Source organism: Nothobranchius furzeri, chromosome 10 (assembly GCF_043380555.1).
Source record: "Nothobranchius furzeri strain GRZ-AD chromosome 10, NfurGRZ-RIMD1, whole genome shotgun sequence".
NCBI lineage: Eukaryota > Metazoa > Chordata > Actinopteri > Cyprinodontiformes > Nothobranchiidae > Nothobranchius > Nothobranchius furzeri.
The window spans coordinates 43,024,431-43,168,609 of record NC_091750.1 but is presented as its reverse complement, the minus strand read 5'-3'; the positions used below and the strand labels follow the sequence as shown (position 1 = coordinate 43,168,609).

The 144,179-nt window shown below is 41.5% G+C and overlaps 5 protein-coding genes across 7 annotated transcripts in view; 2 read left to right on the top strand and 3 right to left on the bottom strand.

The window, feature by feature from the left end:
* Positions 1-14,940: 14,940 nt before the first annotated feature.
* LOC129152411 (uncharacterized) lies at positions 14,941-37,288 on the bottom strand. 2 transcript variants are annotated; one of them, XR_008559017.2, is made up of 10 exons: positions 37,197-37,288; positions 34,817-34,890; positions 34,517-34,623; positions 33,393-33,809; positions 33,105-33,315; positions 32,642-32,853; positions 32,423-32,570; positions 25,318-25,427; positions 22,722-22,817; positions 22,202-22,328 (listed from the first exon to the last, which is right to left on the bottom strand). XR_008559017.2 is itself a non-coding variant. In XM_054730464.2 (9 exons), exons 4-9 carry the CDS (start codon positions 33,453-33,455, stop codon positions 22,182-22,184), a joined length of 891 nt encoding a protein of 296 aa, XP_054586439.1. In that variant the 5' UTR covers positions 33,456-33,809; positions 34,517-34,623; positions 34,817-34,890; positions 37,197-37,288; the 3' UTR covers positions 14,941-22,181. The 2 variants fall into 2 exon arrangements, 1 of the variants encoding a protein (XP_054586439.1); XM_054730464.2 differs by lacking the exon at positions 22,722-22,817 and having other exon boundaries at positions 14,941-22,328.
* A 12,651-nt stretch (positions 37,289-49,939) lies between these two features.
* sptbn4a (spectrin, beta, non-erythrocytic 4a) lies at positions 49,940-120,205 on the top strand. 2 transcript variants are annotated; one of them, XM_054730458.2, is made up of 20 exons: positions 49,940-50,777; positions 50,985-51,139; positions 70,318-70,581; positions 73,082-73,315; positions 83,615-83,704; positions 83,771-84,049; positions 84,134-84,264; positions 84,378-84,582; positions 84,836-85,081; positions 85,211-85,345; positions 93,326-93,567; positions 95,403-95,541; positions 95,643-95,727; positions 95,818-96,029; positions 102,247-103,694; positions 103,843-103,903; positions 103,987-104,255; positions 107,227-107,397; positions 107,592-107,634; positions 117,404-120,205. In XM_054730458.2, the coding sequence occupies exons 2-20, from the start codon at positions 51,017-51,019 to the stop codon at positions 117,701-117,703; spliced, it is 4,677 nt and encodes a 1,558-aa protein (XP_054586433.1). In that variant the 5' UTR covers positions 49,940-50,777; positions 50,985-51,016; the 3' UTR covers positions 117,704-120,205. The 2 variants fall into 2 exon arrangements, with proteins under 2 accessions (XP_054586433.1, XP_054586432.1); XM_054730457.2 differs by having other exon boundaries at positions 49,940-50,849.
* Positions 78,020-80,136, bottom strand: LOC129152408 (uncharacterized). Its single transcript, XM_070555413.1, has 8 exons — positions 79,845-80,136; positions 79,624-79,760; positions 79,442-79,535; positions 79,240-79,351; positions 78,934-79,154; positions 78,663-78,834; positions 78,454-78,581; positions 78,020-78,337 (listed from the first exon to the last, which is right to left on the bottom strand). Exons 1-8 carry the CDS (start codon positions 79,926-79,928, stop codon positions 78,020-78,022), a joined length of 1,266 nt encoding a protein of 421 aa, XP_070411514.1. The 5' UTR covers positions 79,929-80,136.
* A 6,749-nt stretch (positions 120,206-126,954) lies between the features above and the next one.
* On the top strand, positions 126,955-139,878 carry micu2 (mitochondrial calcium uptake 2). Its single transcript, XM_015960126.3, has 12 exons — positions 126,955-127,322; positions 128,249-128,378; positions 132,575-132,606; positions 132,687-132,762; positions 132,840-132,887; positions 132,982-133,064; positions 133,675-133,728; positions 133,806-133,903; positions 137,428-137,599; positions 137,674-137,782; positions 137,873-138,030; positions 139,369-139,878. The coding sequence occupies exons 1-12, from the start codon at positions 127,047-127,049 to the stop codon at positions 139,468-139,470; spliced, it is 1,338 nt and encodes a 445-aa protein (XP_015815612.1). The 5' UTR covers positions 126,955-127,046; the 3' UTR covers positions 139,471-139,878.
* A 719-nt stretch (positions 139,879-140,597) lies between these two features.
* The window catches only part of LOC107385981 (interferon regulatory factor 2-binding protein 1), a 6,312-nt gene continuing 2,730 nt past the window's right edge, over positions 140,598-144,179 (bottom strand). The window contains exon 2 of the mRNA XM_015960125.3: positions 140,598-140,745. The gene's annotated coding sequence lies outside the window, so the exon portion shown is untranslated. The remainder of the gene's footprint in view (positions 140,746-144,179) is intronic.

Here is a 144,179-nt window from a genome sequence, read left to right as displayed (position 1 = left end):
TGAAAAGCAGCTACGGGAGGAATTCACAGAAGGTGATGAAGAGCCATGGCCAGACTTTGGGTCATGCTTAGGATCTGAAAGGACTAAATCAGGGTCAAAATCCCATCGGTCTAAACATGGTTCAGACCACTCAGGCTCACAACCTATCAAAAGAATGGAAGCTGAAGCAGAGGCAGCTGCATCTTAGGAGATATTAGTAGTAATGGAAGAACAGGAGACGGAAGCAGCCAAGCTACAGAAGTTGGAACATGAGCACTTTGAAAGGCTGCAAGAAATAGAAGAGCAGCGTAGAAAGATTAAACGCTTGGATGAAGTTAAAAGGTTAAATGCTGCAAAGGCTAGAGTAAAGGTTTATGATGAAGCTGAGAGTGTTTCTGGAAGTCAGAGCTCATCACAGAGCATTAAAGCAGAGAGTGTAACCCAAGCTATACGCATCCCATTAAACGTTCCCTCTCAAGTTCAAACTGCAGCTCATCTCCAAGATGCTACAAGCCCTGCATTTGTTCCAAACGTTCCTACAGTCATAAACCAATCTCAACGAAATCCTGGTGTACCATTTCAGGTGACCATTAGCCAACCACTCAAAGCATCAAGTCTACCATTTATCCCTCAAGCCATACAAGTTCCTGCTGCTGCAAATCAGCCACAATCGAATCTGGATCTAGTTGGCGTTCTAGCTCAAGCAATAAGCGCTAACCGTCTGCCAACTCCAGAACCTACACTGTTTACTGGTGATCCTCTAAAAATTCAAAGACTGGCAGTTGTCATTTGAAACCTTGATTGACAGGAAAAACATTCCAAAGAATGAAAGACTCTACTATCTCAGGAAGTACCTTGGTGGACCCACAAAGAGAGCAGTTGAAGGATTTCTCCTAGTGGGCACAGATGCAGCATACGATGCAGCTTGGGAAGTGTTGGAAAAGCGCTTTGGAGACCTGTTCATCATGGGAAAATGTTTTAGAGACAAGCTTCACAGTTGGCCTAAAATAAGCTCAAAGGATGGAAATGAGCTTAGAGATTTTGCAGATTTCCTTAGAAGTTGTGAAGCTGCAATGTCACAGATACAGTCCTTACATGTTCTCAATGACTGTATGGAAATTCAGAAACTCTTGCTGAAACTTCCAGACTGGTTGACGACAAGATGGAATCGTGCAGCCATGGAAATGAGAAAAATTAGTAGTGGACAGTATCCACAATTTTACTCATTTGTGGATTTTGTATCCACTGAAGCTGACTTGGCATGTGATCCCATAGTTTCAATGCAAGCCCTGAAGGATTTGGAAACAAGTAAACCAAAACAGTTACGTAACCAAGTCATTCAAGCAAAAACAACAGTAAATTCGAACCACTCAACCCCCTCAGGTCACGTGAATGCTGTAATTTGCTTTTTCTGTAAGAAAAGGGGTCACACACTTGATAAATGTTTCAAGTTCAGAGAAAAACCTGTCCAAGAGCGCGTCAAGTTTGCACAAGCTGAAAGGCTGTGTTTTGGATGTTTGAAAGGTGGACATCTTTCGAAAAGGTGTGATAAAAGAAGCACATGTGAAAAATGTCAACGGAGGCATCCAACGTGTCTTCACGACGACAAGTTTGTCCAACGTAAAAGAATAATGCCTAAAACTGATGATAACCCTCAAGACGAAGAAAACGCCAAAGAAGGAGATGAACCAGCCACGGCAATCTCTAACAGAGCAACTCAAGCCACCTCAAATAAGTTAACATCCTCTATACTACCTGTCTGGGTTTCATCCAGAAACGACCCTGACAGGGAAGATTTGGTGTATGCACTGCTCGATTCTCAGAGTGATACATCCTTTATTTTAGATGAAATAGCTCAAGATCTTGACACAGATAAAAGTAAAACCAATCTGCAACTATCCACCATGTCTGCAAAATCAACAGTTATACCATGTGAGAAGCTGGTAAACCTTCAAGTGAGGGGATATACACATGAAAAGAGAATCACCTTACCACCAGTTTATACAAGGGAGTTTATTCCTGTGAACAGATCACATATCCCAACATCTGAAACCGCCTTAAAGTGGGCTCATCTAGAAAGCCTAGTAGATAAACTACCTCCTTTGCTTGAATGTAAAGTTGGTCTACTTACTGGATACAATTGTCAACAAGCCCTCCTACCACGAAAGGTTATTGCGGGCAAGGACAACCAACCATATGCAAAGTTAACTGATCTCGGCTGGAGCATAGTTGGCTGCTCGTCTCAGATTGAAAATGACAGTGATGTCATCGGCACAAGTTACAGGATCATTGTTTGTGAAGTAACTCCTGCGCCACAACCCACAGTGAACCTCTAGCAACAAGTGTGTTTTGTATGCAAAACTCAAGGAAGTTAGTCCAGCTAATGTAATAAGGGCTTTGGAATCTGATTTCTCCGAGCATGCAACGGACGACAATCCAGTCTCTCAGGAAGACATTTTGTTCATGTCAAAGGTGACCAAAGGTATAAAACAAAAGAAAGATGGGCATTACGAACTCCCATTGCCCTTTAAAGCCGACAATCTGAGCCTCCCAAACAACAAAGAATGTGCAGAGCACAGATTGTCTTTATTGGAACGTCGACTTAAAAGAGACGAGAAGTATTATAGAGATTATGTCCAGTTCATGGAGGACATCATAACCCGTGGAGATGCTGAAAGGGTTGCAGACCAAGAGCTGGATAAAGGGCTAGCGTGGTATATTCCCCACCACAGGGTTTACCACCCCCACAAACCTGGGAAAATACGTGTAGTTTTTGACTGCTCAGCTCGCTTCCAGGGAACATCTCTTAATGATCACCTTCTGACTGGACCAGATCTTACTAATGCACTGATCGGAGTCTTATGCCGATTCAGAAAGGACCCCATTGCCATTATGTGCGATGTGGAGAGAATGTTTCACCAATTTCACTCCATCAAGGAACACCAAGATTATCTAAGATTTCTTTGGATGGACAAAGGCAATTTGAACTCTCCGCCTTCAGTTTACAGGATGAGAGTGCATCTTTTCGGTGCAGCTTCATCTCCTGGATGCTGTAATTTTGGACTCAAACATATTGCAACACAAGGCAGAAACAAGTTCAGCAAAGAGAGTATTGAGTTCATTCAAAGAAGGTTTTATGTTGATGACGGACTAGGGCTGGGCGATATGACGATTTTAGACCGTTTTACGATCTACACATCTGACGGTCTGTCATTTTTGAGAGACCTTTTTATCACGATTCACAGCTCTGCTGTTGAATTTCTGCCTCTAAATGAAAATGGAACTTACCTCAGGCGAATGACACGCCTTTGTTTGACCCTTAACCAATCAGAGTGAGTCATAGTAATATATTAGTGCCCCGCTTGTTTTCACCTGTGTGTGAACAAACATGGCTTCGGCCGCGGCTGAGCGACAACGAGGTTTTCGTTCCAAAGAGGAACGCAGGGTTTCCTTAGCGCGCGGCGCTAACAACTTAGCGACGTGACATGTCTCGGAGAAAGCGTAAAAACACATTGGATGCTTCTTCTGAAGCAGGAAAATAACACTTCTTCTTAAGCAGGAAAATAACACTTCTTCTTAAGCAGAGCACGACGTCACCTCGGCTCGTTCACCCTCCAGACTGAGGTCGGTCACTGGGTTGTTGAAGCTGCCCCGTGACTGCCTGATGGAAAACCAGCGGGTTTCATCAGACTTGTAGTTTCTTGTTTTTGCTGGGGACCCCCTGTATTTTACCGCTCCCTCCTGCAGTCTTCCCCTATTACAATTTAAAATGATTCTGTAAATTCTGTGTATCAATAGAAACAATGGCTGTGTCTCAATTCAGGGTCTGCATCCTTCGAAGGACCCAGCCCACCCGGCCGACGTGGGCTGCGTCCTCCGTCGGCCGGGTAGACCGGATGTTAACGGCTGTGAATTTGGACAGGCCTAGCCTTCATGAACTCCCTCGGCGAACGTTCCGTCGCCTAGCAACCGTGGAACCGCTGGGCAGAAGGGAGAAGGAACTTTAAACGATGGAGCTTGACGTTTTATTTAGCTTTTTAACCCCCAGAAACCCAAATTTAGAAAACAACTGCAAAATCTTTTTTTAACCTTTCACATGTTGTTCTAGGAGGCCAGATAAATGGGCCTATTTACACATTTTAACAGCCAATAGTGTTGCAGAACTGAACAATAGGACCTATTAGCAATGTAAATGTGGTTTTAAAAAGAAAAAAATGGGGAAGGTTTATTTTTCTAGACTTAAATCTGATGTTGTAATATTACAACCTTGGGTCTCTGGGGGTTAATCATTTCCTTGACTGTTGGAGAGCTAATTCAGAGAAAATACTTTAGACAAGCTGAGCCTGTGCAAAGATGTGATAATAGTTTTTAATACTTTCTAAGGGGTCTTAAATTGACCAAAACCGATTTATCACCTTTTAAGACTTTTCAAGACCCAGCGGATACCCTCTAGTAAACAATTCTCATTTGCAAACAAAAATAAAATCCAAGAGTTTAATGCAGAACTGATTTTATTTAGATATTTCTTTTATATGTACATGTTTAATCTTCCTTAACCGTTTCTTTCTAGCAAAGTAAAAAGCTGTCAAAGTTCTTCCTTCTCTCCTGTGCCCTCTGCTGCTCTGCCTCCCTCTGCAGCCTCATGTCCTCCCAGATCAGCTCCAGGAGCTGGTCATCGCTGGCACCTTCCCCTGGATGCCCATTTTGTCCAGAATAGTCTTAACAAACATGTACGAAAAAAAACAGATAGAGAAAAGAGGACAACGGGTTATTCCTTTCATGTTTTCGCAGAAAAAAATAAACTCAAACGAGTTTTTTAAAATATGAGATGTTATTGTACCTCCATGCCACAGCCGCCGAAAACTTTGCTCCGGTGATCATGTGGTCCATCTCCGCCCTAAGCTTAATAAATTCCCTGGTTTTCTCTTTTGTTCCTAAAATACAAACTTCTATTAAAATCAGGGGGAAACGTAGCGGGAGAAGTACGACACCGAACGCGGCCGAACATACGAGCCGAGACCGCAATACAAGCACTTTTACTGTAACATTTCTAACTAAAATAACGTTCGTGTATCACAAAAAGTCCTTAACCTAACAGTTTTCAAGTTTATACTGACATTTATATGCGCAATCCTCTCCGACAGCTCCCGCTTCACTGTCCGCCATTGTTTTTAAGTTTTTCTGCCGGCCGGCCCGCAAGGCATCTTGGGAAATGCTACCTATTGAAGGATACACCGGACCCATCCTTCATTCAGGTGAAAAGAAGGCCGCATTCGTCGACCGCATTTGAAGGAGTCTTCGAATTGGGACAGGCCTAGTCGCGGCGCTGTGACGTAACCGGCCGACGAATCCGGCCGACATAGGATGCAGACCCTGAATTGAGACACAGCCAATCTCTGCCAGCTGCAGTAAATGTAGTTTCCAAATAATAAGAGGTGCATTCATCTGTGTATCTCCTTTGATCCGCATTAGTGATATTTTCAGCACCAGAACAGTGAGGCAAATAAAGATTCCTGAGTTTGTTAGTAATTTTATTTATTAGGTGAATCTAACCTGTTCTATTTTTCTCTGAAATGAGATCAAATCAGTGCTTCTATGGGTTGTCTCTACTCTGCACTAGAAAATTGTACTTTATTTAGAGACTTGTTGCAGAAAATATTCAGAATGCGCAGTTATTTGCTACCACAAGCGATCTCTGGTCCAGCAGCACATCAGAGCCATATTTGAGCTTAACTATCCACTACATGAGCAACTGGGACCTACATAGTATTTTGAACAAGTTAGTGTTTGCACAATACGTTTGCAATTGACATTTTTGCACTTTAAATATGTTTACGATTTTGATTTATGTTAAGTTACTTGAAAAAAGAGAAAAACTGATTTTTGTAATTGTTTCTCTCAGGGCTTTTATCATCTCTGGTGTGAGTTTAAAATATAAGTGTGTTAGCACTGTGCTGATTATCCCTAATATGAATAAATGTTTATTTATTCAATGTTTCTCTTCTTTAATATGCAATTGAAGTTATGCTATTCATGGATAAAAAATCGTGATAAAATCGAAATCATGGTAAAATATTGGAAAAATCGTGAGATTCTATTTTTGCCATATCGCCCAGCCCTTGCTAGTGTAAGGTCTATAGCTGACGCCATACAGTTGGTTGATGAGTCAAAGGAGCTTTGCAAAACAGGCAACCTACAACTACACATGTTTGTATCAAACAATAAAGATGTGCTTGCTGCGATTCCCAGAGAAGAACAAGCTCAAGCCAATGATCAGAACATGGCTGTTGGAGAACTCCAAATTGAACGTGCACTTGGGAGTACAGTGGTGTGTGGAGACAGACGAATTCCAGTTCCGAGTCCAAGTTAAAGTTAACCCATTGACCAGGAGAGGGGTGCTCTCGACTGTCGCACCAGTCTAAGACCCCCTTGGGTTTGTCGCCCCGTTCATATTGACTGGAAAGCAGATACTCCAAACTTTGTGTAAAGACAAGGTTAAATGGGACGATGATCTCCCAGAACACATTTTACCGCTATGGGAAGCATGGCTGAGAGACCTACCCAAGCTAGCAGCTCTGAAGATCCCAAGGATGTACTCACAACTCACCAACATTGTGCAGTATGAGCTACATAACTTCTCAGACACCAGTCTTGAAGGTTATGGTGCATGTTCATACGTTAGAGCAATAAGCAAAGATGGACAGATCAGTTGCTCATTTGTTATGGGTAAGGCAAGAGTCACACCCATTAAACAAATGACCATGCCCAGGCTTGAACTGGCATCGGCTGTGACTTCAGTTCGCAACGCGGATGTAATCAAGCGAGAACTGGAAATTGAAAATCTACAGGAATATTACTGGACAGATTCGCAAGTCGTATTGGCATATATAAGCAATGACGCGAAAAGATTTCATACATTCGTTGCTAATCGAATCCAGCGAATAAGACAAAGTACAAGTTCTGAAAAATGGCGTCATGTAAGCTCAGAAGAAAATTCTGCTGATCAAGCCTCACGAGGTTTGAGTGCTGTTCATCTGAAACAATCAAGCTGGTGAAAGGGCCCCGATTTCCTTTGGAGACAAGATCTTCCAGTCAAAGAGGAAATGGTGGGAGAAGTTGAGGAAACAGATCCAGAACTCCGTAGAGGTCATACACATTCAGTGTGTTCAAAGGAAGCAAACCCACTGCTAGAGCGTCTAAAGAAGTTCTCCAGTTGGATGAAAGCTGTAAGAGCTATAGCCAGACTAAAACGATTCATCAAAGAGTACAGAGGTATTCAACAAAAGACAAACAAAGAGACGGATCTCGAAGAGAGAAAAGACACTGAGCTATTCATGATCAAGCTAGTGCAAAACGATGTTTTTTCTGAGGAAATAAAGAAAATCAAATCCCAACTTGGAAATTCTTTGCACAAGCAAAATAAACTAAAGCAGTTGAACGCTTTTCTTGATAAATCAGAAGTTCTCAGGGTGGGGGGTAGATTATCCCAATCGTCCTTCCATCCTGATGTAAAACACCCTGCAATTCTTCCAAAGGAGTCTCATTTGTCAGCTCTACTCGTCAAACACTACCATGAATGTGCACATCATCAAGGAAGAGGCATGACTATCAATGAACTGCGTGCAAATGGGATCTGGATCTTAGGATCTGGAAGTTTAGTCTCTTCACACATTTACCATTGTGTTAAGTGTAGAAGATACCGAAAGGGAACAAATGTTCAGCAGATGGCAGATTTGCCAGAAGTAAAAACACAAACAGCTCCTCCTTTTACGTACTGCGGTGTTTTTTCGTCCGTTCATAGTAAAGGAAGGAAGGAAGTCAAAAGATATGGATTATTGTTCACATGCTTATGTTCACGAGCTGTGCACATCGAAACACTCGAGGACCTATCAACTGATGCTTTTATGAATGCTCTTCGGGTTCTAATATCCATAAGAGGTCCTGTCCGACAAACAAGATGTGACCAAGGCACAAATTTTGTTGGCGCCAAAAATGAGTTTCTGGAACTCATGAAACATATGGACCAAGAACCCCAAAGAGCCACTGGATGCAAATTTGTGATGAATGTCCCATCAGCCAGCCACATGGGAGGCATCTGGGAGCGTCAAATTCGCACAGTACGGAGCATACTAACAGCAATGTTAGACAAGTCCTCCAGCAGGCTTGATACAACTAGTCTAAGAAAACTCTTTTATGAAACAATGGCCATCATTAACAGCCGACCCTTAAGTGTGGAACATCTCAATTATCCCTCAGGTCCGGAGCCGTTAACTCCCAATCACATATTAACAATGAAGTCTTCAGTTATTCTCCCCCCTCCAGGAACATTTTGCAGAGAGGATTTGTACTTGAAGAAAAGATGGAGAAGAGTACAATATCTGGGAAATGAATTTTGGCAGAGATGGAGGAAAGAATATCTATTAAATCTTCAACAGCAGCAGAAGTGGCAGAAAGTTACACGAAACCTACAAATGAATGAAATTGGGATACTACAGGATGACAATGCTCCAAGATGTAAATGGAAGCTTGCCCTAGTAGTAGAAGCTCTGAAGAGCCCAGATGACAAGGTTCGAAAGGTGAAACTAAAGACTAGTGAAACTACTTTTGACAAAGGAAAACCACTGAGAAGGATAATCTATCTAGAAAGACCTATTCACAAAGTCGTGACCTTACTTGAGACTGAGGAGTATACTAAAACAGACTCTAACAATGACACTACTTAGAAAATCACCTTAAGAAAGTAAGGAGTGATTTGGTGGGAGTGTCAGTGTCATAAAAATACTCATATTTAGTTCCAGAAGTTAAAATATATAAATATTTGTTTGTATTGTAAATCTGTGTTTTATTTTGGAACAAGTGGTATCTTCCTCACAGAGTTACCGCGAGATTTGATGTGAGATGTGAGATGAGACTTGTATGTGCATGAAGAAGCACAAGAACCGCTTTGTCTGAGCCATCCGCAGCACCTGCGCTGCCAATTACTCGAGAAACAAGGAAACCGCTTTATCTGAGCCATCTGCAGCACCTGTGCTGCCAATTACTTGAGAAACAGGAAGACTAATTGTACTGAATTCGGAGTAACATTAAGATTTGTTAAGAAAGGGTTTTTTTTGGTGTGTGAGCATGCGCTGACGGCCGATCACCGGATACACGGCAGCGTTTGAAGCTGATGGCAGCTCGTTAACAAACATTCACAAACAATTAAGACACATTTTCGCCTAATTTATTTACTGACAACGCAAAAAATAATCTGGTAAGTATAACTCACTCAATCTGGAGGTAAGTGAAGAAAATTCAGAAAGTTTACTAAATTATATTGATGAAGTTTTTGAGTTATTCGTCATGGGTCCGAAGAAATCAGCAGCTGAGGCTGAAACACCTGCTGGGACCAAGAGGAGCCGTCCTCAGGACTCGCCTGAGGCCTCATCTCCCCGTAAGGACATATTAGAATTATTAGAATCTATTGATAAACGGCTTCTGGGATTTGAGGGGCGACTTCATCTGCTCGAGGTTCTTCACCAGGAGTTTCAGAACCTCCGAACATCTCTGGAGTTCAGCCAGGAACAGGTTGAGCGGCTCGCTGCTGAGAACGCGTCTCTGCGGAAGTCCGTCTCTTCCCTGGAAGAGGGAATGACGCGGATCACCCAGGACAACAAGACTCTGAAGGAGACGGTTTTGGACCTTCAGGCCCGCAGCATGAGGGATAATCTGGTGTTCGCAGGTCTGCCGGAGCAGACGGGAGGGGCGGAGAACTGCGAACAGACAATCAAGAACTTTCTCCAGACAGAAATGAAGATTCCAGAAGAAACGATAAAAAGCATCACATTTCACCAGGTACATCGCCTTGGAGTTAAAAGAGGGGACAGCAGAAGACCTCGTACCATCGTGGCTAAATTTGAACATTTTAAGCAGAAGGATCTTGTAAAAAGTCACGGAAGAGAGCTCAAAGGAAAAGATTTCAGCGTGAATGATCAGTTCCCAAAGGAGATTCTGGATCGACGCCGGGTTCTCTTTCCGCTGCGTAAAAAGTTTATCCAGGATGGGAAGAGAGCTGTAATTGCGGTGGATAAGCTTTATGTGGACAATAAACTTTACAAGGAGCGAGGAGTGACTGACTGGCTGTATTAGCCCAACATCAGGTCAGACATTTATCATTCTTATCAGGATTCACTGGGTTTGATCACGTCAGGATTAAACAGCTGCTAAATCCGTTTTCTAGATGATAAGATCACCTGTTCTTCACCACTTCACACCCCATCACCCCTTCTTTTTAGTTCTTTCTTCTTTTCTAACCTGTACCTGTACTTTCCCTTCCTCTTTACTTGGTTCTGTTCCTTTACACCTGTATGGCACAACCACACAACTTTCCAACACTGCGTCAGACTCGACACACACACACACACGCACACACACGCACGCGCGCACACACACAGCACACACAGCCACAGCCACACACACACACACACACACACACACAAACACACACACACACACACACACACACACACACACACAGATATATTAAATTCATAGCACAATATCATAATTTATGCGTCAAATAATACAACCACAAACACTGTTGGATCTTTATTATTATTATTATTATTATTATTATTATTTACTTTTTTTGTTATTTATTAACATATTATTTATACATTTATATACTTATTCCATCCTATTCACATGAAGGCATCATATTTTAGCTACTCACACACACATCTATGGGTGCACTAAGGTTTGTCTCATGGAACGTACATGGGACTGGCTCTAGAGAGAAGAGATTAAAAATTTTTGATCAATTAAAGAGTGTGCAAGCAGACGTAATATTGTTACAAGAGACTCATAGATCTGCCACATCCGCAGATGAACTTAAGACACCTGAGTTTCCCAGCATGTTCTCTGCCTGCTATAACTCTAGGCAAAGAGGTGTAGCTATTTTAATACACAAAAACATCAATTTCACAGTATTGGACACAGTTTCTGATCCAGAGGGTAAATTTATCATGTTAAAATTATATGTACAGAACCAACGCTTATGTATCGTCAGCATATACTGTCCAAATATTGATGACCCTCCATTCTTTCATAATTTTTTCTCTGTACTCTCCGAACACTCGGACTGTCCACTTATACTTGGAGGTGATTTTAATTTTTGGATGAATTCCTTAACAGACTGGCTCAGTACAGCTGGGACTCAGCGCAATTGGCAATCCACTAATATAGTTAAACAGTACATGAGTGATTATGGGCTTTGTGATGCATGGCGATCTCTTCATCCTAACCGTAGAGAGTATACTTTTTTTTCGCACGTCCATCACTCTCACTCACGTTTGGATTATTTTCTAGTCAGCAGCTCATTGTTGGCTGACATTTCAGACACTGAGATAGACCCCATAGTTGTCAGCGACCATGCTCCGGTTTCTTTAACTCTGGTAAATAAGAAGACAATCCCACCAAGCAAAAACTGGAGGTTTAATACATCACTGCTTAAAGACGAAGGTTTTATAGATTTTTTTAAAAAGGAGTGGGCTTTATATTTAGAACATAATGACCTGCCTGGAACATCAGCACCTATTCTTTGGGAGGCAGGAAAGGCAGTGATGAGAGGTAAAATAATCTCTTTCTCATCACATAGGAAAAAAACAGAAAACAAACGTATTCAGGAGTTAGAGGAAATCATCAAGTCTTTAGAGGCATCCACAGAAGAAGAGTCAATGAGCAAATTATGTAAAGCTAAATTATAACTTCATGGAATTATTGACAAAAAGACACAATTTTTAGCCAAAGACTACGAATAGAAAACTTCGAACATAGTAATAAATCAGGTAAATTCTTAGCTAGCCAATTAAAAATAAATAAAGAGAAAACTACCATATCTGCTATTAAAGACTCAACCGGGAATATAGTTAATGACCCTGAAAGAATAAACAACACCTTCAGAGACTTTTACCAAACTTTGTACTCACCACAGATAAACCCATCAGATAATGAGATCAATGAGTTCCTTGACAGGATAACACTTCCTAAATTATCAGACAGCCAAGTTACAGTCCTGGACTCGCCACTAACATCAGCGGAGCTCCAGGAAGCCCTTAAATCCATGACCAATAGGAAAGCTCCAGGTCCAGACGGGTTCCCAGTAGAATTCTACAAAGAATTCTGGATCATTCTGGCTCCAACATTTTTCAGAATGGTGAGGGAAATCGAAGAGAGCGGCAGATTACAGCCAAACATGAATTCAGCCAATATTAGTCTCGTTAAAACCAGGCAAAGACCCAGCATTTCCAACCAGCTATCGCCCAATTTCTCTTATTAATGTTGATCTCAAAATAATTTGTAAAGCCCTGGCCAAAAGATTAGAGAAGGTAACCCCCTTCATAATACACCCTGACCAAACTGGTTTCATTAAAGGTAGACAGTCATCCACAAACTCACGTGGATTACTTAATTTGATAGATTTCTCTTACAGTAGAAACATAGAAACTAGTATATTATCTCTAGATGCAGAAAAAGCTTTTGATAGAGTTAACTGGAAGTTCTTATTTGCAACTTTACATAAATTTGGCTTTGGGAACTTCTTCATAAACTGGCTAGAAACATTATACAGTTCATTAACAGCACGTGTCAGGACGAACGACCAAATATCAGCTAGCTTCTGTCTTCAGAGGGGGACCAGGCAGGGATGCCCACTCTCCCCCTCACTTTTTGCTATCTTTATCGAACCACTAGCAGCAGCAATTAGGCAAACAACAGATATTAAAGGGATAAAGTGTAAGAAAATAGAACATAAGATCAGTCTTTATGCAGATGATGTTTTACTCTTTCTCCAGAATTCTCAATCCTCTCTCTCCCAAGCAATAGAACTGATAAACTCTTTTTCAAGAGTTTCAGATTACTCTATAAACTGGTTAAAATCCACAGTTCTACCAATTAATTTCTCATTTGTCAATTTGCTTAATACACAATTGGAGTCAGGGAATATCACAGACCTGGGAATTAATATCTCTCCCAAGGTAGCAGATCTAACCAAACTAAACTACATCCCACTTTTAAGGAAAGTGGAAGATGATCTTGCAAGATGGAAATCCTTACCAATATCACTCATGGGGAGAGTGGCTACAATTAAAATGATGGTCTTACCCAGAATAAATTACTTATTCTCGATGATCCCAAACAAACCACCAGCTGACTGGTTTAAATCTCTGGACTGACTCCTCAATTACTAAGTTCCTTTGGCAGGATAAACCTCCACGAATTAGCTTAAAAACGCTTCAGAAGACCAAAGACAGAGGAGGACTGGATTTACCCAACTTTTATTATTATTTCTTAGCCAACAGGCTTCAATATATACCACGATGGTTGCAAGATAACCCATTAGACGAGTCCTGGTTAGATATAGAACAGACACTTTGCAATACTATAGAGCTTTCAGACTTACCATTTATTAGCTCAAGCATAAGAAAACATGAAAGCTTCAAAAGTATTAGTATCAGCACCTCTCTGACAGCATGGTGGGAGTATCTTAAAATGACAGAGTCTTCACTAGTACCATGCAGACGCACACCTATCTGGAACAATCCTGACATTTTGCAAAACAACAAAATGATGAACCTTCCGGACTGGAAAAATAAAGGAATCCTATACCTGGAACACAAATATGAAGGATTGGACTTCATACCATTTAATCAAATAGTCTCCCAATTTAGAATGGATAAGAATAGCTTTTTAGAATATCACCAAATTAAATCTGTAGTCAAACAAAAATTTAAGCTCAATAAAATAGAATTACAAACACCACCAAGGGTATTAGACTTTTATAATCTCAGACCCCCCAAACTACTGTCTAAAGTATATAAGACACTGTCCAAAATAGACAATAAAATTGCAATCCCTATTGAAAAATGGGAGGTGGATCTATCAGTTAGCTTTGACCAGGACTTCTGGTCCCAAACTTGTTTAAAAACTTTTAAAATGATCAGACACCCCAATTTACAATTAATTCAGTACAAAATTCTACACAGAGTACACTATACAGGTCATCGGATGTTCAAGATGGGGTTTGTGTCGTCTGACACCTGTACACACTGCACAAACAACATTCCTGACAATTACATTCATGCACTGTGGTCCTGCCCACCTGTCCAGGAATTTTGGGGTAGAGTATGTGAGGATCTGACAAAATGTCTGAAATGTCATATCCCAACTTCCCCCTCTCTTTGTTTACTGGGGAAGCTGTACGATGTCCCGATTGAAACATCTTTGGTTCACGTGGTTCTGACTGCCATATGCATCTCTAAGAAAACTATCCTCTTGAATTGGAAAAATAGAGAAAGTCTCTGCATTAACCAGTATAGAAATCTTTTGTTAGATCATATTGCACTTGATATAGCCTCTGCTTCCACTTCAGATGAATCTCTCTGGGCTCCTTTGATCGGTTCCATCACATAGCGAGGGTGGGGGGCCGTTGATGTTGTCCTGCAGGATGGTGTGGGTGGGGGTGTGTGGGGTCTGAGTTTGGAGTATCCGGATGTTCCCTGGAGGTTGGTTCACGGGGGTGTCTGGGACTGGGGGGCCGTTGCCCCCCTCTGGAGGTGCTTGGGTTGCCTTGGGGGGTGGACTGCTGGCGGTTGTGAGTAGGGCCTCTTGGGGATCTTGGCGGCTGCCATGGGTCACTGCCTGGCGGCTGCAATGCCCCTGGGCGGGTCTGGGTGGGGGCTTGGGGGCTCGGGGTTTGGGGGTGGCCGGCCCCGTGTGGGGATCTGGGCGGGGCCTTGGGGGTCGGGTCCTGACATGTATGCTGCCGGGAAGAAGGCAGGGACACCCAGCAGTGCCTGGCCCGGGTTCGGGGGCCTCAGGTAGGCCTTGGCTCCTCTGCCGTTCCATCACAGGGGAGGGGGAGGTCCAGGAGGGGAAGGACCCAACCTTACCTGGATGTCCCATGTCTTATATATTCTAGAAGTTGTGCAAATGCAGGGGTGGGCATAGATATTCTGCTGGGGTGGGGCTGGGTTGGTGCCCTCAGACTCCGTGAGGCTCTGTAATGCTGCTGCTTTGGGCCCTGGCAGGATGGGCTGGGGTCTCCATGCCCTGGGTGGCAGTTTGACAACAGAGGTGCCTATTGGGGCCAGTAGGGGAGCTGGCTCCCTGGAGGGCTAAGCCCAACCAGCCATTCCTCCCCATCCTCGCATATTTCTCTCCTCCTGCTCCCTCACATCATCACACAAACATACACATAGGACCTTGGGGGGTGGGCAAGTCAGGGAGTGCAGGTATGGACCCCATTTCCGCATTCCTGTGGAAACCTGCCCCCCAATTTTATTTGCACCTTATACACTTCCACTGACGACATTCCACACAAACACACACTTAGGGCCTTGGGAGTGAGCACATTCAACGGCATTTGGCAGGGGGATATCTCAGCCTCCTCCCAGGTGCAGGTGCCCACTTCCAATTTTAAACCGCACTTAAGACACTGATGGCTGAGGGTTTAAGTGGGGTGGTGCGGTGGCATCAGCTGGCATATGCTGGATGATGCCCGCACTGCCCACTCACCACAGCCATGGAATACACCTCATGATTACACAACACTATATTGGAGCAGGCGGAGGGAGACTAGGGGTCTTAGCCACCTCTGTTGTTGCTAGGCTTCCTGGGGCTGGAGGCTAGGAGGGAGATCTGGCCGTCTGGTTGGGGTCTGGGGTGGTGGGTTGCTGTGCTCAGCGTTGGGCGGGGGAGCCTGCTCATCAGCACCCCAGCAGAAAGGGTCAAACTCTGGTTACCGGTGATGGTTGTACCCAATGTGCAGCAGTACCGGGACCAGAGTGAATAGGGTGTGTATGGAGAGCATGAGTGGGTGTCCGGCGTGCATTTTTGTAAGTCTTGGGTTGTATGTGCATGTGTGAGCATGAGGGAGGGAGCGTGTGACTGTGTTTGTGTATGACTGTATATGTCAGGTGGGGCCTTTGGGTCCTCCCCTCTCCTGGAACTTCTCTTGATGATATAGATCTCTGTCCCCCCTCCCCCTGCCACACCTGGTGTGGGGGCTTGTGCCTTGGTCTGCCTGAGTGTTCGGGGCAACCGGGTCTGGGGGTTTAAGATTTTGGCATCTGCCTGTTAGATCCCGGTGGCTGCCTGGTGGGGTCTGGGTCCCTGGGCTCTGCTGGGTCCCCGGCGGGGGTGGTCGCCCCTGGGTCCCGGGTCGCTGGGTCCCGGGCTCGGCCGGCTAGGGGGTGGGAGGCTGCGGGCGGGCCTGTGGGCTTGCCGCTGATATCTCCGGGGACTCTGCCGGCTGCTGGTTGTGGCCCCCCGGGGCGATCCTCTGTGCCTCTTGAGGGGGGCGGGGGCCTTCCTGGCAGTCTCCTTGGGGTTCCTGCGTTCTGGGGCAGCGCCTGGATTTCTGGGACTTGGAGCTCCCCCCCATCTCCTGCGCATCTTTGGGGGGCAGATCTGTGGTCCCTCACACTCTCTGTTGGGCGCTCCTATAGAAAAACCTTAAATAAACAAGCGCGTGTACACACACAGGTGCTCACATGGTGCTCTCAAAAGTATGGGCTTGGGCACGTTAAACACAGGTCTTAAACGACTATGGTGGGCACTTAATGCACTGTGATTTATTATCGTGATTCTTCAGTTAAGCAATGTTGATTATATATTTTTTTTTTTCTTTTCATCAAGTTGACGCAGTGATAGGTAGATCTTGTTGTATTGTTGTTGTGTCCCTTTTTTGTGTCCCTTTGTTTTTTTTTGTCTTTTTTCTGCAGGTCTGGAAGCAGACTCTTGTTCATTATTGTTTGTTTTTGTGGAAACCCCCCCCCCCCCTCTCTCTCTCTCTCCCCACCTTTTCTTTTCCTCTCTCTTTCACCTCTGTCTCCGTGTCTGGTCGGAATTACAAAGCATTCAACAACAATAACAATAAAGTTTTAAGTATCAGGCGTGACATTAAAAGCAAATGCTTTGATGACCCACCTGAGAATAAATCTGTAAGGCTTGTCACCAGCATTCAGACATCAATTCTGCTTGCTTCACAGCCAGACAGGACACGGTAAAAAAAAAAAAAAAAAAAAAGATTTGTTAAGAAAGTCGTTGATCTGTACGATGTTTGAAAAATGTTTTGACATTTGAAAAGAAATTTCAAATAAAGGTTGTTTATTACACTCTGTGCCTTATTTCTTTTATTATAAAATCTTTGTCTTGATTTAAAACAAAACCGATTAATGCTTCTTGATTGCAGAAGATTAATCTTGTACAGTTGCTTGTTCCAAGATTTTTCATCTCAACATGGGAGGGATAAAAAAAACTGAAAAAAGCACCAACAGGCTAGTTGAGTTAATTTTATTTAATTTTGCACTTGAAATTAGTGTTTCACTATTTGTATTAAGACATGTGTCACTTGTCTAAAGCGTAGATATTTTTTCTTATTTCAAGAAGTCTTACCAAGTGCAATTATCTTGCTGCACTGGCAGATTATTTCACTTAATTTAAGGGCATTCAGACTAAATTCAACTATTTTTTAGCTTATTTTAAGATGGCTACTTTTTGAAGCCTTTTAGCTGGAAGCTATCCAGAGCCTGGGGCTAACATCACCACCCGGTGGAACACTAGCGACATGAAGGTGGGTTGGTTCACCGGCACGTGTCGGAGTCAGCCCGGTAAAAATGATAAACGACACCGAGCGGACTCACGTTCACTTTGGAAAGCAGCGCTTATTCCAGAAACCTCAGCACAAAGTGTGTTCGTTGCTCTGAGCCTGCATGAAGAACAAAGGAACGGCACCGCTAACTCAGTTCGGGTGTTGCTTTCCATCCTAAGGGTCTACGTAGGGGGCGGGCGTATTACGTGAACGGACCCATCTGATTGGCCGCATAACAGAAGGGCTACATTTGATTGGTCAAATAATACTTCCGCGTAAAAAACAGCTGGTTTACAAAAAGTTGATGTATGACATGGATGGAAATGTTTGAACCAAACATTTATCGCCATTTTTGACGTGCTTTGCGATGGGCCTGTCACACGTCCTGTTATCCCGATGACGATAATTTTTCGATACATTGTGGAGCCCTAGCTGCTACTGTTTATATTTCACTAATTAGTGCCTTCACTTGCCTTGTTTACATAATGACCTTGTTATGTATTCTAAACCTTCTCTTAAAGGTGACACGGACGTTCTTTTTGATTTTCAGGAGAGAACCGCCCTCTCCACGTTCTGAAAAATGTGCACGTACACCACTCTATCGTGCACGCTCTGTTTACAAGCAGCTGCCGGCCTTGCACTCACCACTTCTAGCAGTAATCTGTAATGCATTTCTCCAGACAGAATGCTGAACTTTAGCACACCTGTCAACAGTGGCGTCTGTGGAGAGCCCAACCTTCTCTTTCAGCACACGCCATCATTGAAAAGAGTCTCTTAAAAAACTCTGGTAATATTTCCCGCTTTTGATGCCTTTCTCTTCTTATTGCAGACTTAAACACCTTTTTTCTTGTGACTTTCAGACATTTTCAAAATAATTCAGTGCGAACGGAGGGATAGAACAAATATAAACAGATGCAAATGTGCACGTCGTGAAAACTAACCTGGGAAGGAGGAGCAAGCACGTATGACGGCCTTGTGTAACGGCTTCAGCAGAATGATTGACAGTTATGGGGACCAAAGATCCACCCGATAAAATGTCTACATTAACTTTAAGAAATTTTTCTTGGTAACTGCTCGCATTATTTAGTTATACACTGGCTGCTGCTGGACGAGAGCACCTCGTTCTGTCATGTAGCACATATCTAGACTCATAACTAGAGCAGTGTGACTCAACAAATACAATTTGTGTACTTGAAACAAAGATTTTGAATAGGTGAAGCTGTTGTTTTGTACCTGTGAATGATAGTTTATTTCTAGATTGTTTCTCTGTGAATTCAAGTTCCCAGAGTCGAGACACAAATGTTTTTGCACCAGATATTTTGCAACAACTGGGGCAAAACTTTAAGATTTTTTTGATGTGTGACTCAAAGAATGAATTTTGTGTACTCGTACCTAAGATTTTGAATAGGTGTAGCTGTTTTGTACCTGTGAAAGATAGAAGAAGAAAAGAAGAAGAAAATATAATTTCTATAGCGCCTCTCAAGATAAAAATCACGAGGCGCTTCACAAAAACAAAAAATGTAAAAATATAACAAAGAATTTAGAAAATGGTTTAAAATATATTTAAAAGGAGCAAAAAATAGACTATTGTGATTATAAAAATGTAAAGAAAGAGAGCGAGTGAATCGGAAAGAGGGAAATCAGTGGATCCTGAGGAAGGTGGAATATGTCAGGAGAGCAGAATAAAGAGGATTTTTCTGAAAATTTCTCTGTGACTTCAAGTTCCTAAGAACAAAACACAAATGTTATTGCACCAAATGTACCCACATACAGTTAGAATGGTGTTAGCAGAATCACCCGCATCTTACAGGTACAGACTGAAGAACTGATGTTGGACTTAAGGAAGATTTTACTTATATTTCTATTGCAGGTATTATTCTGGATAGCAGACAGATAAACTGAACAGGGCTGAGGACATGACTGCCCATTATAAGAAATGTCAGAGTTGTCCAAAGGTTAAAATGGGTCAATAAGTGTTTAAATGGGTGGTCACTCAGTATTATGAACTCTGTGCAGTTCTTCTCTTAATGTTTTTTTGCATCTCAAAGATGTCGTGTCCAGACATGCTTTGCTATTCTCTTTTATATTAATGGAAAACAATTTGCCAAAATAAAAAAATAAAAACACACAACCAAACTCAAATTAAAAACTTTTCAAATGCAGCTTTTGTAAAATAAAGACTGTTTTACTAAAAGTGTGTTCTAAGCAGCACATAATTTAAAGGCTGTGGGTACGTGTTTTCCACTAGAGGGAAACCTCTCACCGAATATGTCCTTTCCTGATGTGGAATCTCATTTTGACCTTTATGTTGAAGTCACAGCTATGCTCTGAATGAGTTTACCTGCTTCCTATGTAAAGTTTCCATTTTGAATCTGATGATTCTGTTTAAACAAACATTTAGGAACAAAACCTGACCCACATTGGTTGGTGCAGATCTTGTTTCTAGAAATATGATTCAGTCATCTGAGGAAACGTGTCACAAATGTGTTGGTGTAGAATTTTTGATGAGGGTGTATAATTTAGGGATGCACCGATGGATCGGCATTTGATCGTAATCGGCCGATAGCGCCCCTATCGGTTTTGATCGGAATTTTCAAAATAGATCAAAGCAAACCGATCAGGTAGGGTTGTCACGGTAACCAGTGTAGCGGTAAACCCCGTTAAAAAAAAAAAGAAAAAGTTGACAATAATATTAACCGTCTTGTTTTTAAAAAACTATATTATCTTGGTGGGTTTACCGTGGCTGCGGTGTAGGCGCGGTGACCCTTACCAGCCACCGTATCATCGGCTGAAGTTGCCGGCGGCACGTGCACGCTTTGTTTACAACAAAACTTTCTTGAAGCTAAAGCTGAAATAATGGTGAAAGAAGGAGACGGCAGCGCTCAGGAGGACATTTATTATCCCTCAAAGAAGACAAAGTCGGAAGTACGGGCATATTTTAGATATTTGAAGAATGCCGAGGGAGTTTATAGAAGACGGACGGACGGCTATCCTGTTTGCAGCGCGAGCAGAAAAAGTGTCTGTGAAAGGCAGCAACGCTTCAAATCTCATGACACATCTGCGTGACCATCACCCACAACTCTACAGTCAACGCAAGGCAAGTTAACGTTAGCGTTTTAGCTAAAATGCGTGATCCGAGGATTTGGGTTGAGGGAGAATGCAACGAGTCGCTATATAAAGCAGCCGCAGCGCCGCTACCTGCATATAAACCGTGTCGCGGACACCCCCATGTTGAAATGACGCTATGCATTACGGGGCTCCCAGGGGCAGATAAGAGTTGGTCTCTCTCCGAGAATAATTATGAATTTAACAACGATTACTGCCTGATGACATTTTCCCACATCTGCAAAGCTCACTGGAAGGACACAAACCGAGGACAATATTCTCCTGATATAGGGTTTATTACTCAAGTAAGGGTAAAAAAGTATCTGATTAGAAGGCTACTTGAGTACTAAGTATCATCTGATCTAATATTTTTAAAATGATGACATCAAACAGACATAAAATAAGAAGTTATGGACAAATATTGGTATTTTAAAGGCTAAAGGGGAAACATGTAAACAAATGAACAACATAATTACAAAATAACACATTTTAGGCAAAATTTAGACACAAACTGAGGACAATATTTCCTGACATACAGGGTTTATTTAATTGTGTGAAAATGTAGCACATTTAAAAAAATACCGCGATAATACCGAAAACCGTGGTAATTTTGGTCACAATAACAGTGAGGTTAAATTTTCACACCGTGACAACCCTAATACAGACCATTTTAGATTAGGTTACATTTCCTTTATTCCCAGATTATGTAGTTTGTAGCACTCATTATAATGTTGTAGAAAATTTCTGGCCAATCCACGTGATCGGTAACGGTGATCGGTATCGGTGATCAGCATTCTTTGATATCGGTATCGGTGATCGGCAGCAAAAAACCTGATCGGTGCATCCCTAGTATAATTCAGGAGGCAGGTGACCTGACCTCAAATATACTATAAAAATAAATAACTGAAGGATGAGGATAGGAAAGGATACGTACAACCAACAAGATGATTTGATAAGTGGTGAAGAGGTGTACATACCAAAGAATAGGGGTATTCAATTCCAGGTGTGGAGGGTCGGTATCCAGCATGTTTTGGTGGTTTCTCTGCAACAACACACTAGAGCAGTGGTCCTCAATAATGGACCACAGTGTATGTGTCACTGTGTGTGTGTGTGTGTGTGTGTGTGTGTGTGTGTGTGTGTGTGTGTGTGTGTGTGTGTGTGTGTGTGTGTGTGTGTGTGTGTGTGTGTGTGTGTGTGTGTGTGTGTGGATATGGTGAGCAAGCCCAATTTTTCAGGTTACTCACCAGCATTATGAAACCAATATGTTTATGAGACCATTTTTGATGGTCTCATAAACCTTGAGTTTTAAAGTCTTGCTATTTTCTATGAAAGTAAAATCTAAATGTTGTTATTAGATTAATACTGACCTTCTAACTTCTACTACCATAATATTTATTCATTTCAGCAACTTAACCTCTATTTTCGTTTTTATAGCCTCAACTAATATTGGTTTCCTAAACCATGTACATTAGATACAGCAAACCTTGACCGAGGTCTTCTTTTGCAAATGTGGTGATGGGAGTGGTTTCCAGTGCCACAAGACAGGATGACCCAACAGCAAAACTGGGCCCAAGATGGAACTCTTCTGGAGGTACATGGCTGGATCTTCTGTTGGCTAAAGAAAAAGGACAAATTATTTCTTCATGGTAGAACAGAGAATCTGAAAGGTTACTGGTGCAGTCCAACTAGAGCCCTGCACTGAAGCCCTAGGCCCTCGGGTCGGCCCGGCCCGACGGCCCTCGGGCCGGGCTTCGGGCCAACAACTGTGTAACCACCTAGCTTGGACACGGGCCGGGCGCCTTTATTTTTAATCGAATTCATAAAAAAACGGAAACACAAACGCAGCAGTAGAGCCCTGAGTGGGACTGTTTTCTTCATCCCGCTCCTGCCCGTTCCCGCTGAATTTCTGACCATTACCGCCTGCAACTGCAACGTTAAACTCCCGCCCGCACCCGTAGCGTGCATGTCTACTCCCGCCCGCAACCGCAAAATTCGGAGAAATTATTACCTCACAATAGAAGAGATGTAATGAGTTTGCGTCCTCTCTGGTCCTGGAGAAAACATGTCACAACCCGCGGCTCTTCCATCCATCTGATGCGGCTCTCTGTGCTTGTAAAATAATGAATGGATATTTAAATAAAATGCTTTATATTTTACTGAATTAATTTTATATCTGTAAGTCAATTCTATGTAAAGATTGTCTGCGTAAACCTGAACAGGTCCAACCCGGTCTTACTGTGAGACCGGGTTGACGCGTCACGCTTGTGCGTAATCATAGGCGCTTCCTGAGCTGAAGAGATTCTGGGATTCTCCTCCTGGATGTGTCGCCACATTGGAGACAGGAACAAGCACTATTCAGCCAAAGTTTCATAATCAGGGAACATTTTCTAAGTGACAAGTCTCTCTGAGAGACCGGGTTTGGAAAACGCTCGCTTCAGTGGGAGGAACCTTCCCGCATGCGCTCTGGTTCTGCGACACACTCCAAGCCAATCTCCACAAGTTCAGCTCGCCTCGCTGTGCACATATGCGCTGACAGCGAGCTGCGCTGAGCAGCTCAGATGTTCAGATGGGAATCTTTTCTTGGGTGATTTAGCTACATCTGCGATGTGTGTAACGAATAAAATGTCAGTTTGTCTGCATGCGTCAGGATAATTCTTTCTATTCTTTCTCTGTCAAAATAAACCGTCAAATGCTGGAACTATCCGGTCAACACAAGCCCTGCTTTAGACTGTTTTGTTTTCTTGTGAAAATTGTTGGAAAGAGAAAATTTAACTTGATTACCACCAGAGCCTGTGCCGTTATCTCCGTGACGGTAAACGAGGGGAAAACAAATTGTTTTCCTGCACGTCTTTTAACACATTGGTCAGGATTGACGCACTTTGTTTTCATTTAGTTGGTTAAAAAAAAGTCGGGCTCGGGCTGGGCCAGATAATCCTGAAAACCTTTTCGGGCCGGGTCGGGCTGGGGCTCCACCCCCTCGGGCCGGGCCAGACACGGGCTCAGATTTTAGGCCCGTGCAGGGCTCTAAGTCCAACTACTTGAGACACAATTGCTGTCCCCACATGACTGACCATTTAATTTTAATTACTAAGAGACTGTCTCATACTAATTTTAATTACATTACATTATTAGAGAGAGAGAGAGCGAGAGCGAGAGCGAGAGCGAGAGCGAGAGCGAGAGAGAGAGAGAGAGCGCCTTACCAGGGTTTAAAAAAACCTTAGAGGAAACAATGAAACTGTTACATTGCAGGGTTTTTCCTGCGTTCAAATTTGCGTGGCGGCCGCCTCCAGCTATTTTTGTGCCGCCCCAGCCTGATTTCACTCTGCTCCCAGCTATATGGATGTTATTTTAACTGCAGTTGCAGCGTTGCGCCACTACACGGACACTGTATCTGCAGCGGTGCACCGAAAAGCACCTAAGCCGCTGTAGACAAAGATCAAAAATTGCTTTTCTCGCTAGTCTGTACATATCTATGGTTGGTGCTACTGACGTCCTGATTTTCCCCCAGGCTCTTCCATATCAGAGCAGGACTATACAGTGTGATGAAAAAAAATGCGCGTGTTTGTTTTTAAACGTAGCACTGGTGCAACATGTTTCATTTACTATTTTCCCCAGAACTTTATTGAACAAAAGTAAGCTACGTGTAAGAAAAATGCTTTTTACTGGGGCACAGTGTGGTCATCTGGATGCAGTGGAGGAAAATACAGGAACCAGCAAAGGCAGAACCGGTCCAAAGTTTGGGATCAAAAGTGCAGCTACATGCAGATTGGCTAATGCTAAAGCTAACGGGTAGCAGTCTCACGATCAAGTGGCGCACAGAAAAATATATGATGGTAAAACTAAGAAAGACTAAACTCTACAAGTGGATGAAAAGTCCCCACCATCCTGTTTATTCAGCATCCTGCAGCGTTACGGATCAGAACCGCTGCAGATACGAGTCACATTACTGCTACAAATCTGCTCCACACACAGGAGCAGGAAGTACGGCAAGCCGTTGTAGTGAACATAATTTAAACTGTATTATTGCCAACCCGTACATAATAGACATGCCACCATTACATTGTTAGCAGCAGAAATTAAATGTTATTGCCATTTCCAATACAAATGCATGTTAATGAAATGCATTATATTTTACTGGATATATTTATGTGTCATTTAGATTAAGATGAGTGTTATTAATACAAACCTAAAACGTTACTGAAATGTGGGTCAAATATATGAAAATATTTTAACTATAAATATCAGATTGTAAAAAGGAACTTAACACTAATCTAATGCATATTAATGAGCCTTTTATAATAAGAGTCTGTTATTTCAGCCTGATAATTTTGATGTTTTATTTCATATTTTTTAGCAGCAAACCAGTTTTGTTTCACTTGAAACATTGTCAAATGAAATATTCAATTAATCCACAGAAGCTTAGATGCGAACACTTCAACGATAACATATTTGGCTTTTAAAAAATTGAGGAAGTTGAATGCACAGAGTATGTGGTGGTGCATGGTCAGGATGGTGCCACCTCTGCCTCAATTTGAGTCAGGAAAAACCCTGCATGTACAAAATAAAACCACTTGCAGACATTCAACAGATATGAGAAAACTAACCTGAAGGACATGAATTAATGCCTCACTGGCATGTCCCAGCTTCTTGGGGGGTACAGCTGGTGATGGGAAGAGCATGGGGAGTACCCTGAACAGGGCTATGTTGTGTTTCACTGGAACACAGTAAATCAACTTTTAGTTCAACATTACTCTGCCTAAATCGGATTGACAGCTTCATCTTGAGTTCACAAATAATCCCGTGCCACCATTAACAGTCCTGTATTTTTCTAAATACCAGAAAGCATTATTTTGTACACTCATTTGACAAAAATTGTTCATCTTATATTATAGGTCTAGACATTCATGGGTCAATCACAAGAATATCGACTCTGCAGCTGACTGGATCTCAAGCCAGTCTGCACTTGCTTACTGCCTGAATTAAATAAAAGATTGTTTCTATATTATTATTAAGGATTTGAGCATGCTCTCTCGTGTCCTTGAGTGCACTGGCAGGAGATCCATCTGGAGCTATGCTGTGATTTGGGATCCATTGTGGAGCGACAGATAGAGCTGAGGAAAATAATCAAATAATCAATGCATCGGGATGCGGACATAAACGATTCTGCATTGTAGAAGAGTACGCCATAATCGATTATAGTGGAATGTAGTTTTGTTTTTTTAACGGCGGCTCCAGCGCACCATCCAAATCTGTCAGAGTGAGCGTCCTCCACATTTACCTCCGCCTTAATGTGGTACTGCAGGGCTGAGCGCTGGAGTTGTAACCTGAGATCAAACCGGAACCAAATCAGCCCGACCGGTTCTGTTGGATTTGGGCCGTGAATTATGTTAATTGAGCGGGTTGTCACGCGGCGCGCTCCGCTCGCTCGATCAACGACCGAGAGAGAGAGAGAGAGAGAGAGAGAGAGAGAGACTGTCTGCTCACACAAGAGAGACGATCGGAGGACATTCCTCCAAACCGATGCTCCAAACACGCGTTATTATTTTCCTAATTTAATTATTATTTCTCCTGGAAGCGCTCAGTCAGACTGCTTGTTGTAATGTAGGGAGATCCGGTCTTGGGGAGGGGGCGGGGTCAATGACGGCGGCTGCAGCGTGATCGTCTGCCTCTTTTATTTAGGGACACGGAGAATTTAAAATGAGAGAGAAATAGAAGATAGAAGTTCTTGTTCCACTTTATTATTTTGTGTCATGATGATAAACTGATGTTAAATTCAGCTTAAAGAGAAACTGGGAGGAAGCAGGGTTTCCCTTACATAGGCGTAGCCGTGGCGGGCCGCCACGGCTGAAATCCCACCGCCACGCCTACAACATCCCAAGTTTTATTGATGTTTTTTTTTTTTGCGCCGTTTCCCAAAGAAGCAGCGGGAACTACTGTGTTGTTGCTTGTGATCACAGCCGGCAGGTAGCAGGGAGGAGGAGGCACGGCAGGGTGGTTACAGCTATGAGCATACGGATAAAGCATTTTTGACGAATACGAGCAAGAAACGAGTGTAAAACTCGGAAATATCTGTAATCGTGCTGAATAGGGCTGCAACAACGAATCGATAAATTCGATGAAAATCGATTACTAAAAGCGTTGGCAACGAATTGCGTCATCGATTCGTTGTGTCGCACAACTCTTCCAAAAGCGCCCCACCCGCCCGCCGTTGAGCACAGACCAGAGCAAGTCAGATCAGCGCGAGGGAGAGCCGCAGATCAGCGCGAGGGAGAGCCGGCAGATCAGCGCGAGGGAGAGCCACAGATCAGCGCGAGAGAGAGCCGGTACCGGCAGATCAGCGCGAGGGAGAGCCGGTACCGGCAGATCAGCGCGAGGGAGAGCCGCAGATCAGCGCGAGAGAGAGCCGGTACCGGCAGATCAGCGCGAGGGAGAGCCTGCAGACTTGCGCTGCTGCGAACCGGTTCCGCATTGTTGCACAGCGATCCAGCTAGCTGCTTCCAGCGCACGGTCCATTCTCAAAGTGGCGCAACCAAAAAACTATAATTAGCACACGATCGTTCTTGTCTGCACATGTTCTCTATTTTCTGTCTTATTTGTGCCTGAAGCGCGCTACTGCGGAGCTCATCACCTGTGCTGTGGTGATGTCACCTCACGCAGCATCGAAAACGCGCTCTGCGCTTTGCGGTCAGGAGATCTCTTTGATCTGCTCAAAAGTTACTGATGAGGTGAAAAGGTAAGAATCCAGGCAACAGATTTTCTGGAGAATTATGAGGAGATGCAGGAAGATGAGAGACAGACAGGACAGGAAAATAGTTAAATAAAAACAAGAAAACAAAGTAAAATGTAGGTAGATTTATCTCCACTACACGTTTTTACCAGTAAAAAACAATAAGTTATACACATGTCATATTTATACATCTGATACAATTCAGATCACCTTCAAAACTCAGTCACACACCCAGGGCCGTTTCAAGACATTTTGGGGGCCAAGGCAAAATGCCCCCCCCCCCCTCCATAACTGGGCTCCCCAGAAGCCTCTGTGTAATTCATACCCTCTCCAGGAGTATTAGTTATACAGTGTTTATAAAAGCCCCTCAGACATTACTGACATGTTCTAATATTATCAGATGAAAAACTAAATTATCAGACATGCTGTCTCATCTGCTTCTTTTATAAACTTGCAAAAAGTAACAAAACCATTTGAAAGCCACTATTTGTGGATTCTCTGAAAGTTTCCATGGAGTGTGTGACAACTTATTTTTTCATTGATCCAATCGTCTAATCTCACAGCTGAAACAAGCATCCTTAATAATCTGTGCACAGGAAGCTTATGCTGTAGTAAAACAAAAGGTAGTTTCTTATTAATAAAACCTTGTTGCAGCACTAAAGCATAAAAATGAGATTTTGCATTAAATATGCAAAATATTTACATATGAATTGTTTTAGAGCCCTTTTATTGGCAGAATCTGATATTAATTTAGTTCTTACAAAAAATGGGTCCCAACGTGGTTTGTGTGGCGTTGCCATAGTGTGACGTCATAGGCACAGATTCCCTGTCCTCTTGTTTGGAAATGGAAATATGGTCACCCTATATTAAACAAACTGTCCACCCGGGCTTTTGCGCTGCACAGAGACTGTTCGCTGCCTATGACTTTGAACGTCAGTTGAGAGTCAGTCTCATGCAGACTGACCAATGAAGAGAGGGCCTCAAGTTAAGACCCTCTCCTCATTGGTCAGTCCACACGAGGTGGGTCAAAGGTTACTCTGGGCGGGTTACATGTTGTCAGGCATTCAAGTATTGAGTATATTTACTGCATATTACAGTAAAATATTCTGTATGTGACCACATTATGGTGATCCTTGGGTTGTGATGATGGAGCCCTTGAATATTGTTGCCCAGGGTACAACAAAGTGTTAATCTGGCCCTGGTTCCGCCGTCACATTCCCGCAGAAACTGGTTGATCACACCGGGGCCAGACTACTAGCATGTGGTTTTACAACCACAATGTCCTCGGAAGCAAAAACGCTTTTAAAAGGGAGGGAGGAGTCCTAACTGTTGCTGCAGGCGTGTTGTGTGAGAGTGCAGTTATATACTGGTTAATATATTTTTGGGTTCAGTTGCTTTCATGTGGCCTAATGTGAGTCTATTTGGGATCATTGGAATGATCAGCAGCATTTCTTGATGTGACTTTATGGCAGTTGCCCAGGGCATCATCGCAAGGAGGATGGCATTCATTTACTTTTGTTTTATTTGGTATTTTTTCAGTCATTTTTGGAAATGGTGATCAATTTTGATTAATTCACAGCCTATGTTTAATTACATTTAAAATAAATGTCAACAGATGAGATCAAACAAAACAGATGAGAATTGCCCTTAAGCTGTTTAAATTGGACCAAGCATTTTAGGTCACAGATAGATGTAGCTTAGGGTCTCTGTCTATACACCTTATAAGACAATTTAGGTGATGGCATGTTGTTTTTCTGCTATTGAACTGTTTTCTAATAATGTTGTGTTAAATAAAGTGAAGGAAGGAGAGAAATAACGTTTCCCTAGCAGTTTTTAAAAATTTCCCCATGTAATCCGATTAATCGATTAATCGTGTCGAGACCCCGTCCGATTAATCGATTATCCAAATAATCGTTTGTTGCAGCCCTAGTGCTGAATGAAATTCTCATTGGGTAACTGACTGTCTTCAAGCTCTGTGATTGGCCAGTCAGATAGAGCGCCCGCCCCTCCCTACACGGAAAACTGCAGCCGGGAGCTCCGTCAGCTCGGCCCAGGCATCAACGCACACACACAGACAGTAAGCCGGGCGTGCACTGTGCGACTTTTTCACTTTTTTGAGCCGATTTTCCACTCGTGCGAGAATCCACAAGATCGGGGCGAGTTTTGCGCCGAGCGTCGTGTAGTGTACAGGGGGTTACGAGAGGCGATTAACACCACGTGACCAGCTACCGATCATCAATCGTGAGCTCACACGGACTTCTGGAGTGTTTAATATGTATCTCTTTCCTCATGAGGGTTGAAGCGGCGCAGCGAGCAGCTGCGACCCAAAAAGTATCAGAACCGCTCACGGCGTATTCGCAGTCCTGCATCAACTCCGCTCACCCGCTATTTCCCTAATAACACACGCTGTTCGTTTTTGTTTCTACACGTTTTTTTTACTCACAAAGATTGTCAAGAAAGCGTGTTTGTCGTGTTCATGTCAAATTAAACTGATCACAAAACACAGATTTACTTTCTTTATTTCGTTTCCTCATCCAACCCCCATAAATCCCTGTGTGGCCTCCTGCAGCACTCCAGAAGGACAACAGGCAAAACAAGACAAAAAAGTCTAACGTGTTGTGTAAAAACTGCTATTTTTGGCATATTTTAGGTCCGACGTGTTGCTACCTGACGTACAGTGAGCACATGACTCGTGAGATCTGCCTTGCGAGGAAGTCGTACAGTTTGAGCTGAAGCTGTGTTACGAGTGAAAAAGTCGCACAGTGTCCGCCCAGCTTATTATAATGTTCACTGTATTGCATCTTGATGTTCTTAACAAATAAATCAAATAAAAAATATTGGTCAATAATGCCAAATATGTAAATTTGTGTTTCAGTCATTTTTATACTGGCTTAAAATACTCCATTAAGTCTACTAAGCAGGGGTGTAGAACGTTTTTATTAGGGCCAGCCCAGTAATGATCTTGGACCAAAATAAAGGGGGCAGAAAGTCAAATAAAGGGGGCAAAAGAAGATGTTTTTCCAGACGCCAAGAAAAATTAAATGCCAAATCCACCCTGCAAAGTGTGTCACTGAGAGTTTAAAACAGAAATTATTATTGTGCAAATACTGGTGTATTCACCTTTAATACTAGTTATTACAATGCAGCAGTTGCTGGATTGGTGCAGTTCAAAGTGGAGTGCATCAAATAAAACAATATTAACATAAAGGTGAGACGTGTCATAAGGGATGGCCGGTTGTGTCAATTAAGTTTTTGATTTAAAAAAAAAGCAATTATCTGACATGTTCTATTTATCGATGAAAACAAATCAATATGAAATAATCGTGATGCATCGTGATGCATCGGGATATCGAATCGAATTGAATCGTTGACCCAATAATCGTAATCGAATCGAATCGGGAGACAAGTGAAGATTCACACCTCTAGCGACAGATGAACCACACAAATCCGAATCCAGTCCGTATTCTATTTTACAACTATAACCCTCCAGAACCTCCTCTGCTCCCCAATCACACGCTTCAAGGTAACCAGACTGAATGACAGCTCAGAAGAGGCTGCACTCTCAGACATTTGCAAATAAAACAAACACCAGGTAGATCGACTTCTTAAATGTAAATAACAACTCGTTACTCTACGATTTATTCAATTCTATTTTTAATTTATCCCCGACAGGAACCTCTCCTCTCTCCCGACTGTGTTTATAACCTCTGCAACTAGCTTGGTTCGTTTGCACTTTGGCAGCCAGTGTCTCGATCTCGCAAGTTTTCTTTTTTTCTGGGTAGAACACAGGATTCCCTTAATGTGCTGAGGACGTAGCGTGACCAAATATGGTTAATTGAGAGTGTTTCTGAATATAAATGACTGAACAGACACGAGCACCTGGGTATGCACGTGTGATTTATAATCAGACGAGTACGGAGGAACGTGCGTACGAGAGGCCACCGCATGTTTCATAAATCAGGATTTTGACTGTACGAAAAATCTAAATTTCTTTCATAGAAACAAATTTAGGAATATTTCTTCAAAGTTTTGGTGAATGAGGCCCCAGAATCCTAGCAGTCACAAAGAGCAATATAAATAAAATTATAAATAAATTTAAACACTGTACACTATTTATATGGTTTTTTTAAAGTGTTTAATTTTAAATGTAGTTGAAGTAATGTACAGAAAGGTCAAGCTTCTTGTCACTTGTTGCTCCTCGAACTTATCAATGTTCAAGGACACACAGTGCACTGTCACATCCACTCCTGCCGGATCCACTCCCAGCAGAAACAACCGGACTCCACATCCTATCAGGCCTCGTGCCTCCGGCACTCGCCAACGTTCCCTACATCACTCATAAAAGCCAGAAGCATTCTTCCAGACGCCGTCAGTCATCGAGGGTTCTTCAAGCTCAACACTAGAGCCTCTTTTACCTTAACACTCTAAACTCCTCGCTCCGATCCGGAGCCGAACCTCTTGCTCCTCTCTGGAGCACACTCCACCCACACCTGGAGCAGCCAGCTTCTTCCTGCCTCCCGCTCCATCGACTCCAGCCATGGGGTAATTCACCATCCGTGACAGGGCTCAGTCACGCTGTCACAGACGGTGACCTACCCCACGGCTTGAGTTGATGGAGCGGGAGGCAGGAAAAAGCCGGCTGCTCCAGGTGTGTGCTTCCGAGAGGAGCGGGAAATGTGGCTTCTGACGGGAGCAGTAGGTTCGACTCCTGGCCTGATGGAAGGTGGAGTCCGGTTGGTTCCGGCAGGAGTGGATGTGACAGGGCACCCCAGCTATCATCTCTTTTTCTCTGAGAAAGTTTGGTCTCCTCAGCTTAAGAAATATTTAACTATATACTTTATTAAAGAGAGGTCATCTGACATTCTAACCAATATGGTACAATTATTCCAGTTTCATCAGTGTTGACAATATACATAACGATAATCATACTTATATCTGTAGAAACAGTTACATGGTGTGTGGATGACAGCACAATGACTAACCTTTATCCAAGTTCATGGGTGGCTTCAACACCTTCTTCCAAACACCGTAAAACTGAACTGTGGAGCAGAAGTCATCCCATCGCTTCTTTAATTCTGTCAGGAATGTGCAGTTGCCTTTATCCAGGATGCGCCTCAGCTCGTCCATCACCTATAGTGAAAGAAACAAAAAAGTACATGCTTGCTTTGTGGGGAAGACACAATAAAAAATAAGCCACTTACATTGTAAAGCTCTTTGAAACATGGGTATGCCTTGAGAATCTTTCCGGCTCTTTCCTCTTCTTTCAGAACATCACTGTCAATGAAGGCTCGTCTCGATTGAAACTCAAGGTCAAGGATTTGCCGGACAGCATCTTGGTTGGGCTTTGGCTTCTTATACATTGCCTGCAGAGTCTTGTAATGCCTGGCCTGCGTTACTCGACTATCCTTGTCAGCTAAAAGAACATACAAGTCAGTAACAGGATTCAACCTGAAAGCACAACATTGCTTGGGTTCAAAACATTTATAATGGTAATGCATACTTAAATGAATAAACGAAAGTGACTTCACAAACATACAAAAACCCAATCATAGTTTAAATGTAAATTATGAATATGTGTGCAATATTTCATGATGTCCACAATAATTATACATTTTTTATTTCTCATGTCTATTATTCTTTCTAGAATTACAATTTATCACTTACAGGAATTGTCACTATCAGAACTGCTCCTTGGTAAAGCGAGAACAGTTGATCCACCACATGACTCAGCATCATTATCTTCTTCCTGGTCAGGTGGTGAGAACTCAATGCGACGTCTTTTTTTTAAACGGCCCCTTTCTGGAGTGGGCCCCTGCCTCTTTTGAGGAGACTTGGCATTCAGGATTCTCTTGTGTAGATAACTGTAAATGCCCATCTGCAGTAAAAACAAGGTTTATTTTTTTTATATTTCATAAGTGCTGAAGAAAAGAAGTTAAAAATGTAAGCACATACATATTTAGATGGCAAGTCTTTATCCTGTAGCATTGGATAATACTCCACGATCTTCTTAGCCATGGCAGTAACTTCATGCTTGGAAGGTACAGGTATTCCTCTCCTTGTGGACTTGCTCTTAGGATTGAAATCATACTGGTGACAGTGTTCCTCACCAGCCTGCACCTCAGCTCTTTGGACATGGCAACTTCCCTCTCTCTACCAGTGCGGGCCATCTCAAAATAGTGCTTACGAGCTAGCTCCAGTTCACTGTCTGTATATATCACATATTCAGGAGGACTGGGAAGCTGTATGGTCTTCTGAGGGTTGTGTTTTATCAAAGGAGTGGATGTCTGGGGAGATCGAGGAGTTCCTTGGGGTGAGGACACAGTTCCTGTTTTACCAGATTTAGCTGTGTCTGGTAAGGTGAGTCTCATCCTGGCAATGAAATATAAATATTACACCAGTTAAAAACTCCACAACAAATATGTTGTGCTAGGTCAGGGTTGCTAAAGGCAGTGGTGGTAATTCCCGATTTACCACATATTACAGATTAGAAACTATTTTACATTTTTGACTTACAAATGCTCACCAGCACTATATAAATCATTCATCACATGAGCCACCAAATTTATCAGCCTTTACTGCGCCCACTGACTTTGATGAGATCAACAAACAAAATTTATTAATGTTTGTTTATATATTTAGCAGATGCTTTTATCCAAAGCGACTTACTATTTTTTATGACCTATAGGGCATGTTGTGATCTGTGGGGGAATCCGGAGTACCCGGAGGAAACCCATGCATGCATGGAGAGAACACGCAACTCCACTCAGAAAGGCCACAGCCGAGTTTTGAACCTGCGACCTTTGTGCTGCGAGGCAACAGTGCTAACCACTGCATCACCATGCAGCCCAAGACAGACAATATGTGCAAATAATGTGCAGCAAGACAAACAATAATATTGAATTCATGTAAGATTTCTATCAATTTTAATTAATTAAGTGCTTTATTTATGGCGCACTTATTTAAATTATCGTTGACACATTTAAATATTTAAAAAAAATGTATTTTTTATTGTGTCTCTTTTGGCTCTGTATAACCATGTACTAGGTGTTTTCAGATTGAATGTGAAAAAGACTTACCTCGTAGTGAACATGAGCCCACAACTGTTTCCTCCTCTGAAAGTTCTCTGGCCCAGGGAAAAGATCTCTTAAATCATCACGACTGAGGGTTTGGAGCGAGACCTCATCTATGTTGGCAGATGTAAACACCCTTTAATTATTAACAAACCTCCTCCTGATATATAATCTCCAATCTCAGAATCTATGTGAATAAGGATTACAGAACATAGTTAAATTATTTAAACAAGTGTGAGCATAAACAATCCAGTTACTCAGCAGTTTACACAGATGAATGTATTTTGAAACACAAGGTTGACATACCATTTAGAATCGATACTGTAAAATCATCCAATCCATCCATGATTTTCTTGTGTTCCTTTCATCTGTGCCTTTACCTAGAGGACAGAAACAACCATCATGCTGTGCCATGCAGATAAAAATGGAAACTGCTCTAGACTGGTTTTAAAAGTCTAGTGACCACCTGTCATGGATCCAAAGTTTAGCACCAAAAGCATCAAACATCTCTTATGTTTTTTTATTGGGGTTAAACCGTATTTTGATCATGTATTTCAAATAATATTAGTAATATCAAGCTGTTAATGAAAAATGTTTTATTTTAAAGTTCTTTATTGCATTTTTTATAGTTGACAGTACTGTGTTTTTACTTTTTCTAAAACTTGAAATAAATTATTTCAATTCAATAATATTTTTTAATTTGTCTTTATGATTTTAGTTTTTAATAGACTTTTTAAATCTTATTTTGACGTTTATAATTTTGGTTCTTTCTCTCTTAATCATGTTTCAAAATTGATGTTGTTTGTGAAGCACTTAGTGATTTTATTTCTGCAAAAGGTGCTATCGAAATAAACTTTACTTTCTGCAATTTCACAAGAATGACTGAAAAAAACCTGTTGTTTTTATTCTTAAAAACAATTATGAACTGTTGATTTTCCAAATTCTTTCATTCATGATTTTTTTTCCACCAACTGAAAATAGCTCACTGAAAATCTTTGTGTATGTGTCACCTTTATCTCTCTTGTGACCATAAAATTATAGTTGATTTGATTTTATCTTTTTATATTTTATTTTTACGGGGGGGGTTTTTTGTTTTTTTGTTTTTTTTGTTTTGTTTTTTTTTTTTTGCATTTGCTTCACTTCCTGTTCATAAAACCTAAAATCTCTGACAGAAAATTCCCTGTGTCCTCTGACAGTATATGGTTTGGAGCTTTGATTTTATGTCAATCCTTTGGGCGCCAGAGATTTCCCAGAAAATATTACATTTTGACATGACTTTTTAAAATGGTTGTAGCTTGGAAATGGTTACACATAAAGGTAAACTGTAAATGAGAACACTCTTCAGTAGGACCCAAAGTTTGTGTTGGTAGCAAATTCACTCATTTAATATGCATATTATGACATCGCTGGGCTGCCATATTGGAATGCATCATTTGTACTGGTGTTTCTTATTTGTTATTTTGAATTTTAATCAGATTTAGAAATTGAAAAATGTATATATACATATATAAAGCTCTTAGAAATTTTTATTTCATATTGTTATCTTTTTATTGCATTTTTTTATATATTTATATTTACCTCACTCAAGAGAAATGCTTTTTAGTCATATTTATCAGTTTATTTTTGGGCTTGTACAGCTTCAGGGGTGTCCTTCCCTTGAATGTAATGATCATTTTATCCAAAGGAAAGAATATTTTTATGATTATGTGGCACACTTTGACTTCCGTTTATACCGAACGCATCTCCGTTATTTTATTTTTTTACATTGGCGCTACGTCACGTTAGATGTGTTTTAACCATCATTTCTACATCCACCATGTCCCAAACACGGTGAAAAATACTTCCAACTCAACGTTTGAAGCTTGTAAACTCCATACACCTTACACTCCTGTGTAATCTTTCCAGCAGGATGAGTGACTTTCTTTATCAGAGAGTCAATATTCTGCTTCTTAATCAGTCAGTCATGGCCTGACAAAGATCAGTCCACAACGACCAGACCTGCCAGCAATTGTAAGTTTATCCCTCTATTTGCCCTCTTCGTGTTGCGCTTGTTACCTCCTCTCCCCGACCGGGAGCCTCTCAGCGGGAGGCAGTTTTCAAACCATAAAAACTCCGAAACTTTCACTATAGACACACACATAACTGCTGCTCAGCCTGAAGGTCCACTAGCTTCTGGTGTAAAGTAGTAACTTCAAGAGGGATCATATTTGTAGCTGTGGCTCTCAATATAGCAACTTTGGCGCTTAAAAAGGTTAACATCCTAACATTAAAGCAAATGTTTAACAGCAGGTGAGAGACAGAAAACGAGTTTGTGGCTTAGAGCTGAATGCTGTGTTTTCTCCGTGAAATATTCAGATTATTTTCTCTCATAAGCACAGGTGCATAACAGCCTAACATTGCAAATAATTATATATTTTATTTCAGATAAATTATATATCCAAACAAACAACACTATTGATGACTCCACAGTAACATTACAGTACCAAGCGGTGAACATTAGCTAAACAATTTAGCTAGCTAGCTGGCTTTTAAGCTACAGATGTGAAAAACTCATGGGTGAATTATCAGAACTCATAATACACCAATGGACAGACTTAATATTTTACCCGTCGATGGTTTTACCAGACTGTCTCCCAGCGAGTGCATTCATTTAAAAACCTAACTGTGTTGAAAGAAATCTCCTTACCTTAGCAGCTGAATCATAGACTGTACATATGAGCTGAATCCAGTCCAAACCTGTTTGTTCGCGCTTCTGAAGCTCAGGACAGACGCGACCACACGAGGGCAGTGAGGGGGCAGACCAAATCAGTCTCCATAAAACTTTCAAAATTGTATCATGTTTTACATAATTGACTACAAAATGGTGGGATGTAGTGAACTATAAATTATCAGTTAAAAACTATAATTCCTGTATTTCCCTTTTAAAAAGTACATTTCTATATAAGTTAAAGACCGTTTTAGTGTAGTCCACCCCTTTGGTATAGTCCTTTGGCACCTATGAGCCCGCGAAAAACTGCTTTGTTCCTGCTTCATGGATTTGACTGCTAGGTGCATTTTTCTAGGCCCACCCGCAAGACTTTACAATTAGTGAAGATTATCAGCCAATCTTCCCTAACTCATCATTTATTTAGCCACCTTGTTTTTCTTTTTTGATAGAACAATTCAATTCAAGTTTATTTATATAGCGCCAAATCACGACAAGAGTCGTCTCAAGGCACTTCACATAATAAACATTCCAATTCAGGACAGTTCATTAAGCCAATCAGAAATAATTTTTCCTATATAAGGAACCCAGCAAATTGCATCAAGTCACTGACAAGTGTCAGTGACTATGCAGCAATCCTCATTCTAAGCAAGCATAACGCGACAGTGGAGAGGAAAACTCCCTTTTAAAGGAGACATAACATGAAAAACCCACTTTTTTATCCATTAACACGGTGTGTTTCACATTTTAAGTGTCTAAGTGAGCAAAAAGGCTTATATTATTCACTGGAGTTGCTATTTAGATATTTAATAATTAAGTTTTGGGCATATTTGTCCACCCGTTCAGTTTTTGCATTACCTATTACATCAGTAATTAATTTAGTGAGGATAACTACCAAATATGGTAATGGCCCTCGGCTAAACACAGAGCCAATCCGCCATTTTTTCTTCTCGCTAAGATTTTTTGTAGTCCTATTGGAAAAATGCAGAATGTCTGGTTATTTTAGCCACACACAGCTCAAAACTGTTCCTCGTTTTAAGGAAGGGTGGTGTGGCAGTATTTAAACCCAGGAGCTGATGACACTACTGCTCGCTGACGTCGTTAGGTCTGTTTTAGGGGGGCTTCAGCCCCCCTAAAATAATCACAAGCCCCCCTATCATTTTGAGTTTTTTAGGGCTGGGACTTTAACGCGTTATTATGATTAATGAGAAAAAAACGACACGTTAAAAAAATCCACGCGTTTAATCGCAGCTTGCATTTCGAGCACGGCGGAACCTTTGTCATTGCACGACTTCCTCGTAGACTGAATATCACTGACGCACACAACAATGCACAGTGCTAATGGCTACTAACGGAATAAAAACAGAAAGAAGTTGCCTTGCTTGGACTGATGCAGGGTTTAGGAAACCCGTCCGCCTCTTTTCTAAACTTGAAAATAAAACTTCCAGACAACAACGGAGTCCGTGTCGCAGACATTTTTCAGAGATCGTCTCAGCTGCAGCTGCCCGGTGGCACAGGAAACTTTACAAAAGTTGCGGTAAGCTATATTTTTAACATTTACGTAACATCTGTGCAGCGCTGAAAGAACCAGACAGAATAATTCTGTGCCCTAACAGTAGTTTATGAAAGTAGTCAGACAAACGAGAGGCACCTGGCTGCCGCTGGGAGAACGCTCCGTGTTCTCACTACTCTGTAAACAATCACAGACAACGTGTCTTAAAGTTGAAAACAGAAGTTTTCGTTAAAACAGAAACACTCTGAAACTTTTCTGATGATTTTCTAAACAATTCTGTCGGGGAGTTATACGTTTCTGAGACGAGTCTCTGTCTAAACATCACATGCATTACTATCATTAAGCAGTGAGTTGTGTTGAAGCTGTCATCAGCTAATGGGCGGATGCTTAAGGGGCAGCGAGGAACGAGGAAGTTGTGATCAGGCTGGAGATCACACCAGATTCTCTGCTGCAGGCATGAATCTGCGGGTCTGCAGCATCCCCTTCTTAACGTGACATCAGGACTTCCCATGTAAGGAAGGTCCGCTCACCTGTTCGTCAGATCATTATTTCCTCGCCATGATCTTTTATCTTCCCATCAACCTCCAGTCATCCAACTGGAACCAGTTAGTGTTCCTGATCATTCTCAGAATATGCCACGCCTGCTCTGGTGTTAAAAGTTAGTACATTTAAGTCCTAGATCATATTTGTGCCTGTTCTACTGTCATTTTGAAGGATTATTATTTATGTGTTTTTACTACATTATGAGTAGAAATGCTAATAAAAACTCCCAATTATACAAACAAGTGAAACTGGAAAAATTAGAATCTGGTGCAAAGTCAAATTTATTTCAGTAATTCAACTAGACAGAGAGACTATTTAAAGGCTCAGGAACCCTTTGCAGGCGTTTTCTATTTGTAATTATAAATTTTAGTTGATTTGGGTTTTGTTTCATATCACACAGTGACATTTGATTAATTAAAATGCATTTTTTTATTAAAAGCTTTAGTTTTACAGTAATAACTATGTCTAATGTTTAATTCTCTGTCTCAATTTTAATTAAGTTTTGCTTTGAGAGCACATTTTCCTGAACGATTAAAATGTGATTAATTTAGATTAATTAATTACAAAGCCTCTAATTAATTAGATTAAAATTTTTAATCAAGTCCCAGCCCTCATTTTTATATATACTGTTATTTTGTCTTGTAATTGTTAATTACATACTCCTTTATTCCACATCATAGCAGTGTTATTCATATATTAAAACTGTCAACTGCACACTCATTTGGCAGAATAAAAGTTTGACAATTATTAATTTGTTCTTTGTCATATTTTAGTAACATTTATAATTAAGCAAGTTGTAATTAAACAAATGACTGCAACATTTCCCCCTGTTAAGTGCAGTAGACTGAAATTAATAGCTTTATTTGGAAATATAACATATCTAATTTTTAATGGACTTATATAAAATCTTTCTTCAACATAGACCCCACTAATGAACTGATTAAGTGTTATTTTTTTATAAAAAGAAGAGAGAAAATGCACAAAGGTAGGAAAGGAAAAGAAAGTGACAAAATAATAGGTTTTGTTAAATGTTCTTCAGAAAATGAATTAATTGACAAAGTTTTTGCAGGGTGTGAAAAAAATGTTCAAGGTCAAGCTCCTGGGGCTAAGCCCCCCCTAAAACTCAATCCTAGTGACGTCCATGCTACTGCTAAAAAAACACAGAAGAAAAAGTAGTGTGTTTGTGTTTGTGTGTGTGTGTGTGCGCGCGCGCGCGTGCGCGTGGTTCGTTCGTGTCTCCAGGCTAGTAAGTACTGAGGGCTTCATCTATCTAAAAGGAGTCATTTTTATCTGAATGTGGCAGCACCGGGACACAGCAGCAGAGCGGTAAGCTTCATATCACTCTAAAATGTCGACAAACTTTACTTTAGATTTACGGGCATCAGCAGCACTAAAGCGTTAGCATCCGGCTTGCTATCGCTAGCACAGTATGCTAGTAAAGTTAGCACCCAGATTAATGTGGATTTGGCTGATTTTCGTGGAATAAAACGTGATTTCTGATCAACACCTTCTTTTACACCAGATGATAACCTCCCACTGATTGTAACAGCAGAGAGCCTGTGTGTTATTCTACGTGAGTGTGATGTAATCTTAGCATCCAGTAAATAAAGTCCCATATCAGCTAAAATGCAGCGTGACAAAGTCATTAAAGTGCGTCAACACAGTGGATTTAATAGAGTAGTAAGTCTGTCTGCACTGCTCTCTAATGAGCTTCCTTTCATAAGGAATCATTTGTATTATTTTAGTGTCACTATTTTATTACATTTGTAAGAATATGAAGTCACTGCAGCAAAGTGAACTTGTGAACAAACACAAACGTGACTATAAACATGAAAGCTAAAGAAACAACTTTCCTAAAGCTGCTTGTAAACAAAATATGTCATTAAAGTTATTGTCTATCATTGCAGAATATGACGATGACATCATGGAACTGGTCTTTGGAAAAGTTTTCCCTGAACCAACTCCGTTTCTAGATGAGGTAGAGAAGATCTGCATCTCACCAACCCTCTGATCTCAGTATTCAGACAACGGAGGTCTCCCACTGTTATCCAGGACCAGTTTGAAGCCCACATACTGCCCCTCCCTCATCATTAGGAAACATCAATCCGTATCCTGAGGACAACAGAAGACGGCAGGAGGACAGGAACTCTGAGACCTAGACACCACCAGCACCGAGACACAAAGCACCTGTGTGCACAACGCCTGTTTAACTACTAAAGCCTGTTTATTATATTGTTCTACTTATTTGCTGTGAGGTTAATACTTAGAAAATTTGTATTTTAATGTAAACAATAAAAAAATCACTGATTGTATGTTTTCTTTTAGATGTAATGGTCCAAACTCAGCCTTGTAGACATTTATTGCATCCTGTAGGTAAATACACAGAACAGGCTCAGGTCCAGGATGACCCAGTATGCTCTTCTTCCATTCTGGCTGTTAGGGATTGTATCAATAACTCAATGCCTACTGATGTTTCCACCTAACGGTATTTATTTAGAATGCAGGTAAGATTTAACTATATTTGTTAGCAAAGCAGACTGATCTTGGGAATTTCACTGCAGCACTGATGTCCACCTCTCTGTACACATTAGAGAGAATTACCACTTTACAGCTAAACACATTTAATAAAGATATAGGCTACGCATTGCAGACAATAAAAACAAAGTTGTAAGCATTAGAATTATAATGATCACATTAAAGAACATTTGGAGGAATGTTCTTTATTTTTGACTCGAATCTCAAATCTTTAAATTAAAATGTAACTGCTTTTTATCCATTTTCAGCCATTAAGACACCCAATATTAAATAAGACTACTTATAAAATTATTCATAATTATATGTATGTATATATATATATAGATAGATAGATAGAGATCTTAATAAAATGTATTCTTTTAATGGTGTTTTAATGAGCTGTATCATTTTTTAAAACATTTTTTATAGAAATAAATAAGCAAGCAGCATTCCTTGTGTGTGTGTGTGTGTGTGTGCGCGCGCGCACGTGCCTGCTAGCTTGTCCCTCCGTCGGCCGTGACGGGTGTGTGTGAGTGACTACAGACAAATGCATGAGAGAGTTAGCAGCCTTGAAACAGCTTGATGAACTACCCTCCCCACATGTTTTAAAAATGCTAATATGCTATGCTAAATCTGCTATGCTAAATAATGATTTCTCTATAGAACTACAAAGTCCGACTGGGGGAGGAGAGTACAGGTCTGCACTATGGAGGGGGGGCGGAGTTTACAGCTCCTCCTCCAGTTTAAAGAGACAGTACCCAAAAACGGCTCGTTCTCAAGACTCCTCAGAACAGGGGTAGATGAGGGTCTGTAGAGCAACAATAATGAGGAAATCAGACCAAAGAACTGCAGTTCCACTGTATTTAGACCCCAACTGAAGGATTTAGATGTAAAAAGGAATAACTTAAAAGCATGTTATGTCTCCTTTAACAGGAAGAAACCTCCAGAGAATCCCGGCTCAGTATAAGCAGCCATCCTCCACGACTCACTGGGGATCGAGAAGACAGAGAAGACACACACACACACACACACACACACACACACACACACACACACACACACACACACACACACACACACACACACACACACACACACACACACACACACACACACACACACACACACACACACACACACACACGCACGCACGCACGCACGCACGCACGCACGCACGCACTCACAAAGACTAGTAATGTGTATATAGTTATATTGTGATGTCTTAGTAAATATTCTATTTGGTGAAAGATAAACTTTATTGTATTTATCCTAGTGAATCTATAATTAAACGGATAAACTAATATTAGCACATCCAACGTCAAGGAAAGCAAAAGGCTATTATCAGGACAGGGAGAATGTTTTAGTGGTTAGCAGCAGTGTGCTAGTCGCTGGCCCCCTCCATGAGGCCACCACAGCTCAGCAGAACGTCGTTGTAGCTTCTTCTGGGGAGAAAAACACTTACAGAGAAAATAAAGTTGACAGCTGAAATTGCAGAAAATAGTACAGTTAAAGTAAAAACACAGTACTGTCAAACAACATGGGCTGTTGGAGGTGGAACAAAGATCTTTTAGCATATGAAGTTGCAGTCCCTAATCTTGCCCAGGCGACTGAGTTTATAGATGCTTTTAAGCTAGTTGATCATGCATCATATTATCCAGTCAGTTTCAAAAGCAGTGTGTATGTTCCGACAAAATATTCCCTTGATGATGTTATTGCACTTAAAAATTTAAATGTATAGTTGCAACAGTGAAATATGTGGCATATTGATAATTTGTTACCTGTGATGGGGTTTTGTCTATGTTGTGGTGATGAACTGGTGCTACAGTGCAGTTTAAAAACGGAATAAATGTGTTAATGTTGGTACAACTAGTCTTAAGTGTGATTTTTTACTAGAAGGTCTTGAAACAAGATTTCAATGCAAAAAAATGTTATTATGCGAGCTCAGATATGACTCTGTAATATAATTTTACTTAAAATGCACTAAAAATAACTATTTTTAGGAGTTAGCAATTAAGTAAGAAATAAAAGGCACATATTCTTATAACAAGATTAATATTCTTACACATTCTGCTCTCGTTTAGTATATATGTCTCAATACAAGATAAAAAATACTTTTTTGCTGGATATAAGATTGTAATACTTAGTTAGATGGACCATTTTTGCAGTCCTCCCAGTCCCACCCTGCTAAAGAGGGCCTGGAAAAGTTCCCCCACACATCAGTGATTTTTTATTTATAAGTTTTATAACCTTGTTAATCAGAATAGTTGATTTGCTGCTGCACATAAACTGTCAGTCAGAAGCTCTGCTAGCCGGTTATCTTAGAGGAGCTAGTTCAATTTGTTAGCTTGTTATCAGAATCATAGTTGCAGTTTCATCATCTGAGCTGCTTTTTAAGATCTAGGTAAACTTGTTCAATTTGGGGTTAAAAGCAAACGTTTTCACATATTTTCCATGTAGTTTTTTGCCAGTTCCTCTACTGAAAGGTAGGCAAATGTTTTTCTCTTTCCCTCAGAAAATCTTAATATTCTCCTAGTTTGGCCCAGCACAGTTCACTTCCCAATTACAGCAACAGCCTTATATCATAACCACATAAGTGGAGAAAATGCTCAGTAGCAATGAGAGAATTTGCTGTTGCATTTGATGTGATCACATGTTGAACATAACTGTTGGTCTAAATGATTCTAGGTTCTGGATTGTTTTTGCAGCCAGCTGCAGAAGCGTTGATAAGTCTGACTTGTTCTTGTGTCTACCGGATGGAAGGAGTCAACCTGTCCATGTGCTGGTTGGGTGGAGTCTGTCATGATGCTGAAAGCCCTGCTCCTGCTGCTGAGAGACCATCCTTTAACACACATGCTGCATCTCGACCAATCAGCTAACTGTAATTCCAAACATTGCGACGTCCACAGGCAGGAAACGAGGACAAGCATGCTGGAACCATGTTGAAGGTCATGAATACAGGAACCCCTGAGAAAAATCCAGAACAATCCAGAACAGCAGGAGAGGAAGCAGAGTAGAAGGCAGTGATGTCATCTCTGGTCAGCGAGGTCATCTGGTGGAACTCAGGACATCATTAGATATATATGTTTCATTAAGTTTGAATTTAAAACAGGATTGTCACTATTTTCCTTTGACTTTACTTGCTGTGTATATAGTAAGCATATTCACACACGAAAAGTTTCAATGTGAATGGCAGAATAGCAGTAGTTCTTCTGTACTTTTGTTGTGTAAAAGTAGCTAACAGGACATAAAAGGTTGGAGACCCCTGTATAAGAGTGTGTGACTTTTTTTTTTATGGCGGCAACTTCTTTTTTGGCCAGGCAGTGTATAAAACGATATAGGGTGTTCTTCTTCTATTTATTGATGTCAAAATGACTGCTTTTATTCTCATATACTAGATTATTTGCAATACAGCAAGTATTTCTTAAATCTAGAATGCCATTTAAAGAATATTTAACATTCAAAACTTATTTTTAAAATCTTATAAATGATCGGTTTGATTTTATGATTCCTTCTCCAAACAATGTAACCCAAAAAATCTCGTAAAATTAATAAAGATGAAGATATTTGAAATAAAATACAATCTAAATGTGATGAAACCATACAATTCTAAACAGTTTAAGCTGAAGTGAAAAATGTCTAAGCAGACCGAAACTGATTTGGTTCTAGGTTTTTCCCACCCAGTTAGAATATAGAGTTTTTTATATTTGGTACCTCCTCATACAATCCCAAATTAATAATCAGAGTCAGGTCTCTAGGTTCAACATTGTGTCATGGATTGGGTAAAATTTAAACCAGCTGTTTCAAACCTTTCAAAAACAAATTGAGAATTCTTTATATTCCTAAAAAGGGCTAAATTAATCCTTTGATGCATAATGGTCACTACAGTGGACAGGTACTCAAAATTGCTATTTATTTATTTTTGCTATTAAGCACAGCTGTTGAAGAATTTATTGCATTTGAACCCCTCCATTTGTACTTCAGTAAGTCAACACAACATACCGTAAATCCTCTAATACAGGTCCGGGCCTGTATTTTACTCAAGCTCATCGAGCTCCAGGCCTTTATTGGAAGGAGGACCAGAATTAGAGGCAGGCCTCAATTTCTATTTGAGTAAAATGAACTAATGGTGCGCTGGAGTTTTTGACAATTAAAATTGCGGCCACATATTCAATGTTAAACACATTTCTTTTAACAACGGTAGTTTCTGCTTCAGCACCCCCCCTTGCTCAGCAGCCGCAAACTCACTGATGCGCCTGCAGCCTCTCTGAGTTCCTGCTGCTCTAAACATTAAAATAATCATTTCATTTTCTGTTCCTCACTTCTGATTACCTTCAATGGTGTCTTTTTGTTGCAACCACCAGGTACAAAAACTAACTTGTTTTTATTTGACTATTTTTCTGTCCTGCCTGTTTATTATCTTCCTGCATCTCCTATCAATCCTAAAGAAACACTGCTACCTGGGTTCATATATATTCACCTTATGAGTTACCTTTGAACTGCAGTTCTAAAAGATCTACCGACCGCAAAAACAGCGGGGTGCTCGCCGGCCGCATCACCATAGGCGTCATTTTAACCGGGGACGCCGGGGACATGTCCCCGGCAAAATTTGTGATTGGCAGCTGTGTCCCTCCCCCACTTTCAAAAATGCCTGCTGATGAGGATTTTTGTTTTACCAGCTCAGATCTTATACCAGGGGTCGGCAACCTGTTCCCATCAAAGAGCCATTATTACCCATTTCCCACAGTAATTTTGGACGGACCTTAATAAGCAGTGACTTAAGTGAAGCAGGCAGGTCGCGCTAGAAAATTTAGTTTAAAAAGATGTCATAAATGTGTTCCCCCGTCCTTTTTATTTATAAAATATGAAGTAAAAACTCACAATTTAATTTTCATTCATTTGTCATTAATATTTAGTCTACACCCGTGCGTTAAGTGGACCATCTTCCAGTAAACGCAAAGCATCCAGCCCACCTCTCCAAATGTGTAAAATGTGCATCAGCCGCTAGTTAGGCGCGCCGCACGCACCATCAGCTGATCAGCCCAGACAAGAGCAGAGCAAATAGAGAAAGAACAGAGGATAATTCTGTCTGGATGTGGATGGAGATTACATTTTACAGCAGCCTGATGATCATTTAAATACGTAAACCATCACCTGTCTTCTAGTCCATGCTATCAGCATTATTTTAATTGGTGTGTGTGTGTGTGTGTGTGTGTGTGTGTGTGTGTGTGTGTTTTCCACTTCAAACACTGGTCTAACCAACCAGACCAGCGTGTCCAGTAACATATTAATGTTACAATTAAACAGTTTCACTTCATGTAGGCTAGGAACGTTTCACCTGCCGTGGCCCGACCGCTTCTGCTCCACATAAACTTTGTGCGTGATCAAATGTCTCTACGCGTCATGCGTCTCCATATTAGAGACGAGAACAAGCGCTGTTCAGCCAAAGTTTCATAATTTCATAAAAAGAACATTTTTCCAAGTGACACATCCCTCAGAGAGACCGGGTTTCCAGACTGTTTCAGTGGGAGGAAATCATCACATGCGCCGTGTTTCTGCACTGCGCTGCGAACCCCAGATCTTCAGCTCACTGTCCACCGTGGGCGCTCTGAGCCACGCTGAACACAGTGTCCAGTATAAAGCTCTGATGTTCTGATGGGAATATTTTACCTCCGCGATGTGCGTTAACGATTAAAATGTCAGCTCATCCATGCGCATCAGTGTGCGTCGGGGTAATTCTTTCAAACCAAGCAACATCCTTGAGTTCATCTGTCAAAATAAACAGTCAAATGGAAATATCTGTAACCTGCCGTTTAACTGTTTTGCCTTCCTGTGAAGATTGTTGCAAAGAGAAACAATTAAACTTGATTAACCCCAGAGCCACCCAGAGAACCAGAGCGCATGTGGAAGGTTCCTCCCACTGAAGCGAGTGTTTTCCAAACCCTGTCTCTCAGAGAGACTTCACTTAGAAAATGTTCCCTGATTATGAAACTTTGGCTGAATAGCACTTGTTCCTGTCTCCAATGTGGCGACACATCCAGGAGCCTGTCTGAGGAGAATCCCAGAATCTCACATCCTCTTCAGCTCAGAAAGCGCCTATATGATTACGCACAAGCGTGACGCGTCAACCCGGTCTCACAGTAAGACCGGGTTGGACCTGTTCAGGTTTACGCAGACAATCTTTACATTTAGAATTGGCATACAGGTGTAAAATTAATGCAGTAAAATATAAAGCATTTTATTTAAATAACCATTCATTATTTTATAAGCATAGGGAGCCGCATCAGATGGATGGAAGAGCCGCATGCGGCTCCAGAGCCGCGGATTGCCGACCCCTGTGCTAGCCTACTTTATTGTCCCCAGCAATTTTTAAACCCCACACAAGTGTACGGTTATTGTCCCCAGCAATTCTGAAAACAAACTGACGCCCTTGCGCATCAGTTAGGTGCGTCACCAAGGACAAAACAGGTGATGCGCCCCGATCCACAGCAGCAAAACGCATCAGGCAAATAAAAGAATAAAAGACAGAAAACATAAAAGGAAATGAAACGACATGAACGGTCGCGTGTTAAATTAGTTTTTGAGGTGGCGACACCTGATTTGATAATGTTACTCTGGCCGTGCTCAGGACGCAGATGTCTGGCGCGCGTCAACAATCAGAGCTTTGCATGCGCAAGCTGGTTAAGGTTAGGATGGGGGTGAGGGGAAGGTTAAATTGCAAGAGGGTAAAGGTCACAATTTGGTTAAATGTCCGTTTTACGGTGGGTGTCAGTACCGACGCTCTGGCACAGCGCGTTGCCTCCTGACCGCAGGAGCTTGTCACCTGCTGACAGCAGGCTTCTGTCTTTTACGTGGACTGCATCTTGCCGGTCATTATCACGTGACAGCGACTAGTCGATGACAGGCATAAAAAGTCATTATAGAGCGGTGAAGTCGACTAGTGACTAGTTCATACAACCCCTACTGCTCCCCAGAGTGTTCTGCAGCATAATCAGCACATTCTCTTTGAACTTGATATCAAATTTTCGCCTCCTCTTCGTCTCTGCACGGTTAAAGTTACCCTCGCGGTCTATCACTGGCAAATCAAAAGTGAGATGGATGACACAACCGCCCCCAGTACTTGCTTGTTACCACATTCTACCCGGCCACAATAAAACAACGGCCATTATTCACCTCCGCCGACTCCGACACCGGCCAAAATATGATACCGGCAGTTAATTAAATACAGGCTAATATTAGAGGATTTACGGTATTTCATGTTCAGATTGCACGCTGTCCACTGAGGTGGACATGTAATAAATTATTTGTAAATTAAATGTTACAAAAAATATGTAAATATGAAATTTGTTTCATTCACACCTAAAGATGAATGAAAAATCATGGTTGAAGATTTCATAATTCATGCATCAAAGGGTTAATGTCTATAAGGATGTAAGTATAAACCACCGTTTTTTACTCTCCATTCATCTATTTCTAAGAAAATGTAAAAAACTAAAATTCCATCTTTGCCAAAATCTTTAACTATTGTCTTTCCTGGCATAACTCACAAAAAAGTGTTAAACAGTGTCCGATTTATGCACTGATTTGTAAACAGTTTTTTTTTCATCTGGGATTTTTTACTTCATAAATCACTTTTTAAAATTCCGATGGAAACATGAAAACACAGGGTGAACACCCAGCTTCTCTGGTCTGAACATGGGACATGAATCCATTTTAGCCTCTTAAAAATCTCGTCTTCTCTGTGCTATGGCGAATCTGAACCAGCACATTTGAAGGAGGATATCTAAATGTTTTCAATGCTGCAGAAGAAGCAGATTGACTGAGAATCAGTCAGCTGCATGCCGGACCGTGACTGCATGTGTCTTCCTTCCGTCTCGTTCAGCTGTTTCAAACCCCCTCCCCTTCTTCCCAAATACTGATCCGGCTCTGAGTGCAGTCATTTCTAGTGCAGAGAAATGTCCCCGGTGACACCAAGAGATGACGCAGGCTCTCTCTCTCTTCCACTACCCCCCCCCCCCCCCCCCCACACACACACACACACACACACACACACTCTCCTTCTAGCTAACACTACATTTTCACTCTTTTGACTTGGTCTCCCCTCCTTTTCTCCCGCTTTGGTACTACCCTTTTATCCATTTCATCTCCCAGACTCTCTCTCTCTCTCTCTCTCTCTCTCTCTCTCTCTCTCTCTCTCTCTCTCTCTTCTTTCTCTCTCTCTCTCTCTCTCTCTCTCTCTCTCTCTCTCTCTCTCTCTCTCTCTCTCTCTCTCTCTCTCTCCTCTCACTGCCCCCCTTCTCACTCCGCTCTGCCACTGCAGTGCTGATTGTGATTGAACACACACACACAGGCACATACACACTTGTGCGTTTGGTAGCATAGCTGGGAAGCAAGGACTGCAGCAGCATGCAGCAGCCGTGGCTGAGCCATTCAGGAACTGGAGGAAGGGGATTTCAGGAGAGAAAATAGAGTGCCATCGCAGATCCGCCTGCGTGTGCATCTTCGCAGAGGTGGGACCGATGCATTTCAAGAGAGGGCGGCTTATGTTATCCAGCCTCCTCTGCACTGCCTCTGTATCCGTTCGCCCTGCTCCTCCCACTGTTACTCTTCTTCCTCCCCTTCTCTACAGCATCATTAGACAGGACTACCAATTGACCAAGACTGGCGAGTGGTTGATAGTCAGGTTCTGCTCCAGCTGAAGGATTCTTGCGAGGCTATGCTACATCTCCCCCTCCCTGATGGCTGGATTGGAACTGACACTCGGCGCTAGAAAATAACCCTTACCCCAGAAGCAATCTTGGATGTGTATGTTGCTCTTTACCGGTGTTGTCACTGGCACATTTCCTCTTTTTTGCTGGTTGTTTTTGCCTTCTCTGATACTGGCTAGCAGACACTGCAGCATCAGGACCGCAACATCCATGAAGCGGTAGAGCATGAGGACCCAGGGGCGACCCTAAGGAAGGGCTTGAATTACTTCCATTGCCACTACTGCTGAGGTGCTTATCTTGACTTTTTTGCCCTAGAAGAGGGTGTCTGGTTGGGGGCTCGTGTGGTTGGTGACAGCACAGGTAACTAGGCCCCTGCAGAGCAAAGCGGGTGGCTTGTGTGTAGAGGAGGCAGGCAGGACATCCTGTGGGAAAGGGGAAAAGAAGTGCTGGCTTGAGCATTGGCCTCCTGATGGTGGCTATTTTTGTCTCCCCTAGCTGAGAGATTGGGACAGCAGGTGGAGGAGAAGATGCTTATGGCTCGAGACACGGCGCGGGATGAGGCTCAGAAGCTACACAGGAAGTGGCTGAAGCACCAGGCCTTTATGACAGAGCTGGCCCGCAATAAGGAATGGCTGGCCAAGATAGAACAGGTGAGTGGAGGTTACCAGGAGGGGGTGGAAATGTGGCATACAACTAAGAAACAGATTCTATGTGTGTGAGGTGGCATTTTAGCTGAAAAAGTCAGATTGGGTGAGATGTCATCATTCAGCTTTAATTTCATCCCTTTGCTCAGGGACGTCCTGATAGTCTCTCAAGGTTATATTGGCACAACAGTTGTGTTTTTAAGTTTCACATTTCAGATAATCTCTGTGGTTCTTCTGTGTCTATTTGCACTCAAGTTTGGCTGATCTTCTGAGATGAAGGTTGATTAGAACTAACTATAGAAAAAGGAAAACCAACATTAGGGTGCTATGGCATCACAGGTACTGCTGACATGTGGTCACTGGGCATCATTAAAATCTTCACTGCTTTGCTTCTTGACCCCATATTCCTAGTATGCTTTGCAGGCCTTTGAGTGACACCGTCACTGGTTCATCTCCATGCAGTTTGCCACAGTGAATCTCAGACTGGCTCTTAATTAAGGAACATAAAGACAGAAAACCTGTTTTGTTTCCACACCTCAAACCCGTTTCCCTTTAGGAAGATCAGTTAATAACTACTTTTCTACTTTCATTCATCTTAGCGATCAGGGGTCGTTTGTGACCAGCTTCATTTATTTAGTGCTCAGGTTTCATAGTTGTGTTATAAAATGGATTCTTGGATAGAGAGATATTTTTGGAATGTCTAATGTTTGCATCTCTGATCACATCTGAAGTGTTTGTTCATATTACCTTGTGTCTTAATTATTCATTTTTATTGAATACATTAATACATTAATCAGAATATATAGACTTTTACACACTGCTGTGGAAGTATACACTGAACAATAAAATATTTATTAGACAGCACAGAAACTAATTATAGCCACAGCCCTTGAAAACAAGAGCAGTGTGTTAATGTCATGAAATCTTGGTACAAACATGCGTTTGTTCTGTTGTAGCTAATGCCTTTCTGCCGTAGACCCTCATTTAGACAAACACAGATCTTATTAAGGGGACGGTGGTCTCACCAAAATATGTTTTTATTTATAAAATCAGGGAATATCTTACATTAATATACTGGTTTCAGTCCTGGACACCACATTGTGATCACCACTCATGAGCTTGTGTGTAGAAGTGCCAATAGAAGTGTTTTTTGACTGTGGTGTGTGAGATGAGGGAAGGGCAGCCCCACCACAGCCCATGCATAATAGTGCCAGGACAAGTGGCTAATGTACACCCAGGCAGCAACCTAGGAGACAGATATGAGCCCTGGGCCCGAGCCGGAAGGAACCCACTTGGGGACGCCAAGTCAGGAGCTCACCACCCAGCAAACAATTGCCTGCTTGGTGCATGCTAGCTATGGGCAGTTCCAACCCATCCCCCAAAGGTCCACACCTGCAAGATGTCAAAAGTCACTGGTTGACTTAGCCAACCTGGTTGGTCCCTCACCCAACCTTAAACACACGCAGACAAGACTTCAGAGTGTCTAGGTGAAGAAGAGCCACCCTGAGATGGTAGGCAGTCCAATACATCCAATAGCCCAGGCCAACAGCCAGCAGCTCACCATACCACAGCACAGACCAGTGCCCCTCATACCCGGAAAATGTTGTGTAAACCACAAAAATAACTTTAATTATTTTATATTAATATTTTGGTTTTGGCAAAGTAAATTGATTACTTTGGTTCCAACATCTGTGTAAGGTCTGTTGGGTTTATCAGATTCAGACTGAAGGATTATTTTACTATTGACCATTAGCATCATGATAAACTTGTTACACCTGTAATGCTGCTTTCAGAGTAAGAGGACTCCAAATCACTTTACACTACAGTCATTCACCTACAATGTAGCCCTCTGGCACATTGACAGGGCTGCCACCACCAGCAGGCAAGGAGTGTGAAGTGTCTTTCCCAAGGACACAACAGCAGAATTCCCTACTGTTGCCCCGTTAGACATGAATAAAATGAGTTTAAGGAGGGTGAACAATTTTTTTAGCTGGATGGGTGTGGTCCATCATCATTTTCTTGACTCTGGTTCTGGTTCTGCTGGTGTAGATGTCCACTTGAGGGATGGGGGGAGCTTCTGTTTTTATACCTAATCCAACCAATCTCATCAGCGTCTTCTGTCAGCTTCAGAATAGTTTTCTGTCAGGAGTCAGGACCATCGATTTATATAAAAATGTGGATATAGCCCACCCATTGCTCTGCTGGGGTACTAGTTGAAGCCAAAATAGAAGGTTCCCACCACTGATTTTTTTTGACCGAGTCACATCCAGACAATCCAAAAATGGGAACGAGGTGGAGCTGATGGTGGGGCTGTTACGTTTGGAACAGGGTTGGAACAAATTAAACCAATCTAGCTACTAGCTAACTTAGCTAACCCAAGAAGCTAACCCCGATTTCACACTGAAAGCATCGATGGCGCAGAACAGCAGAGGAATGTCACTGCTTCAAATAGAATCCATTATAGTCTATGGAGTGTTTCAAACCAGCAGCGACGCGGCAATTTCCAGGCACATCCCAGAAGCGGTATGTTGCGCCGCGCCGCTAAAGATAGGATTGGGTACTGTTTTTGCTGTGTGCTGCTTCTGGGATGTATCAATTTCCACAGTTGTATGGCTAGACAGGAAATCACACATGGTTTCAGTGTAAAATCACTGGTAAATTTCAAAATAAAAGTACAAGAGTGATGCAATTTCATATATTTGAGGCTTACTTGTGACCCAACAACTTATTTACTCACAGCATCATGCTTTCATGGCTTTCATTTTGACAGTGGAGAGGAATAACTTCATATATGACATCAAACAGTGATATCAAACGTGATTTCTTTCTTTTTGGTTTAATGGCAGATTGCATAAACAAACCGTGACCTGAAGTCTCGAGGGATTTTGTGATCTCACGAGTCCGGCACAGAGCACAGCGAGGAAGCCATGCCGCTGCGAAAACTCTCCCAGTGTGAGAAAGATCACGTTGAAGTTTGCAAGTAAACCATTCAGCTGCCATTTCGCGCTGCTGGGGGTTCCAGTGTGAAACAGGTGTAAGAAGGGCATTGGAGGCCGCGAGGTAGTCCACCGCTCAGCAAGGCCGATCGGCTTCACTGCAAGGCTGTAGTAGTCATGCTGGTCGCCCATAGAGATCTAATCTGGACTGGAACTGTTACATTACAAGCAGAGCCAGACTACTGTGACTGGGAGCCCTGGCGTTTCAGATCAACTCATTGTCCATGGGCGGAGATCAGCGGGACGTTAGCTACAGGCTAACGCGGTAAAACGCGTCCAACGTTGATGCTCTGCCGCGTTTTCTTGCTAAAAACACCCGTAAATTATTCGTTAGCTTCAGGTTGGCATGTCTATTGTCCTGCTGATCTCCAACCATGGAGAATGAGCTGATCTGAAAGGCTCCCGGTCGTGTCATTTAGAATCGTAGTATGTCCAAGTATAGTTCCATCTTTCATGCCTCTGATTAACGCTAAGTTCACATTTTCTTTACAAAACTCCCAAAAACAGCTTTCTGTTGGTGGCAATGACAGGAGAACAGTCTTCACTTAGCATGGGAAGATGGTTTGCTGCTAAATGAAATAGCAGTAAAGCTCTTCTGTGCCAAGAAAGACGGGATCTTCCTTGGATATCCTACGATTCCAAATGACACCTCCAGCACGACTACAGCCTCGCGTGGGAGCCGGTCCGCACATTGGCTGTCCCAGGAAACGGGAGCAGCCAGTTGCCTGCTCTAGCAACTCGTTTCAGGCAGGACACAGGAGATGGGCATCCACTCAAGTTTCTTATTCAGCCAGAAGACCCACCAACATGTTTGACCAAGCAGTCAGCATTTTCCCCCATTCAATCAGCAAAAATAAAGTACAGGAATGTAATTGCACTTGCTGATAAAAAAGAAACAGAAACTGCATGGATGATCTTTTACTGCAGTCAATAACCACAGCTTGCCCTCTTTGTCCAAATAATTAATTGATTAACATCCAAACACAGACTAAACTAAAGTTCAAACAGTCGACATGCCAGAACACCTATTAACATAAGACCAAGGCCCAGGCTGATGCCTTTCTCCAGAGCTAGCTCTGAAGTCATGTGGCTCTGATACTCATTAATTATTCAGAATTTTAAGCATTTCATTCCACTTAAACAGAAGGGTTAACAAAAAATTGTTGTTGCTGCTTCCTGTTTACATTTACAGAAACCGTTAACATCGCATAATATTACTTTAAATACAACACAGTTCTGCTGTCGCAGCTAAGAAGCAAAGATTATTATTATCAATATTACTTTTATTATTATTATTATTGTTGTTGTTATTATTATTATTATTGTTGTTGTTGTTGTTGTTGTTAGCAGTAATAGTTGTAGAAGTAGAAGTAGTGATGTAGTAGTTGTGATAGTATTGGTAGTAGTAGTAGTAGTAGAGATAGTAGTAGTAGTGATGTAGAAGTAGTAGTAGTGATAGTAGTAGTAGTAGTAGTAGTAATAGACGTAGTGATAGTAGTAGTAATAGTGATAGTAGTAGTAGTAGTGGTAGTGATCTAGTAGTAGTAGTTGTGATAGTAGTTGTAGTAGTAGTAGTAGTAGTAGTAATGTTAGTAGTAGCAGTAATGATAGTAGCAATGATAGTAATAGTAGTAGTAGTAGTAGTAGTAGTAGTGATGTAGAAGTAGTAGTAGTAGTTGTTGTGATAGTAGTGGTAGTAGTAGTGATAGTAGTAGTAGTAATGATAGTAGTAGTAGTAGTAATGATAGTAGTAGTAGAAGTAGTGATGTAGTTGTAGTAGTAGTTGTGATAGTAGTAGTAGTAGTTGTAGAAGTAGTGATAGTAGTTGTAGTAGTAGTAATGATAGTAGTAGTAGAAGTAGTGATGTAGTTGTAGTAGTAGTTGTGATAGTAGTAGTGGTAGTAGTAGTAGTGATAGTAGTAGTAGTAATGATAGTAGTAGTAGTAGTAGTAATGATAGTAGTAGTAGAAGTAGTGCTGTAGTTGTAGTAGTAGTTGTGATAGTACTAGTAGTACTAGTAGTAATGATAGTAGTAGTAGTGATAGTAGTAGTAGTAATGATAGTAGTAGTAGTAGTCATAGTAGTAGTAGTAGTAGTAGTCGTAGTAGTAGTAGTAGTAGTAGTAGTAGTAGTAGTATATCAGTGTCATCAGTAATCAGTGTCATTAAATAATACAGACTTTCATTCTACCATATAAAGGATTTTGTCAAACTTTATTCATTAATGTTTATAATAGGGCTGAAACAACGAATCGATCAAATAGATAAAATTCAATGAAGAAATGCGTTGGCAACACTTTTTGTCATTGATTCGTTATGTTCCACTTTTTTTGGGGTTGTGCAACTTCTATGTAACAGTCAATGCGCACAGCTCATCTGATGCGGCAGCAGAGCAGACCGAGGCAGATCAGAACGAGAGACACAAATATGTTGCACGTGTGATTATTGTGTAAGGAAGATGCTGTTTACTGGCACACAATGTGCTAATCTAGGTGCTGTGGAGGAAAACAGAGAAACCAGCAAATACACAGAGGCAGAAACAGTCCAAGGTTTGCTATCAAAAGTGTAACTACAAGCAGATTAGCTAATGCTAGCAGGTAGCAGGCTCACGATCAAGTGGGTTCCAAAAAAACATGATGGTCGTGAAACTAAAGCCTAATTCATACTCCTCCGTCTGTGTCAGGACGGACACACGCAACGCCATTATCCGCCTTTTCAAGGGCTCCGACAGGCTTGCAAGGACGGATGGAGTCGAGCTCCTCTTAACATCCGTCCGTCAAGATGGAGAACGCAAGCCTGTGATTTGTCAGGATGCCACTGTTGTCTACAGTGCCGCCATTTCGCCCTCAAAAACATAAAGCGAGCCGAGGATAACTAACGTCAGACTCGGCGCAGCTTGAAGAATAACTCGCAGAAAAACTCTAAAAATATCAACATATTCCCCCGTGACTGGAGGAGTGAAAAGATATGAAGCATGCGTTTTATTCGAGAACAGAAATAACAGAAAATGTGGGTTTAGAGGTGGCGAGAATGAGTGACAAATTCGTCTGCGTTAAAAACTCTCTTAAATACAAAAAACCCCACACAATATAAGCTCAATAGCAAATTCACTATCTTGGACCAGATATATGACAGCATACCACAGAACAGCGCTATGCCCTCTTTTGTCCTGGCGGGGAATTGCTTTGAAACACTTCCCAGGAGACGGAGAAGTCTGAGGGCAAATTGCCTCCGTCCATGCGTCCGTGTCTCTCCCTCGTGGAGCTGACGGAGAAGTTAAATTAGGTTTAAGAATAACCAAACTCTACAAGCAGAAAAGTCCCCATCATCATCCTGTTTATTAAGCCTAATTTCTACTTCTCTGTCAGCTCCACGTTTGTTGTTAACAAACCAGAATTTATTAACAAAAGTGCTGATGTCTTTCCAAAACTTAAGTGTGAAAGCTGAGTGGATTTGCCAGAATGTGACATCACTAGCAGGCGCAGGGCCTGAGCCAATCTGGTACCGACACAGGCACCACTGCAGTCAGATTACTGCTTCGCGTCTGCTCTGCCCAACACTGCTGAAGGAATATGGCAAGCCACTGCAGCATTTCCAGTAACTTACTACTGAACAAGTTAGTGAAATAGATTACATTTTACTGATCGTAGTTTAATTATGGATAAATTTAGGTGATAGCGTGTTGTTTTACACACAAATAGAAAAACTGTTTTATAATCATGTTCTGTTGTTAAAGTAAAGGAAGGAGAGAAAATATTTTTCCCTAGCAGTTTTTTATTTGAAAAATGAATTTTTTTTTCCTGATCAGATTTTATCACTCGAGTCCAAATCATTTGATTTTGAGAATGTGCTGATACAGAGTATTGATCTGATACTTCAATGGAAAGCGGAGAAACAGATCCAGGATGTTTCTTATGTTCTATTTAATCAACTTTGTTTTAACATTTAACAACTTTGTTAACAAAGAGCACAATTATGTTCTGTTGTTAAAGTAAAGGAAGGAGAGAAAATATCTTTCCCTAGAATTTTTTTAAATTTTCTCCTTTAATCGAATCAAGTCGAGACCCCATTTGATTCATCGATGATCCAAATAATCGTTTGTTGCAGTCCTAGTTTATAAATATTCAGATTTTAAAGAACTGTATTTTGTGTTTCTGTTCTTCAAATTAAACTAATTTGACCATCTGGGACACTCCCTACATGCAGGACCTTTACTGCAATGTAACTATACCTATTGTTTGGCATTTGTAGCCAGGGTATAAAACTGAAGCAGGGATTTGGGATCAGTCAAAACACTGATGACACCATCAAATCAAAGGTCTGTTTCACCCCAGAGCCAATAATATAAAAATTAATAATAAAAAAAAAATCTGATTTTAAAATACCAAGAGTGAAAGTTCTTAGGGCTTTATGGAACATTCTCAGTGTTATTCCTCTTCTGTAATTCCACTTGGAGAAGGATGCAGTTTTTGTTCTTCTGCTGAAACGTAAACATCCTGAATGTGCATCCTGCACTAACTCATCAGACCGCTATAGCCTCCATGCTAAATACCAGACCCATTCCACGAAGAAAATGACAGTGGGTGGTTTTTTCCACACTCACTGCATCTCCTATATCAACTGGCTCATGTTTATGTGTCCAGATATAATCTAGGTTGTTACAGAGACCATCATGTGTCCATGGACACTCAGTTCATTCACCCAAACATCTGTTATTACCTGAGAGACAGATAAAACAGATGAGGCAGCTTCATGTGGTGATGGAAGAACTCAGCGTCCTTTTGGATGGGTTCCTGTCACGGCCTGCTCTCTCACAGTACTTACTCAGCACATGAAGGCAGCCACACAGCTCCGGGCCGCCTCGTGCATGTGGGGGATCTGTGGGTGCTTCTCTGTTACAGCAGGAAGACTCGCAGCTGACCTTGTTCCAAGTCACACCACGGGCTCCGTGCTCAGCACTTCAGCACATAAACAACCCCTCTAGCTTGACTGCAGATGTATATCATACAACCTAAACCAAATACCATGATCACTGTTGTAGTTTTGCTTAATTACATGTTTGGTTTCTGTTTGGATGTTGTTTAATGTGTTAAGGCTTTAATGGTGTTACATAAATGTCATATTTAACACAAAGAAAGAAAAATGGCAAAAGATACAAAGTAGAGGTGATATTTTAAAATACAGTGCACAATTATTAGATATTTTTATGCAAAACTTTTAGTTTCTGGTGTTCTGGTGTCTACTATTGGTAAAAATTTAAAGTGTCCAGGTGTTTGTTGAAATTATAATCCCATATCACAACACAAATTCACTACCTAGGTTCACTACCTACACCGTGGTGAAAAGGACATAATTTTTGATAGCATCCAGTTCATTCAGTGTGGCATGATTCTAAATAAGAAAATATCTCACTTCTCTACAGGTTGAAAAGAAGCTTATGTCGAGCTTTGTGCTTGGACTATTGCATTTTCCTTTGTTTTAGAAGTTAGCCCAGCTTTAGCTTGTCCAAAATAGGTTCCTGACAGGCACCAGAATGAAGAACCATATCACACCAGTTTTAGCTCCTCTGTATGGTTTTACAGTGCATTTTAAGCTTCTCCTCTTAGTTTTGAAGTTGCTGTAGGATAGCGATGATGATGGTAAAGATGATAATGGTGATGATGATGACGTTGATGATGATGGTGATGATGATGACACGATGTTGATGATGAACGATGATAATGACAATGATGAAAATGATAATAGTGATGATGATGATGATGATGATGATGATGACGGTGATGGCGATGATGATGAGGACATTGATGATGATCATGAATGTGATGATGACAATGATGATAATGATAACACTGATGATGATGATGATAACAGTGATGATAAAGATGACAATGATGCGATGATGATGATGATGATGATGATGATGTTACGACAATGATGATGACGATGATGATGATGATGCCAGTGATGACGATGATGATGATGTTATGACAATGATGATTACGCGATGATGATGATAATGACAGTGATGACAATGATGACAACGACGACGATGATGATGATGACGATGTTATGACAAGGATGATGACGACGATGATGATGATGACGATGTTATGACAATGGTGATGACGACAACGATAATGATGATACCAGTGATGATGATGATGATGATGATGATGATGATGATGATGATATTATGACACTGATGATGACGATGATGATGATGCCAGTGATGATGATGATGATGGTGAAAACTGTGATGATGATGATGATGATGATGATGATGATGACGGTGATGACGATGATGATGAGGACGTTGATGATGATCATGAATGTGATGATGACAATGATGATAATGATAACAGTGATGATGATGATGATGATAACACTGACAATGATGATGATCATGATAACAGTGATGATAATGATGACAATGATGCAATGAAGATGATGATGATGATGATGATGATTATGTTACGACAATGATGATGATGATGATGATGCCAGTGATGATGATGATGATGATGTTATGGCAATGATGATGACGATGATGATGATGGTGATGCCAGTGATGACGATGATGATGACGATGATGTGATGAAAATGATGATGACGATGATGATAATGTTATGACAATGATGATGCCGATGATGATGATGATGTTATGACAATGATGATGACGATGATGAAGATGATGCCAGTGATGATGATGATGATGACAACAGTGATGATGATGTTATGACAATGATGATGACAATGATGATGATGATGATGATGTTATGACAATGTTGATGACGATGATGAAGATGATGCCAGTGATGACGATGATGATGATAACAGTGATGATGATGTTATGACAATGATGATGACGATGATGATGATGATGATGTTATGACAATGATGATGACAATGATGATGATGATGCCAGTGATGATGATGATGATAACAGTAATGATGATGTTATGAACATGATGATGATGATGATGCCAGTGATGATGATGATGAAAAAAGTGATGATGAAGATGATGATGACGACAGTGATGATGATGATGATAACAGTGATTATGATGACAACAGTGATGATGATGATGATGATGACAGTGATGATGATGATAACAGTGATGATGATGATGTGATGATGATGATGTGATGACAATGATGATGACAATGATGATGACGATGATGATGATGATGACGATGTTATGACAATGATGATGACGACGACGATGATGATGATGCCAGTGATGATGATGATGATGGTGAAAACTGTGATGATGATGATGATGATGATGATGATATTATGTCACAGATGATGATGATGATGATGATGATGCCAGTGATGATGATGATGATGATAGTGAAAACTGTGATGATGATGATGATGATGATGATGATGATGATGATGATGACAATGATGATGACAATGATGAAGATGATGCCAGTGATGACGATGATTATGATAACAGTGATGATGATGGTGATGATGATGATGATGATGATAATGTTATGACAATGATGATGACGATGATGAAGATGATGCCAGTGATGACGATGATGATGATAACAGTGATGATGATGTTATGACAATGATGATGACAATGAAGATGATGATGATGATGATGTTATGACAATGATCATGACGATGATGATGATGATGCCAGTGATGATGATGATGTTATGACAATGATGATGACGATGTTGATGATGATGCCAGTGATGATGATGATGATGATAACAGTGATGATGATGTTTTGAATATGATGATGATGATGATGCCAGTGATGACGATGATGATAACAGTGATGATGATGATGATGATGATGATGATGACGCGATGATGATGATGATGATAACAGTGATGACAATGATGACAATGATGATAATGATGATGATGATGACGGTGATGACAATGATGACAATGATGATAACGATGGTGATGATGATGATGATGTTATGACAATGATGATGACGTTGATGATGATGATAACAGTGATGACTATGATGATGATGCGATGATGATGATGATGATGATGATGATGACGGTGATGACAATGATGACAACAATGGTGATGATAATGACGACGTTACGACAATGATGATGATGATGATGATGATGATGATAACAGTGATGACAATGATGATGACGCGATGATGATGATGGCAGTGATGACAATGATGATGACGCAATGATGATAATGCCAGTGATGACAATGATGATTACGCGATGATGATGATGATAATGACAGTGATGACAATGATGACAATGACAATGACAACGACAACGACGATGATGATGATGATGACAATGTTATGACAATGATGATGACGACGATGATGATGATGATGACAATGTTATGACAATGATGATGACGACGACGATGATGATGATGCCAATGATGATGATGATGATGATGATGATGATGTTAGGACAATGATGACAACGATGACGATGACGATGATGATGATGATGATGATGCCAGTGATGACGATGATGGTAACAGTGATGATGATGATAACAGTGATGATGATGATGATAACAGTGATTACAATTATGATGAAGCGATGATGATGATGATGATGATGATGTTATGACAATGATGATGACGACGATGATGATGATGCCAGTGATGATGATGATGTTATGCCAATGATGACAATGATGGTGACGATGATGATGATGCCAGTGATGATGATGATGATGATGATGACGATGTTATGACAATGATAATGACGACGATGATAATTATGCCAGTGATGATGATGATGTTACGACAATGATGATGACAACGATGATGATGATGCCAGTGATGATGATGATGACGATGGTGATAACAGTGATGATAATGATGATGACGCGATGATGATGACGATAACAGTGATCATGATGATGACGACTGTGATGATGATAACAGTGATGATGATGATGATGATGATGATGATAATAACAGTGACATTGATGATTGTGATGTTATGACAATGGTGATGATGATGATGTTGATGATGCTAGTGATGAGGATGATGATGATAACAGTGAATGATGATGATGATGAGTGATGATGATGATGATAACAGTGATGATGATGATGATGATGATGATGATGATGTTGATATAGCATCATGAAGAGGCTATTTTTCCTTCTGAAGGTCATCTCCTTGATTTTGCTCAAGGCCTGTGAAGTCTTGGCATCTAGACTGTTTAACTAGCTATTTGCCTCCTCCTACAGCTCAAGAGAAGACAAGAAGAACTCTTAATTTAAGAACTCTTTTAGAATCAGAAGAACTATTAAATAAATAATTAAATAATGTCTGTTAGTCCAAATAATGATGTGAAGCAATGTTCAATCAATCTGTGAAATGAAAATATTAATTACTTGATATTATAATCCTATGATAGAATATAATAAGTAATATAACTTTAAATATTTACACTAGACATACTGATCCACGTACTGTTAAGTCACATGACACATTCCTTTTGTCTCTCCAATCAGAGCTTTCATTCTGACGCGTGGTGTGGCTTTGTGTGGTGTTTATACTTGTTGTCAAATCCTGAATCGACCATAAATCAAAACATCTGGATTGTAAAACAAACTGTCACGTCACCCTTAACTCAGTTCAACGTTCTAGAGTTTCGAGCCGGCCACTCGTCACATTTCAACAACAAGAGCCTTGACAAGCTGGATAACAAACCTGTTGCGAGCTGTATCTGAATGCAACGTTCCTCCAGACTAAGAGCTGAAGTCACCGACCTGGCTGGGTCCCTGCTGACGCTGTAAACCACCTGTCACTTACCTGGAGGCATTCCAAAGACTAGTCTGTCGTACCAAACGCTGGTTCATTGGTTTCGGTACGGGGGGGGGGGGGGGGGGGGGGGGGGGGCTGTCCAAGGACCTGGCATTCTGGATCTACCACGGAGGTCTCCGCAAGGGTATGTAGACAACAGGATAGAGTCTGAATGTGTTTTTGAAACTCCGAATGTAGTTTAGAGCAAACTTTTGCTCCCACACAGAACTAACGCTTCTCTGAAAACAAGAGTTCTGATAACAACATTCCATCACACCACCATCTTGCCTCATTCACCACTAGATCCATTCATCACACAGTGTTTAGAGTTAGTTAGCCTTGTTTTAATTTGTTTAGAAATAAATTTTCTTAAACTTTTAAACTTGGTCTCTATCTCTCTTTGACTGTTGGTTAATACGAAGTGTTATTTGATCCCTGCAATAAAAAGTTCTGATCTTCTGGTTAAAGTAATATTCCAAGATCCATCAGATTGATATTTCATAATAATATGGAATCTCATATTTTATGGTTCATACGTAAGACGTAACTATTGAATCATTACAATGACGACAGTGATGATCATTCATTCATTCACACACTGATGGTGATGAGCTACGATGTAGCCACAGCTGCCCTGGGGCGCACTGACAGAGGCGAGGCTGCCAAGCACAGGCGCCACCGGTCCCTCCAACCACCTCCAGCAGGCAACGTGGGTTCAGTGTCTTGCCCAAGGAGACAACAGCAGAATTCTCTGTCCAGAGCCGGGATCGAACCTGCAACCTTCCGATTACTGGACAACCTGCTGAGCTATTGCCCCTTAGGCAATCAAGAGCAAATATTTCCAAATTCACAGAACTCATTATCCATTATGAGGACTAAACAACCTCAAATAAAAGATGGTTAAACTGCGTGAGATTAAATCCTTTTACATAACTTTCATGAAGCTTTGATTGATTGATTGATTGATTGATTGATTGATTGAAAAACAATAAATAAGCTTGTAAATAGTGAACAGAAATGTTTTTACTGAGATTTTTTTATTGTTTTTAGGAGGACATATAGATATAAAAACATCACAAGCATGACATTAATACACTAGAAAATTTCTGAAGAAATTTTGAAAGGGGCCTGCCATCTGGCGCAGGATGGTGGCCATGTGTCCTACGCCTGAATAAAAATCATGTCTTCCTACAAAAGAAGAGCAGCAAAATGACATGAAGCATTTACCTGTGAGACTGATATTCTCTTCCTGTTGGGGAGTTGTAGGTTGAGAGGCTCAGGGACAGCAGGACATCCATCCATCCATCCATCCATTGTCTGAACCCGCGTTGTCCACATAGGGTCGTGGGGGTGCTTATCTCCAGCGGTCAATGGGCAATCAGGCGGGGTACACCCTGGACAGAGAGCCAGTCCATTGCAGGGCAACACAGAGACACACGGGACAAACAATCACACACACACACACACACACACACACACACACACACACACACACAGACCAGACCAATCAACCTAACCGTCATGTTTTTGGACTGTGGGAGGAAGCCGGAGTACCCGGAGAGAACCCACGCATGCACAGGGAGAACAAGCAAACTCCATGCAGAAAGATCCCAGGCTGGGAAGCGAACCCAGAACCTTCTCGCTGCAAGGCTCTAACCACTCTACGCTCTAACCACTGCATCACTGCACAGCCTGACAGCAGTACAACTTAATCAAAAACAAACCACTGAAACACCAACTGGCACATTCATTTAAAGCTTTTTAGGCAGCTTTTCAAATTCAAAGTAGTTAATCTACTAATAACCAACTGAAAGTTTGTCCAAGTACATTTGAAACATTTTATTCACAGTCTTGATGTTGCACAAAACATTGTGCAGTTCAACAATGACTGAGGTTGTATATTACACGTTATGTGAAGTCCGACAGCAGTTAACATGGAGTAATAAACAGGTCTAACCAAGAATAAAAATTAGCTTACTAATCACTTACTAATAAAATTCAGTTGCTTTACTTAGCATTAGTTAGCAGTTAGGCTTCTGACAGCGCTATACAAAAAGAAACCAACTGAAAAACAATCAGGTATAATGTCATAAAAGTACTTTTTTAGTATGCAACATTGAAAACTGCAATAGTTCTTACAACTACGTTCATGTGCAGGACGAATTGTCATTGAGGGCTTATTTTAAAACCATTGTACTGAATTGAAGTGAATGAGTGTTTGTTGGGTGGCGGGAGAAAGCAGTCATGTGTCCTAGTTTTAAATCAGAAATCAAGTCCTTGGTGCTGAAAAGCAAACTGCATGAACATTCAAAAACTGGATGTGGACATCTTGGCCAGGAAGGCTGCTGTAGGTGGTAGAGCAAGAGTTACGCTGGTGGTGGTGCTTGTTGGAGGGACTGCAGGGGCTAGTGCTCAGTAGCCTTGCTTCTGTTCCATGGCAGCTGTGGCCACATTGTAGCTACTCATGAGCAGAGTGTAAATGTATGTGTAAATGGGTTGATGATTGTGTTGTGAGGCGTCTTGGTGAGCTGTAGAACCATAAGAAGGTACAAATACAGGTCAATTACTGTTTACCACTGCTGGGAAGATGCTCTCCTTTATTCTGAAAAACACATGGTCAAACATAGCAAATATTGAGTTTTTTTACACGATGTGTTGTTGTTTCTGGAAATATAAATAAAGTCTCTCTGCCTGGTTTTCTGTTGATTGTTCATTTTTGCTGAGTCTTCAGAGATGCTTCTACATGTCCTAACAGTACCTAGACCTGCTGTGTAAAAGCAACAATTTTGGTTTTAATAGTTTCACTAGGTCAGGCTTCTGGATGAATTTTCTTACATAGGGTTATTAATATTTAATGCCTTTTGATGTACAGCCTCTCTTCACTTTGGATCCACTGTCATTCCAGAAAAGAGAAAAAAAAACAATATTGATAGGAGTTTAAATTATTAGGACAAATAAAATTTGAAACAGAAAAATCACATACCTTTGTAGTTTTTTGTTCTGCTTGGATATAGTCTTCTGTGTCAGAAGGCAGATGCTTCCTCCATGGAATCACTGGATACCAGTAAAGAAGTAAAACTATATACTGTGTTAGCTGTCACAGTGAGCAAGTTAATTACTACAGATGTATGCCTACTCAACAATGACTCAACATAGTGTAGCACCTCTTCCTCTGTCCTGTGGCATTGTGGAAAAAGTGCAATAAGGTATAAGTTGGATAATTTGCAGCATTTGGTAGACACTGTTTTGGTTTAGTACTCAACAACACTGATGTCATCCATTTTTTTCCGAGTTGGCAGCTGGAATGCAAAACGAGCCTGTTACGTAATTTGCTGCTCGGAAATTCTGAGTTCCGAGGACAACTGGAAAGCACGATTAGCTACGCAACACAGACATGAGCTAATGAACACATTAAAAAGGCCCATTTCGTACGCGGCCGAGATCAATACTTAGCTACGCAACACAGACACGAGCTAACGAACACATTAAAAAAAGAGCCGTTTTGTTCACGGCTGAGATCAGTAGTTAATTAAGCAACCGACACATGAGCCAAAGAAAAGATAAAATATGTCTCACGTTGACGAGGCTGACACGTAACTACGTTAAGTAAGCTAGCTGCAAGCATCTCGCCTCGACCACATGTTGCATTGTGGACCACCAACAGAAGCTCATACATCAACCCACACATGAATCACTAGCACACGATCTATACACTGTTCATAGTGAGCATCTCGCACCAACCACGTGTTGCACAAACACTTGCTCATAAAGAAATCCAAACATGACTTCCAACATTAGCTGATAAACTAAGGCAACCAGAGAGTGAAAAGCCGCAATCAGACAGAGCCGCGATCAGACAGAGATGCGCCGAGCTGCGGGAAGGGGAGAACCGGGTGGAAAACTTGGGTCTCCCGAGAGCTCCACAAGCCGATAGTCAGAACCCAGCTCCACCAACATGTTATATTTCAACCCATTTTCTGAAATGCAGCATTATGTTAAATGCACTGGGGTTTACCCTATTACATTTAAATTTCATGGTTAAACAGTACACGTTAAAATCTAAGCTCAGCTCGGCAGTGACCTAAAATACATAAATATAATTTTACTTACCGAAAAAAATGAAGTGGAGACTCCTTGGATGCTCTATTAGTGCAATTGATGCCACAGCAAGTCATTTTGTCCAACAATTGTCCAATATTTATATGTCGATGGTTGTGACGTGTGAAAATCCAACAATGTTTGGGTGACAGTGGTTCAGAGTAGAGTTAGAGCAGGCTTGTAGAAAATAGAGAACAGATATAAAAAAAACTGAAAATGCTGAGAGTCTGTGTAGTTTTGTAATGTTCGGTTGGTGTAAATTAATTGCTTTCTGTACTTTTAAATAGCTCTTTCAACCCACCTACTGCTTTAATTATGCTGTGTCAGCATTGCAAAAAGGCCAACAGAAATTGGCTGTATGTTGCTGCTATGAGAGCATGATCTATCTGTGCTGGGGCCTTTGAACATTGCTCTGTCTGCCATGACTGCCTAAAACATCTACTTCTCCTTTGCACGTTAGGTCAAACTGCAGGATGTAGCAGTATTACACACCTTTCATTATTTTCCCTTTTAATGTTTTCTTCTTCCTTTTGTCAGCTTTCTTTTCAATTCCCCCCTGCCTCTGATTTTTTTTTCTTCCACTGCCTCACCCAGTGTAGTGAAGCCAACAGAGAGAAGAGAGAATGGGGCAGAGCACCTTGTTTTCTGCTTGCTCTGCATTAGGGGAGGGAGAGTGAGGCTGAGGAAAGACTGGAGTGAGAGAGGGATGAACAGAGTGTGAGCACTAGCAGCAGTTAAGCAGAGAGCCTGTGCCAAGAGAAGGAATGCAGCACTGCATTGTGAAAGCCATGGGATGGGTTCCACTGTGTGAAGGATTACGTTTGTTCCAAAAACAAAACGCAGTTTATCACATGCACCGCTTACTATCCTAACAAGTGAAATACTTGTTAAAAAAGGCCTGGAAAGATACTATTGTTGTCTGTAAACAACACCAAAATGCACACAAGATCCAGATCTTGTTTTAGAAGATGACCATTATCCACTCCTATTTTTAGACTGGGATGAATCCCTTTCTGTTAACGGTTCCTCTTGGAGCATTCATCCACATCACCTTGCATACAAAACTGATTTTTTAGTGGGGGAGGGGGGGGGGGAGTGACTATTAGGTCAGCCTGAGGCCAGACAGTGCTCAGTACACCTGTTTCTGGACTAATGGGGCTCCTGCCTTAGGGTGAAGATCTGTTCTGCTATCTAGATCACACACCTGATTTTGGCAGGCTGCGCAGTGGTTAGAGCTGTTGCCTTGTAGCAAGAAAGTCCTGGGTTCGCTTCCCGGCCTGGGATCTTTCTGCATGGAGTTTGCATGTTCTCCCTGTGAATGCGTGGGTTCTCTCCGGGTACTCCGGCTTCCTCCCACAGTCCAAAAACATGACTGTTAGGTTGATTGGTCTGTCCAAATTGTCCCTAGGTGTGAGAGTGTGTGTGCATGATTGTTTGTCCTGTGTGTCTCTGTGTTGCCCTGCGATGGACTGTCTGTCCAGAGTGTACCCTGGCTAACTGCCCATTGACCGCTGGAGATAGGCACCAGCCCCCCCGCGACTCTGCGTGGACATGCGGGTTCAGAAAATGGATGGATGATTTTGGCCATTTTATTTAAGTTATTCTGCCAAATATTTTTATGAAATGCTGAATTGCAGACATCATTTAGTTTAATGTGTCTTGTAGCATATTTTAATGTATAGAGATGGCAAAGGTGGTGCTCTTCTGTAAAAAATATTGTTTAAATATTAACAGTAATAAAAGTGAAACTCGAAAAATTTGAATATTATACAAAAGTTCATTTATATCAGTAAAGCAAAATGGGCCTAAACCAAGTATACTGAGTACATATGCATTATACTTTTTAAGAGGTCTGACATTTATTTAATTAAAATCCTTTTTTCATTGATTTCATGTAAAATTATTATTGTGTGGGGGTTTGGATTTTGAGGGGTTTTTGTAAACTGTAAGCCATTTTCATCACAATTATAACAAATAAAGGCTTGAATTGCCTGGCTTTGCACAGAATGAGTCTGTCTCAGATTAGTTTCACCTTTAGGCTGAATTTGTGAAATAAATAAACTTTTGCACAAGATTCTCATTTCTCCAGTTTTTGGGACTAACATCAGTCTTTGCTTTAAGCAAAACCTGACATTAAAGACAACAAGAAGAAAAGCACTCAGCCCAAGAAACAATAGGCCCTTAGATAATGTCAGGCGGGCTCCATCTTTATCAAAACCGCCTTGTGGCACACAACAAAGTAGTGTTTGACCAATTTGAATTGTACTGCAGTACTAATAATCCCTGTTAAATGTTCCTCCTCTCCATTCAGGAGGGTCTTGAGCTGATCCAGGAGAAGCCGGAGCTGCGCCCCGTTGTGCAGCAGAAGTTGGAGGAGATTAGGGAGTGCTGGTCTGACCTGGAGAATGCAACTAAGGCAAAAGCTCGCCAGCTCTTTGAAAACAACAAGCCTGAGCCAGCGGTGAAGAGCTACTCGGACCTCGACAGTCAGCTGTCCCACCTGGAGCAGCAGCCCCCCCAGCTGGAACAAGCACACCACCTACCCACCTTCAATGAGCAGCTCCAGAAATTCCAGGCAAGTCGGAATGCCCTGGTTCTGATCAGTCAGCAGTGGTTTTACTCGGTACACCTTTCAGAGTTTCTGCTCAGAATGAGGTAATAAATGTTTTATTGAAAAGGCTCCTGTTCGCTGTTTAACAAAAGGATAAAAAAAAATTCTCTACAGTGGTCTGCTCTGAACACGTTTTTATGTTAAGAGCAAGTTCACTGACATACCATTTTTACTTATTATTTTTGAAAATGACAACTCTCTGAGCCCTTAAGGACCCAAGCCCTTTTTAAATAAAACAGATTTGAATAAATACACACTGAAATTAATTAAATTAATTAATTAATTAATTAATTTTCAATATATGTATATAAAGGATGTCATTTTGAGTTGTCAAACTTGAGGATATGACTCTGGAAGCAAATTTGCAGATGTTTGAAATGGGATGTTACACCCGTGTCACCACAAGTCCTTAAGGGTTAACATGCAGGCCTTCCAGCTCAGTGATAAAATGATCAGATTCTGCCAACAAAATGACTCTAAAAACAAATATGAATTGTTGCACATTTATACAGTGTTTGCAAAAACTTCAGCACTGCGCCTGCCAAAATCACAGATGTGTGTGAACCATGTGTGACAACATGCTGCAGATTTAAACAGAAGGTATTGCAGTGATCTCTGATGTTTCCATATATTACATGTTTAATTCATTTTGTAACATTCAGTGTAAATCTTTGCAAAATGCAAAATATTTCCTACCATGAGTTTTAGTTCAGAATAATTTAATAAACCAACAGAATTGATCAGATAAACATTGGGGATCATCATAGTTATTAGGAATTACCATCAGACCCAGGACAACGTCTGAAAAGTATTGACATGATCTGTAGGGGTTATTGTTATGTGCTGCTGTTGCACTGATACTGTAGCAGCTCTTCATTCAGATTTAAAAAGACAGTACCAAAAGGAGAGGGATCTGTAGAGAAACAATTATTAGGAAATCAGACCCAAGAACTGCAGTTCCTCAGTATTTGGACCACAACTGAATGATTTAGATGAAAAAAGGAAGAGTTTAAAGGCATGATATGTCTGTTCTAACATAAAATTCTGGGTCACATGAATGTATTTGTTTTGTCCCATGAGCAGGACGTTGGAATGCTAAAGGGTTGAGATGCGTTGGGGATTAAATATTTTAGAGCGTTTGTGAGGGTGGGAGCATCAGAGATGCAGCATTATTACTGCTGTTTGTTAGATTACTTTAATAAACCACCGTTAAGAGCAAAGTATAATTGTTCTGCTGCTTTAGCGCTTTAACAATGGTATATTAATGAGAATTAATCTTACCTCACGGTACTACAGCATCCTTAGTGCCTTCGGTGCTCGGATAAAAAAAAATGCAGCTGTGAATTCAGAGATGATCTTCTATGGATCAATGAAAAAAAAAGGTCCACCGTGGACTCTGTGGAAACTTTCAGACAATCTGCAGGCCGTGGCTTGCTAGAGGTTTTTGTTATGGACAAAATTTTGCTAATTTGAAAAGTGATGGTCGGCCAGTTTGTCAAGTGATTGTCATGTCATGTCTGACAGTATATACATATATTACATGTCAATAATGTCCTGGGTGAAAACTTGGATATATCATCAACTTATGAAACATTTAAAATTCATGGGCACACCTATCTTGGCTCATGTCGGGAAAGGCTGTTGTTGGTTTAGCATCCAGGAAACAGCAGAGAACGGCTTGGCTAGTAGAAGCTAACCGTTAGCATTAGCAACTCCATTTTAAGTGTCTAATGCCCAGAACACACCAGTTGCGAAATGCCGTGATGTGGATCGCTCACGAAATTCGTGCGCTGTCCGCTCCTCCTCTGTTCACATCAGGAGAGAATTTTCAATTAGCGCTTCTGCTCACTCGTACTGTTTTTTTAAACCCCCACGTGCCCTTGTGTGTGTGTGTGTGTGTGTGTGTGTGTGTGTGTGTGTTCATTTTTATCTCTCTAGTCTGTTTAGATACACAAAAATGATCACATTTATCAATTGCGGTGTTTTATTTTGAAAATTTATTTTATTTTGTTCAATTTCCAGTCTGCCTCTTCTGCTTTGGTTTGACTTCCTGCCAGATTTGTCGCAGCTCACTCATGGCTCATGAAAAAATAGAGTCCATGCCGGAACGATCGCTGCACAGCGCAAGCATTCGTGACACTTCGCAGCTGATGTGACCGAGAGTGTAGGTTAACAAGGGCGCCCATTAGAAGCGCTCGTTGCTCCAGGGCGCTTTGTCGCGCTTCTGCGTGAAGCTGCTGTTTTTAGTTTGTAGTTTTCACAGCGTTTAATAAATAAAGCAAAGCACTTGTCTTGAGGAAGCGAAGCCAGCTATGTCATTTTGGAGGTAAATCCACCAAATGGCAGAACTCCTCCATGCTTGTGATATTTGTGGGGATAAAACATCAACATTACAAAATCATAGGGTCGTGTTGCTGTTACCCAATCAGACAGCTTCCTGACTTTCTGCTCTCCTCTGGTGCAGGCTATGGAGTCTCAGATTGGTGACTTTTACAAAGATGTGGGAGAGCTGGGAGGGCTGCAGGGGCTCAGTCTGCCCCAGCAAGGCCTGATGGCTGGTGACAAGGAGGCTGCAGAGCAGTCGGGTGAGGTGGAGACCCGAATTGTCCGCCTAATCGAGCCCCTGAAGGAGAGACGTCGCATCCTGCTGGCCTCCAAGGAGATGCACCAGGTTGCCCAAGATCTAGAAGATGAAATTGTGAGTTTATTATTATTCATATTGTATTTGCAGGATTATTAACAGCAAAGAATTGGGTTGCGTCATTTCATGTAGAAAAAACCTTATCAGTGGTCACAACCGCCACATGACATCAGTGGTGATAAACTATTAAATTAACTGGCTCTCAAGAATGTATCACAACATCTGGAGTACTTTTTTGCTAAAAGATATTCAAATAAACTAGAAGACAATACAAATGTAAACCTCTCATATTTCCTGGCTAAATTATTATCCATAGCAACATTGATTTAGATTAGATGCATTTGAAAACATCTGATTTAAGTTAAGTGGACCTACAAGCTTTGAATACCACAGAAGTCAATTTCACCCGGCAACCAGGCCGAACCAACTTTGCCGTTCCCTGGATCGCCGAGAACATTCATCACATGGTTCGTAGACTGTGCACAGTGGCGTTGGATGGTTATTATTAATTTGATGAGTTGTCAAACCACATTAAACATTCAGCTAAATTTATTTTATAAACCCAGACATCACATCTTTCTGATTAACTTTATTAAGCTCTTAAAACATACGTCACATTTCATCAGAGTTCATTCATTGTTTCCCTTTGAATCACCATTTATAATCATTTGCCTTGCATCATCATTGACAATAGAAATAAAGTATAGATTTTTATAAACTATGTTTTTTGTCTCTGTTTCAAATTATTATAAAGTGTTGTTTCCCTGGCATACCCAAATTACCTAGTTTCATCATCAATCGAAGGTTCAATAATAATGATAATCCACATTTTAATGGAATATTACATTTTATTGAATACCTTTATATTCTTTTGACAATAGTTTTATTTTTTCGCCCCTACAATTTTGGTCTCTTGTGAATCTTTTTTCCAGATTATTTTACCATCATGCTACGTTACAGTTGCTTGATTTCTTCATATTAAAACTAAGGTAACCAAAATTAATAAATCTTAATGAACAATGGTTTAGTAGTTTTTAGGTCATTATTTAATGACTAGACATAACAATAATTTTGTATTTAGCTGGTCAGGTCCAAGAACCTGAGGATGACCTGTTCCCTTTAGAGAGTTGTGGGTTTTATTCAGTTACCTGTAACAACATGTATAATACAACTATTCGGTCAGAGAACAACCTGAACACACCTGCTGTCTCTTCTCCATCAGACCTCCATGGGGTATAGTTATAGTTGAACTTCTTACCATTTCAACTCTTACCATTACTTCTGACCATTTCATGGATTTGAATCCTCCTATGGTGCGTTTGATTTGTACTTGGAACTCTGAAATCCCAACTTCAGAGTAGGAAGATTAAAATGACATGCCCCCCAAAGTTGGACCTCCAAGTCAGAAACTTGGCAGAATTTCACAACTCCGACCTCGACATCCAAAATGGCAGCTCTCCGTATCAACAACCAGTGTTGGGCAAGTTGCTTCAGAACTGTAATGCATTATTTATTACTTGTTACCCTCATTTTAAAGAAATGAATTACATTACAATATTGCTGATTTTAAAATGTAAGGCATTACACTACTTTTGCATTACTTTGTTACTTTCACTAAAACAACTTCAATATGAATTTGGTAATCTCACGCTCATTGAGCTCATGACATATATGTGGAAAGTGATCGAAGCTAGGATTGCTGTTAAAAACAGTCAGATGTAACAACAGTTCTGTAAAATGATTGTTTATTAAATAAATGCAACAACAAACTGTACACAGTAAAAAAATCCTGTGTCAATTTAACTCTAAGAGAGTTGAATTTAACTCCGTGTCAGATAACATTTGGTCCCACTCGAAAATAGAGTAAAATTTACTCTTTTATCAGTGTTACATTTTCAGTGTTAATTTTACTCAAATTTGTGTTAAAATTAACACTGCAATGTGTTGAAATAATTAACACTGTGGTTTATGAACACTTTTCAGAGTAAAATATTACACTTTGAAGAGTTAATTTAACTCCAAAATTAGATATAAAAAACAGTCTTTAGTGTCAAATTTAATTTCTCTATAGTGTTGATTTTTATTTCTCCAGTGTTGTTTTAAATATCTAGTTCATGTAGATCTATCAAATAAAAATAATCTCAGACAAAAGGTAACTTTGACAGCATTTATTCACAATGCAAAGATACTTTACATTCTCAAATGTATAAACAGTTGTAATAGTTGCATAAAAAGTTGGACATTGAAAGCTACTGTCCATAATCACATTACTATTTGTAATCAAACATTTTTGAATAATGCAATCACCACAGAAAACAATATGGAACAACAAGGAGAAGTGAGTCATTCACTCCATATGACATTTGTATATCAAAAGGCCTGGGATACAGCAGGTGGTCAGCATGAAACAAAACCAAATCTTGTGTTGTCCTGGCCACTTCATATGCATGGACATGTTCCTGAAAGCTAACTGTGCATAAAGGCACAGTTAGCAGAAACAGTTTCTCATGTATTATCAGAACTGACTCAATCTGATAAAATATCGGCATTTCAAAATCAACTTTGCCACAAATAACCAGATGAGGGCGGTAAATAAAGCCATTGTGTTTTGCCCAGTTGACTTTCATAACTTGAATACCATGTGGCACTTGCATTGACATGGCAATAACAGAGCCTCCTTTTATCATTTTCAAAGACACCATTTTCCCTGGACCAATGTCTAAACGATTAAAAGTAGAAGAAGATTGCCAAATGTATGCCATATGTCTCTGGTGTTTTTTGGCTAGAGTTTTGGTGATATTTTTAAATGATTTAAGCTGTTTTTTGAAAAAATTGTGCTTACCTTCATAGCGCATGCACCAAGTATGAAGTACAGGTCCGATTTTCTGAATACAACGTGGATAATGGATGAGGAAATGGTGCTTTGGTAAAAGTTTCTTATGTGGATACAAATTCTTGAACAGTTTGTGGTGATCCACAATCAAATGTTTCAAATATACACAAAGTCCTTGTGACAACTTAGGAGACAATACAATGTTGACTATTTGAAGTAATAAAAGAAGTAGATCCCAATGTCGATCAGTGGAGGTTATCAAATTTCCAAAAATGAGAGGAACATTCCTTAGCAAGCACCACGACTGAATTGCATTCAGTCCCAAATCATTAGACTCCTCACTTAAATTCACTGCAACTGGCCGATTGTTTCTTTCCATGAATCCATAATCAAAATTCAGTATTCTCAAATTCAGCTCTCTCAGTGTGATATAATGTCCTTTAAAATGCTGAAACAAAAGCTTTAGTTCGTACTGGGCCACCCCTTCTAAAATGTCATGCATCACATCAACTGCAAAGTTCTCAGATGTATGAAAATAAGTCAGTGAATTTAGTGCGCATGAACTCTTTACACCAAAAACATAAGGAAGAGAGGGATAACCAGCCATCTCTTGACAGTGGGCAGTGTGGGTGTCTTTGGTGCGCAATATTATTTTTGGAGAATCTTCAGAAAATTCTGTTTGAAAGTCATCTTTTTCGGCTAAACAAAACCTGCAACAGTACCTTGCACTAAAAGACTCCACCAAACCAAACAGGCTATGCAAGGCTAAATTATCACCAGTAACCTGTACCAAACTGCCACGAACACAACCACCATACAGTGGAATAACAATGCCATCACTTTCCAACACTTTAATGTCTCGAACAACAGGAGCAAGGATTTCATTAAAACCATATCGTTTAAGATCTTGTGCATGAAACAAAGCACAGAGGTGTATGTTGGCCAAGACGGAATTCCATTTTGGAGAAAAATTTCTTAAAGTAAAATATATTGCACCCATTTTGTGAATACCTCGCTTGGAACCAAGAGGATTTGCAACCTCAAAATCGTCATAAAACATTTGTATCTGTACTGTATGTTTTTCAGTTGAAAACAGAGGATGAGTTTTGAAAAAAGAACCATCACTAATATCTCTGAGTGTTGAGTCATTAGTGTCTAAGCTTATCAACATTTCTGCAGCATACTGACTATTGAATACTGATTGCAGTGTAGATAAAATTGGAATGTACATGAATTTATCTTTAACTACTATCTGATCATATGTTCCAGTGCTTTTATTTCGCCTTGTGTCAAATCTGGAGCCAATTACGTATTCAAGTGGTTCTACAATTTCCCTTTTTTCTGATAAAAATTTTGATCGCTTGTATTCTGAATTAAGAATTGAAAAAGGATTATCTAAGTCGTCAAAACAAGCTTCAACTTTTTTGCAAACTTCTGTTTCTCTTTCATCATTAAATACATGTCTAATGACAGTTTCTTTTGCATGCTGCTGAACATCTTTAACTATCTCTTCCATGGAACCAACAACAGAGTTCACAATGCTTTGGCCTAAACCTGCAGCCTGTAGATCGGAAATTACACTTGCACAACTATTTACAAGGTTAGCTGAAGATAAACCTGACTCGGTCTCTAAACATTTAGATACTTGAAAATCAGTGGAATTACTTGTGTTAGGAACACTTTGACAAGATGAAACATTGGGTTCTTCAACTGAATTAAATGAATTGTCAACATGACACTTGTTTAGATGCTTTCTAAAACCAGAAAAACTACCAAAAGAACGTGAGCATCCCATTTGGCCACATTTAAGATAAAGAGTCCTGCCAGTGCAGAGACCATGGATTACTTTAAGGTGCTTAATAAGGCTGTTTGGTGTACCACGGTCCCTTTTGCAAAGAAAACACTTCATTGTTATGGCTCACCCGATTCTAGCGCAGCATTCTTGCTCGCAACTCTGCAACTCTGGGAGTTTGTTTTGTTTCTGCTACATCGATGTTGTAAACGGTTGTTTGGAGAAAAGTGAAAAAGTTGGTCAGGGCATGACTGTATGACATACCGAATACATAATGAGCTTTAAAGAGTTCATCAAGAGCTCCCACTGAACCAGTTGCCTTGCATGGAAGTGCATGCTTGTCGATCACAATGAAGAAGGTGTGGATCCTGCTTCTTGTAGTTCCCTGAGCAAGAAGGTAGGGCTGGCAGCTTTGGCTAATATGGTCTAGATGCTGTTGTACACTGGTTCCAGCCTAAGACAGAAAAATAATAGTATTTAGTGTCAAGACTGACAATAGATAAGGTAACTTCAAACTGGGCATTAAAGTGAGGTGATGGGAAGTATATTTTAAAAAAGCGCCCAGCATACCTTTAGGAATCTGATGAGGTGATCTGCAGCTTGAGATGCAGACATCTTTCCTGGCCTCTTTCGTCCTTGTGCAGAAGGTGGTAGCAGATGTAGCAGCAGCAAGATTGCAGACATGTCACTGTCCCAGCCTGTAAAAAAAGACATGCATCTGATTAACAAAATGTTACAAATAAATTAAATTGTCATAATTACCTTTATTACACACATACCATTTTCATCTTCAGCTGCTGACTCAGTGTTGTGCAGCAAGTGTAAGAGTTCTGGAGTGGGTACCAGTCTATGGCTTTCCACGATAACCTTCTCTTTAATAGAGGTGGGCCACTTCACCAAGAATTTGTTGGCAGTTTCCTCACCAAACAGAAGTCTGAAATCTTGTTCTATCTGCATTGCAAAAATAAAGGACAAAATAAATAAATAAAACCACTATTGGTGACACTTCATAATGTCCAGGATATTTCTGTAACAAAAACAATGTTTTACCAGTCCCGGTGTGTCCAAAAACCGTGGAAAGACTGAGAAGACATCTGTTGTCTTGTCATCGTTGACCAGTGAATTGCGATATGCAAATGTGGCTCTCATCTTCTCACGAATAGTGTCCTCATCAGCAGTGTGTTTCAAAACAGCAAGAGCTGCTTCCACATCCTCATTAGACTGCATTTTGTCAGCAGCTAAGTTGGATTGTCCATGGCCTGGCCCACCAACTTCAGAAAAAAATAAATACATGAGCTTGTGCCCACACATTTGACATTTTATTGCCATCATACTATAACTGATTTGTAAACTTACTTTTGGTAGATTTCCTTACTGATGCACCCTTCTCCTCAGCAGCTTTTCTTTGAATGGTCTTCAAGCGCCATGCAAGGTATCCTGACCCACTCTCTGGATCGTAATAGTGTTCCTATATAATAAAACACAAAGATACAGAATATGTTATCAGTATTTATACCATCAATATTTAGCTTAATGTTGTTACGACCATTTTGCTTACATATCCATGTTTTGAAAGGGGGTCTTCCAGATATGGAAACAAGGCAACAATTCCTTGTGCATACATCACTCTGACAGTTCGAGGGGGAGATGTTCTGATAAATAAGCACAATGATGACTGTCACACATTTGATATCAAAATAAATATAGTAAATATGCTATTTTTAGCCTATATAAATTTACCCATGCTTTTCTGTCATCTCAGCAGCTAGAATGTTTATCATCTGTCTTCTGGTGGCATCTGTCAAAGATTTGGTTTTTGCGTACTCCTGCATGATGCGTTCACCACCAGGCTTTGTAGTTAGGATCTGTTTAATCAACTTAAAATGAAATGAAGAATGTAGTCATCAAAAACTGAGGTACACATATGAGTGTTAGATTTAACAGTAATGAATATTACTCACTGCCAGTGCCTCGTAGTTTATGTGACATGGCTTTTTAGGCTGATTTCCTCCATCAGTTGCTGAATCTTCAGCAGGATCACACATGGTGAAGTTCAGAATAATAGTATCATCAGAAGATGCTGAAGATGATGTAGCCAATGGTGATAGAGAAGAACCTACACAAAGTGGAAAAAAAAACAACAACAAAAAAATACAAAGACAAAAGTATATTAAATGTAACTGTGATGCTCCAATCCAAACCTTTAGGTTAAAAATGAACACGACTTTAAATAGTCCTTACCAAGTTCTTCATTACTCATCGTGACTCGAAATGTGCCTGGGGACTCCTTCACTATTTCCTCAAAAACCTCAGCATCAATTTGGGTGTCAGACTGGTCATACACCTTCAGATCGAACAGTTTTTCTCCTGGTATGTCAAATTTTAAACACACTAAATAAGAGAAACAAAGGGTAAAGTCTGATGTTATTTACCAACTGCTGACAGGTTAAAAATCAGGTGAATAGGTCAATATAGTTGATTTTAATTAACAGCAGGGAAAATGATCAACTTCAGCAGTTCACACAATGTCTTATGATAAATTGTATAGATTCACCAAGTAAAATACTGTAATATTGTTTTATACTAACCTTCTTTCAGGAAGGCATCAAGTGTTAGGTCAGACAGTCTTACATACTTCTGCTCCCCACTAAATGAAACACGCAGCAGCATTTTCCTGTTAAAACAAAAGTAAAAAAAAAACAAACATTAATTTCCCCTAATAGTGTATAGTGCTTTAGATGAGATGCTTTATTTTAGAAAAAATAAATATACAAAGATAATTTCTATATCAATAATTAGATAAATGCTCCAGTAATAACAAAAGAAAAACATCAAGTCAGCTGCTGCAGCCTGAAATCTTAATTGTGTCTGATGCTCGTTTGTGATAGTGGTTAAACTGGTCGACTGTTGCCTTAAGTCATCTAATAGCCACACACGACTCAATCCAGGATAGAAGGTTTATTCGGGTTCTGGTACATTTTGTCTTTGTGACTGGACTTAGCTTTGTTAGCCATTCCAGGATGCCTGCATCCTTGTGTGAGCTATGTGTATCACACAAACAACGAGCAAAAATAGAGGTTCAGATATGGGGTTCCCAATTTGTCACATACGGTAAGATTTTTATAGGCGATGTAGGCATCAAAACTTTATAAATGCACTTATTTTATTGATGATGACAGTACTTTAAAAATACGTTTCGGCGTTTAAGAAGTTAAAATTCGACAAATAAATGGCTGTGTCGCAAGCAGGACGATGCGCACTTTACCCCGAGCACAGCCACACATCGACTACTCGGCTCGCTTTGTAGGCGTCTGCTGTAACGTAACTTCTTTCTGTTAATTAGTGTCACAATTTTACAACACACAAACTGTTGCACAAGCACAATGGGCAAAACAAATAGTTATTATACATCATACTTTGGTAATGATCTTCTGTAAGAAAAACTAGCATTATTTAAGCGGACATTGCTACTTGCCGAGGAGGGCCCGACAGACTTCCATCAGGTGGTAAGGCCTGCTAGCTTCTATGCTAGCGGTGCTGCGCTGCTACTCGGAAAACTAACTCGAACGATGCGGTCCAACGGTTCCATGTGCTCTGATAGGAGTATGATAGCTTTATCGCAAGTAAGCTAGCAACAAGGTTAGCTAAGAATGCTAACAATGGTGGGTCATATTATATATTTAATTTGACCTAACACTTATTTAATTGTTTAAACTGGTACAGATCATCGACATATAAATATGGTACAGATAAATGTTGCACGTCACAATATTCAGACACAGATAAGTTCAGTATAATGCTAAATTGCTAATATTTCAAAATTTAAAAGTTACTAGAACTTCACCACAAATACCTGCCTTTATTTGGAGCGACTTCTAATGTTACACATATTTTACCTACAGTTTTTTTAACTCCATTAACAACAAAATTAATAAATAAGTCTAACTTATTGTATGGTGACTCGTCTCTGTCCCAGTGACCACATTTGACTAAAGCAGCAGTCTGCAGTGTCCTTACTCCTTAATGACAATAGTTACATTACAAAACCTTAACTTGAACAATAATTTCAAAACCACATTAGTAATTTAGAAATGCTAAAATTGACTTACCTGACTGGCACCATGCACTCCAGAGCAAGTCCAGACTGGTTCAGACAAGCACCAAGCAGCTTTTAATGACTCTTTGGAAATAGGCGGGTAAATGAAATAAACTCTCTGTAGAGTAGAAATTAACTCTGCATGTCTGCAGATTTTAACACCGAATTTTAACTCTACAGTTTGAGTTGATTTACTCTTCAAATAGTTGTAAATACTCTATCTAGGTTAAAATTATTTTACACTGTGATTTTAACACCCAATGTTTTACTGTGTACTCTCAGCATGCTGCCATCTTAGATTAACTGAGCGGGGAGTGAGGTGGTGGGGGCTCCAAGCCTATGTTGCCTTGGTCCCCAAATGCCTTGATACGGCCATGGATGTGGGACTGAATTCTGGGGTGATCTGATTCTATCACATGTATAAATATTAAATGCTTATATATTATTGCTTTTCACTAAAATGTCTATTGGGGATAAATCTACCTACTTTTTTTTTCTTTTCAAGAACTGTGTTTTGTTTTCTTGTTTTTATTTGAATAATTTCCTGCCCTTTCTCTCTCTAAACTTCCTGCATGCTGCATATTTTCTCTGTATTCCAGAAAAACTGTTTCCTAGATTTCCTGCTTTCTAACTAATCAGCCAAAGGGATCTACCGAATGCAAAAAACTTAATATGCTCTGTGCTCCAGCAGCAATGAGTTGAAATCAGATTGTGAACTACGCTGAGACAAAGCACGTCAGAAAAGTACATAAAGTACCAGAGAATATGAGCTGATGTTTTTGGGCTTCCCTGCAAAATGAATATTGAAGAAACTCACATTTTGATTCTGGGTTTAAAAATGCATTGTAATTACAGCGTTACTGACAATTGTACCGAGTAAATATTACCATTTTCTTTCCCTGTAATGCCTTACATTACCACATTACAGCAAAAAGCAATGCATTACAGTCATTAATTACTTTTGTACCGTGGTCCTCCCAACGCTGTCAACAACAGAAACTTTTAGGTGAAATGAGTTTATTTTACAAACCACACTTATAAGAGCGCGTTTAAAACCAATGTTACAAGTAGCACTTGTAACTCTAAGCTGAACATACTAAAAGTTTTAATTACATGTTGAATGTACAGCTAAAAACTACGTTATTAAGAGGAATCTACAAACAATGGCTACTTGGGAGGTGTGCGTTGCCATATTGGAATCCTGACTTCTCCTACTACGGTAACCAGAACGCAGTGAAGAGACAAATGTGTAAAACAACAACATGTATTAATGATGAAAGTTTTGTAACCATTCGTTACAAATCAGTAGAGGTGTTTTGTCCTCATGGCCTTCCATAGAAGGAAACATGGCATCCAATATGGTGTCGCCCAGAGACTTAGACCCGCTTCCATGTATTTCAGAACAGATTTTTATGGTTTTATGTTATACAACTGCCAATATTTTTCAACACCTGGGCATCTTTTCATTCATTTACAACAACATTTTTATGGATGTTTCCAGAGATCCATGGTAAAAACTACACACTGTCACTTTAAGGAGCCCAGCAGTGATAGATTTGACCAAAACTAAAAATATGTCTAATCTATATGTAGATGTCTTTAATGTGCATCTATGAAATGCTGTTTTTGCTTAAGCTGTGGATCCAGGAGAGACTTCCTTTGGCCTCCTGTAAGGACTATGGAAACAACCTCCAGAGTGCGCAGCAGCATCTTAAAAAGAACCAGGTAAGTGCCGTGGATGACATCAGGCTCAGGCTGCCCTCAGTCCTGAAACTTAACTCTGTTCTACAGACACTCCAAAGGGAGCTGATGGGGCGGCAGACTCGAATTGAGGAGGTTTTAGACCGGGCTGGAATCATTGCCTCTCTTAGAACTCCTGAGGTGAACTTTGTGCGTGAAGGGGCGGGGCATGTACGCCAGCTGTGGGAGGTTTTACAGCTGGAGACAGAAAGGCGATCTGTGTTGCTGGATGCTGCTCTACAGTCTCAGCAGTACTACAGTGAGGCAGCAAAAGTGGAGTCCTGGCTGTCAGGGCAGAAACTTCACGTTGCCAGTGAAGAAAAAGGCACAGTACGTACAGCTCCCATACCCACACAAGTAGTTTAGTGTAAGACAAGTTTACTGTGATATTCCTGAATCCTTACTTCCTTTTAGGATGAGGTGAGCACCCTGCAGTTGCTGAAGGCCCACCTGGCTCTAGAACAAACAGTGGAAACCTATGCAGAGACTGTAGGCATGCTATCCCAGCAATGCCAGCGTTTATTAGAACTAGGACACCCAGAGAGGTGGGCCTTGAAAATTACAGTTTTATTTTTGTGGATTCTATGTACTGAATCAAATAAAAATGGCCTTCTCATTTTCTTTTTCCTGTGGTCCTTTTTCCTTTAACTTTCAACAGTGAGCAGATTACAAAGCAGCAGTCCCACATAGACCGGCTGTATGTGTCCCTTAAAGACATGGTGGAGAACAGGAAGACCAAGCTGGAGCAGCAGTACTGGCTCTATCAGCTGAACAAGGAGGTGGAGGAGTTGGAGAAGTGGATCACTGATCATGAGGTGGTTGCAACTTCCACCGACCTGGGCCAAGACCTTGAGGATGTAACGGTTAGTGCACCATCATGATTCGGTTTTAGCCAAAGAAATGTACGAGCCAGTACTTACAACCATGATCCTTCTACTTTCATTTCAGTACAGACAATGTGTACCAAAAATTGTTTGTGTATCTTTAATATTTTTACCATAAGTGTGTTTAGTCCACACGTTCTCTATTGGCTGACCAGTGTTCTCTTCTAAAGTCATCGTTTGAATGGGTAGGGTCACGTCTACAAGTTGATTCTTTGCATTTTACATGTTTCAGGTGCTTCAGGAGAAGTTCACCAAGTTTGCCTCAGAAACCTTCAGCATTGGCGAGCAGCGTATGGAGCAGGTGAACAAAATGGTTAATGAGATGATTGACTGTGGTCACTCAGATGCAGCCACCATTGCTGAGTGGAAGGATGGTCTGAATGAGTCATGGGCTGACCTCCTAGAGCTTATGGAGACACGCAGGCAGATGCTGGCAGCATCACACCAACTGCACAAGTTCTTCACAGACTGCAAAGAGGTAAAGTCAGAAAAACTAGGAGTGTCAGGTGTGCCATGTCAACTGCACTTCAGATAGGCAGTCTGGCTATGATGCGAGGATTCTATTTTTAAAACAGACATGATGACAATATGATTTCCTGTGATGTAGGTCTTGGCTCAGATAGCAGGGAAGATGAAGCAGCTGCCAGAGGTGAGGGCGTGCCAGGCCAACATCACAAATCCAGCAACCCTGCAGAGACTCATGCACTCCTTTGAACATGCCCTTCAACTGCTAGTTGCACAGGCAAGTAAAGTGGACTGTCAGTGCAATGTACAAGCTGTTAGATTGTGTGTGTGTGTGTGTGTGTGTGTGTGTGTGTGTGTGTGTGTGTGTGTGTGTGTGTGTGTGTGTGTGTGTGTGTGTGTGTGTGTGTTTTCCCAATAGGTGCGGAGATTCTTTCTGGACACTTGTATTTTCTTGCACAGTTCAAATTCATGAGCCCTGTCTTTGTATCAGTGTCTTGTCGGTCCATTGTTTGTGTCAGCGTTGTTTTGTGCTCTAAGTGAGCTTTTGTTCTAGTCTCTTGGTTTGTGCTTTATGTTGAGCTTTCATCCTCCTGGTATTCAGGACCTTGGTTTTTGGCTTCCTGCCATTTTGGATTTTTGGCTCCTCATCCTAATAAAAGGATTTACTTTTAAAACTCTCCTGCCTCGTGTCATCTGGGGTAATATGCATCTTGGGTCCTAACTTCCTACTAACTCGCAACGTGACAGCAATTATGGTTTTTGAACTAATAGGGAACCTAACCCCAGCTACATACTGGAAGCATCAGCGGTGCGGAACAGCAGCGGAACGGTTTAAGCCTAACGGAATGGTTTAAGCCTAACTTATACTACTCCGTCAGTTCCACGAGGGAGAGACACGGACGGAAGTATAAATTAGGCTTTACTTGTAACAATCACAGCACTCCATTGCACACCCGGAGAGCCTCATCAGCAAAGCGACTTCTTTGTTGTGCTCCTCGTTTGACTGGCAGGATCGCAATATCCCTCGAGACTTCAAAGGTTATGGTTTGTTTATGCAATCTGTCATTAAACCAAAAAGAAGGAAATAGTATTTGACATCACTGTTTGATGTCATATATGATGTCCCTCTACACTGCCAGGATTAAAGCCATTAAAAACACACCAATGTTCTTCTGGAAAGACGCAGGGAGGAAACAAGCCATTGGGTCACACATAAACTTCATATTTATGAAATTGCATTGCTGCAATACTTTTATTTTTCAATTCATTTCAGTTCAGTTTATTTATAAAACGCCAAATCACGACAAGAGTCATCTCAAGGACCTTCACATAATAAACATTCCAATACAGGTCAGGTCATTAAGCCAATCAGTAAAAAGTTTCCTATATAAGGAACCCAGCAAATTGCATCAAGTCACTGACTAGGGTCAGTGACTTTACAGCAATCCTCATACTAAGCAAGCATTTAGTGACAGTAGAGAGGAAAACTCCCTTTTAACAGGACGAAACCTCCAGAGGATCCTGGCTCAGTAAAAGCAGCCATCCGCCACGACTCACTGGGGATGGAGAAGACAGAGCAGAGACACACACACACTTCACTTAACACACACACAGTAGTGATCTATGGCTACATTGTGATTTCTTAGTAAATTTTTGTTTTAGTGAGAGATAAACTTTATTATACACTCATCTTTGCCTTTATAACCTCTAGACTGGACTATTGTAACAGCATTCTTTACGCACTTCCTTCATCTGCCCTACAAAAACTGCAATACATCCAAAACTCAGCAGTATGTTTGCTCACCCACACCCACTCCAGGGACCACATAACTCCAGTACTCAAACAAATCCACTGGCTCCCTGTTCCATACCGGACCCATTTCAAATAGTTCCTCATCACCTATAAATGCCTCACTAACCTTGCGCCATCCTATCTGACGGAACTTCTCCATCGCTATTCTCCTATCCGGCACCTTTGTTCTGCTGGCTCTAACCTCCTTTCCCCTTTCAAAACAGCACACCCCACCATGGGGTATCGAGCCTTTGCAGCCGCTGCCCCCACACTTTGGAACTCTCTCCCACTAAACATCAAGAATGCCATCTCTCTCTCTTCGTTCAAATCACTGCTTAAAACCCACTTCTTCAAATTGGCCTTCCCCTAATATGAACCCAGCATGCCCCCAGTTTTGTTCATTATTTTACATTTTGCTTCATTATGTGTTTATTGCCTTTTTGTGAAGCGTCTTTGAGTGGCCTTAAAAAGCGCTATATAAGTTTGATGTATTATTATTATTATCTTTATCTTAGTAAATCTATAATTAATTAAAAAGGTGAACTAGTAGTAGCACATTCCATTTTGAAAAATACCGGGAAATTCTAGCTCAGTGTTAACTGCAAAAATTGACACATCCCAGAAGCGGCTCATGGAAAAACAGAACCCAATCGTACTTTTAGCAATGAGACTTCTGGAACGTTTCTGAAAATTGCCATGTCGCCGCTGGTTTTTGACACTCCATAGACTATAATGGGTTATTTTTGAAGCAGTGTCGTACTTCTGCAGTTTCGTGCCGCTGATGCTTCCAGTGTGCAGTAGAGGTTAGTCTCCTCCCCTTCCAATTGGCTCACAGGTCCCTGAACAAAGACAAAATGAAATGTAAGTGAACGGGGCTATAAAAGTATTTTCCAGTTCACTTTTCCTCATGCCCTGAGTCATGCATGTTGTACTTCAATTTAAATGACGAATGATTATGTAAATTTTGACTGTCACCTAAATTAAGATTTATGAGTTTGTAATTATTAAAATGACTACAAATCAGACGTTGCATATAGGACAACTGCAGAATCTCTTCTCCCCATTACAGCTGCTACTTATCACGTGACCAGATTTATAGTGTTTTTTTCACATTTAATGCTCCTTCTGTTGTTCTGGAAGAAAGATTCAAAGCTTGCTACACTAATCTTTTCCCTTCTCCGAGAGAAAAAAAGACAGCTTCAGTCAGAGGCTGTTTAGTCCGCAGATTCCAGAATGATAATAAATTGTGCATGCAGGAAGCCACTGCTTGTGGTACCACCCACCAATCAGAGGCTTTCCCCAGTAGTAGGCATGAATTGGAGCTAGCCAATCAGTCAGCAGTGGGTGTGCTTGATCAGTTAACCTAAAGCCAACCGCCTTGGGAAGAGGGCTGAATAAATGACGGGTAGCAAGCGGGTAGAATCCAGGTGTAGCACTTTACCAGCTACCAACATTGCTATTTATTGTGGGATGTAGTCCTAAACAAATGTGTATTTTGCATGGGTGCCTATGGGTTTGAGCCACTTGTTATAGTTTTGTCTTCTAAATATGTTCAGACAGAAAAGAACAAAGCACAGGTGTTGGGATGGTGCTAATTGGACTCTTGATACCCAGATGAACCAACGAACATCAACAACCACAAAAAGTGTTTGATGCATTTGAAGGGCATCATTTGTTCTGACTTAAGATTTCTGTGTCAATGGCTGAGGCTCACCCACTCACTTATTATTTTTCTGCTAACCTAATCTTGTACCATGTAAAGCCTAATTTATACTTCTCCGTCAGCTCCACGAGGGAGAGACACACACTCACAGATGAAGACAATTTGCCCTCATACTTCTCCTTCTCCTGGGCAGTGTTCCCCACCAGGATAACAGAGGGCGTAGCGCTGATCTGTGGTATCCTGTCACATATCCTGTCCAAGATAATGCATTTACTATTTTGTTTAAATAGTGTGTGTGTGTGTGTGTGTGTGTGGGGGGGGGGGGGTGTATTTAGGAGACTTTTTAACATGGACAAATTTGTCATTCATCCACCTCCACCTCTTCATGCGCTCACCACCTCTAAACCCACGTTTCCCAATATTTCTGTCCACGAATGAAACGCTTGCTGCATATCTTTTCACTCCTCCAGTCATGGAGAATAAAACATTCAAATTTTTTGAGTTTTTCCGCAAGGTATTCTTCAAGCTGCTCCGTGTTTGCCCCTAGATATCCTCGGCTCTCTTTATGTTTCTGAGGGCGCAATGGCGGCGGTGTGGACAACAGCGGCATCCTGACCAATCACAGGCTTGCATTCTCCGTCTCAACAGACGGATGTTTAGAAAAGAGAGCTCGACTCTGTCAGTTCTTGTGAGGGCTCTCCAGCAGACTTGCAAGACTGGATAATGGCATTGCGTGCAGCCGTCCCAACGCAGACGGAGGGGTATAAATTAGGCTTAAGGCTGGTGCTTATTCCAGCAGGTCAAACATATGAGTGTACCTTTGTAAGGGTTTACAATGAAAGATTTGGGGTTAAATCATGATCAATAAGGTGTGCTGATTCTATATAAATATAGCATATCACCCTGTTTGATCTTTGAATGTTTAACCTGAAGAATTTAGGATTCTTTGCTTAATCAGGGACACACTTCGTATTAATTCAGATAGAGTCAAGGATATAATAAAAATATACTTTATTTTCTAGACTAATTTTATACATGACAAGCTATGACTAACATTTTTGTGATGAATGGTGATGTGTGGTGATGTGTAAAGTAGTGATGTGAGGGTGGAATGTGGTGATGCATGATCAGAACCTTTGTATCTGAAAGAAATTGTGAATTTTGGATGTAAAGAATTTTGTGGTCTGCTATAAGCTAGAGAGTTGATTATTAATAAAACAGCATCAGACACCAGTATGCAGGTCTCCAATACCCTTGTATGAGTTGCTCCCGGTGGTCTGGAGGGTTTGCGGTCAGAGTGGTGAGGTCACCGGACGTCAAGACCACAATTCTCAGAGATTAGTAGCTTCCTCTGAGTTCAAGCTTCCCTGGCCATGAGAACCCGGGTCTGCAGATTAGATGTCCAAGATGGATGTCTGAGAGTTGCTGAAGCTCTGAAAAGAGCTGTTGTATGTAATCACTTGCAGCATCGTGGCAAGGTTTTGACTCAAGGCCAAAGGAAGTTGTTTCAACAAGGCTTCTTTCCCGATTTGGCCGAATCGAGGGTCAGCTAGAAACTGAGTTAATCGGAAAGTAGATTCTGTTTTATTACCACCATGTTCTGACTCTGGCGATCAGAATCTGACGTGTTTGTTGACGTTACCACCTTCCCTCAGAAACCACACCTTCATCAGATACAAGAGTGTTCTATTTCTGTGGATAAAGAATCTTTATGTGCAGTGACGTTAACTGTAATTTATATCTAATGAACATTGTGTATGAGTGTAGATAATGATTCACTTGTTAAACCAAACATTACTGATCATAACATCAAAATGTTTCATTGTAATATTAAAATTCATTTGTACTTCATTGAATTAGGCACAGATTATTCAAACATTGACATTATTATTCATTTAACAGTTGTTCATTCAACCATATGTTTATTTAATGATGATTTAACTTATGAGTTGTAAAAGTTCATCTTTCATGAGAGTGTGCAATCCTGCAGTCTTATCAAAAGAAAGCTTTGTTTGGGAACATAGGCTGACATCTCGTCCCTCTGAAATGACAACAAGGACTGCAGAATCTTCTGGCTTTAGAAGACAGGATAGAAACTCCACTCAGATAGTGGAATTATGTCTGTAGGTGACCGGACACTGTGTAGGTCAATATGTAGGTGAAAACTGGCCCTTTCTAAATGTTACTCCTTGAACTCATTATAGCTCATCAGAGGGTTTTTTTTCTACCAAACTGGTTCAAAGGTGAAACTATCCATCTAAAATAAACTCAGTTACTGGAGGTGGTTTAAGAAGCAGTTTGTGAAATCATGGTCAGATTCTGGCTCAGTTTTTCAGAGCTCCTGAATGGTAAAATCCAACAATTTCTGCAGGTTAAACTCTTGTTCAGGAAGACTGGACATGAATCCAGTATTTCTTGTAGACAAAAATGTGTAATTTCTAGGCAATATTTATAATGCAAACTGTTGAGAATAATTGGTGAATGCACAGTTCACAGTCAAGAAGTATTTGTTACCACTGCTGGACTTGGTCAGGGGCCCCACCCAATCAAATTGCAGGTCTGACCACGGTGTGGACGTTCCCCTGCTTTGTAGACAAGCTCTGTGGATGAGGTTTGAAGGTTGAAACTGACCGCAAACCAAACAGCTCCTGACGTAGTCTGAGATGTCTCGACGCATCTCCGGCCAGTAAGCAACCTGGCTCAGGGCACTGAACGTGACCTTGACACCTTTTTGTCCAGTGGAAGGAGAGTCATGAGCTTGCATGATCATGCCCCCCCTTAGTGACTGCAGCGTCACAAAAACAGGCGACGATGGAGGCTTGGAGACGTGTATTAGCAACCCTTCAACTATTCTCAGTGTGACACGAACACGAAAGAGAGCACGGACCTCAGACACGGAGTCAAGCTCGACAGAGGAAAGGAGATGAGCTGTTGGATCAGAAAGGTACAGGATAATCCTGCGGATAGCAGGGCCCTGGGACTGAAGACTGACAAGGTCATTTTCAGAGAAGACAGGTTGAACAGACACAAATACATGGGATCGTCGAGGGGTGGACGCGTTAGCGGCCTGAGCTCGAGTCACGACACACACTCGGGGTGGGTCTGACTGAGAAGACACATTGTCAGGGAGCCACAAGGGGTTGAAGGACCATGGGGTACCAACAGCTGCACCTTGTTAGGCAAGAGAGTCTGCAAGGTCATTCAGTTCCCTGTGAGTTCCGGGTGCATGGGAATGTCCTTTGGCTTCACGCCAATAGATCTTCATGTCATGTGAAGTTGCTAGAGCATCACAAGCCATGAAAAAATCTTGATGTTTAACAGGTTTCCGGTTAGAGGTTAAGAACCCGTTACTTTTCCAAGAGGGTAGATGACAAGTGAAACTGAGACGCGCGTAGTGTGAGTCGGTGCAGATCACCAGCTTGCGGAAACCACGGTCAGCAGCAAGTTGTAGCACAATCAAGATCCCAGCCACCTCTGCAAACTGTGAGGTCTTAGGACCCAGCTGGTAACACCAAGAGTCTTTCTGGTAAGCGTGTAACCAAATGACACCCACGTCTGAACTAGATTCAGCACCATGTCAAAAGGAACTGCCATCAGCGTACACAGTTGGCAAATCCACACAGAGAGCTTGGTTTAAGTAGTGGTGTTTGGGGTTCAGCAGGGTCTGGGGAGGGTTAGCTGGTAGGACTGACGTGGCAGCATCGTCCGAGCAATGTTGGCATGGAGCCAGACCCATGCCAAGAGGACTACGGTGGTTTTGCACGTAGCGTACTTCAATGTCAAAGCTCTGAAGAGCAAGCAGCCATGCGTTGGTCACCACACCATCTCTGATGCATTGACTGTTAAGGAAGGTCACTGGCTGATGTTGAGCTTCAATGATGATCTTCTGTCCACCGATGCAGCTGTAAAAGTGTTTAACTGCCCACATGGTGGAAAGCAAAGTTTTTTCACAGTCAGAGTATTTCAACTCAGGACCGGACAAGAGCTTACTAGCATAGGTCACGACACACCTGTTGCAGTCATATACTTGATAGAGACCAGCACTCAAGCAGTTGGATGAGAACCCAACTTCAGTGGGACTACCCTGGCAGTCGGGGTAAAGCCTACCCTTGTGTTCTCATGAAACCGGCAGAATTCGCCCGAAGACATGGTAATTGCCGCGTGAGTGAATGAATGAAACTTGAGCTAGTTGTTTTTTTTTCTAAGGCTCACATGGTAAATGTCATTTGAGTTACTGTGATTTGCTAAAGACAAAATATGATAGCCAGTGCCAGCCGGGCACTACCTTGCGCATCCTCCAATCAGCTTTAAATATTCTACCGGAGAGCCCTCCTTCTTTCAGACAGTTTCTGCTGCAGAGATTCCAGATCGAAATGTATAGACTCAACACTGGGCGGGGCTACACATAGAGATCTGGTTGCTGCCAGGTTATAAATTAGCTACCGACACAGAAAATATCCAACAGCCATTAAGAAGGTAAGAGTGCCCCCTAGGTCACCTACTCACACCATTAAATTGTGAAGTGTTTCTGATCAGCAGAGGACTGCAGAGTGCTGTCCCATGTGAAGTTGGTGAAGTTTCTACCTACACAATCACTGACTGCACTTTTAATGGAGTTGATTAAACCGATAAAAAAAACTGCTTATGCCGCTTTAAGGTTTGATTTGCTGAAATTCTTCCTGCAGCACTGTGCTGTTTGAGAGATAACCCATTTGTGCCACGTAGAAATGCACATCTGTATTTTCAACTGAATTAATAAATATGGTATTCTATGCTATAAACACATTACTCTGTTCATGCAGGTCAGACAACTTCAGGAGAACGCTGCCCAGCTGAGGACCATTTACGCTGGTGAGAAGGCTGAGGCCATCATGGTGAAAGAGCAGGAAATTATGGAGGCATGGAAGGAGCTGCTTAGCTCTTGTGAGGCTAGTCGCATCCAGGTGACATCTGTTACTGACAAGGTGCAATTCTTCTCCGTGGTGCGTGAAAACCTAATGTGGATGGAAGGCATCATGGGCCAAATAAGATGGGATGAGCCAAGGTTAGAGATTACTTTTTTATTAAGCTATGCACTTCTATCAAAATGTGCTAAAATTGCTATTTAAAAGTCTTGCTTACTGAGAAACGATGTAACACCTGTTCTTTTTGAAACACTCTGAGTTGCATTTGCATTCTTAACATGAATTTTTCTTTAACGCTCATTGCATTTGCAATAGACAGAAAAAGAGAGTAAAACGATCGAGTCAGAAATATCCAGTTTCTTCTACGAAAAACCCTAACCCATGGCCGCGCCCACCTTGGCTTGTTTGCATTTACATGCACATAAGAACACCAAGCTGTTGCCTTAGTGTAATTGCATTAGTCTGAAGGCAAACTGGTTCTAATAGTACCCAGAAGGTAGTACCCACAATATAACTATAGACACATTAATTGTGTGTGTGTGTGTGTGTGTGTGTGTGTGTGTGTGTGTGTGTGTGTGTGTGTGTGTGTGTGTGTGTGTGTGTGTGTGTGTGTGTGTGTGTGTGTGTCTGTGTGTGTCTGTGTGTCTGTGTCTGTGTCTGCCTGCTCTGTCTTCTCGATCCCCAGTGAGTCGTGGAGGATGGCTGCTTATACTGAGCCAGGATTCTCTGGAGGTTTCTTCCTGTTAAAAGGGAGTTTTCCTCTCCACTGTCGCTGCATGCTTGCTTAGTATGAGGATTGCTGTATAGTCACTGGCACTAGTCAGTGACTTGATGCAATTTGCTGGGTTCCTTATATAGGAAACATTATTTCTGATTGGCTTAATGAACTGTGAATTGGAATGTTTATTATGTGAAGTGCCTTGAGACGACTCTTGTCGTGATTTGGCGCTATATAAATAAACTTGAATTGAATTGAATTGAATAGATAGAACGGTTAACTTTAACTGAAACTGACTTATTTTGCATGTTAACGGCTCAGTCGAGCTGTGACCGGTTGCCACAATGTAATGTGTAAAACCATCATATAGTCCAGAACCATCATATAGTCCAGTACCAAATGAGCTGTGCTGCTTTGTGCATATCTTGAATAATGATGAGTGAAACTCATAATCCTGTTGTCTCTCTACACCTCTTTATACAAACTTTTAGCCCCTAAAACAAAAGTACAAGAACTGTTTTCCAAAAACAAAAAAAACCTCACAAGACATCCATTCATGCTAGAGTCCACAGCAGATTTATTGAAAAATCAAGTCAATGGGACGTGGGCAGCAGTAGCTCAACAGGTTGAGCGGGTTGTCCAGTAATCAGAAAGTTGCAGGTTCGATCCCAGCTCCAGACAGAGAATTTTGCTGTTGTGTCCTTGGGCAAGACACTTAACCCACCTTGCCTGCTGGTGGTGGTCGGAGGGACCGGTGGCGCCCATGCTCGGCTGCCTCACCTCTGTCAGTGTGCCCTAGGGCAGCTGTGGCTACATCGTAGCTCATAACCATCGGTGTGTGAATGTGTGTGTGACTGGATGAATGGTACACTGTAGTGTAAAGCGCTTTGGAGTCCTTACTCTGAAAGGCGCTATACAAATGCGGGTCATTTATCATTTATCATTTAATTGTAGAACTCTTTTTATGTATCTGTGTTCAATTTTTGTGAAAGTCTGTGTTCTTGTGTGGTCCCCGAGAAAATAACATCAATATGTTTAATGTGAAATTAGGCAACCCGATTCACTATTTATTTTTCGTTCAACTGTAAAAGGACATTCTGAAATTCTGACATTTTCTCTTTATGTATAAAAGCTAAAGTACTGTTTCTAAACATTTATGGCATGGCTAATAAATTATACTCCTAGAAATGCACACAAATCTGCACAATTCAAACATAAACAATTAACATTTCAATAAATAATTGTATCTATCTTCAGGGATTTAACAGCTTTGGAAGTGATGCTAAAACAACACCAGGACATGAAAACCAAAATAGACGGACGCAGCAAGACGTTACAACAGTGCACAGACCTTGGCAAGATTTTGATAGCTGCAGGCAACCCTGCATCAGAGGAGGTAGATGAACAAACAGCACAACTTCTTTGTCAACCATTAAATGACAGTGGGACATTGCTAAACATTATATGTTCATGGCTGCAATCTGCTTTTCACAACAGATAAAGGAGAAGTTGGACAGCCTTTTGACGAAGCAGAAGGATCTTATAGAAAAATGGGACAAGCACCAAGAAAAGTTACAGCACAGTAAGTAACTGGAATTAAGTAATAGGCACAAAATTTCAAAATGATAAAATGTGGTAAGAAGGAAAGCACACACTGTTTTGCCACTTACAGAGCAGGAAAGGTTTCAGTTTGCTCAGGAGACTGTAAAGGCAGAGGCCTGGCTGAAAGCCAAGGAGCCACTGATCACCTTCAAGCAACAAGGGGTAGAAGAAGCTCATGCTCAAAGCGATGAGGTTGAGCAGCTCATACTTCGCCACGAGGCCTTTCGCAAGGCTGCTGTAACCTGGAAAGAACGCTTCAGCTCTCTTCGCCAGCTTTCTGCAGTAAGCTTTACTCTAGAAACATGTTTCATAACTTTCACGTTTTATTGCTACATCAGGAAAACAATCACCACATATTTTAATATTTGCTTAATCAACATCTGCACATGCTCTTAGTTTCATTATTTGCCTTAATCAGTATTGAGACTGATTACCTCTCCTGCATGTGGTAAATCCTCACCCAATCTGCTTATCGTGCAATATGGTTTAGCATTTAACCAAACATATAATCTAATATTACATTTACTTAACCTTTTGTCAGACGACTTTCTTGAACCATTGAGATACAACCCCTAAAAACGTATTTGTGAATGTTATTGATGTTTCTCCCTTATGAGAACACATAAGTGTTGTATTTTTTATCATTAGAAACACTGACCACTTAGATGCAGTCTGTCGTGCCATATTTTCATATGCAAAATTAGTATCTGGGAGTATTCCCAATGTAGAGTAAATATGCTGTCTGAAGAAAATATCTGAAAAAATAAACCCTGATCAGTCACCTTTATTTTGAGAGTTATCTTGTTCTACTTTTGTATCTGTGGAATGAACAGCACAACTGAAAATGTGTGTTGGTCCCATAAAATGTGCCACATTCTCCTTTTGGTATTATTGTTGTTTAAAGGTTCAACAGCTGCTAGCTGTTTATTAGTCCGCAAAAATAAACAATCAATGATGAACAGGGGTCTGCTTCTAGACCTGCAGAAAAGAGACACACAACAATACAACAGGAGCAAGCTATCACTGCGTCAACCTGATGAGGAAATATAAAATCAACATTGTTTTACTGAACAATCACGATAATAAATCACAGTGCATTTAGTGCCAACCACAGCCTTAAGACATGTGTTGAACGTGCCCATACTTATGAGAGCACCATGTGAGCACCTGTGTGTGTACACGCGCTTGTATATTTAAGATTTCTCTATAGGATCGTCCAATAAAGAGTGTGAGGGGCCACAGATCCACCCCCAAAGATGTGTAGGAGATGGGGGGAGCTCCAAGTCCCAGAGATCCAGGAGCTCCCCCAGAGCGCAGGGACCCCAGGGAGACTGCAACCAGAAAAGCCTCTGCCCCCCTCGAGAGGTGCAGAGGATTGCTCCGGGGGGCCACAACCAGCAGTCGGCAGAGTCCTGGGAGTTATCAGCGGCAAGCCCACAGGCCCACCCGCAGCCCCCCACCCCCAAGCCGGCCAAGCCCAGAACACAACGATCTGGGACCCAGGGGTGACCACCCCCGCCGGGGACCTAGCAGAGCCCAGAGACTCAGATCCCACAAGGCAGCCACCGGGATTGATTAGGCAGATGCCAAAAATCCTAAAACTCCTGACCCGGGAGCCGCGAACACTCAGGCAGACCAAGGCACCACACTCCACACCAGGTGTGGCAGGGGAGGGGAGACGAAGATGTATAACAGCAAAAGAAGTCCCAGGTGAGGGGAGGAGTCAAAGACCCCACCTGACATATACAGTCATACACAGACACAGTCACACACTCCCTCCCTCGTGCTCACACATACACATACAACCTAAGACTCACAAAAATGCACGCCGGACACTCACTCATGCTCCCCATACACACCCTATTCACTCTGGTCCCGGTACTGCTGCACATGGGGTACAACCATTACCGGTTCCCAGAGTTTGGCCCTTTCTGCTGGGGTGCTGATGAGCAGGCTCCCCTGCCCAACGCTGAGCAAAGCGACCCACCACCCCAGACACCAACCAGACGGCCAGATCCCCCTCCTAGCCTCCAGCCCCGGGAAGCCAAGCGGTCTATATTTGCGAAGTGAGAGGCAGTGTTGGGAAAGTTTTAAATAATATATAATCACTTAAAAAAGTGTAGTGATTAAGGATTTTATCTATATAAATTAAACATGTGCAAACAAAAATTTCAAGATCCATTGCAGTGTTAAACAAAGTGAAGTAAGTCTTGGATTATAAATTGCTCAGATTACTTTATTGCTTATTAGTTCTTCCATATCTTAGCTATTGTGCAACAGTTTGGGGTAATAATTACATTAGTGCAATCCAATCACTAATAATTTTCAAAAGAAAGCAATATGAATCAGTCATAAAGAGCATAAAAAGTCAGCCAAAGGAAATGAAACAGACCTTTTTTCTCGTCGCCAGGGGTTGGCCAAGGCCGAGTCAGCTGAGAAGTCCTCGATTGTGTGAATAGTCTTCTGGGACCATAGGAAGTTGGCCCCTGATTTGGTTGACGGTCTCTGTGTAATTCAGGAGAACTTCGTTCCCCGGGAATGGCGTGACTTTAAGGTTCCTTCACTTCAGCTGCACCGAAAATGTGGATTTCACAGCGCGGGTCCAAATTATCAAAACTGATGCCGAATCAGAAAAACTGCTCCAAATTAGTTTGACTCTTACTGTGAAAACTTTACCGGACCAAACCAAATTCCGGTTTGACGTAGAAGGTCTAACAAAAACAAAGTTGTCGCTGAGTTCCACTGTGACTTTGAGAGCTAACGACTTGAAAAGTTTTGCCGTTTTTACAGGACCATAGCGTTTGCAAAACGGGATTTGCCTCCCTGGGGAGGATAAAGGTTGTTTATAAGATCAGACCGTGGCGGTAATGTGGCGCAATCGTGGCAATTTTCTAAAAGATTAGGTGATGGCGGCATACAGGGGGTATGGGGCGGTCTCTGCATTGCCACAGACTTCCGTTTATCTTGGACATAACTTGCTTTTTATTGCGATTGAAGCCGTGATCGTTAAGATTTTTTAACAAGCAGCTCCTAAAGGTGTCTGTCCTCATCAGTCCCTGTGCAGTCTCAGGTGATCTGAGCTTCAGTTCTAACAGAGAGGCTCATGGAGCGCTGCGGCGCTCCAGTTAACCATCTCAGCTGATTTTGTTCAAAAAGCAAGCCTTATTGCCTGTGTTTACTTTCATTTTCAATTAATTTGCCAGCCGGAGCTCAGCAATAACTCCCCACGCCATCATCACATCTGCCTCTGTTACGCCAGGGCACATACAACAGACCATTACCGCAATACTACTACCAAGCGAGGCAGTAGAGCAGCAAGCGAGTTTATAGACATGCCATTGCGGTAATATTACGCCGATTTGCCGGCATGGTGTGTCTTATAAAAACACCTTTTGAGAGCTACGGCATTGCTAAGTGAGATGAAAAGCATAGCAGGGATTTGCTTAAGGCGTCCTTTTGTTCTTTGCTCTGCCGCCATGAGACTTGATTCTGGCCTTTTAAAACCTTCCTTGGGCACGTCCACATGTATTTCACTTATTAACCACTGGGTGGCACTGTGACTCTTTCAAATAAACATCCTTTTCAAACAATGTCTGAGGCATCAACATTTACCAAGATTATCTGTATAAGGCATCAAAAATTATTACTTCAAACAAAGAAAGAACTAAATTCATGTCTTAATCTTGACCGTATTACTGTTGGCATGAATTTTAACTGGAGAAACAAAAATGGCAGAGGTTTAACATGAAAGAGGAAGGCAAACACCATTTATGTCTGTTACTGATACGAGTTTCACATTTACTTTAAACACATTGATTTTTTTAAATGGTAAACAACCTAAAACACCTTCTTTGACTGTTGATAAACAAAAATACAAGGCTTTATAAGGACTAAAGTCTGGAAACTTACAGACGAAAACCCCTGAGAAGTTTTACGACCACCCAGATTTTGTATAAGAATCAGCTTTGATGGCTGGATATAAAACAGACCAGTTTCTGATATTGTCCTTCTTCTCTGACTTGTAAAGGAGGGAAAACCAAGTTAATTGGTGCAATTTACGACCCTGAGAGAGAATCGTAGGAGTTAACCAGATGTATTGGAAAAGGAATCTTGGAATTTATATGACTGCAGCCAGTTTCAAATTCTCCCTTTGCTGCAGTGTAAGGGAAAGTAAAGCTTTGTGTGTAATAGCCGTTCGTTGTCCTTCTTCTTGTGAATCCAACTAAAGTTAATTTGAGAATATGAAATGGGGATTTCCGCTACATAAGTTTCAAATATATGAACTAGTTCAAAATTCAGTTCACACTTTTTTTAATGAACTAGTTCAGTTCATGGTTCACAGTTCCTAAAATGAACTAGTTTGTAGTTCTCTTTTTTTCAGTATGTTGTGGTGAGCTATTAACCTCAGAATTCTGACATTTTTCAGTTGTTTCTGCCCGTTCAGCTCTCACTCATACCCAACTTCAACTATTACAGTAACAGCAGTAACAGCATATTCTCAGTAAGAAAAAACTTGTTGTTTGAAAATTTAAATGAGCAATGACTAAACAAAGAACCAGGCTGAGGTATAAAGCAAGAATGTAGGCTACATCCAAGTGCAAAACATTTAAACATTATTATTCACTTTTCAGTGTTTGTAAATTAATTTTTTGACTCTGGTGTGCTGCTGACCTTGACTCAAGACATTTCGGATCAGTGGACTGAGTACTTTGAAGACCTCCGCAATCTCACTGGCACATCTTCCAATTTGGAAGTGGAATTTGGGAACTTTGGGTTGGGCTCTCCAATCTCTGGTGCTGAGGTCACTGAGATAGTTAAAAGTCACCTTGTTGTCAAGGCCCCCAGGGGTGGATGAGATCCACCCAGAGTTCCTTAAGGATGGATGTTGTGGGGCTGTGTTCTTTGACACAGTGCCGCAATATCGCGTGACTACTGGGGCCAGTTCCACTGGATTGGCAGACCAGGATGGTGGCCCTCCTTTTTAAAATGGTGGACTCCAGGTTGTGTTCCAACTACAGGGAATCACACTCCTGAGCCTCCCTATGCCCATGGAGGGTGTATGGAAGTTTGCCCAACTAATCTGTTTTGTGGATTTGGAGAAGGCATTCGATCATGCCCTGTGGGGAGTTCTTCGAGAGTATGAGGTTCCAGGCCCTCTGATACGGCTGTTAGGTCCCTATATGACAAGTGTCAGCTTGGTCCGCATTGCCGGCAATAAGTCGGGGTCATTCTGGGCAAGGCAGCTTTATTTATGTGGCACATTTCATACACAGAGGCAATTCAATGTGCTTTCTATTAGCAAGAATAGTAAGAACATTAAAATCAACATGACAGAAAATACAATTTAAAAATGAAAAAGAAATAAAGTTAAAGGGTGAGTAAATACAGTGCATTATGTGCAGCATAAGAACATTTATTCAAAGGCTGATGAAAACATGAAACATGAACATCTAAAATCAATGTTACATTTTTGCTTTCAAAGTAAATAAAACACACGATAAGGCCCGTTGTTAAGAGAAGATGCTACATCAACTGCTGCTAAATGCAGCTGCATTTCTTGCAGCCCAACAGCCAGTGGGAGGTCTACTGTTTATAACGTTTATGGTGAACATAATGTTTTTGCCATAGCTTTAGCGCCATGGAAATTTTGAATTTTCTTGAGCAAAATTAAACTGTGAGAGCGCTGTTCACCAAAAAATATGAATGTGGTCATGAATGATTGTTTGAAGAACTCATTAAGGCACAACACTGCGGGAAGTACAACATATCTTGATGATTATGAGGTGGCAAGGAACTCACTGTGAATGGCCAGTTTTTGTAATTTTAGGGCTGCCAGAAAAACTGCATTGACTACTTTGACAATCTGGCACTTCTGCACTGGTGTTGACCTCACCAACAGCAGAATCTAAGAATGTGGGATACTATTATGTTCATCAGTGAATCAAGGTTCTGCCTATGACAGGATTAAAGCATGAAGCCAGTGTGGAGAATGCTAAATATCCACCGTTGTCACACATGACAACAGTGTGATGCACTGGGTGGTTCTGCTCCTGAGCATTCCATCCCTGACCGGGCCTTTGCACTGGACATGTAAGCGTCTAGTGGGAAGGCCAAGTAAAACGATGTCGGAATAAGAATCTAGAGCAGCAGTACTCAATAGGCGGCCCGCGGGCTGTGCTGTTATACTGTAGGGTGGTGTAATGAACCGCCAGCCCCCCCGCCTCCGGTCCGAGGGTTAACCCTGATTAACCCTGTTCTATAGCCAGTAGTGATTCCATATCTTCAGGATTTGGAACCAAAGTCTCTTCTACACATTTACCTGTGTTGCTCACTTCCAGAAGCACAACACTTGCAAGTTGTACCTTGTGACTAAGGTGACCAATCAGGCTTCCAACAATATTATATACACTATAAAAAACCAAATGACTTTAATAAAGAGGAGAAAGGGTTCACTTGGTTTCTGTGTTTCTACAAGTGTTTGTTATATCTCTCTCCATAGGCTGAAAAGACAAAAGAAGAGGACAAAAAACCAACTCCACTTTCTAGTCGAAGGATGTTCCCATTATCTTGCCTGACTCCTAGTGTTCCATCAAGTGCTACCTCTTCTTTCTTGAGGCAGACAATACAGGCTCATGTAGAGCCCAAACCTTTACAGACTAGTTTAGATATGGGTGCCAGCTCAGCATCACAAAGATTGTCTACAACATTAGCTAGCTATAACCCAGTCATAAATGGATCAAGTTACCATGGAATGGACCAGCAGCGCACTGGGAAGAGTGTAAACATTCCATACCTAGGAATGAGCCAACATGTGGCTGGGGCTGGAAGTGATTCTGGTTTCTCTGCATCCCAGAGTGGTGGACCAGACACATCTAACTACCATGGGATAAATCACCAAACTCCTGGCAGTGCAGAGAGTTCTGGATATTATGGAGTGACCACTGGATGTGTAGGTGGTATTCAAAACCATCTAGGCAGTGGCAAGTTAGGAAATCCAATTAACATAGCCCAGCCAAGCAGTGGAGGGCTGGGGAGCCCTGGCTTTCTGTCGCAACAAAATACGGGCAGTTCTGGATATTTGGCACAACCCCAGAATTTGGGAAGTTCAGGATATTTGGGACAGCAACCAAATTTGGGAAGCTCTGGCTATTTGGCACAACAATCTAATATGGGTAGTTCTGGATATTTGTCACATCAGCCTAATTTGGGGAGCTCTGGGTATTTAACGCAACAGCCGAACATAGGGAGCTCTGGGTATTTGGCTCAACAGCCTAATATGGGGAGCTCTGGTTATCTGGCACAACAGCCTAATATGGGAAGCTCTGGTTATCTGGCACAACAGCCTAATATGGGGAGCTCTGGGTATTTAGCACAGAATTATCAGAGCAGTGGTGGTCTAGGAAGCTCAAGCTATCTAGCACAAAATAATTACAGCAGTGGAAGTCTAGGTAGCTCTGGTTTCCTGGCGCAGAGTGGAGGCATCATGGACCCTAAAATGGCATATGCATGGCAGCACCTAAAAGCTGACTTCATGCAGCCCAGGATCAATCACATACACAAAGCTATAAACCCTCTCCTGGAAGCCAGCAGACTGCAGCGAGAGCAATTTGGGGATATTCCAATGGCAGACATGATGGGGCCAGAATCAGGACTGGAGCTTCTTCATGGTCGCCTCCAAAGAGATCCCAGAGGCAGTCGCTCTGATCCTCAAATGGACCACCTGAGACGAGAGAGAGAATACAAATTGGGAAGACAAACCTCCAGTGAACAAGAAATCCAAGCCAGACTGAATGAGCTGCCACTTATTGTACGTCAGGAGCGTTACAGGAGGCGCGTGGAGAGGCAGTCATCCAGTGAACAAGAGGGAAGCAACAAACAGAGGATACAGAGACAGGATTCGAGTGACCTAGAGGGCTCTGTGAAGGATGGCTCTGACAAACGCTCTGGGTATGTGGAACAGTGGTACTGATGGTGAAACTTTTATCAAAATTTGCTTTACGGTTAATCTAGTCAGAACTACCCAGTAGCTTTGCATTCATGTTTAAATTTTCTATGTAAATGTTGTTTTGATGGATTCCTTTTGTTGTTCACACAGGGAGAAGAGATCCACTATGGCAGAGATTGTAGAACAAGTTCAGGAAAGAGAGGCAGCGCATGTAATACAGCTTGTTAATAATCTTACAGTGAAGATTGTTTTTGTTGTTACTATTGAACATTCTCTTTTAACTGGCTTCATTAGGCACGCGGAGAGCCCTATCGACCTCCTAGCAGCCTCTCAGCTCCTGTAACTCGTTCTGATGGACGCCCTCGAGCTCGAGATCGTCCAAAACCAAGGAGGCGTCCCCGGCCAAAAGAGCCAGAGGGAACTCGACGTTCTCGATCAGCCCCAGCAACTGGTGCCCCAACAACACCCCAACCACCTTCACACACTGCCCAAAACGAAGGCTTCCTCTACCGTAAAAAGGCCACCAGCAGTGACCTTGAAGCTCAGCAGAGGAGTCCCAACAGGTGCATCCCTTTTTAAAAAAAGAAACACTTCATAAAATTACTAGAGTTGGGGCACATTTGAGGTCATAAGGAAACTGATTATATCTGTGTGCAGCATACTGGCTGACAGCTCTACCCTGTTCTACCAGGGTTTTACCTGCTGACTGTTTCCTAAGGACGTCAGAGCCCTGCTAGGTGTTTACCAGATGGAGATCTAGCATGTATTTTGGTCCCATCGGGCAGCATAAGCTCAGGTGGTAGAGCGGGTTGTCTTATGATCGGAGGGTCATGGGTTCGATTCCAGCTTCCGCCAGGGGTATTCTGCTGTTATGTCCTTAGGCAAGACACTTCACCCAGCTTGCCTGTGTTGGAGGTGGTCAGAGGGGGCCAACGGCTCCAAATGGCAGCCTCGCCTCTGTCAGACTGCCCTAGAGCAGCTGTGGCTACAAAGTAGCGTACATCACTCGCAGTATGTGAATGTGAGAGTGCATCAAGCGTCTTTGAGTGTCCTAAACAAGCGCTATATAGGTTTGATGATGATTATTATTACTATTGTTCCATTTTAAAGGGACAATAATTTTTATCATTAATCCCTGGAAATATCCATCAAACAGTTCTTGAAAATAAGTTAAATGATGCCCAGTTGTTGAAAAATATTGGCAGCAATGGCGTGAGCAATCTAGAGAATTTCTTAAAAAACTCAGCAGGAAACTCGTCTGGACCAGGAGATTTATTGTTCTGGATGTTACTGATAGCATCGGAAATCTCGCTTATTGAAATATCCTTTTCCAGATCGCCATATAAATCTGCTTCCACAGAAGTTTTTTTTTTAATTGTTCATAATCTTTCTCCATAGAGGAGAGGTCCAATGAATACAATGATCTGTAAAATTGGCTGAAACATGAACTGACCATTCCGTTTTCCAAACGTTTGACTCCTTGAGCATTGTTAATTACTGGTAGGATCTGAGATGCCGATTTCCAACGCAACTGGTGTGCACGCATCCGCCCTGTCCTCTCTCCCTGTTAAAAATATTCGGAACGTGTTTCAGACATTGTGTATTCAGCTTGTCGGGTTGATCAGATATTAAATTCGTTTTAAGTGCCATTTGATTTTTATTCAAGGTTGATGAGAAGGAGTAAGCAAGGATCTCATCCAGTACTTTTGTCTCTCCTAATAAAAGTTTTAGCCGCGTGTTCCTTTTCCGTTTTCATTAGCACAGTAAGAGATTATCTGGCCCCTTCAGTAAGCCTTCAGAGACTCCCAAATAGTACTAAAGGACATTCCAGGGGTTTGGCCTGTCTCTACAAGTTCAATTTACAAATTCAACAAATTTATCGTCCAAGAGGAGCAGAGAATTAAATTGTCAAGGGTGATGTGCTAATTGCAAACTTTGGACAGTAATTATTATGGTAAGAGGGCCATGATTTGAAATAACAATAGTGCCTTAGTCAAAATCCTTAACCATATTTGAAATTCTAGTATCCTTAAAAAAAAAAGGTCAATTCTTGAAAAAGATTTATGCACAGAGGAATAGAATGAATATGTGCTTGAAGTTGGATTCTGGGAACACCACACGTCTACCACTCCAAAAGTTTTTAAAAATTTGGATTGACTGTGCTGATTTGATGAGAGTCTGTCATCCAGTAGGACTCCGGTCCAAGGGGGAGAACACACAGTAGTGTTTGCCAGTAGTTGTCTGACGCCAGCATTTGCCACAAAAATCATCGAGAAGAGTTATTTCAAAACTCAGTGAGATGCCGAGTGCCACACGTCTGACTTCTCACTCCGTCATCTTGATTCCCCCCCTGGAGGATGAATTTTGATTAACCGTCAAATTTGGACAGCCTTCTCATAAGGCTTTTTCATAATGTGCCTTAAAATTTATCAAATTACATAATGTGAAATGTGAGCTGAGCTGGTCACTAGCATGAAAAGGAGAAGCCAAACTGTTGACTTCTATAAGAAGGAGGAGATAAGTCTGTGACCAAGCTACCTGCTGGTGGTCGTTGGAGGGACCGGCAGCACAACTGGCATGGAAGCCTCGCTTCCATCACTGTACCAGATGGGAGCTGTGGCTCCATTTTGGATAATCGCCACCCGTGTGTGAATGTGTTAATTGCTGAATTGCTGTTGTGTTGTAAAGCACCTTGGGGGGGTTCTAGGACTCTAGAAGGCACTATACAAACACAAGCCATACTGCTTTTTACAATATCATCCTCCTTCCAAGGACAATCAAAACCCCATTTGAAGTCTTTACAAAGTCTGTATAGGTAGTGACTCTAATGGGATGGCAGAAAAATAAGCCTCAGCAAACTGAAAATCCCTATCTTTTGGTAACATGTAAAACATGAGATATTATCAACAGCAGTCACAAAAGGATCAAATAGTACCAACCAAAAGGAGCTGGAGGTTGTAGGGTGATCTTGAACTCAACAATAGGAGGCAGAACATCATGTTTGTAAGGTTTGTTTGCAGCCAGCTTAGAATGGAGGCCCTAAAGTACATCAAAAAGCAAATCCAATTGTTGGTGCTGTTTCTGTAGCATGAGCTGAAAGTGACCTACACATTCTGGGTCCATGCTGGTCAGATCCTTCTGTCACATTTTGGTTATTGACCAAAAATTATTGTTAGACTAAATAAACTTAGACCAAGGACAGGCAACTAGAATAGGACAAAGCAGAGCCAACCAGGATTCAACAAGAGGATCTGAACTCAGGATGCTTTTATGAGGTCATTTCAAAGAGGTGAGCCTAGTACAGTGAGGAGTTATGGTTATTTGCTAAAAAGCTATTGTTACACTGAAGAAATAATAGACCAAAATCAAATTTACACTTTTTGTTGCAAAGTCTACTGTTAAACATCCGTTGTGTTTGCACCTTGATGACTGTACTTTTGAAATGTTTAGTATTGTGTCTACTTTGAAACATGCTCAATGGAAATTACATTTATAATATTTACAAACAGAACATATCTGTCTTTGTTTTTACAGCAAATCCTGGGTCCAAGTGTATTGTGTGTTGAAAGAGGGACAGCTGACGTTCTATAAGGATGCTAGGAACCACAACACAACGTACAATGGGGAGCCTCCTGTTGAACTCTATAACTGCTCATTTGATCCTTCATTGGGGTACAAGAAGAAAAAAAATGTCTTCATACTGCAGTAAGAACATTTTTTAAGCAAAACATTATTTTATTGTTTTTTAATTTATGTATCTGAAAAAAAGTACAAGGCAATATTTGTTTTTTTAGATAATAGGAATTTAAAAATCATATTGAACAGAAATGCTAGTACATATTATTCTTACAGTGTACAAAAAATTATCACCAATTAATCTTTGTTTCTTTCATCAAAAGAGTGAATGATGGAACCAACTTTGTATTCCATGCAAGAGATGAGGTAAGAGAATTTAATACGTATTACAAATGTGAGTCATTTTTAAAAAGACGATTTTTTTTGTTTTAAAGCAAAACGTGGTACCCTAAAAATAAACGTTTTGGGATTTATAGTCCTCTATTCAGTGGCAGTTCTACATGGAAATTCTCACCAGGCAAGACATCCCGTGTTTAAAAGGGCAACATGGAAAACATGCAGGACAGTGGTCCCTGAGGACCAGGGTTGGGAAACACTGTATTAGGTCACTTTCCAGTATGGAAAACCTTTCCTTGATGATGTCTGTCTGAGTAGTCTAGTGCGCCCCCTAATGGAATACCCCAGTATGTGCAGCACAGTGCTGTGCAGCAGCAACTATGTTGTAACGGACCAAAAGAGTTAATTTTGACCATCAAATTGGCCTTTGATTTGAATACATAAACCCACTATCTATCTGGCCTCCAAATCCTGAAAGTTCTGCTCAGTGCTTGTTTACATACAAGAAGACATAACATTCAGACAAACACTCTCTCCCAAGGTCTGATGCAGGAGCCAGGCTGCTGCATTCCTCACCCTAAAGATAAAGTGAACCTACTCGAAGCCTACATGACTTTACAACTCATAAGCTTAAATATTCATAAATGTTCAAAGAACAAGATGTTTAAATCAAATGTTTGAACAATCTGTGCTTAAATCAATGATTTTACAATGATTCCTTTCAGATATTATGATCAGAATGTGTTGGTTTAACAAGTTAATCATTGTTTACACTCAAACACATTAAAATAAGATACTTATTAAGGTTGATATTCACTTCACATAAGTGTTTTAAGCATGGGCGTCGCACCCGTGGGGGATGTGGGGGATGCGACACCCACACTTTTCTTATTGAGATCATTCAACACCCATACTTTTGGCGTCGCACCCGTGGGGGATGTGGGGGATTCAACACCCACACTTTTCTTATTGAGATCGTTCAACTGACACCCTCACTTTTCCAGCTGTTTTGCTCACCTCCACACCAGTCTGGTTTCTTTACGTCGCACTTACTCTGTTTGCCTCATCTCCTTCTTCACCTCCCGCTTCTGACTGCCGATGTTGGGTTTCAAGGAGAGCAGGAGAGGGAGGGACGGAAGAGCTCGACTGAATTCATAATTTGACATCTTGACATTAGCTGTACAAAGTCTGAGTTTGATAAAGTGAAGAACAACAATTTGCAGAGGTTTATAACAGGCACGGCGCCAGGTTTTCATTTCTGGGTGGGCCACGGTAATTTTGGACAGACCTTAATAAGCAGTGACTTAAGTGAAGCAGGCAGGTCGCGCTAGAAATTTTTGTTTAAAAAGACGTCATAAACGTGTTCCCTTGTCATTTTTATTTCTAAAATATGAAGTAAAAACTCCCAATTTAATTTTCATTCATTTGTCATTAATATTTAGTCTATACCCGTGCGTTAAGTGGACCATCTTCCAGTAAAAACAAAGCATCCAGGCCACCTCTCCAAATGCGTAAAATGTGCATCACAGCCGCTAGGCGCGCCGCACGCACCATCAGCTACGTCAGCACAGACAAGAGCAGAGCAAATAGAGAAAGAATAGAGGATAATTCTGTCTGGATGTGGATGGAGATTACATTTTACAGCAGCCTGATCATCATTTAAATACGTAAACCATCACCTGGCTTCTAGTCCACGCTATCAGCATTATTTTAATTGGTGTGTGTGTGTGTGTGTGTGTGTGTGTGTGTGTGTGTGTGTGTGTGTGTGTGTGTGTGTGTGTGTGTGTGTGTGTGTGTGTGTGTGTGTGTGTGTTTTCCACTTCACACACTGGTCTAACCAACCAGACCAGCGTGTCCAGTAACATATTAATGTTACAATTAAACAGTTTCACTTCATGTAGGCTAGGAACATTTCACCTGCTGTGGCCCGACCGCTTCTGCTCCACATAAACTTTGTGCGTGATCAAATGTCTCTACAGGTGCTTTCTGAGCTGAAGAGGCTTTTCTGCCTCAGACTGGATTTGTCATGCGTCTCCATATTAGAGATGGGAACAAGCGCTATTCAGCCAAACTTTCATAATCAGCGAACATTTTTCCAGGTGACACATCCCTCAGAGAGACCGGCTTTCCAGACCGCTTCAGTGGGAGGAAATCTTATTGCATGCGTCGTGGTTCTGCACTGCGCTGCGAACCCCTCTACAGATCTTCAGCTCACTGTCCACCGTGTGCGCTCCGAGCCGTGCTGAGCACATGTCCAGTATACAGCTCTGATAGGAATCATTTCTTGATTTATTCAGTTTCCTCCCCGATGTGCGTAACGATTAAAATGTCAGCTCATCTGTGTGTGCATCAGTGTGCGTCGGGGTAATTCTTTCAAAACAACCAACATCCTTGAGTTTATCCGTCAAAATAAACAGTCAAATGGAAATATCTGTAACCTGCCATTTAACCGTTTTGCCTTCCTGTGAAGATTGTTGCAAAGAGAAACAACTAAACTTGATTAAGCCGAGAGCCACGCGCACTGTGCTGTACTGACTGTAAAATGAGGGGGAAACGATTTAATCGGATCCTTTTCTTTTCAACATGGATTAATGTAAAGTTTCATTCAGTGCAAACTTTAGTTACACCAATCTAACGAGACAGAGCCTGGATTTGTATTCTGAACAGTTTAAACATGTTTAAAATGGAGACATGTGTGACGCGTCTAAAAGTCACACCTGCTCCGCTATTATGGAAATTAAACTAACAAGATGAATAGCATAAAATTATTTTAGGCACGGACAACATCCCCCACACTTTTGAAAAGCTTGCAACGCGCCTGGTTTTAAGACATTCTCATTCACAAAGTGTTAAAACATCTTAGTATCTGAACAAGGCGTGTCTTCTGAGGAATGTTTGGTAAATTGCTCAAAACGTGGCAAATTCTGATTTGCCAAACTTGGCCAAAACTCATAAAATTTTGGTTTATTGAAACAAGAATTACTTCCCGATTAATTCAGTTTCCAGCCAACTCCCGATTCAGCCAAATCGGGAAAGAAGACTCTTTTGAAACCATCTCCTTTGACCTTCAGTCAAAGCCTTTGCAACGCTGCAAGTGATTACAGGCAAACAGCTCTTTTAAAAGCAACTTCACACCTCAAACATCCACCTTGGATGCTAACAAGCATTCCAGCTTACTGTTTTGGCTTGGAGATATCTCAAAACTGGACGGGTCGTATCGGAGCTAATCTACGAGCTTCTAATACCTTGAGATCGAGGTCCATCTGATTTCTGACAGTCCGGATCTGCTGGGGGTCTCCACAAGGGTAAAGTAGACACAACAGATTGCATCTGATGAATTTTATAAATAAACAAGTCTCTAGTTTATAACCAAACAACAAATTATTTTACAACCCAGACTTCACAAACCCTCTCAGATACAAAGAATGGTTTTGCTAAAACATCTAGCTTCCATTACAACATTTCACACATCACATTAAATCACTCCATAATATGTATATATAAGGTCATGTTTCATCAGAGTTTGTTCATTGTCTCAGTTGATATTACCTTGAATATCAATTGATAATCATTTGTCCTGCATCATCATTAGTAGTAGAAATATAGTAATACATTGATTTTTTCCTCTTTACCAAGATCATCCATCCCACCTGACAGGTGTGGCATATCAAGGAGCTGATTAGACAGCATGAATAATGTACAGGTGTGCCTTAGACTGCCCACAATAAAACGACGCCCTGAAATGTCCACAGTTTTGCTTTATGGGTGGTGGGGCAGAAAACCAGTAAGTATCTGGTGTGGCCACCATTTGCCTCATGTAAGGCAACACATCTCCGTTGCATAGATTTGAACAGGTTGTTGAGTTTGGCCTGTGGAATGTTGGTCCCTTCCTCTTCAATAGCTGTGCGAAGTTGCTGAATACTGGCAGAAATTGGAATACACTGTTGTATACACCAATCCAAAGCATCCCAAACATGCTCAATCGGTGATATGTCTGGTGAGTATGCTAGCCATGCAAAAGCTGGGATGTTTTCAGCTTCCAGGAATTGTGTACAGATCCTTGCAGTACGAGGCCGTGCGTTATCATGCTGCAGCATGATGCACCTGTGTTCGTTGTCCATAACATATGCCTGCCCATACCATTGTCCCACCGCCACCATGGGCCACTTGTTCCACAACATTGACTTCAGCAAACAGCTTCACCCACACATGCAGTCTGCCATCTGCCCTAAACAGTGAAAACTGGGACTCATCTGTGAACAGAACGCTTCTCCAATGTGCCAAACGCCATCGAATGTGAGTGTTTGCCCACTTAAGTCGGTCATGATGACGGACTGCAGTCAGGTCCAGACCCCGATGAGGATGACGAGCATGCAGATGAGCTTCCCTGAGATGGTTTCTGACGGTTTGTGCAGAAATCGCTGGTTATGCAAATCAATTGTGGCTGGTCTCAGGCAATCATGGAGGTGAACATGCTGGATGTGAAGGTCCAGGGCTGGTGTGGTCACATGTGGTCAGCGGTTGTGAGGTCTGTTGGGTGTACTGCCAAATTCTCTGAAACGCCTTTGGAGATGGCTCATGGGAGAGAAATGAACATTAATTTCATGGGCAACAGCTCTGGTAGACATTCCTGCAGTCAGCATGCCAATTGCTTGCTCCCTCAAAGGTTGCAACATCTGTGGCATTGTGCTGTTTGATCAAACTGCACATTTCAGGGTGTCCTTTTATTGTGGGCCATCTAAGGCACACTTGTACATTATTCATGCTGTCTAATCAGCCCCTTAAAATGCCACACCTGTGAGGTGTGATGGATGATCTTGGTAAAGAGGCAAAAATCAATGTATTACTATATTTGTTGTGTCCTTGGGTAAGACACTTAACCCACCTTGCCTGCTCATGGTGGTCGGAGGGACCGGTGGCACCTGTGCCCGGCAGCCTTGCCTTTGTCAGTGCGCCCCAGGGCAGCTGTGGCTACATTATAGCTCATCACCATCAGTGTGTGAATGAGTGTGTGAATGGATGAATGATACACTGTAGTGTAAAGCGCTTTGGAGTCCTTACTCTCAGAGGCGCTATACAAGTGCGGGTCATTTATCATTAATCATTTCTACTACTAATGATGATGTAGGACAAATGATTATCAATTGTGATTCAAGGTAATATCATCTGAGACAATGAATAAACTCTGATGAAACATGACCTTATATGTTATTAAGAGTTCATTAAAGCAGCAAGCCGGAGTATGTCTTTTATTCAATGGCACCATCTAGTGGCTGACTAGCATACCACACCAAGAGTCAGTTGATCAGTTTTTTTAAGATGGCCACTTCACATTTCTTGTTCATGAATGTGCTTCTGTTGCTGACAAAAAGCTAAAACATGTTATTTTACAAGTATTATTTTCAAGTCACATTGTGTTTTCATATATTCATATTTTAAAGACTTGTTGGTGAAAAGCTAATCAGCTCTGCATCAGCCGAGGTATGTCCTTAAATTTGAAGTATGTAAGCAGTCGAACACTAGTGGTTAGTTCTGGTCGGCGCTCAGCAGTTCTGGGCAGGGGGCGTGCTTAGCAAAAAAAATAAATAAAATTGATGCATTGCTTACATCATATAAGACAATCACTTTTACGAATTTCTGGAAAATCATACATAATTTCTGAAAGGGGAAAACACCAGATCACTGCTTTAAGAGACTCAGAAAAACGTGATGCCTGGATTTATAAAATAAATCTGGTTGAGTTTTATTTAGATTTGATTGGTAATAAAATTAATCTTAACCCATCTAATGCCATTGTGAAGAGCAGCCTATGCACCAGTGTAGTGAAATTTTTCGGGGATCCGGTCAGCAAGCGAAGCCGTCTTGGCAAAGCAAGTGAGTGGACTTCAGATGTATGCGAGGGTCGTAGGGCCCCTCAGAATACGCACGACTGGTCGAAGAGATACGTCTTGTGGAGCTTCTGGCAGACTGTTTCATGTTTGATGAGTTGTTTTGCAGATTAAACAAATAAATGGTTGATTCTGAAAAAGGATGGTTCTTTATGCCGCTAAAATTACATTTTGTTGAAAGATCTGGCTTGATCCCCAACAAGAGGTTAATTTAGCATGAAGGCTGGACTCCTTGCTGAAGTGCCAATTATAGGAAGTGTTTCCCCTTTTAAGGATTTGTTGTTTAAAAGTTTTGGACCAACCAGATTTGAGAAATTTTATTGGCATTTTCAACGAGTCCTCAGACCTCCCCTTTCTCAGACACCACTAGTGCTTAATATGTGAAGTCATTTATTGATACTGACATTAATATGTGGCATGACTGATAAAAACCATTATTAAATCAAGTAGACTCATTGGTGTTTTTAAGATCTGAAATAAGGCATTTCAATAATAAACGTTTATGTTGATTCATTCATTACTGTAACGAAATCAAGATATAATCAATCCACTTTAGATTAAACATTCACTGTAGATTAAACAGAATATGATTGTAATCAACTTGTAAGCTGAAAGAAATTATTTTATGAGACAAATATAAAATTCTTTTATTAGACTTAAGTCTCCTCTCTTGGAGGAGACCTTGTGAGTGCAGATACTGAAGCAGGAGAGCGGGTGTTATGATGGCGTGTCCAGATGACCAGGGTTGGAACGAAACAAAACGGGACTCTTCAGTTATGGGGAAGCATACAATATTCCAGGCTGGACACTTAACGTCTGATGGCCGCTGCCCACTGGTAGGGCAGGTTGTTGACAAATCTCATAATTGTTGCATTACATGGCCTTCTCCTACGCTATTGTGTCATCCTAAAACTACTACGATTGTCATGGACAAGATACACCAATAACCGTACAACAGTCTCCTCTTTTCAGGGTTTATCTTTGTTTCTTCTTTGCAGTTTCAGAGTCAAGAGACCACTGTGTCCCAAAAATGACTATTTTTAGTCTATTTGTAAGTCCGATGTGTTGTGTACCACGCACGCAGTGTGAGCAGTTAAGTCGCATCCAATGACTGAAAAAGTGGAACATTGTGCCCCCGGCTTATGGATGCACTAATTGGCACAGAGACAAATCAGTGACTTTTTAAAAACAGATCTGCAAGGAAACATGTACACTTTGTTTACAGCCACTGGTGGTCAGAAAGCAACCAATTGCTCCTTCTAAGAGGCTCATAGAATCTGTGACATTCAAAAACAAAGCAGACTCCCCCATTTCTTTGACTTGTGCATTCAACGAACCAGATTTTTTCTTGCTTTCTGTCAAAAATATCTTTAAACATTTCTTTCTCCCTGAGCCCCTCTTTTTTTACGTCCAGTTTTTGTACCGCCTTCGATTGTGTCTTTTGTCTAACATCAGTCGATACAAGATCATAGTACCAGGTTGAACCCGCTCTTGCCCTTGGAATCCACTTAATTCTTGGACTCAAAAACTTAAACTGTGGCAAACATTCCTCAGAGTTTCTGCTCTAAATGGACATGATAGCATCACACAGTTGTTGTCTAATGACCCTGGTTACAGCCAATGCCCTCATGTGACTTGTGCTTAAAGCACTGTGACTGTTTTCACTCTTCATCTTAGGGCACATTTTGACATTTTCACAGTCACAAAAGACTTGTTTGAAATTTCAAGGATTTCTGCTTAACATTCTAATGATAAGCCATAACAAGTACTCACTCCATGTTGTCGTTCTTTTTTAAAACACAGAAACGGTTTTGTTACCTGTTATTGACGCTACAGTTTCGCCGACGGCTGCCGGCTTCTTCAGGCTGATGCTGATGGTGGCGCGTCACTTCCTTCTCCGTTTATCTGCGGGCAGCAGAGGACGTTGTCGCCCTCTACTGCCTGCTCTCCCCTCTCCGACAATGCAGTCCCATGCGTGGTCCAGCGTGTAAACTCCGTCGTCCCTGTTCATGGTCCCACATCCACGTCTCCTTATCTCGATTGCTTCCTTGATCCATCTTTTGTATTTTTGTTGTTCAGTGGTTATGATCCATGTGTTGTCCCAGTCCATTATATGGTTTTCTCTTAAGCAATGATCTGTTACAGCTGACTTTTTTTATTGTACTTTCTGCTTCTTCTTTTGCTGCTCTTGTGTGTTTTCGATTTGCCTCTTTCTCGCACTCCTTTCTGTGTTTTACTGTTCGTGTGTTGAGTTGGCGTCCGGTTTCTCCTATGTATGTTTTATTGCAGAGTTTGCATGGGATTTCGTAAATGACTCCACATTTTTGTCCAGCTGATATTTTGTCTTTTGGGTGCACTAGTCTGTTTCTAACTGTTGTGTATGGTTTTGTTGGTGTGTTTATGTTGTGTTTTTTCATTGTTGCTCTTATTTTTTCCGTTATGCCTCTGATGAATGGTAGGGTTATCGCTGGTTTTGGTTCTTGTCTTTCTGGGTTTCTGGTTCTTTTTTGGGTTGTCCTTTGCTTTCTGTTTTTGTTTGTCGTTTTCCTTTGTTTATTGCCCATGTCGGGTATCTGCAGGTCTTTAAAGCATGTTGTATGTGTTTGTCTTCTTGTTTTCGGTCTTTTTCTTCTGTTATTATGTTTGCTCGGTGATATAATGTTCTGATTACTGACATTTTGTGTATGGTAGGGTGTTCTGATGTCCATAATAGATATTGGTCTGTGTGTGTTGGTTTCCTGTATGTGTCTATGTTTAGGGTCCCGTCGGTCTGTCTGGTGATTTTCATATCCATAAAAGCTATGCTGCCTTCTGTTTCTAACTCATAAGTGAATTTTATGTTGCCCGTGTCGTCAATGTTGTTTAAGTGTTGTGTTGGTGTTTTTGTTTGACCTTTTGGTATGACAAACACACCAACAAAACCATACACAACAGTTAGAAACAGACTAGTGCACCCAAAAGACAAAATATCAGCTGGACAAAAATGTGGAGTCATTTACGAAATCCCATGCAAACTCTGCAATAAAACATACATAGGAGAAACCGGACGCCAACTCAACACACGAACAGTAAAACACAGAAAGGAGTGCGAGAAAGAGGCAAATCGAAAACACACAAGAGCAGCAAAAGAAGAAGCAGAAAGTACAATAAAAAAAGTCAGCTGTAACAGATCATTGCTTAAGAGAAAACCATATAATGGACTGGGACAACACATGGATCATAACCACTGAACAACAAAAATACAAAAGATGGATCAAGGAAGCAATCGAGATAAGGAGACGTGGATGTGGGACCATGAACAGGGACGACGGAGTTTACACGCTGGACCACGCATGGGACTGCATCGTCGGAGAGGGGAGAGCGGACAGTAGAGGGCGACAGCGTCCTCTGCTGCCCGCAGATAAACGGAGAAGGAAGTGACGTGCCACCATCAGCATCAGCCTGAAGAAGCCGGCAGCCGTCGGCGAAACTGTAGCGTCAATAACAGGTAACAAAACTGTTTCTGTGTTTTAAAAAAGAACGACAACATGGAATTAGAAATAACACACAGCAAGAACACACCTAACAAGTACTCACGTTCTGTTTCTGCTGCAACAGCCTTCCTTTATTTGCATCATTGAAAACTGTCACAGATAACACAAACTGACAGACTGCAGTAAGTATTTTTACATTAAATTCTTAAAACGCTAAATGAAAGAGGAAAGATGATCTTTGGTGTTAAATGTTGTTTTCACTGATTTTTTTAACTTACTGTGGGACTTCTCAAGAATCTAACGAATGAAGATTGTCAGGACTAGTAATGTGGATGGGAAAATGTTTGCATGCCTCTAGATTGATTCTGACATCTTAGCATCATGTGACACATTTTTAGGATGTTCTTCAAACAATGTGCCCTTTGCTGATCTCTGCAGGAGGACTTGAAGGCTTGGACTTCAAATATCACCAACTCCATAACTGAACATGAGTCGATGGCCAAGTGGGACAAACCAGGCCCCTCGACCATGGACCCCGATCGCTCAGAAAGGAAGGAGAAGTCAGAGGGGGATGCAGATATCCGGTCAGAAAGGTCTGAGCTGGTGGAGGGGGAGGAGAGGTCAGAGAAAGAGAGGTCAGAGAAGGGCGAGGGCTCTGAGAAGTTAGACACATCTGAAATTGCCGATAAGTTTGAAGGTGGTGCAGGGGGGTCCAGCACATCTGGAAGAAGCAAATGAGGAATCCCTTTGTGTCTTCATGTAATTCACTGACAAATGGGAGGGGTGGACAGAGAGCATGTTTGCAGACCCTCAGCCACAGAGGCTGAACACACTGAGGCCACGACCACTCAGCTGATTCTTCTAACTGTGACAGACACATCCTCAGCCCCTCCCCTTCACCTGGGCAACACATCAGCGCTTGTATAGTGCCACCTGCTGGTTGAAAAGGAGGTCGACTGAGAACAACAGACAGTCTTTAACAAGGTGTCCCAGGATTTTGTCACTGTCACGTTCCATTGTTGATCATTTGGATTCACAGAATCTTTCTGTATGCATCTTTGAAATTGTAATGCTGTGTCTGTCAGGACAAACCTGAGGTGTTGGATGAAATGTTTCACATTATTAAAAAAGAAAAAACATTTTTGAAGCAATACACTTTTTTATTTTTTCTCTTGGTCAGAGAATGAAAGAGGGAGCTGAAGCAAAAGTAATGTGAGAACAACATGTAAAGTCTATCGTTTGTCACGTTCACTTGAGCTTGGTCCAGGAGCACCTTAGACATGTGTATAGTATCATAAAGGCATTTATTCCCATCACATGGCTAGCTTTGAACCCTGTTAATATAATGGAATGCTGGTGTTTCCATCTCACTTCAGTGGATTCAATGAATACACATTTCTACAATTTATTTTGAGTTGTTACAGATGTCATTGAAATTATTTATTCATGATGTTAATGTAAAAAAGAGCTTTCTAACAAATTCCAATCCATCAAACTGTGTTGTGTTTGAAGGGACAATGCTCTAGTTACACTAAGCCAATGAGAACAATGCTTTTGTACACGACGAGAACCCAAACATTGCATGAAACTGTCTGTTACTGCACCTGTTAAACTTGACTTTATTTTCCTGACCTTGACATTAGTTGGGCAGTGTAGGATGTGCAATAATTAATTGTGAGAACTTCCATCCTGACTCCTTTAAGTCAAGACAGAAGTTTGACAAAGCAGGGTTGTCATCTCTTCTTGGTGAGCATGAGAAGAGAGAGCTGCAACCGCCAGCTCTCCTTTACCTGGAAGACGATTTACAATCCAAACAGCCCCTCTGCTGTTTGGAACATGTTTGTTTTTGTCCACAGAATGTACTGGCATCAGCTGTGAAGTGTTCTGTCACCACCAAGTCTGTGGTGCCCTAAATTGTAAGCCCCTAAAGCCATCATCTGTGCCCCCCATCTAAGGCTAGAACAGATTGCCTCTCCACCAAAGGCCAGTTACCTGTAAAATTGTCACCATTCAAGTGATGAGTTGTATATAGATACATTTGTATGTATACCAGTAAACCCTGTGCTCTAATAAAACAACTCTGAACTCTTAACTGAAGTGAGTACAACTTAAACATTTGTATTTAAGCCACAAATAAAACAGTCATCACTCAAGCAAATTGACGTTTATCACATTTAATTGAAAAATATGCAAATTAAGAGTCACTGTTACGTAATATAGCGTGTATATACACCAACACCACTATCTATTGATATTAAAGCCTTTGACTAGGGAAGAGCAGCAGGACATACTGTAGGTATGCTTCTTGTATTTTTATATACCTATATTTATTCATTTCAGATTCAGGAATTGTCCCCGAGCCCTAATGTAGTCTTGTTGAAATAGCTGTGTGTCTGTGGCATGTGTTACATGTGACCAACAAAATTAGCCCAAACAGCTCCGTAGGTGTCAGTGTGATCTCTGAGAGGAACACTGGTCTAGGTACAGCTTCTTATCAGACGTTTTTACACATGTGGCTATGAATGAACTTTCTGAATTGTCCTAAAAATGTTGCTGTTTTGCTTACAACCAAGAAAATGGAGACGCTGCACATCCACTGTGCAGCGGTGCAGCCAACAGTCCTTCCGATTTGGTTGCCATGGGCCTCTTTTTCATTTTCCATCATTTGAGATTGCACCTTAAATGTGTGATAAAGACTTCTTAACTTGTCTTCCTTTCTCAAAACACCAAAATGACGTGTGAGCGGTAGCACTGTCTGAAAACCCCAACAGAAGAATGGTGGCGAAACGCCTGCTGTTACCTGCAGAAGAACGAGATGCTGGTCTCTCACTGTTCGTTCTTACATAAGTGCCATGTTATCCAGTTTGCTGGAACAGTGCTTCAGTGGAGGAAACCATTGGTGGTTATTTACGATCTGACAATGAAACCCATTATTCATCATTTTAATGGAATTGGGTGAAACAGTTATTTCCTGTGACTGTAACTGTCCTGATTTGTGGCAGATATTAGTTCGATATCATCATGTGCATTTAACGTGTTTGCCTCTCATCACTTTTATGAAACACACAGGGAATATTTACAACTATGTAAGAATAAAGCAGTCAGTTAGATAGGCAACTTAAACCGTGACTGGAGAAAAAATATTGTGCAGAACCTTTTTCCATGGTCTTAAAAGTGTGTATGTCTTTGTTAATTTACATTACAACTTGCTGCTATGACATTAAATAAACCTTCAAACTTGCTGAGACAAACTTGACGTGAAATTGATGTGAACACATCTGCAGGACACCCACAGTCTTCAGTCAGAATCAACCTGAGGAGACAGATTAGCTTCATAGTCTCTAAACCAGAAACCGTTGGGATGCTGGGGAGAATGGAAACAACTACAGAGTTGTTTTTTTTACATTTATTTTATTTCCAAGAGCATAGATGAGATGTTTCCTTCTTGGACTCATCGTTTTTATCTGTCAGCTCTTTGTTGTTGATTTTTTTTAATCTACATATCTATTTGGTCATAGCCAGTGTAGTTATGGTAATGAGCTAATTTTTTCCCATTGTCATTGCTTTAAAGCTTCTTTCCGGAGTATTTCTCTTATCCGATGGCATCATCTAGTGGCTGACAAGAATATCACACAAAAATTCTGTTGCTCTGTTTGTTTAAAATCGCGACTTCATGTTTCTGTTTATAAATGTGCTTCTGTGGCCGCCAAACAGAGCTAAAATACGTTTTACGAGTATTATTCTCATGTCATGCTGTGTTCCCATATATTTATATTTTAGAGACTTTCTTGTCCGTGAAAAGTTCATCAAGTCTGCATCAGCCGAGGTATTGCTTAAATGTGAAGCGTCTAAGCGGTAGTCTAACGCTATTGGTTAGTTCTGGTCGGCGCTCAGTTTCCTATTGCACGGAGCTCAGCTGCGCAGGGGGCGTGGTTAGCAAAAAAAGACGTATTTGTTACATTATATCAAAGTGCATGATAAGATAATCACTTTTATGGATTTCTGACAAATCACACATCATTTCTGAAAGGGGAAAACTCCCGAAAGCAACTTTAAGGAGGCAATGTCCACAGATGAGTTTAATCGTAATTTTGAACTAAAGTAGCATTTAAATGTTGACTGGAGGATCCAAGATGGGAAGATGATCTCCAGTTTGTCACAACAAGTGAAACAAAAATATTTGTGTTTAGATTGAATGTTTTTTAAAGAATGGTCTGAGGAATTTGCAGATTTCTTCCTCTCCATAAAAACAATAAACAGGACGATTTTTGAAAGGAGTTTAATCAACAGGAAGAAAGTAATTGTGCAGAAAGTGCTACATGAAGGATACACGGGCTTGGGTCAGAGTTCTGTGATGGTATGAACTTGGGTGGTGTCACAGTCAGTCTCGTCTCCCCAGTTTCTGTTCAGTCCTGTGTCCATGTTAGTTGCTCCCACCTGCCTCTTGCTACCCCGATCATTGAAGTTCCCAGCTCCTCATGCATTTAAATCCTCTCAGTCCTGTGTGCCTTGTCGGTTCATTGTTTCATTGTCTGTGGGCTTCATTCATTAAAACCCTTCAAACGTCCTCATCTGCCTGCTTCTGTCACTCACCCGCATTTTAGATCCTCACCCCAGCCTGCAGCACCTGACAGGTGGGGGTTCTTGGTAAGGGCTGTGCATCAGCTTGTAGTAACATTATAATGGCGTTTTGATTAAATGAACTTGTTTTTGATTGGCATTCATATTTTATTAACTTAGATGTTAAAAGTGTTTTACTTGATTAGTTTGAACTAACCCAAGCCCTAAATAAATCAAATTCAGCACATATTAACAGCATCCAATTTAGATTATTTGGGCCTGTCAGAATCATGGCTCCATGCAAATTCACCACAAGCAGCTCTTACAGTACCAGGGTATCAAATCTACAGAAGAAACAGAGTAAAATCTAAAGGAGGTGGAGTTATGGTGTATGTAAAAACCTGCATTCAAGCTGAGGAAATAGATCTGACAAATTGTGGTTTAGAATGTATTGGACTTAAAATTACATTGTCACCACACGTCTTTTACCCTCATTGTAATCTACCGACCGCCCACTTCGAACACGGATTTCTATGACAAGTTCCAAAACATGCTGACAAGGATCAATTTAGATAAAGAGGTAATAATAATGGGAGATTTAAATATGTAACTGGGAAGATAAAAAGGCCAGAAAACATCTTAAGCTAATCACAGACCGCTTTGACCTTACACAGCTGACAAAATGTCCAACAAGAATAACACAATCAACAAGAACCCAGATTGACCTAATATTTAGTAACAGACCCAAAAGAATTTCAAAACTCCTAAATATGATCACAGGTCTCTTTGACCACAACTTAGTACTTGTGGCCAGAAAATCAACAACTAAGAGATTTAATGTCCCTACTATTAAAGAGCAAGAACACTTGAACACCTAACAAAGACCAGGAACGATTTACAGTTTTTCCCAATGGTTTACACACATTTTCTGGTACTTGAGACACAATTACCACAACATGTAACCAACCCCCCTAACCAATTTTGTGAAACTACAAGCACAATTCCTGCTTTGCACTCAAATTTCAAATCTAAAACACACTTTTCTCAAAACACTACACACAATTCTCTGCTGCTGGCACAATTTTCATACAGGAACTATCTTGTTTTCACAAGGAACACACTGCTATTCAAATGTGCACACTGACTCATCACAAGGGCAAACACCTGTCACACAGTTTTACAATCAGCAAACAGAACTTTAGCATAAAAGGGCAACAGGTGAGCGCTTCTGTGTTGGAGCAATGGATGCCAACTTTGGAAACAGAGGCAGAGCCAGAGGAGTGAGAGTAAGAGGAGGAGGACGGGGAGGATGAGGATGAGGAAGAGGAAGACCAAGGACCGTAATCTCTGATGAGATCCGAGCCACAGGTGCAATTTGAAGGAAACTCAGAAAGAGTCAAAGAATTGCGATATAACTTTGTGCAAGTGAGTCCTGCAATTGATGCATACACTCAACACTGTGTACAGTAAATTATACATATTTCAATATTGTAATCATAATGACTGTGCTTCACAATAGTGACCACTCCATGTTTATTTCTGATATCGTCATATGTGTTTCAGAGAGTCCTTGAGCTAGAGGCAGCTGCAGTGGAGCACCAGTTCATCTTCATCGATGAGGTTGGGTTCAACCTCACAAAAAGACGAAAGAGGGGAAGGAATATGATTGGCCAGCGTGCCATTGTTGAAGTCCCTGGCCAGCGTGGAGGGAACATCACAATGTGTGCAGTGCTTGGCTACCATGGCATCATTCATCACCATGCTACCCTTGGCCCCTACAACTCCGTCCATCTGATCACATTTCTGGACACTCTACACAACACACTCATTCCACCAGACCAGGTAGATGGTCCAGAACAGCCCAGGTACATTGTCATTTGGGACAGCGTAAGTTTCCACCGGGCTGCTGTGGTTCATAACTGGTTCACTGGCCACCCACACTTTTTAGTTGTTTATCTCCCTCCATATTCTCCATTCCTCAATCCCATTGAGGAATTGTTTTCTGCATGGAGATGGAAGGTGTATGACCGACAGCCACAAACCCGTATACCTCTTCTCCAAGCAATGGAGGACACATGTGGAGATATAGCAGCTGATTCTTTTCATGGCTGGAATCGCCATGCTAGGAGATATTTCCCCCGCTGCTTGGCCAGGGACAACATTGCTTGTGATATGGATGAGGCGCTGTGGCCAGACCGCAACAGATGAGAGGATGCAGCATAGTTTTATTGTTTTACTGTAACTGTATACAGTAAATTTCTGTTGGATGTAGTTTATGTGTGCAACTTTGTGTTGGTTGGGAATGGGATGAACATTGTGTACAATGTTTTGTGGGGAAAATAAAATAATTTCCACCATGTATTTGTGTGTTCAGAGTGTAAAAACAATATTCTGAAATAACAACACATGCATGTATTTACTGTCTGAAGTAGGTGTAACACTGAACCAAAAAGGCTTTAGTCATTATGATGAATGGAGAAGAAGTGTTTTCCACAGTGTTTAACATTGAGCACATGAGTGTTCTGCTGGTTCTTATAAATGTCTATTCATATGATGGTTTATGTGTGTCGTTTGAAAACAAAATCACATTTTGAGGAGAAAGTACATTGTTTTGAATGTGAAGTTTAATTTTGCAGGTTAAGTGAGGGGTTTTGCCCATTGTGTGTGTATTTTGTGGATTTGTGTGTAGAGTTCTGAAAATATGGGGCATGCTTTCAGAAAATGTGTGTAAACAATTGAGAAAAACTGTAATTAGTATGATTAAAATGGCCCTAATTGCTTTGATATGTACAATAAATTCCAAAAGTATCAATAAAGTGGCATTAAGACAGATATGGTGTGGTGATCCAAACAGTTCTGTTGTAGGATGTAACTCAGACCTCCTGCTCTCCTCATTCTCACAGACATTTTCCTAAAAAGCAGTCTTTTTACACCTCTGTTGGGTGGGTATTCTCTCCATCGTGATAATAACAGCGCACCGAGCAAAAGGGAGCGGGTGTCTCATGGTATAACCATATCCCGGTATAACCATCCCTGTGTCACTGAAGGAAATTCAGATGAGCCACAGAGCTGCGTGTGTAAACGGGACGGTGGTTGAGACTCCCGATGACTTTATTTGCCAAATGCAGGAAAAGCCAAAGTGGCTGACCAGGGACGAAATTTTGATTTCAGAAGTGGGGGGGACACACCAGGCTTGTGCGGATTTGGGGTGGGGGTGTTATGTAAAGACCCTTTGACACGTCACATGCCCATCTCAATAATTTTTCCATCCTCAATATATATATATATATATATATATATATATATATATATATATATATATATATATATATATATATCAAAGTTAAAAAATGTACAACTCTATTATCATTAATATTTATTATCATTATTGAAGTGCAGTTTTGGCTGTTGACAATGGATAGGCCATTGTATTTATTGTTTTGGGTCTTTTTTTATTGTTTTTGGTGCAACATTTTCTAACAGGGAGTGAGATTCTTTTTTTTATTTAATTTTTGTTTGTTATTTTTATTCATTTAGAAGTTCTGGTTCATTTCAATGTTAAATGAAGGTTTATTTGTTGCATTTTAAAGGGTGTACTTGCATTATTATGATATATTAACATTATATTAGTGGTTATTTTGGTCTAGATAATGTTGACAATGATATTGTTTATCATCAACAATTTTTTTGGACAAAATATCATCCAGCAAAATTTGTTACTTTCCCAGGCCTAGTCAAAAGTATAAAAAGTATTTATACATAAACGGTCCCTCCTGAGATCTGGCCGTTTGTTCATTTGCTGTGTTAGAGGACATGCTGAACTAATGTTTTACACATGATCATCACCCTAACATTTGTCACAATGATCAATTTTATGTCTATCGTATCTTCATTATTTCAACCTCACCTGTGAGCCTCCAGCCTCTGCTCCATCTCCTCCAGGCTCTCGTCCTCCATCTCCTACAGCCTCTCCTGCTGTACCTTCACCGGTCTCTCCTCCTGCATCTCTGTCGGTCACCTGAAAAAAAGATGCATGAACTATAAACAGTGGGAGATTTTGGAATGGAACAAACAGAAATATTTACAGGATGGTTCTAGTATGATTCACAATTATTATTAATATAATGTGTAAATTATTCATTACCAATTTGAGTGTATGAAAACATATTAAATATGTTTTTTCCCTTAAAAGTGTTTAAACAGTTGTTGCATTTCAACACACAAAAATAAATGGAAAAAATAAGATAAATCTAATGAAAAGTGTACATCTTTGACATTAAGCTTAAAAAAATCTGTTGACGATGATACTGTTCATTTTTCAGAGCTTTTTAATGTGAAAATATGCATTGCAATAGATAAGTTTACAATAAAGTTAAATGATAAAAGTTTTGAAGTTACACTTCTACTACTACTACTACTAGTAATAATAATTATGATGATAATAGTAATAATAAAAACATAATAATTATAATAATACGAATAAATTGTGTCTGAGGAGTCAGTTATGTGGAGGAGATTAGTTTGTAAAAGTTAGTTTTGAGTATGTTTGTGAAGGAGGAGGTGAGTTTGAGCTTAATGCAGGGGTGTCACATGTCCAACTTACGTTTTGACTTTGAAAGAAGTCTCTTATATCCACTTTCGTTTCTTGACATGCTGCCGCCTGGCTGTGCATAACTACCAAACACTCACAAATGAACACTTATTCAAATGTTATGTAATGGAAGCTGAGCTGAGCTCTGATATTACACAGCGTCTAGTTGACGATGTGACTCAGTACCGGTGTTCCCTAGCGGCTCCAAACTAGCAAAACAACGTGAGCACGTTCTGTTTACAACTTGGAGTGACAGCAGCAACAGCCAATAATACGTTAGCAAGTATCAGCAGAGCCAATAGATTAGCTTTTGGGTGGGTCTAATAGGAAACCGGTTTCCGTTTCGGTCCTAGTGCTCAATCAAATCCATTTAATGGAGCGTAACATTGTTTTTGGACGGAAAAAAGTGAAGGGGACCGAAACTGCCTTTTGAAAAAGTGGGGGGGACATGTCCCACCCGTCCCCCCCCCAAAATTACGTCCCAGTGGCTGACGGCTGCAGAACCAGAGATCGCAGGTTGACGCCTGCGCCATCTCTAGTAGAAGCGTGAGCCTGCTGCTGCAGCAGACGTAAATCGGCGGACTCGGCCTCTGCAACTGTACTGTGTCGGCGAATCAGACCGGCCGAACACGGTTTATGATTGGTCAGTCCTCGTGCACATGTGCAGATTATCCTTACTCTTTCCTTACTCTCAGAAGAACGGTTCAGAGTGCAAATGGTTTCTTTGTTGCTAATCTGTGGGGAATATCTACAAGAAAGTAGCAATGGGTCCTGAGAAATGTCGCTAGGTTTGTCGCTGGGCGCTTTTTGGGGAAAAAATAGTCGCGGGGTGTGTGTGTGTGTGTGTGTGTGTGTGTGTGTGTGTGTCAAAAAGTCGTTAGGAACAGTGTCAAAGTCGCTGAGTTGGCAAAAGAGTTTTGAGGTCTACGCATGCGCACGGCACGCCTGCGAGGGGAAGGCTACGGAAGCCGTCGCGTAACGAGTTTGTTGGTAAACTTCCTGAAAATGGTCAGCTGGGAAAAGTTGGCCGCTGCTTTGAGGAATGTCTTGAGGAGCCCTCGGGTAATGAAAAGTGTGGTGAGATACCGCGCTGTCAGCCCTGCTGTTTTAGGTTCCGTACTCGGATTGGGATTCGTCTGTTATCACCATTATCATGCTAACAACAGGACTCTGCCCTTCGCTTCTGTTCATGCTGTGGAAGAAAAAGTAAGTACACCACTCGTAAAGAGTATGTCGAGAAAATAGACCACAGAAAGTCTCTCCACTGCCATATTATTGTGTGTTTATCACGAATCATACAAGTCCATTTTAAGAAACTGTAATTACAAGTAGATAATAGTGTTAACGCACTGTTTACACATCGGCGCTTTAGCACTCTCTTCCACCCTCTAGCGGCCACTGAAGGACAAGACACTCACCTTCCTGTTGCCTATTTATTTCTATAAGTGTAAAGGTCTGATTGCTGTTTTGTTGTTAAAACGGCTTGCCCTACATAGTCCTCTTTTATATATAATATTATGCCTTTCACAATATTACCTGTAAATTTTTATTAACCATGTTGAGTTCATTTCATGATACAATTTCATCCTCTCCAAAAATCATGTGGATCATCAGCACAAAGTCTTTAAAGTTATCAAAGCAATCATGACTGGAATCTCAGTTTTAATTCATATCAGCCAGTAGGATAAAATACATTTGAGGAATTTTGGCCTCTCCTGGCTTCCTTACATGTAACCTGGTTACACGGAGGAGGGATTTGGCTCATCTCTGCACATAAATGGGAAAATCACACAGGGGAAGCGGTGAATTAAAACATTAGGAGAGGAGACGTGCGAGTCATGGTAGCAAGCCTGGCTTGCTGTGATGGAGAGAGAAAGTAGCGAGGTTGCCTGTGGCTGATGAGAGGGGAAAAAAGACAAAAAACATTCGGGGCTGAAGCCCCATCATAATCGGCTGGTGTCTTGGCTGAGTGTAATTATCATTTTATCCTATAAAATGACGATACTTGGGGCGTGACCTATTGTAGAATAAATCTATGAAATTACTATTTTGTAACAACATACTGATAGATTTCAGTGTTTGATGACCTTTGACATAACCCTTCATCTTCCATACATGTTTTTTCATTGCAGGAAACCACAGCCCCCCCATTATCTGCCAGAAAGATGCGATTCAACCAGTTTGCATCAGTGGTGTATGAACTGGAGCCCTACATGACTCCCAGAGACTTCCTGTTCTCCGTCATGCTGGAGCAAGTGGATCGTAAGCAGAAGTCCCCTTCACACACAGATCGTTTATTCCTTTTCTGCTTCGGCAGACCGCATTTTTCCAGTCATATGGGTGGATTGTTAAAATGTTTGCTGCTTCTCACATTGGCACATAAAGTCAGATCTTAGTGAGAATAAGAAATGATCATCAGGAAGGCTACTTGATTAATACGAGGATGCTGATTGTTACGATCCAGGCTGTCTAGGGGGCCTGGGGTAACATGTGAGGACGCATGTTCTCGTAGTAAAAGTAACAAAACAACATTTATTTACATAAATATAAACACAAAACACAGATTATCAAGACACATCAGCAGCAACGCAAAACGAGTAACAACTAAACTCTCATATTAATCAAATTCATACCAAAACTACGAAAGACCGTCACATAATTTCCTTGTAACCGAGTGATGTTGTAATTAAAACAAGCGAAGGGATAAAGTTTCCTTTACTCCTAAAAAGGCTAAACGGTTAAACACAGAAAGTTTCCTAAGCTCCCACCAAAGTTGTCACATTATACTTTAACCTAACAAAACCAAAAGCTGCTGAGGAGACAGCACACCAGAGAGAACCTCCCTGGCCTGCTGCTCTCTGAACTGAGGGCTGGCTGACTTTTATGCTGCTGACAGAGCTGGTCGTCAGGATCAGCTGGGAGAGTCTAACTGGGAGGCAATCTAGTGAGATTGGAGCCAGGTGCTGCATCTCCTCCCTCTCTCTCTCTCTCTCTCTCTCTCTCTCTCTCTCTCTCACACACACACACACACACACACACACACAGGGCCGGAGTGGGACACATTTTCAGCCCTGGAGTTTCAGACCCTAGACCGGCCCACTTAACGAATTATTATTAAAATCATGTTAGAACTTTATATGAATAGTCTACAAAAGCACACTACTCGGTAAAGCCTTGTTATTCAGTGCAAGAAAGAGTTGCTTTACAATGTAGGTTTATTTGAACATCAGTGCACATCTTCAACATTGTTCTTTACAACACATTCTCTAACAATATAACAATCTACCTTCTGTTCAAACAGCTCTTCTGAGATTTTCAAACCTTTAAAATGAAATGACTCAGCACTCCCTTTCACACTTTTTCCAGTTTCCCTATACTCACCTGCACACAATTAAAATAATCATCTGTAAAGCTTTAGCACATTTGATATGGAAAACACATTTTTTGTAACCAATTAAAATATTTTCTATGGCAAAATATGCAGGCTTATTTCATTTTACTTTCATTCTAATAGCGATCTGTTGTAGGCTTTAGGCATTTACTAATAAAAATACAACAGGTCACTACTATTATATGGACATTAAAATTATTATAATGAAACTAATGTTTGCTTGTTTGCACATGAGTTGGCTCACCTTCTATCCCAACAGGAGCAATACCCTCACTGCTGGCTCCTGGCTCTTCTTCTGACACTACATTGTGTGAATATTGTCACAATTCAGCATTCATTTTCCTTTTTTACACGCTTTCTGATCAATGCTGATTCATCTAGCATTTTAGAACACTTTCATATAGAGCCAGGATAGTTTTCATCATATAAATTTTAATAATATTCAGTTCACTGACTCAATAAGTAATCCTACCTGTACATGTCCGCTCTGGAATGGTGGGTTTCTGCCTGGTGCTTATTAGGCCTATGGATCTTGTGGGCTACAAGACATTTTGGTGGCATCAGTCACATCATACTGTTAACTATATTACATAACGTTATGTCATGACGCCATATAATTCATTATTGATGCTTAATTAACTTGAATGGTGATTTGCAGCCGGTAAAGTTTAACATCTTGACTTGCCTTACCCGTTTTATCTTCATTTGAAGTTAAAGACCGCAAGCTTGTTTGAGAAAAAAGGTGCTCATTTTTGCACATTTAGCTGCATCTGTTTCCAGCGCTTTCCTCTTTTTAATTCTTGCCTTCTCCGCGCCACCCTTGCTCTTTCTACTTTCCATCTTTCGGTCAACTGTGTGGTCACGTGGTGCGCACAGGCGCATACAGGGGAAAAAGAAAAAAAAAACCGAGCTGCAGCCTGCAGGTAGAGACAGCCGGGAGGAGCGTATGAGATCAGCCCGGCGGCCTCAGTGCCATGACTGAACACCGGCACCAAAAAATAAAAATAAAATGATAAAAAACAAAAATGAGAGCACCGGCCCATGCGGCCCAAACATCGCGCGGCCCACCGGGAATTCTCCAGACCCTCCCGATTAGCCACTCCGGGCCTGCACACACACACACACCAAGAAGTGTTTCTATGGTTACATTGTGATTTCTTAGTAAATATTCTATTTGGTGAGAGATAAACTTTATTGTATTTATCTTAGTGAATCTATAATTAAACGGGTAAACTAGTAGTAGCACATTCAATGTCATAGAAAGTAAAATGTTATTATCAGGAGAGGGAGAATGTTTAAGTGGTTAGCAGCAGTGTTCAAGCCGATGATTAGGGCTGAATGATTCTGGAAAGTAATCTAATTGTGATTTCTTTATTCAACATTACAATTGCGATTTAATTCACGATTATTTTCTCAGTGGGCTTTTCTCATATTTTTCAACTAATGGAAGCAAAAACAAATCTATGTAACATGAACTGAATACAAACAAGTTTATGCATCTACATATTTATCTACATATACATAAACACAAGTAAAGACAATATTTTGTATTTGAAGGAGCAATGCTTCGAGCCAGGAGCACATTCCTTGAAGGAGCATAAGTATTAGCATCAACTGTGAAAACGTAGTTGCAGGAAAGAAGTGTGTCCCATTTATTGGTCTTTTGTGTTTAGAGTTTATGACGTCTTGTCCATGCAGAGCTTCCGTAGTTCAGTTACGTCCATAGCAGCTAGCCAAAATGCAGTGGGGTTAAAAATCTCTAATGGTTTTCTGGCTTTACTAAAGTATATGTCTGTACTTATTCGACTGATGACAGTTTTTACTTTTTATTAGACTCCAAATGTAATCATTTGACTTGTTCCTAATTCATTATTTTTACAAATGTCATCAGTGATATTAGCATTAGATTTCCTATGGGTTTTTCCATGTATATTAGCATTGCGCTAACCACTCGCTGCAAGTCAAATCACAGCCTTTGCGAGTAGAAAATCTCCTTTTGTCACATCGCAATTTAATTGCATGTGCAATTAATCGTTCAGCCCTAGCGCTTATCCAGAACTGGCAACAGGAGCTCAGAGAAGCTCAGTTTGCTTTATTTATATGGCACCAGTTCTCAGCAAGAGTCGTCTTCAGGCACTTTACAAAGTAAACGTTTCAACTGAACCTACATATCATTGAGTTCAGTTCATGTATTCTGCCTATTAGCAAAAAGTTTATTTTGTAAGAAAAGCTCAGCATATTGCATCGAGAGCGGACTCTTTTGTTTTGCTATGTGGACTGCAGTACCCACATTGTACCACAGGGTGTCATTCCTATTTCATGCACCTTTAACATATCCAGCATGTTACAACACACAAGTGGGTCCCCATCCAGGAACTGTTTCTGCATGAGGTTACCTTTTGTTTGTGTGAATGAGAATGAGCCCCCAGTGTAAGTTTCTACTGAATCATCTTTATTTGTCAGATAAAAAATGAGGCACAAACACTTTATCTGTTTAAATACGTTGAAAAATCAGAAACATATCTTGTTCCTTTTTGGTGTTCATTATTTATTTTACTTACTTTTTGTTGTTGTTGGTCTCGAGCTTTGGGTAGTGACCGAAAGAATGAGATTGCAGATACAAGCGGCTGAAATGAGTTCACTCCTCAGGGTGTCTTGGCTGTCCTTCAGAGATAGGGTGAGAAGCTCTGTCATCTGAGAGGGGCTCAGAGTAGACCTGCTGCTCCTCCATATCGAGAGAAGCCAGTTGAGGTGGCTCAGGCATCTGAGTAGGACGCCTCCTGGGCGACACCCTGTTGAGGTTTTCAGGACACGTCCATCCGGGAGAAGGCCTAAAGGAAAACCCAGAACACGCTGGAGGGACTATGTCTTACAGCTGGCAGGGAACTCTTTAGGCTTCCCCCGGAGGAGCTGGCCCAAGTGGCTGGGGAGAGGGAAGTCTGGGCCTCCCTGCTTAGGCTGCTGCCCATGCAACCCGACCCCGGTCAAGAGGCCGCGGATGGATGGTTGTTTGTTTGTTTGTTTGTTTGTTTTTGGGTCACTAACATGTCCACTTTGTGTCCTGCAGGAAAGCTACAGAAACGAGTTTTAACTCCACGGGTATGTTTAACAGTTTGAGCGGTGAACAGAGCGGTGTTTGGTTTGGATTAATAGCAGCGTTTGTGGTTTTATGCCGACAGGAAGTGAACAGCATGTTGGTAGCTGCGTCTAAGGCTCGGCCCAGCAGTGAGTTGTTCAGACACCTGGGAGACAAAGGTGAGCTCTTCAAGCCCTGGTCCCCTTCCCTGCTCCAGATCCAGCTGGTCGTACATCTGATGCGTGTTTGTATGCAGGTCTGATTTCCTACACAGAGTATCTGTTCCTGCTGACCATCCTAACCAGTAAGTCTCCACCAGGCTGGGTTTGCTTTGCCGTGACTTTCGTCACTCAGCATATATATGCAGTCAAGTGAAGAGAGCTGTGTTTGTGTTGCAGAACCACGAACAGGATTCCAGATAGCCTTCAAAATGCTGGATGTGGACGGCAATGAGCAAGTGGACAAAAAAGAATTTCTGAAGGTAAGGGCGCTGTTTTACCTGAGAGAAATAATAGAATCAGCGGTGACACATTCATATTTGACCAAATGTCTGAATATTTTAATGCTGCCACAAGTTGTGCTGCTGAGCGGTGAGTATGACCCAAGGCTCCACATGAAGGTGAGGGAGAGCTGCTTTTGGTCTCTTGTGTGTTTGCCTGAGCTGGCTGACGTTTGGTGTGTGCTCCAAGCAGCCTTCTCCTCTTTGAGGGCAGGAGAAGACTCAGATGAGTCCAGGTCTTGGTTCTGGTCCAGTAGACTGCATGTTTTCATGCTGCAACTTGGTGCACAAAGCCCAAACCATCCAGCGGGGATGAAAGTGCTTGGATGAATATTTGCTGTGATAAGTGAATCGTGCTTCTAGTTTTTCTTAAGTTTTTCATGATGTCCAAGAAGAAAGCAGGAGTTAAGTACAGTCAGGGTCGCTTTAGGTGGTGTTTCCTCCTCCAGAGTGGGGGCTCAGGTAGAGTTGCTGCTGTTTGTTGTTTATGTGAAAAGAGTTGGAGCGCGGCTGCATAAAGAGCTCATCGATGTTCATGCAGATTCAAACATTTTCTGAAATGAAATAAAATAAAAACTTTTTTATGCTAAAGCTCAAGAAAATCCTTGGCAAAAGTAAAATGAGGGCTCCTATGGATGCTGAGGAGGTATGTATCATCCTTATTATTCCAGTTTTTCCCTTCCTGTCAGAGTGTAAAACCTCAGAATTCCTGGATGATTCCAGACACCAGCGGATGAGGCAGAGGGCGTAAACACAACACTACAGGCTTACTTCTTTGGGAAGAACGGGGACCTCAAGCTGCAGTTTCAGGATTTTAACAGGTGAGAGAAGCTTTTTCTACAACTGTTCCTTTGAAATAAGTTTACTTTGAAGATCTCTGAAGCCGTGTCCCCAGGGGCACCCTGTGGGGGACGCTCCAGGAGTATGGGGTGGGTGGCTTTCTGGTAAGGGTCATTCAGTCCCTTTACCAGAGGAGCGTGAGTTTGGTCCGCATAGCCGGTAGTAAGTCGGACCTGTTCCCGGTGAGGGTTGGACTCTGCCAGGGCTGCTCTTTGTCACCGGTTCTGTTCATTACCTTTATGGACAGAATTTCTAGGCGTAGCCGTGGTGTTGAGTGTGTCGAGGTTGGTGGCAGGAGAATCTCGTCTCTGCTTTTTGCGGATGGTGTGGTCCTCCTAGCTTCATCCAGCTCTGACCTTCAGCTCCTGCTGGGTAGGTTCGCGGCCGAGTGTGAAGCGGCTGGGATGAGGATCAGCACCTCCAAATCTGAGACCATGGTTCTCGACCGGAAAAGGGTGGCTTGCCAACTCCGGGTCGGGAGAGAGGTTCTACCTCAAGTGGAGGAGTTTAAGTATCTCGGGGTCTTGTTCACGAGTGAGGGTAGGAGGGATCGGGAGATCGACAGGTGGATTGGTTCGGCGTCTGCAGTGATGCGGACGCTGAGCTGATCTGTCGTGGTGAAGAGGGAGCTGAGCCAGAAAGCCAGGCTCTCGATTTACCGGTCGATCTACGTCCCAATCCTCACCTATGGTCATGAGCTTTGGGTAATGACCGAAAGAACGAGATCGCTGATACGATCGGCCGAAATGAGTTTCCTCCGTAGGGTGGCCGGGCTCAGCCTTTGAGATAGGGTGAGGAGCTCGGACATTCGGGAGGGACTCGGAGTAGAACCGCTGCTCCTCCGGATCGAAAGGAGCCAGTTGAGGTGGTTTGGGCATCTGGTCAGGATGCCTCCTGGACGCCTCCCCGGGGAGGTGTTTCGGACATGTCCTGCCGGCAGGAGGCCCCCGGGTCGACCCAGGACACGTTGGAGAGGTTACATCTGTAATCTGGTCCAGGAACGCCTTGGGGTCCTGCCGGAGGAGTTGGTGGAGGTGGCCGGGGAGAGGACGGTCTGGAGCTCCCTAGTTGGGATGCTGCCCCCGCGACCCGGATTAGCGGAGGACGACGACGACGAGATCTCTGAAGCTTCACACCTTGATGTTTTTCTTCAGGATTTTTAATACCTAATTAAGTCATGGTTCTCCAGGCGCTTTAGCTTTTTAAGCAACAATACTAATAGTCAGCTTCTAGAACTACTACTCTAGTATTCTGTAAACTTGTGTCTCTCTGCCTGGCATTTTAGTTTGTTGTCATCAAACTCTGAGTTTGATTTTTTTAATACACACAAGTTGGCTGATTGGGCACAGAGAAGTTAAACTTGTTCAAGAAAAGTTGACATGAAATGAAAACTTACAGATTTATGGTTGTTGACTGAAGGCAGGAGCTGCATCTGGGTGGTGGTCCAGCAGCTTCTGCAGGTCATCAGCCTCATGTCATCTGAGACACGTTTGCAGTTTGACTTGTTTCCATGCAGACCTCTGTGTTGGAATAATCTTTAAAGACTTTACTTGTATTAGTCATACCTCTGGTCATGTTTAGACTCTTATTACTTTAAAATGAGAGATAAAAATAAATGTTAAAATAAAATTATAAATTAACTTTTCTTACCTTTTTACTTTTCATAACTGGCATTGCGACATAACATAACTTATTTGTGTGTGTGTGTGTGTGTGTGTGTGTGTGTGTGTGTGTGTGTGTGTGTGTGTGTGTGTGTGTGTGTGTGTGTGTGTGTGTGTGTGTGTGTGTGCAGATAAGAGTTATTGAACCATATCTGGTGTTTTTCTGTCCTGGTTCTGGTGGAGACATGGTGCTCATTAGCGTTAGCATTAGCATCAGTGTATGTGTAAACAGCTTTCTTAAAATACCACATTTTTTATTAATTTATTCCTTCCAGCAATTTAAGAAATGTTCCTGCAGGCCTGAAACTCAGCTTTGTGTGTCTAACGCATCAAATTAGGGCTGCTCGATTATGGCAAAAACGATAATCACGATTATTGTGACTGAAATTGAGATCTCAATTATTTAAGACGATTTTTCAGTTAATGTTGATTTTAATTGGTTGTTTATTTATTCAGTCATTAAATTGCTCAGGGCACAATCAGGACAAAAATAAATAAGAAAAAGAAGGAAACAAAAACAACTGGTTCCTGGTACAAAAAGGCCAACATACTTGCTCATATTTATGACCCAAAGAGCTGAGCTTTAACTCGTTTAAGCCCAACCAGTACAGACCCAAATATCCAACCAAGACAGCAAGAATTGTACAGTGGCATTTATATCATAAATAAAAACATAAACATGTATGTTTTAGTGACCGTCACAAAATGTTGCATAATATTTATTTAGTCCTGTCAAGCGGTGCTGTAGGAGTGTACTAGCAACGTGTTCTCAGAGCGAGTAATTATTATTTATCAGCGTGAGAAACTATTTCTGTCTTTTTCTAAACTATTTATTTACAGGTCCCATCAGTTAATATAATGATTGTCCCAACCACCGCAATCGGAGTTGAGCTGCACCCCCCAACCCAGTCTCACACCAATCAAGGGCAAGCTGCACGTGTGTTTGACGTGCCGCACGTGCACATTTTGCCTATTTTTTGCGGCTCAGTTAGCCTGCAGGTACGGTGTGTGTCACTCACTCCGGTTTATCCAAGACAGAGCTGGCTCTGAGAGGCGTTTATTTTCTTTTTTTGCGACCGACACATCACTACATCATTCCCTTTCCTGAAGTCCGGAAGGAAGGACCGGAGCGCAGGAGGAGTGTTTTGCTAACCTGCAGGAAATGTCGACGACAGTTTTCCAGAAAGTAGCTAAGGGTTGCCAGAGCTGTTTCTAGATTGTTCTCTACGTACTTTTAGAATTTAAAAAGTCAAGAAGGGGGTCTGAAAAGATGTTAGAAATAGCGACTAACTCGCTAAGTTGGCAACACTGTGGGAAGAGCGCTTGATTTGCAATTCGGAGCAGCGCAAGAGGGAGGAGAAAATAATCGGCCCGTTTTGTTTTTGTAATTGTTCAAAACTCCGATCGTAATCGGGATTAAAATTCGATTAATTGAGCAGCCCTACGTCAAATGAAAATCCTGTTACTACCTTGGCTTCCTGGTGTCTGCAGAGGACTACAACTCAAAGCCTCTGTTTATGTGTTTGTCAGAAACTTTTATCCCAAGCAGCTTACAAAGAGGATGTAATGAAGATTTAAGGTCAAGGCTAACCTTAAGCCACCCAGAGGGAGCAGTAGGCTCATCGGAGTGTGCGCACTACTGCGGGTGCAGTAGAGGAGAAGGGTGTCAGATTTGGTGCTTTCTGGTTTTCCTTAGTTCCTCACCTCTGTCCTGAGCGGGATCAACTTGCTACAGGCAATGGGAGGACTTCCTCACCATCCTAACTTCTCTTATTGTCGTCCGTAGTTACTTACCCTGAGCCTTTTACTGACATGTCTGAGTTCCTGTGATGGTCTCTGTTCAGGTTCATGGAAGACCTGCAGGCTGAGGTCCAGGAAATTGAGTTCTTACAGTTTTCCAGAGGCATGGACACCATGAGAAGAGAAGACTTTGCAGAGTGGCTGCTTCACTACACCAACGAAGAAGACAATGAAGTGTACTGGGACAACATGAGGAAGAAGATCCCGTCTGGTCAGGTACGGACTCTCCTTCTCTTGTCAGCTTCAGAAGAAATTTGGTCTAGAAGTGAACAAACACATTTTGCCCCCAGAGCATCTCATTTGAGGAGTTCAAAGCCTTCTGTCTGTTTACCAACAACCTGGAGGATTTTGCCTTTTCCATGAAGATGGTGACGGAGTCCAATCGTCCTGTGGGATTGGGTAAAGTGTCCTTGTTGGTTTAGAACCGTGTCCTCTCCTCTCATCACTAGGAGCAACAGCTGAGTGTTCTTTTCCTTCTTTTGAATGTAGCTGAATTCAAGCGAGCAGTGAAGATTGCCACAGGCCATGAGCTCTCAGACAACGTTCTAGACACAGTGTTTAAGCTCTTCGACATGGATGGAGACAACTGCCTGAGCCAGAAGGAGTTCATGGGAGTGATGACAGACAGAGTGCTGCGTGGCCTGAAGGTGAGCTGCAGGCATGGTCTGCGTATTTATGAATATTTTTTAAAACAAACTTTATACTTTAGAAATAAAGTTATAGCATATTAGCTTGTAGCATCATTCTGCTGCTTCTGTTAGTCATGCTAACAGCAGAGAACGAGCTGCTCCAAACTGGGCACCAGTGCACCTGCAGCTGCTACACTCTCGGTTTCCTGCAACCAGCTTGTTACAGCAGGGATTTGGTTGATATGGTGGACTACATACTGTATGTAGTTCCATGGCCAGCCAATGTATAAGTACACAGCTTGGCCAAAAAAAGTCTCCACCTGGATTTAACTAAGCAAATAGGTAGGACCCTTCTATTGGATAATTACTGCATAGGTATTATCTTTCAGTTCTTTCAAGTTATTTAACCCCATCTGGTGCAATCAGTTGCCGCTCATTTCTTAAACAACCATGTGGAAAAATAACTGGTGCTCACAGATAATCAGTCTGGTTTTAAGCCTGAGCTTGGTTCACATGTGTGCTTATGCTCTAAAGGAAATGGTGACCAAATACAGAAACCAGAACTCATCAGTCTCCGTGCTTCATAGATGCATGCAAGGCATTTGATAGAGTTAACCATAGGAAACTATTCATACAGCTGTTGCAAAGAGGTGTCCCAAGATACATTGTACACTTCCTGGTTTATTGGTATGGTCAGCAAACGCCACAGATAAAATGGGGTAACAGTATCTCAGAGCCGTTTAAGCTCAGCAATGGAGTCGGACAAGGAGACGTTCTGTCTCCTCTTCTTTTTAACCCTTACATAGATGACTTATCAGTGAGGTTGGCCTGCAGGACTGGCTGTGCAGCTGGTGGTGTTGTCATAACTCCTCTGATGCATGCAGATGGCTTAGTGCTAGCACCGCTGGTCTGCAGCAGTTACTAGATAGCTGCTCTGACTATGGAGTAGAACACAACGTTGTGTTTAATGCAGCTAAGAGTGTGGTTAGGATTTACCGGGCCAAGGAGGACAAGCAAAAGTTACCAGGTTTTTATCTGTCAGAATATGTGATAAGTGTCAGCTAGAAAGTCAAATATCTTGGTCATATTATCACAGAGGACATGAGATGATGATGATATGTATAGGCAGTGCCGTTGTTGTATGCTCAGGAAAATACACTCCCTCTTAAATTTGGGTCTTGTTCTGATAAAGATAACCACACACACACACACACACACACATATATATATATATATTTGTGTGTGTATATATATATATATATATATATATATATATATATATATATATATATACATACATAATTATATTACCTAATATTACCATTCCTCAATCTCAGTGAAATCTTTGTTTTTCAGGTGCAGCCTCAGACCGGCATCTCTGGCTACTGGAGGTGTGTGAAGAGAGAGACCCTGAAGGGCGCTCAGGAGGCCCTGGGTTCTGACAGGTGCCCCATCTGAACCACTATGATCACCCAGTTTAAAGTTGTGTGACTGACACCACATAGAGGAATACTTCTACCACTAATCTGATTATGATGTCCAAGTCTGGTTGTGCGGTTTACATCTTTTTTGTTGTCACTATTTTAATGACTTGTTTCTATTCAGTGTGCATAAACTATCAGGTTTACAGCTGAAGCTCAGGCCTGTTATCCTTATGCGGGACTAAAAAGGGTTCATGATAGCTGGGATCACACATTTTGGATCTGCCACTGTAACCATCTTTCTGCTGTAAATCTGATGAATTGAGTACTAGTTTACCTAAAGGAGGAGATGGCAGGTTAACAGCTGAGTGGGCCGGTGTGATGCTTGGTGTTTGGTTTTCTATGTTTCTGCCAAAATCATAAAATAAAAGGATTTAAAAGAAAACCTGAGTCTGAAGGATTCAAATGAATAAGAAGGCAGCTACAACTATTAAGTCCTTTATTATAGAATAGACCTGTGCAGATCACATGTGCACGTTGGTTAATCACTGGAAATGGGGATGCTAATTATCTTGCCATACATATAATTCCAAAAGTAAATAAAACAAGTTTACATCTGTTATAGATGGGCTAATTAGTGACTGATGCCAAGGTTATCCGTGAGTACAGCATACACGGCTACAAGAAAGGTACAGAGCATGAAGCCATCTTTGGTCTTCTCATCACTAGAAAACAAATACATAAAATTTGTATTGTATCAAAAATAGAAATTACAAAGCCATATTGAAAGTAAATTCACATTTTTGACATACAACAGAAGAATACCACTAAACATGTTGGATTATATTTTTGCACTCCTTGGCATTAAGGACCAAATGGTTTTTCTGTATTCTGGAATCCGTTTCATTTTTATCCTGCAAATATTCTTTAGCATCACTCTGCCGAACAACAAATTTTACCATCTTGAATCTGCTAGACACAGGGTGCAACGTTTAAAAACACCCCCACCCTAATAAGATTAAAATGTCAGATTGTCAAACAAACATGTGCTTTCAGTCCTGGGATTCTGGAAATGAGGCCTTAGCCCCAGTGGGTCAGGAACGAGTGACACCCCCCCACCCCCCAACACACACACACAGCCGCCCCCCCCCCCTCTCACAGGTGAGCTTTCTTTAGTCCTTATTAACCGATCTTTGAGTAGCTGTCCTGGGGTTCTGAGCTTCTTCGCTCTTGGAGGCACAGATGATGAAATGCAGCTGAAGTGGACTTCTGCTTGAGATAAAAAGGGAAGTGCTTTAGAGAATTTCATCCCCTGTGGAGAAAGGAAACAAAGTGGGAACATTTTTCAGTGTGAAACAACCAGCAGCTTTGTCACTCTATATAAGATTACCAGTTTTAAAAAAGCACGACTGTATAAAATCTCACGAGACTCATTCTGTAGCACAATACCAGCCACAGCTGGCCTGATTCCTGCTATACCTTCACCTGAAGGCAACAACATGCCCTGCTATATGCCATAAAAAATGGCTGTCTCCTGCTGTAGGATGGGCCTCCAGCATGAGCAAGTCAACTGAAAAACCAGCTTAGAGGTGAGGTGTCAGCATATCAGTAAATGATACGGAGTACAACTCCACATCCTGCCATTTTCTTCCCAATATCTTCTTGTTCCTGAAACAGCACCAGAGCTCTTCCCCTCAGAGATGAACTCACAAGGCATTCATTTATACTGGAGACCAATGCAGAAAAAAAAAAACTGAACAAAATGTGACTATAGTAATGTGATGTGGAAGCTGTTAAAAATCCAAAATAATATTAAATGTAAAAAATAAACACAAAGCGGATTTATTTTCTGTCTCTCAGTGAGCAGCTGTGATCAGCAGCAACACAGATGATGGTACCTGCTGGATCAGCGTCACAACCTGGTGGAACATTAAAACCAGGATGAATATCTGTCATATTTACTACCTAAAACTAATGTTTTTAAATCACTCTAAGAAGTTTACTTCAATCTGCTGCTCCTCTGAAATCAGGGTTTTTCCTGCGTTCAAATTTGCATGGCGGCCGCCTCCAGCTAATGTTGTGCCGCCCCAGCCTGATTTCACTCTGCCCCCAGCTACATGGATGTTATTTTAACTGCAGTTGCAGCGTTGCGCCACTACAGGGGCGCTGTATCAGCAGCGGCGCACCGAAAAGCACTAAAACCGCTGCAGACAAAGAAGATCAAAAATAGCTTTTGTCCCTAGTCAGTACATATCTATGGTTGGTGCTATTGACATCCTGATTGTCCCCCAGGCTCTTCCATATCAGAGCTGTACAGTGCGGCGAAAAAAACTGTCTGTGCGTGTCTGTCTATGTTTAAACGTAGAACTGGTGCAACATCTTTGATTTACTATTTTCCCCAGAACTTTATTGAACAAAAGTAAGTTACGTGTAAGAAAAATGCTTTTTACTGGTGCATAGTGTGGTCATCTGGATGTAGTGGAGGAAAATACAGGAACCAGCAAAGGCAGAACCGGTCCAAAGTTTGGGATCAGAAGTGCAGCTACATGCAGATTGGCTAATGCTAAAGCTAACGGGTAGCAGTCTCACGATCAAGTGGCGCACAAAAAATATATGATGACGGTAAAACTAAGAAAGACTAAACTCTACAAGCGGATGAAAAGTCCCCACCATCCTGTTTATTCTGCATCCTGCAGCGTTACGGATCAGAGCCGCTGCAGATACGAGTCACATACATTACTGCTGGTGCAGGAAGTATGGCAAGCCGTTGTAGTATATAATTCACAAACGCTTCTATCTTTGAACATAATTTAAACTGGATTACTGCCAACCCGTACATAATAGACATGCCACCATTACATTGTCGTCGTCGTCTTCCTCCGCTTATCCGGGTCTGGGTTGCGGAGGCAGCATCCCAACTAGGGAGCTCTAGACCGTCCTCTCCCCGGCAGGACCCCAAGGCGTTCCCGGACCAGATTGGAGATGTAACCTCTCCAACGTGTCCTGGGTCGACCTGGGGGCCTCCTGCCGGCAGGACATGCTCGAAACACCTCCCCGGGGAGGCGTCCAGGAGGCATCTGCCCAAACCACCTCAACTGGCTCCTTTCAATCCGGAGGAGCAGCGGTTCTACTCCGAGTCCCTCCCGAATGTCCGAGCTCCTCACCCTATCTCTAACCCCCAAATTCCACTACCTCCGCTCCGCTCCGGTCCGCCCCCGCCTTCCGCAGCCGCTCGCTTCCGAACTCAATTTTACTGGTACCCGCTCTACAACGGCTCCGCTCCGGTGCGGAGACCTGAGGGGGACAAACAAGCATGCGCGGGATTTTCGAGATCTTGCGATACAGTCCGAGCAATAAACGCGGAAGTTAGATCCAAACACCCGTTGTGCGGGAGAAGCATCGGAAATGAGCTGTTTAATCTGCCCATCATTGTGTTGAGAGATCAGCAGTGTTTGGATCAACAAAGTGTGACTACTTTGATAGTGGCAACTGTATTTATGGCTTATTTTTGTGCATTTAAACTTCAGCCGCCATTGATAGTTGTTAAAAGTTGTTAAACCTGTGCATATGAAACAAAAAACGCCTTTTGTTTAGCGATTTATTGTGAAAAACGGAAGATGTGCTTGCTCCTTTTCCTGTTGGGCCGTTGTGATTTCTGTCCATTTACTGCGGAGGTGCTCCGGCGTCCGGCAAAAATAGGATCGATTCTATTTTTGCCGGACGTCGGAACAGAGGGCGCCGCACGGCGCCGCACTGCCGGAGCACGGCCGCAGTAGTGGAATTGCTCTGATTGACTAGAACGGGACCGATTTTGCTCCGGCGTCCGTGTCGGAGCGGAGCGCAGCGGAGCGGAGGTAGTGGAATTTGGGGGTAAGGCTGAGCCCAGCCACCCTACGGAGGAAACTCATTTCGGCCGCTTGTATCCACGATCTCGTTATTTCGGTCATTACCCAAAGCTCATGACCATAGGTGAGGATTGGGACGAAGATCGACCGGTAAATCGAGAGCCTGGCTTTCTGGCTCAGCTCCCTCTTCACCACGACAGATCGGCTCAGCGTCCGCATCACTGCAGACGCCGAACCAATCCACCTGTCGATCTCTCGATCCCTCCTACCCTCACTCGTGAACAAGACCCCGAGATACTTAAACTCCTCCACTTGAGGTAGGACCTCTCCCCCGACCCGGAGTTGGCAAGCCACCCTTTTCCGGTCGAGAACCATGGTCTCAGATTTGGAGGTGCTGATCCTCATCCCAGCCACTTCACACTCAGCCGTGAACCTACCCAGCAAGAGCTGAAAGTCAGAGCTGGATGAAGCTAGGAGGACCACATCATCCACAAAAAGCAGAGACAAGATTCTCCTGCCACCAAACTCGACACACTCCACACCACGGCTGCACCTAGAAATTCTGTCCATAAAGGTAATGAATAGAGCCGGTGACAAAGGGCAGCCCTGGCGGAGTCCAACCCTCACTGGGAACAGGTCCGACTTACTACCAGCTATGCGGACAAAACTCACGCTCTTCTGTTGTCTGTGATGAAGATGAACAGAACAACACCGCAGCCTCACTGATGAACTCCTTCCTCAGCTCACAGCCCGACCCCAGACATGCAGGTGTCTGGCTGGAACAGGTGAGCATCACAGTGGAGCAAACTGAGCTTGGCTTATTTTGATTTTAGGCACTTTTTCTGCTTCAAAGCACAAAGGTAACAGGCGAGAGCAAAAAACAAGGAATAAAAAGAGTAAA

What these genes read in the sequence shown, in the direction of transcription:
- LOC129152411 (XM_054730464.2), bottom strand. Translation starts at nt 33,455, where the DNA reads ATGGCTAAGAAGATCGTGGAGTATTATCCAATGCTACAGGATAAAGAC. An exon ending in AAGACTTGCCATCTAAATAT is followed by an intron (nt 33,316 to 33,392) that starts GTATGTGCTTAC and finishes TTTTTACTGCAG; the next exon opens with ATGGGCATTTACAGTTATCT. An exon ending in GTTTCAAAGAGCTTTACAAT is followed by an intron (nt 32,571 to 32,641) that starts GTAAGTGGCTTA and finishes CTTTCACTATAG; the next exon opens with GTGATGGACGAGCTGAGGCG.
- sptbn4a (XM_054730458.2), top strand. Translation starts at nt 51,017, where the DNA reads ATGCTTATGGCTCGAGACACGGCGCGGGATGAGGCTCAGAAGCTACAC. An exon ending in AAGACCTTGAGGATGTAACG is followed by an intron (nt 84,583 to 84,835) that starts GTTAGTGCACCA and finishes TACATGTTTCAG; the next exon opens with GTGCTTCAGGAGAAGTTCAC. An exon ending in CCAAGAAAAGTTACAGCACA is followed by an intron (nt 95,728 to 95,817) that starts GTAAGTAACTGG and finishes TGCCACTTACAG; the next exon opens with AGCAGGAAAGGTTTCAGTTT.
- LOC129152408 (XM_070555413.1), bottom strand. Translation starts at nt 79,928, where the DNA reads ATGTGTGATCCTGCTGAAGATTCAGCAACTGATGGAGGAAATCAGCCT. An exon ending in AGCAGCTGAAGATGAAAATG is followed by an intron (nt 78,582 to 78,662) that starts GTATGTGTGTAA and finishes CTTTTTTTACAG; the next exon opens with GCTGGGACAGTGACATGTCT. An exon ending in ACCTCATCAGATTCCTAAAG is followed by an intron (nt 78,338 to 78,453) that starts GTATGCTGGGCG and finishes TTTCTGTCTTAG; the next exon opens with GCTGGAACCAGTGTACAACA.
- micu2 (XM_015960126.3), top strand. Translation starts at nt 127,047, where the DNA reads ATGCGCACGGCACGCCTGCGAGGGGAAGGCTACGGAAGCCGTCGCGTA. An exon ending in CCTGCTGACCATCCTAACCA is followed by an intron (nt 132,888 to 132,981) that starts GTAAGTCTCCAC and finishes TTTGTGTTGCAG; the next exon opens with AACCACGAACAGGATTCCAG. An exon ending in CTCCTATGGATGCTGAGGAG is followed by an intron (nt 133,729 to 133,805) that starts GTATGTATCATC and finishes GGATGATTCCAG; the next exon opens with ACACCAGCGGATGAGGCAGA.